A 144,179-nucleotide genomic window follows, 5' to 3' on the forward strand; every position below is an offset into this window, starting at 1 on the left:
GGTTGCAAACTCTTATCTCTTGGCATCACTCACCTGGCCCTCTCCTGGATATCATCATACCTCACAGACCGGTCGTTTAGTGTCTCCCACTCTCGCTCTGTCCTACAGTAGGACCCCTGCTCTTCTCTATCTACACTTTTGGCCTGGGACATCTCATAGAGTCCCATGGCTTTCAGTATCACTCTTATGCTGATGACACACAAATCTACCTCTCTGGTCCAGACATCACCACCTTACTATCCAGAATCCCACAATGTCTATCTTCTATATCATCCTTCTTCTCTTGCTTTCTAAAACTTAAGACGGACAAAACAGAATTCATATTTCCCCCAACCTGCTCAACCCCCCCCTCAACAGACCTATCTATTACGATCAATGGCTGCACACTCTCCACGGTCAACCAAGTCCGCTGCCTTGGAGTGACCTTGGATTCTGCCCTCTCCTTCCGACCACACATCCAAGCCCTTTCTACCACCTGCCGCCTCCAACTCAAAAACACCTCCCGCATCCGCGCTTTCCTTAACTTTGAATCTGCGAAAATGCTTGTACATGCCCTCATCATCTCCTGCCTAGACTACACAACCTGTCCCCTCCCTACATCTCTGAGCTACTTTCCCGATACATCCCCACATGCAATCCCCCCCTTCCTTCTCCTCCTCCACCTCTGAATTATCATCTTGCAGCACAAGTCAGCAATCAGTCAGTAGCTCGAAGCAGTGTAGCACTGCAGTGGGGAAGCGGCAACAGGCTGTGCTTAAACTTATCTGCTTAGGTGACAAACAGCACACTGCCGCAGAGCTGTGGCAGGGGAGAAGGGACTAGACTGAGCTGTGGCTCTCGCCACTTAACCTAGAACCAGGCATGGTTGTGTCTGATAATGGCCGTAACTTGGTGGCGGCTTTGGAGCTCAGCAAGCTCACACACATAACCATGCCTAGCCCATGTGTTCAACCTAGTGGTTCAGTTGTTTCTCAAAACCTACCCCAATTTGCCTGAGCTACTGGTGAAGGTGCGCCACTTGTGTGCCCATTTCCACAAGTCATCACCCCGCCGGTCTGGCAACACTGCAGCAGCGCTTGCAATTGCCAGCTCACCGACTGTTGTGCAACATGAGCACGCGCTGGAACTCCACATTCCACATGTTGGCCAGGCTTTGTGAGTAGCAGATGGAAGTAGTGGAATACCAGCTGCAACATGGTTGTCGCCTTTCCAGTCAGCTTCCGCTCTTCACAAGTGACGAGTGGGCATTGATGTCTGACCTCTGTGAGGTTTTTCCGCAACTCTGAGGAATCAACACAAATTGTGAGCGGCGATAGCGCTATTATCAACGTAACCATCCCACTTCTGTGTCTACTCAAACGATCGCTGCTCACAATTAAGGCAGACGCTTTGCATGTTTAAGAGGTCGAAATGGGGGAAGACAGTACACAGGGTGATAGCTAGACCACCCTCAGTTCGTCTTCTCAGCTCAAATTGGATGATGAGGAGCAGGAGACGGTTGCCTCCGCTACAGAGGGTAGTACCCATGGAAGTTTTATTCCATCTGTTCAGCGTGGATGGGTAGAAGAGGAGATTGAGAGTCATCCTCCTGATGAGGACAGTGAAGTCTTGTCTGTTGGGACTCTGGCACACATGGCTGACTTTATGTTAGGCTGCCTTTCCCGTGACCCTCGCGTTGTATGCATTTTGGCCAACACAAATTACTAATTGTTAACCCTTCTCGACCCCCGCTACAAAGAGAACTTCTCATCTCTCATTCCTGTGATGGAGAGGACAAGCAAAATGGTGCAATACCAGAAGGTCCTTGTGGAAAAATTGCTCCAAAAATTTCCAGCTGACAACTCTGGCTTCAGAGTACGTAGTTCCTTGGCCAACCGAGGAGGGGAGACGAGGGGAACACACAGCAGTTCCAACAGAGGCAGGGCAACACTCTCCAAGGCCTGGGAAAGTTTTACGACACCCCGCCAGCACCCTCAACCTGATGTAAAACTAGGCTGCACAAGGAGGGAGCATTTTTTTTAAGATGGTGGAGTACGTAGCAGACCGTGTCAGCGTCCTCAGTGATCCCTCTGTGCCTTACAACTATTGGGTGTCCAAGCTGGCGCTCTACGCCTTGGAGGTGCTGGCCTGCCCCGCCGCCAGCGTTTTGTCAGAGAGTGTATTTAGTGCTGCTGGGGGCATAATAACTGATAAGCGCATCCGCCTGTCAACTGAAAATGCTGACCGGTTGACTCTTATAAAAATGAACAAGGCCTGGATTGCCCCTGACGTCTCTACTCCACCAGAGGAAAGCGGCTGAACATAAAGGCACTCTAAATGTGGCTTTTATGGTGTATTGAATATACTGTATTCCCATGCACCCCTTCCACCACTAAAAAGGGTATATGGTTCAATCTCCCTTTTCTCGTCCTCCTCTTCCATCATATCAACATGCTTATCAGGTTGCCCTCGCTCCTAATGTTTTAGAGGGTCAGCTCAGCAGCAGTCCCTCACCCATAATGTTTTTGAGAATCACCAGCAGGCCCTCAACCATGTTTTTGAGGGTCACCAGCAGGCCCTCACCCATAATGTTTTTGAGGGTCACCAGCAGGCCCTTGTTCTTAATGTTTTAGAGGGTCACCAGCAGGCCCTTGCTCTTAATGTTTTAGATGGTCAGATCAGCAGCAGGCACTCGCCCCTAATGTTTTAGTGGGTCAGCTCAGCAGCAGGCCCTCGCCCCTAATGTTTTAGATGGTCAGCTCAGCAGCAGGCACTCGCCCCTAATGTTTTAGATGGGCAGATCAGCAGCAGGCCCTCACCCCTAATATTTTAGATGGGCAGATCAGCAGCAGGCCCTCGCCCCTAATGTTTTAGATGGTCGGATCAGCAGCAGGCCCTCGTCCTGAATGTTTTAGATGGTCAGATCAGCAGCAGGCACTCGCCCCTAATGTTTTAGAGGGTCAGATCAGCAGGCCCTTGCTCCAATAGTTTTTGAGGGTCACCAGCAGACCATCAGTCATAATTTTTCAAGGGTGTGTATGATGCCCTCCTTTATGTGTAATAAAGGGTGTATTGGAGTCCCACTACCTGAACAATTGTACCACAATATGAATGAGGCCCTCCTTTATGTGATATACAGGTTGTATCGGAGTGCCTCTTCCTTGTAATTTTTGGCAGCACTTGCACTTTATATACAAGTAAATATACAGGAAAGAATGTTTCCTAACAATTTTTCCTCTAAAATCGATTTTATCTTCGGTTTGGTGTGTATTATTGTCAGTCTGTAAAAGTGGCGTACTACTCGGGACAACATCGTTCCCAGCAGCGACCTGAGAGTCCAAGATGCATCCAGACATCCTCCGCATGCTGTTCCTGAACCATTTCAGTGGTGTTTCCATCAATTTCTGACCTTTTAATGTGAACCAGTCCCCCTTCCCTCTTCAGAGCAGGGGGTGCCTGGTTTAATGCACGGGTTCTCCCATTGACTTCCATTGTGCTCGACCAACACTAATAATGATATAAGATTGCTATCCCACAAGTTACTTCTCAGTATGGTGCACATAGTTGTGGATGCAAGAGGTGGGGGATATATTAGACCCAAGGGGATTACTCAGGTCATGCGTTATATGGAGAGTATAAAGCCCATACAGTATAAACTCTCCTTGTGGCCTGCTGCCAATACAGTAGAATATCTCCTTGTTGGATGGGTATTTATCACAATATATATCGTTATCGTGCGAATATTTTTGATATTATTAAGTGTAGCATTATGTGAGTGGGCGGAAGCTGGTTGGAGTCTGGATTGCTTGTCTGCAATCTGCAGCACAGAGATATTGTATTCTGTGTATCCCCTCATCTAATGAACACAATATTGCTGCATTTTAGGGATTGTATAATACACAAATCAACTGCTCTTCCTACCCTGTTCTATTGAAAGGAAAATTCGAATAACGCAGGGTACCAATCATACTGCACAAGGTCTCTGCCCTTCTCCAGCTCGGTCAATCTGTGGCAGGAGCATAGCTAGGGTCTGAAAAGATCTGGGGCCCAAGCCCCAATGCATATGTGCCAAATTCTCGAAGTAAACACCTCCACACACATCCCCTAGCTCTAAAGACAATTTACTTGGCATGTGGACATTACATTCAGCACTGCCAAATATACAGGACTATACAGCACTACATACCTCTTACATCCAGTCCTTCAAAGATTATGTCTCCTCTGATATACATGTCCTCTTTCCTTATCTTCTCTACTCGCCTGTGACAACTTCTTTCAGCCACCTTTCGTCTCAGAGTCAGGGTTTGCCACACAGACATCTTCGGTTTCTCACTGTTCTTCCCCACCCTGGTGTTGCCCCCAATACAGTGCCTGCCGTGGTCCCCAATGCCCCCAAATACTATACTTCAGAAAGTATAGTGCTATACAGATAGCCTTCTCCCATAGTAATATAAATGTGCCACCAATAAGAATAATTTTCTCCCAGGGTGCCCTCATTAGTAATAATATCCAACATAGTGCCCCTAATAACAAGTGCCTGTTAGTAGTAGTGCCTGCCATATTGTCCCAAATAATATGAGGAACATAGGGCACCTAGTAGTAATAGGGCTCTCTACAGTGCCACTAGTATTAATAAACCCCCCTATAATGCCCCCAGTAGCATTAATGCCCTTTTATATTGCCCCCAGTAGTTAGTGTCCCCTATAGGACCCCCAGTAGTTACTGTATAATGCCTCCTATAGTGCCCCAACTAGTTAAAATGCCCACTATACTGCCCCAGTAACTAGTGGTGTGCCCCCTCATTGTAATGCCCCAAATAGTAATTAATGTTGTGCCCCCTCATTGTAATGCCCCAAATAGTGCCCTCTATAGTGCTCCAAAATTCTATATTAAAATTTCCCTCTATAGTGCTCCAAGAGTTATAATGCCCCCTTGTAGTGACCTAGTAGTTATGTCCTCCTATAGTGCCCCCAGTAGGTATAATGGCCTCCTGTAGTACCCCTAGTAAGTACCGTATATTGCCCTCTGTAGTGTCCAAGTAGTTAAATGCCCTTCTGTAGTGACCCCAAGTAGGTATAATGCACCCTATTGTACCCTAGTAGTTACATTAACCCCTGTAGTTCTCCAGTCCTGTGCCCCAATAAGTATAATGCCCTCTATAGTGCCCCCACTGGGTATAATGCCCCCTGTAATGTTTACTGAATCCGCCCTGCTCACTTAAACAGGGTAGGAGTGCATTACAACAGAACCTGAATGATGATCTTATTGCAATGACTTCAGCAAATATCCAAAGTTCACAAAATCACCCCAGTGAGAACCCGGTTTGCACTAGCCTGTACTGAAAAGTTGTGATTTAATTGCTATGTGCATGAATTTTAGTCTTTTGTGAGTAATAATAGACCTTATTCTTGATATATTATGCCTTTACTCCAGATTTCTGGCTTCGATAAGTCAGAAAATGGGGCATTTGAGTTTCACTATAGATTTATCACTGAGACTTTAAAAAGTCACAAAAAAATGTGGCAATCTCACTCCAGTAGTAGGCTGCCTTTCGGGAGAGCCTGTGAGATCCAGCCCCCTGAATCTCACAAGCAAACAGGCTGTAAGCGTATTACAGTGGTAATACACTTACAGCCAATGTATTACAATACAGAAGTATTGTAAAGGGGATGAGACTGCCAAAAGTTGAAGTTCCAGAGTGAAAAAAAAAGTAAAAAAAAATAACGTTTTCCCCCCTCAAAAATGTAACGTTTCAAGTAAAAAAAAGCGTCCTTTTCCCCCAAAAAGTTAAAAAAAAGTTCTAACAAATGGGGGGAAAAAAAGACATATTAGGTATTGCCGAATCCATATCGACCAGCTCTATAAAAGTATCACATGACCTAACCCCTCAGGTGAACACCGTCAAAAAAATTGAATAAAAACTGCTAAAAAAAAAACATTTTTATGTCACCTTACATCACTAAAAGTGAAACACCAAACAATCAAAAATGTGTATGCACCCCAAAATAGTACCAATCTAACCTTCACCTCATCCCACAAAAAACTAGCCCCTACCTAAGACAATCGCCCAAAAAATAAAAAAGACTATGGAGACAGTAAAACATGATTTTTTTTGTTTCAGAGATATTAGGTATCGCCGCGTCCGTAACAACCTGCTCTATAAAAATATCACATGACCTAACCCCTCAGGTGAACACCGTGAAAAAAAAAAAATAATTGAAAAAAAGTAATTTTTTGTCACCTTACATCACAAAAAGTGCAATAGCAAACGATCAAAAACTCATATGCACCCCAAAATAGGGCCACTCAAACCATTATCTCATCACACAAAAAATATACCCAACCTAAGACAATCGCCCAAAAAATAAAAAAACTTTGGCTCTCAGACTATGGAGACACTAAAACATGGTATAGTATATAAAAAAAAAGTACATACCGTATTTTTCGCCGTATAAGACGCACCGGCGTATAAGACGCACCTAGGTTTTTGGGGAGGAAAATAAGAAAAAAAATATTTTTAACCAAAAGGTGTGCTGTGGGTTTGGAACTAGGTGGTCTGTGGATGGCACTATTACTGGGGATCTGTGGATGACGGACACTGTTATGGGGGGGATCTGTGGATGACGGACACTGTTATGGGGGGGATCTGTGGATGACGGACACTGTTATGGGGGGAACTGTGGATGACGGACACTGTTATGGGGGGAACTGTGGATGACGGACACTGTTATGGGGGGAACTGTGGATGACGGACACTGTTATGGGGGGAACTGTGGATGACAGACACTGTTATGGGGGGATCTGTGGCTTGCACTGTTACAGGGGGATCTGTGGCTGGCACTGTTACAGGGGGGAATCTGTGGATGGCACTGTTATACATGTGTCATCCACAGACCCTCCCAGCCCATAACTGTGCCATCCACAGATCCCCCGCCGCTCCAGTATACTAATATAATATGTCTTATTCAATTAATAGTTATTAAATATGCCTCTTTATTCCTAAAAGTACCTTAAATCCTAAGCGCTTCAGTACAATGCCGGCAGGCCGGGCAGCCGGGGCGCGTCAATCACTGACGTCACTTGCCTGCGCCGCCTGCTTCATTCATAAAGTAGGCGGCGCAGGCACGTGACATCAGGGAGTTACGCTGCCGCCCGCCCGGCCTGCATTGTACAGATGCGCTTAGGATTTAAGGTACCATTAGGCATAAAGGGGCATATTTAATAACCATTAATTGAATATGACATATTTTATTAGTACACCGGAGCGGCGGGGCGGGCCTTTAGTACAGTGACTGCACCGCCCCGCCGCTATTGCCGGCCCCAGCTCCTCCTCCCAGTCCCTCCCCGAGTCCCCGCTCGCTTTACATCGCTGCCAGCGATGTAAAACTGACTGCATTCGCCGTATAAGACGCAGGGGCATTTCTCCCCCATTTTGGGGGAAGAAAAAGTGCGTCTTATACGGCGAAAAATACGGCATATAAGGTATTGCCACGTCCTTAGCAACCTGCTCTATAAAAATATCACATGATTTAACCCCTCAGGTGAACACCGTAAAAAAAAAGTGTAATACCAAGCAATCAGAAAGTCATATGCACCCCAAAATAGTGCAAAACAGTTTTCTTATCCCGCAACAATGATATCCTACCTAAGAAAATCGCACAAAAAATAAAAAAAACATGCCTCTCAGACTATGGAGAGACTAAAACATGATTTTGTTTTTTAGTTTAAAAAATTATCATTGTGTAAAACTTAAATAAAAGAAAGTATACATATTAGGTATTGCCACGTCCGTAACAACCTGCTCTATAAAAATACCACATGACCTAACCCCTCAGGTGAACATTCTAAAAAAATAAAAACAGTGCCAAAAAAGCCATTTTTTGTCATCTTACATCACATAAATTGCAACACCAAGCGATCAAAAAGGCGTATGCCCCCCAAAATAGTACACCTCAAACAGTCACCCTCATCCCGCAAAAAATGAGACCCTACCAAAGTATACATATTAGGTATTGCCACATCTGTAATAACCTGCTCTATAAAAATATCCCATGACCTAACACCTTAAAAAATTAATAAATAAATTGTGTCAAAAAAGCCATTTTTGGTCACCTTACATCACAAAAAGTGTAATACCAAGCAATCAAAATGTCTTATGCACCCTAAAATAGTACCAATCAAACTGTCATCTCATACTGAAAAAATGAGCCCCTATATAAGACAGTCGCCCACAATAAAAAAAAAAAAAACGATGGCTTTCAGAATATGGAGACACAAAAATTATTTTTTTCAAAAATGCTTTATTATGTAAAACTAAAATAAACAACCCAAAAAAGTAGCCATATTTGGTTTTGTTGCATCCGTAACAACCTACTCTATAAAAATAACACATGATCTAATTTTAAAATGGTTCAAAAACTGTTATTTTTGTTACCATGCCTCACAAAAAATATAGAGCAACTAAAAATCATATTTACCCTAAAATATCATCAAAAAATCTGCCACCTTACCCCGTAGTTTTTTTGAAGTTTATACTCTAGGGGTGCATCAGGGGGTCTTCAAATTGTACATGGTGTCAAAAAAACAGTCCAGCAAAATCTGCTTTCCAAAAACTATATGACGTTCCTTTCCCTATGCGCCCTGCCGTGTGCCCATACAGCAGTTTACGACCACATATGGGATGTTTCTGCAAATGACAGAATCAGGGCAAAAAATATTGAGATTTGTTTGGCTGTTAACCCTTGCTTTGTTAATGGAAAAAATTGATTAAAATGGCAAATCTGCCAAAAAAGTGAAATCCTGAAATTTCATCTCCATTTTCCATTAATTCTTGTGGAACACCTAAAGGGTTAACAAAGTTTGTAAAATCAGTTTTGAATACCTTGGGGGGTATATTTTCCAAAATGGGTCACTTTTTTGGAGTTTCTACTCTAGGGGTGCATCAGGGGGTCTTCAAATGGGACATGGTGTCAAAAAACCAGTCCTGGAAAATCTGCCTTCCAAAAACCATATAGTGTTCATTTCCTTATGCGCCCTGCCGTGTGCCCATACAGCAGTTTACAACCACATATGGGGTGTTTCTGCAAACTACAGAATCAGGGCAAAAATATTCAGTTTTGTTTGGCTGTTAACCCTTGCTTTGTTAGCGGGAAAAAATTTATTAAAATGGAAAATCTGCCAAAAAAGTGAAATTCTGAAATTTCCTCTCAAGTTTCCATTAATTCTTGTCCAACACCTAAAGGGTTAAAAAAAAAGTAAAATCAGTTTTGAATACCTTGAGGGGTGTAGTTTCTAAAATGGGGTCATTTTTGGGTGGTTTCTATTGTGTAAGCCTCACAAAGTGACTTCAGACCTGAACTGGTCCTTAAAAAGTGGGTTTTGGAAATTTTATGAAAAATTTCAAGATTTGCTTCTAAACTTCTAAGCCTTCTAACGTATACAAAAAATAAAATGGTATTCACAAAATGATCCAAACATGAAGTAGACATATGGGAAATGTAAGGTAATAACTATTTTTGGAGTTATTGCTATCTATTATAAAAGTAGAGAAATGGAAATTGAAAATTTGGAAATTTTGGGTAAATTTTGTATTTTTTATAAATAAAAATTTAATTTTTGACTCAGTTTTACCACTGTCATGAAGTACAATTTGTGACGAGAAAACAATCTTAGAATGGCCTGGATAAGTAAAAGTATTTTAAAGTTATTACCACATAAAGTGACACGTCATATTTGCAAAAATCGGCCTGGGATTTAAGGTGAAAAGTGACTCGGTAGTGAAGGGGTTAAAGTGTACCTAACCTTTCAACAAACTTTGGATTAAACAATAGTACAGTGTGTACATGATAAATAACACTATTACAGGCCATTTATATCACTTGTATGTGGTATTTTTTTATTAGTTTTTCTCCAAGCATGTACTGTTCTATTGTCTAGTTTGCAGTTCTCTCAGAGATGGTAAAGACTAGCTGTCATTCACTGCACACACACAAAGTAGAGGTGAATTTGCTTCTTAGCCTTCTCTTATGCACTCAATCTGCCCCAGAATCATGGAGGACATTACTAAGAGGTACTGACCTGTATGATTGTGAATAAAGACAATAGGCAGTCAGTTTTTCTCTGTGTGCTCCTGTTTTTACTCCCCCCCTCTCCATAGACTTGCATTCACATGTGTAATATGATCTTCTTGTGGTGCTCCTCCTGTCTTGGATGTGAATAAGGATTTTTTTTAAATTGGAAAGAAATTAGCAAGTGGGAGGGGATGGACAGGTAATCAGCTGATGATATGGGAACCTGACATTTGTCACTGATCAGATATATTACAATGTTTCTTGTGATCATTTGTAATATTGATTTATGCAAAGTTGTGTGAAAAGTTAGTGTCCATTTACAGTAAATAAACCCTTGAGATAATAAAAAGAAAGAGGGGAAACCCATAGGTTGCAGTTTATATATATATATATATACACAGACATACACACACACATACACAGACACACACACACTTATCTAATGTCTATTGCCATATTATGTGCAATTCAAGATGTTTAGGATGTGAACTGCAACCTATGGGGGGTTTCCCTAGCCTTCCTTATCTCAACGGTTAATTTAACTAATAGCTCTCTCATTAATGACGTATCAAGAATGTTTGTTCCTTTTGGCTCATGAGCATTTTAAAATGTATTTTAGCATTGTGTGTGATTATTATGCTATGATTTGACAAAGGGCTAGTTTAACCCCAAACACGTAAGTGATTTACTTGCTTTGTACTATTCATTAAAATAAAATACTGTTTTTCTGAACCGCTGCTGTGCTGGATTTCACAAGGTACCAGTCATGTTCATTCTTACTTTAGGGGATAAATGGATTATAGTCACAGTATGGAGTACTAAAACTGAACTTAAAGCACTAGTGACATGCAGCACTGGGGTCCTAGGCTTGAATCTGACCAAGCACAACATCTGCATGGAGTTTGTATGTTCTCCCCGTGTTTGTATGGGTTTCCTCCAGGTACTCCGGTTTCCTCCCACACTCCAAAGACATACCGATAGGGAACTTAGATTGTGAGCTCCATTGGGGACTGCAAATCAAAACGATTGTAAAGCGCTGTGGAATATGTCAGAGCTATATGAGTAAAATAAATTTAAAAAAGTGAAATCCTTCTAATAACACAACATGCTGCACAAGTGAAAAAAACTGTACAGATCCATTATAATTGGGGGGGAAATCCTCACTTTTTTCAACTCTTGTAGGTAATAAGTTGAGTGCAATTTCATGATATATAGTATTTATTATATATGGTCATATAGACATCAATTTACATTAAGACGACACAGATTTACAATGTCGAATTGTGCAACATGTATTAAAATATTCACAGTTAAGAACTGGTGTTTTCTAATTTTCATAAGTGAAATAACATGTTTAAAATACTTTAAAAGGATTTAAGGGGGGAAAAAATGAAAAAGTAGTCAACATACATGCAACAGATATCACATATGAAACATAATGATACACTCTCCATACAATGACAAAATAGAATCTTTTTTGCACATCCTTGTAACAGTGTCAATGTTTTCAGAAAAATAAAAATCGATACAAAATAAATACATATAAAAGAGATGACAATTAAATTTAAGTCACTCAAGTAGCAAGGCGTTCACAGAATGCCACATCCAAAAGGCTTCGAGAGTCTCTTTGTCAATTATATATGGTCTCAGAAGTGTTAGCGTGATGTTCACTGTGGAAGGGGAACCACAACTTCAACATAATTAATTGGAAAAAACCCTGATTCCCCATTAACCATGCCTTCATACCAGTTCTCGTCAATTTGGTTGGTCAATGTGATGATGTCTCTTTCTTTGAAGGCAAGTTCCCCTTCATTCTCTGCGTCAAAGTCATACAGAGCTCTGCAACAAGGCTGATCCAACTGCAAGGTAGAGCCTGGGGAATACAAACAGACAATTTCCTGGCTGTAATAAGGTTGTTTTCAATTGCAACTTTCAAAACTGTAATATCCATTTTCAAGTGGAAACTATCAGCACAAACTCTGTGCACCAGTGTTTGGCTCAGTTTCAGTTCGATACATTACAGGGGTTGTCTCACTTCAGCAAATGGCATGTATTAAGTAGAGAAAGTTAATAACAGGCAGTTACTAATGTATTGTGATTGTATATATTACCTCCTTTGCTAGCTGGATTCATTTTTGCATTATATACTTCATGTTTCCATGGTTACAACAACCCTGCAATCCAGCAGTGGTGGCCGTACTTGTACACTGGGAAAAAGCACCAGCCTATGCGCACCCCGGCGGTCCCGTCCACCAGAGAGGCCGGCACTTTTTCCTATAGTGTGCAAGCACGACCACCGCTGCTGCATTGCAGGATGGTCGTAACCATGAAAACGAGAAGTGTATAATGTGATGGAAAAATGAATCAAGCCAGCAAAGGAGGTAATATGGACATTCACAATACATTAGTAAATGGCTTTTATTACATTATAAAAGCCACTTGCTTAAGTGAGAAAATCCCTTTAAAGAGTACCTTTTACTGGTCCTGACATTACAATATAAGTACCTGGCACGGTAGGGCATTATTAGTAGATATCATGGCTGAATTTTTTTTTAAGTTCGGCTGCTCTGTTTCTCCGTAGTGCCCCCCATTTTGGTTTTGCGCCCTGTATGCTAATAGACCGCATCGGTACAGGGAGGAGGAGATGCCAGCTTGTCTCAGGAGGCATTTCCCTCTTCCTGGCTGTGGCACGGAGAGCGTCACAGCCAGGAAGAAGGAGAGAAAAGCTGGCGTCTCCTCCTCCCTGTACCGATGCTGTCTATTAGCATACAGGGCGCAAAACCAGAATTGGGGCCACAGCTGAGCAACAGAGCAGCCAAGCTGAAAAAAAAATTACAGCCATTACATCTACTAATAATGCCCTACAGTGCCAGTTACTTATATTGTAATGCCAGGACGGGTGAAAGGTCCTCTAAGTAATTCCAGCACCACTTTGTGAATTATATTAGTAAATTGGTTGAGGGAGGAGTTATGTCGGTCATATTGCTAGGACATCTGTCAGCAGATTTCTACCTATGAACCTGGCTGACCTGTTATATGTGCACTTGGCAGATAAGGCATCTGTCAGCAGATTTGTACCCATGATACTGTCTGACCTGTTACATGTGCACTTGGCAGATAAGGCATCTGTGTTGGTCCCATATTCATATGTGCCCGCATTACTGAGAAAAATGAAGTTTTAATATATGCAAATGAGCCTCTAGGAGCAACAGGGGCGTTGCCGTTACACCTAGAGGCTCAGCTCTCTCTGCAACTGCTGCGCCCTCTACTCTTTCATTGACAGGACCAGGCAGAGAAAACATCATAATGACTATCCCTGTCAAAGTGCAGAGGGCAGCCAGTTTCATGGTTACAAATCTGCTGACAGATGCCCTTTGAAAGGGTTTTCCGGTTTCCTATCCTTCGGATCGCCACGTTCTTCTCACTGTTTACCTGGTCGCTGTCGACATTGCAGCAGTGAGCAGTGTAATTACAGCTCCTCATCCCATTCACTTCAATGGGACCAGAGCAATTGTAGTTACGTTCTGTCCGATTCAAGTGACTGGGACGGAGGAGCTGTAATTACACTGCTCACCGCTGCGATATCGATGGCGAGCAGGTAAACAGTGAAGAAAACTTCTTCAAATAGTTGATCGGTGGATCTGACAGGAGTCAGACCCCCACCAATCTGATATTGATGACCCATCCTGTGGACGGATAAGATAGGAAACCAGACAACTCTTTAAAGGCCAGGACACAGAGATATTACAAGTTGCAGTGCTGCTACTTATATCAGACCATGTGGGTGTATGTGCCCAGTACACAGGTAATGTGACCACACAGGATAAGGGTCCATTCACACGTCCGTAGTGCATTGCGGATCCGCAATACACCCGGCCAACACCCCCATAGAACTGCCTATTCTTGTCCGCACTTGCGGACAAGAATAGGACATGTTCTATTTTTTTTCAGAGCCGCGGACCGGAAGATCTGGGCGCGCTCCGGAAATGCGGACAGCACAGTGTGCTGCAACCAGAACTGGACCATGGAACAAGAGAAGAAGGTGGTCTGGTCTGATGAATGCTGTCTTCTTTTACATCAGGTGGACAACCAAGTGCATGTGCATCACTTACCTGTGGAAGAGATGGCATCAGGATGCACTATGGGAAGAAGACAAGCTGACGGGGATAGTGTGATGCCCTGAGCAATGTTGTGTGGGAATCCTTGGGTCCTGGCATTCATGTGGATGCTGCTGACATATATTACCTACCTAAACATTGCTGCAAACCTAGTGCACCCGCCATAGCAATAGCATTTCTTACAGGCAGTGGCCTCTTTCTACAAGATAATGCGCATTGCCAAACTGCACAAACTGTACAGGAATGGTTTGAGGAACATGAGCAAGAATTCAAGGTGTTGACTTGACCTCCAAATTCTCAAGGTCTCAATTCGATCTATAGGTCAAAGTAGGAGGGAGACCTATGCAATTAATGTTATGGTTGATTAGTGTAGGTGCAATACTATTGATGGTCCTCATAGTGTCAATGAATTATTCTTTCCTGTCAAAATAAGATTTACCTTTATAAGGGCTCATTCTCACACTTAGTTCTGTATCCAGTAAGGGGAGACAGTTTTTTTTTCTAATATAGGATCTACAACCATTTTGGTAGAAATATATATGGATACTTGGGCAGTGTAAATGTGCCCTTCAATAATATATTTGTGGCAAGAGGGTACAGCTAGGAAAGATTTAGACAACATGAGTCGTGAGCCATTTCATGTAATGACTGTCAATGGTATCGTAATGAGACATGCTACAAATGCGACACAACAGTCGCAAAAACTCCAGACATGCTGGATATTGTGTTGTAGGTCACATGTCGCGCGCAGCTTCTCATCCACCGACTTTAATGGAAGCGACTCGCCTGCAACTTGGCTGTTTTTTCACAGCCTAAACAAAGTTCTAAAATAGTTGAGCAGACAAGTCGCACATATTTTTCTGTCGCGCGACATGTCACCGTGTATCCGTACCCTTTGGGTGCCTTCACATGATTTTGTTGCAGAAATTTCTACGACTGAAAGTCGGTTCCATTAATGTGCATGGGGCTTGCAGAAATCCATGTCCTTACAGCCAAAACAACCCCATTTAGATGAATGGAACGGATTTTCAGTCGCAAAAATATTCTGCAGCAAACTCGGCAGCATGTGAAAACACCATTAAAAGGAAAGAACAAAGAAGGTCACCTGTACCTGATAACTTGATGGAGGAACTTCTGGAGATGCCATTATGTCGGAGCCTTTCATCTGCGTCTAGTACAGACATTATTGATCTTGAGTGGTGTTCCCTTTTAGGGCGACTGGATGCAGAATTCATTCTGAAAGCAAAAAGGTATACGTTTTCCAGATAACATTGTTAAGACACAACTCCCACAGAGAGGCATGGACTTGACGGCTAACCTATATAAACTTCTCACCTCCTCCCAAAGAGGAGTTGGGGTCTCAGGACCCCATACCAGTGAACGTGGCTCTGGAAATGTAACCGTTCCGGAGACTGATACAGGAGTACACGTGCAAATTAAGGGGGTTTTCAGGCACTATAATATTGATGTCCTAAGGAGAGGTCATTGATATCTGATCAGTGGGAGTCCAACTTCCAGCACCACTGCTGATCAGCTGTTTGGACAGGTCACATTGCCTAGCCGCAGCTCAGTCTTATTTAAGTGAATGAGCCTGGGCTGTAATATCACATTCACTTGGTATGATGTGAGCACTGTGGTCAAACAGCTGTTTGGTGTCAGAACCCCACTGATCTGATATTCATGACCTATCCGGAGGTCAGGCCATCAATACTTTACTCCTGGAAAACCCCTTTAACAAGTACATTCACAACTTACACTCTGGTTTGTGAAGCGTTATTTATATCAAACCAGTATATGAAGCATTGGGTCAGCTTACCTGTTGTGTAACCTGCTGTGGAGGTCTTCCATGATCTGTGTACATTGCCTATGGTAGTCTAGTGCAGCCTCTATGAATACTGCCAGCTGGCTCACCTGTTCTACCTGTAGAAAGAGTGAGGATAGTCATTAGTCACAAGAACACTGGATTTCCATCAACGGCCTTTATACAGCGTACAATGAACAGACAACGCTCATCAGCAGCCTTCGGTGCTCCAGCTGCTGTGAAACTACAACTCCAAGCATGCAAACATGCTCGGCTGTTCTTATAACTCCTATAAAAGTGAATGGAGCATTCTGGAAGTTGTTGTTCCAGAACACCTGCAGTGCTGCAGGTTGCTGATCCCTGGTGTAGACCATATAAAAGGAGACTGAAGCATTGGGCTCATCTGGATGATCTCTAGCTCAACTGTGAATTCAAACCTTTGTATGCTTATAGTAAAATGATCCAAAGTATTCAGCTGAATGCAGAAGATGCTAATACCCACAAATGGTCTTCAGATATATCACAGATCATATGTGTGGGGTCTGTAAACCTGAACATCCATCAATTTCCTAAAGGTTTTTTTATCATCTTGGACATTGGGGGTATATCCTAGCGATATGTCACCCATGTCAGATTAGTGTGTGTTCCACCTCTGGGACTCGCACGTATCTCCAGAACGGGCCTCCAAAAGAGAGTGCAGCGCTCAAGTTCAGCATGCTCTCCATTCACTGCTTATTCCTACTAGAAGTTATAAATTAATTGCTAGCAATAAAAATCCACATGGGTGTTACCAGTTGGGGTGTGTCCCTCCACAGTGTAATACTGGCAGTACTTACTGGAAAGTGTCAGACTGTGCAGGGAGACCCCCCAAATGGTAACATCCATCTGGACCTTCATGTCAAACTGCTAGTAATCCATTCATAACTTCTGGAGTAAATAAACAAATGGCACGTGGCAGAGTCGTAAGAATGGATGCTCCAGAATTTTTATTACATGGGGAATGTAAGGACAGGTCCTATTTCAGTAGCAGGACTGAGCTACTAATGCAGACTGCAGCCTGTGATCCAACCAGGGCACCATTACAGCAGGTGTCTTTATGTGAGAAAAGAAACTTAGGGCTCATACACACGACTGTATATATTTTGCGGTCCGCAAAAAATGGATCTGCAGAAAATACGGATAACGTCCGTGTGCATTCCGTATTTTGCAGAACAGAACAGCTGGTCCCTAATAGAACAGTACTATCCTTGTCCGTAATGCGGACAATAATAGGACGTGTACTATTTTTTTTAAAAACAGACACGGGAAAAAAAAAGACGTTAGTGTGCATGAGCCCTAAATCTGGAACTGACAACTGCTGCACTTTTTTTGCCTTACTTTGTGATTGGTTTTAAAATCCAATTCACACCAGTATGACATCTGGCGCCTTAGAAAATTACTAAAGAGGCCAAAAGGTAGATGAATATACATCCCAAACTGTGGCAATGACAAACCCCTCCGTGTACAGTGTTCCAGAATACCTTGACACTATAATTTACAAGTAAAAGAGGCAGCAGATCAGTTCTGCAAATTACCATTAGAGGGCAGCACCTCCATAGGAAATAGGCCCTTCCACTAGGAGTGGTCCATTCTTAATTGTGTTACCTTTCAATGTGATATATCCATAGATGTCTGCCTTCCCCAAAAGCACACAGACGTGGCCATATCACTTAGAGAAAAGTATGTGGGAAAGTCTTCCCTGATCTCACTGGGCAAGACCCGACCCCAGCTCTAAATACATGTCTCCCGCACATTGTCACCATGGCCATGTCCAAGATTTTAAACATGTTCCTGTTTTTTAAGACTGACCAGGGAGATGAGGATATAGGACATACAGTATACATCCAGGCTTCTATTTACAGCCCATGGACGTTTTTTTAATTAATATTAAAAAGTGTCTTCTGTTTCTGGGGGAAGCTTTTAATATTAATTGTAGAAAAGCCCTGAAATTACTGAATTATCCACATCGATGAAATGGATTAGACTGGACATAATGTCATTCAAGACAGACTGAATCAATCATATCGGCCTCACATGATCTCATTCACACACACAGGAGAGATTTATCAACTTGGTGTAAAGTAGAACTGGCTTAGTTGCCCAGAGCAACCAATCAGATTCCACCTTTCATTTTCCAAACAAGCTCTGAAAAATGAAAGGAGGAATCTAAATGGTTGCTTTGGGCAACTTAGCCAGTTGTACTTCACACCAGTTTGATAAATCTACCCCACAACGTTTTCCTAGTGTTTCTGAACCTATGTAAAAGATGGCAGAATTTTTTTATTTTATTTTTTACAAGCAATTTTGGTAGAATTTTTGATCTTTTAATATTTTGCATGTAAACTCCACTGACCTCCCCAAAAATACATGGAAAGTGCTAAAAACCACAACACTGGGCCAAAATTACTAATCCTATACATGGCGGACTGGCCACAGACCCTACGGGGAAATTTCCCGGTGGGTTGATGCACATGGAAGCCCTCCGGTAATTAAAGGGGTTGTGCAGTGCAAAGATATGACTTATCCTCAGGATAGGTCATCAATATCAGATCGATGGGGGGTCTGACTGCTGTTACCCCCGCCAATCGGCTGTTTGAAGGGTTAGTGGTTCTCATGTGAGCTCTGCTTCAAAATTACCTTTGTGCTGTCTCGCTTGTAGAGGCGATACAGTGTAATTACATCTGCTCTGTCCCAGTTAAAAGTATTACACTGCACGGCCAGTACAAGTGACACGGCACACAGGTAATTGTGAAGCGGAAGCAGAGCATGAGCGCCACTACCCCTTCAAACAGCTGACCTGACAGGTCATCAATATCTTTCCAATGCACAACCTCTTTAAGGCTGGGAGCACCAGGTACTTATATACCAGGCCAGTGGCTCTAGATGCCCTCAGGACAGTGATGCAGTTGAATAGTGAGGTGGGGCACAGGAATCCATGGTTGCCCGCCCTGCTGGTCACCCTCCTAGGCCACAGGAGTGTAACAAATGGTGCAGAGACAGAAGCATCTTAGGCTGCAGGGTGGAAAGGCCTAGCACTTGCACAAGAGACGGCAACTTGCAACGGCACAAGTATTTTTTCTTCTTCTTTCCTTGGCCACTTGGGAAGCATACAACTGGGGCACTCTAGGGGTCATTACTAGGGGAAGTCCAGGCAGCATGCCGAAGGTAGGGCTAGCTCAGAGCTGTGGCCCACATCTCCTCTCATAAGCCCCTGCTCCATATCTTCAAGACAAATGGAGGAGAACAGAACATGGCAGTCACTGATGGCCACCACAGATGGACAGCATTTTGTGCAGCACTATGGCCCGTGCCCACTTGCCTACAACATGGGACCACTTTTAGGCTTTTTCCAAAGCAAGTTTAAGTTCCTAGTCTGTCCCCGAGTGTAAACGTAGACGGTCTACTAGACCCGCAGGACATGTGGTGCAAGGAAAGAGATGCTTTGGTCTAACTCTATACCAGCTATTGTTTGGTTTACTTTGAGACTGAATTTTATGAAAGAATTGTGGCACGTATTTGGAGCAAAACCACCCCCTTTTAGAACAAGAAAAAAAAAAAAGGTAAAAATCGCCACTTGAGCCACTTTATAGACAGATTCTAGATACATTAGTAAATGTGTGTCCTTGGGTAGGCAGACTTAATAGTACACTACGTGCAGAATTATTAGGCAAATGAGTATTTTGACCACATCATCCTCTTTATGCATGTTGTCTTACTCCAAGCTGTATAGGCTCGAAAGCCTACTACCAATTAAGCATATTAGGTGATGTGCATCTCTGTAATGAGAAGTGGTGTGGTCTAATGACATCAACACCCTATATCAGGTGTGCATAATTATTAGGCAACTTCCTTTCCTTTGGCAAAATGGGTCAAAAGAAGGACTTGACAGGCTCAAAAAAGTCAAAAATAGTGAGATATCTTGCAGAGGGATGCAGCACTCTTAAAATTGCAAAGCTTCTGAAGCGTGATCATCGAACAATCAAGCGTTTCATTCAAAATAGTCAACAGGGTCGCAAGAAGCGTGTGGAAAAACCAAGGCGCAAAATAACTGCCCATGAACTGAGAAAAGTCAAGCGTGCAGCTGCCAAGATGCCACTTGCCACCAGTTTGGCCATATTTCAGAGCTGCAACATCACTGGAGTGCCCAAAAGCACAAGGTGTGCAACACTCAGAGACATGGCCAAGGTAAGAAAGGCTGAAAGACGACCACCACTGAACAAGAAATATCTCAAGACTGATTTTTCTAAGGTTTTATGGACTGATGAAATGAGAGTGAGTCTTGATGGGCCAGATGGCTGGATTGGTAAAGGGCAGAGAGCTCCAGTCCGACTCAGACGCCAGCAAGGTGGAGGTGGAGTACTGGTTTGGCCTGGTATCATCAAAGATGAGCTTGTGGGGCCTTTTTGGGTTGAGGATGGAGTCAAGCTCAACTCCCAGTCCTACTGCCAGTTTCTGGATGACACCTTCTTCAAGCAGTGGTACAGGAAGAAGTCTGCAAGGTAAGAAAAACATGAGTTTCATGCAGGACAATGCTCCATCACACGCGTCCAAGTACTCCACAACGTGGCTGGCAAGAAAGGGTATAAAAGAAGCAAATCTAATGACATGGCCTCCTTGTTCACCTGATCTGAACCCCATTGAGAACCTGTGGTCCATCATCAAATGTGAGATTTACAAGGAGGGAAAACAGTACACCTCTCTGAACAGTGTCTGGGAGGCTGTGGTTGCTGCTGCACGCGATATTGATGGTGAACAGATCAAAACACTGACAGAATCCATGGATGGCAGGCTTTTGAGTGTCCTTGCAAAGAAAGGTGGCTATATTGGTCACTGATTTGTTTTTGTTTTGTTTTTGAATGTCAGAAATGTATATTTGTGAATGTTGAGATGTTATATTGGTTTCACTGGTAAAAATAAATAATTGAAATGGGTATATATTTGTTTTTTGTTAAGTTACCTAATAATTATGTACAGTAATAGTCACCTGCACACACAGATATCCCCCTAAAATAGCTAAAACTAAAAACAAACTAAAAGCTACTTCCAAAAATATTCAGCTTTGATATTAATGAGTTTTTTGGGTTCATTGAGAACATGGTTGTTGTTCAATAATAAAATTAATCCTCAAAAATACAACTTGCCTAATAATTCTGCACTCCCTGTATAGTCACTTCTCTTGGGCAAAAAGAAAAAACCCAAGATGGTGCAAAATTGCCACAAAAAAAATCTCATTAAACCACTGTGTGTTAATCCTTTTTCATACAGGGTGCGGCCAGAACCAATATCATTTAGATATTACTGCTGAATAACAATGAAGGCATGAGATTCATTTTACATTTCTATGACAAAAGTAACTAAGCACGCCCTATTAATCTGCTATTTCTGGATGCAGGTCACTAATATTGATGCATGTGTAATCTAATTCGCTCATTATCAGGCATGCAGACAAGCAGGCAGGCAGCATTCTTAATATAGCCTCTATGTAAAGACCCTCTTACTAAACCAGGTCACTTCTACGGCCGTCTTCATTTTACAGAACCTGTGTTTATGCATCAGCTCAAATTTACCAGTCGTCAGGTTACAGGTGCCCTTTATACGAATCTGTGACTAGTGACATTACAGGCTGGAGCTTAATGGTGACATGTGACGTGGGACAAGAAAACTGCACAACAGTCACTAAAAATCCAGACCTGATGGGCTTCGTGTTGCAGGTTGCATGCGACTTTTACTGCATTAGGCCTCATGCAGACGGCCGTGTTCCGCGGCCGAGAGTGGACCGTGGAAACCCGGACGGGATTCCTCCTGACAGCATGAGCGCACGGCGCATGTCAGGAGGAATCCCGGCCGGGTTTCCACTGTCCGTTCTCGGACGCGGAACACGGCCGTGTGCATGAGGCCTTAAAGTGACATATGACTTGTCTCCGACTTGCCTGCGAAGTCGCATCATTAAGCCTCAGCCTTGAACTCACCGTTTTCAGGCTAAACTGAGCACGTCCTTAGGATGCTAAAATATAAAATGACATTTTTCTCAAAAGCAACATTAATCCATCTACAGAAAAAGTCTTTTCCTCTAGAAAGTCCATGCTAGGTGAAACAGGTGGTGGTTAGGGACCAATGCCTATTTTGAGGCTAAGCCGTCAGTATTAACATCCTTGATAACCCCTTTAAGTATCTACAGTCAGGTCTATAAATATTGGGACAGCGACACAATTCTAACATTGTTGGCTCTATACACCACCACAATGGATTTGAAATGAAACAAACAAGATGTGCTTTAACTGCAGACTGCCAGCTTTAATTTGAGGGTATTTACATCCAAATCAGGTGAATGGTGTAGGAATTACAACATTTTGCATATGTGCCTCCCACTTGTTAAGGGACCAAAAGTAATGGGACAGAATAATAATCATAAATCAAACTATCACTTTTTAATACTTGGTTGCAAATCCTTTGCAGTCAATTACAGCCTGAAGTCTGGAAGGCATAGACATCACCAGATGCTGGGTTTCATCCCTGGTGATGCTCTGCCAGGCCTCTACTGCAACTGTCTTCAGTTCCTGCTTATTCTTGGGGCATTTTCCCTTCAGTTTTGTCTTCAGTAAGTGAAATGCATGCTCAATCGGATTAAGGTCAGGTGATTGACTTGGCCATTGCATAACATTCCACTTCTTTCCCTTAAAAAACTCTTTGGTTGCTTTTGCAGTATGCTTTGGGTCATTGTCCATCTGCACTGTGAAGCACCGTCTAATGAGTTCTGAAGCATTTGGCTGAATATGAGCAGATAATATTGCCGAAACACTTCAGAATTCATCCTGCTGCTTTTGTCAGCAGTCACATCATCAATAAATACAAGAGAACCAGTTCCATTTGCAGCCATACATGCCCACGCCATGACACTACCACCACCATGCTTCACTGATGAGGTGGTAAGCTTAGGATCATGAGCAGTTCCTTTCCTTCTCCATACTCATCTCTTCCCATCACTCTTCTACAAGTTGATCTTTGTCTCATCTGTCCATAGAATGTTGTTCCAGAACTGTGAAGGCTTTTTTAGATGTTGTTTGGCAAACTCTAATCTGGCCTTCCTGTTTTTGAGGCTCACCAATGGTTTACATCTTGTGGTGAACCCTCTGTATTCACTCTGGTGAAGTCTTCTCTTGATTGTTGACTTTGACACACATACACCTACCTCCTGGAGAGTGTTTTTGATCTGGCCAACTATTGTGAAGGGCGTTTTCTTCACCAGGGAAATAATTCTTCGGTCATCCACCACAGTTGTTTTCCGTGGTCTTCCGGGTCTTTTGGTGTTACTGAGCTCACCAGTGCGTTCCTTCTTTTTAAGAATGTTCCAAACAGTTGTTTTGGCCGCGCCTAAAGTTTTTGCTATCTCTCTGATGGGTTTGTTTTGTTTTTCAGCCTAATGATGGCTTGCTTCACTGATAGTGACCGCTCTTTGGATCTTATCTTGAGAGTTGACAGCAACAGATTCCAAATGCAAATAGCACACTAGAAATGAACTCTGGACCTTTTATCTGCTCATTGTAATTGGGACAATGAGGAATAACACACACCTGGCCATGGAACAGCTGAGAAGCCAATTGTCCCATTACTTTTGGTTTCTTAACAAGTAGGAGGCACATATGCAAACTGTTGTAATTCCTACACTGTTCCCCTGATTTGGATGTAAAGCTGACAGTCTGCAGTTAAAGCACATCTTGTTCGTTTCATTTCAAATCCATTGTGGTGGTGTATAGAGGCAAAAATGTTAAAATTGTGTCGGTGTCCCAATATTTATGGACCTGACTGTATGTAATAATGTATGAGAAGGCAAAGTGACACAGAGTAAAAATGACTAATACATAACGTAGGGGTGAGGTAGGAATTTACAGCATGTAACACGTGCCCGAATGGAAGTAAATCCAATAAGACGAGTAGTACTCTGCAGTATGGCTATGACTGCAGTCACATAATGACGTGTTACAAATGATGATGAATTAGGCATTGTCCTCTGCTCACCAGTACGTAATTGTTAACCCGTCTATTAAAAGGCAATAATTTCCTCAGCACCCACAATAACTGTCACGTCATTCCTCTTTTCCTGCCTAACAGGATGTCACTGGGTGACTGTACCAAAAATGGTGGCAAGTGATCTATTCAGTTATACACTGCACTGTACCTAGTCCGTTGTCAATATAGATCTCATTAATATGACCCAGGGTGACCACTGTAACCTGAAAATATGGTAACCTGAGTGATCAGCGTACACAATGCAAAAAATAGCTATCAGAAGCAAAGGCTTGTACAACTTCATATAGTTTATACCCGTTTCCCACTATTCGGTTCCGGATCCTTGGGTACACTGCTGTCTTGACTGCGCTTCGGTCCCCGCATGTAAACCTCTGACACGGAAGGGATCACGTGTGTCACTGCAGTCAATGAATGTCCCCAAGTAGCACATCACTGCTGGGTCACATCAACAATGGGGCCAGTGATTGGCTGCAGAGTTGCATGTGACTTTGTCTGAGCCGGAAGTGGGAGCTGAAGTGCAGTGAAGACAGCCCGGGACCCACAGAGCCAGAACGGAGAGTTGTGGAGCAGGTAAAAGTATGCTTCCCTTGATAGGTCTTGGTAGGGAGAGTATTTACTTACAAAGTTGGACAACCCCTTTAAGAAGACATAACTGTGCATTTCGCACAGCACATTCTATACTTACATCATTCTCTAGGAAATTAAACATGCTTCGTTCCGCCACTTCTTTTGACTCTTCAAATTTTTCCACCGCTTGTCGGATTTCTTCATCTGGAACTTTTCCCTGTCGTTTCTTCTTATAATCATAATCTAAGCGTCGACCTTCCAGCTTTTTCAAATGATACTGAAGACCAGAAACAAGATAAAAAATCCAAATAAGTGCCGATCAATGAGGGTCTGACTGCCAGAACCCCCACCAATCCAAAAAAATGAAGGTGGAAAGTCCTCTATAAGAATGGAGCGATGGTGTGCATGCGTGACCACCATTCCATAACTACCGGAGATAACTGAAAGCACTGCCCCCACTTTCATGATCACTGGGGATCAGATATGCTGAGGACAGAGGATAAATGCTGTTGGGGAGAATACCCCTTTAGGGTACATTCACACGTGAAAGATATATTTTGGATTTATCATCGTGGATTTTTGTGCAGCAAATTCTCACTATTGTACCATGCCAGCAAAGTAAAGGAAACTTTAGGAACGCTCATCCACACTCTGGGTAAAAAGGTGCAGTGTAAATTGACTTGCGGTGCGGATTTGACATCTACACCATGTCCATTTCTGCTGCGGATCTCCACCGTGGATTTCACGCTTTGCAGCGGAGAGGGTCAAATTCACAGCCATTTCTGCTTCAAAAATATTTTCCATCCCTTGTGGGCATACCCTGAAGGTGACCATGCACTTTAGGCAAATCCAAACCCGTTTTAAACACATCAGCCAAAGTCTTATGTGTATGCTCAACAGCAGACGTCAAAGGATAAAAGGATCGGGGTGTTACTGCAAAAGAGACAAGTACTCTCTCTATACTTTTCATCTGATCCACTTGTGGTTTTAGTTAAAAAAAAAAAATATATTAAAAATCATAAAAAACTGGTGTGTGTGATTCCAGTCTAACATTTATTACCATCCAAATGTTTCTAGCTGTATTGGCCATTCAGCTATTCTGGTGGAGTTCCCCTTTAATATATATACATGATTTCAGATGCCGCTCTCTCTAGGATACATAACAGCATCTGGTAAATGATGAACACTTACCACAATTTCTTTCAAGTCTTTGTCTTGTAAGGACTGCAGAGGATCAATGAAGTTCTGCTTGACATTAATATCCAGAGAGTCCTTCACTTCTGCCATTTGTTTCATGCTTTCCCCGACATCCAGCAAAGCGCTGCCTGATATAAATGGAACGTTTATTGACCGAGTGCGGCCCGCCGACAAGCTTCGTAAAATCAAGAGTAATGGTCTCAGCAAGTGCTGCAGGTATATGCCTTAGATGGGGAAGAATTAAACTCCGAGCCCCAGTGGTAACAGAGACTAATGTGACGGAATATATTCTCTGCACAACACTGCAATATATGTTGGTGCTATATAAATGATAGATAATAAGGATATAGAGAACCGCTATCAGCTTTTGGTCTCTTGCACGTGCAATGCATCAGCATTTTTTGGGGATAGCACACTGACCCATTCATCCTATGGAGCCATGCATACATCAGTATTTTTGGCGTATCCATGTAGCCGTTCTGAAGATTATAGAACATGTCCCATTCTAATCCAGATTGTAGAGAATAACACAGAATGTACACAGTATGTACAGGTCCTTCTAAAAAAAATAGCATATTGGGATAAAGTTCATTATTTTCTGTAATGTACTGATAAACATTAGACTTTCATATATTTTAGATTCATTACACACAACTGAAGTATTTCAAGCCTTTTATTGTTTTAATATTGATGATTTTGGCATACAGCTCATGAAAACCCCAAATTCCTATCTAAAAAAATTAGCATATCATGAAAAGGTTCTCTAAACGAGCTATTAACCTAATCATCTGAATCAACTAATTAACTCTAAACACCTGTAAAAGATTCCTGAGGCTTTTAAAAACTCCCAGCCTGGTTCATTACTCAAAACCGCAATCATGGGTAAGACTGCCGACCTGACTGCTGTCCAGAAGGCCATCATTGACACCCTCAAGCAAGAGGGTAAGACACAGAAAGAAATTTCTGAACGAATAGGCTGTTCCCAGAGTGCTGTATCAAGGCACCTCAGTGGGAAGTCTGTGGGAAGGAAAAAGTGTGGCAGAAAACGCTGCACAACGAGAAGAGGTGACCGGACCCTGAGGAAGATTGTGGAGAAGGACCGATTCCAGAACTTGGGGTACCTGCGGAAGCAGTGGACTGAGTCTGGAGTAGAAACATCCAGAGCCACCGTGTACAGGCGTGTGCAGGAAATGGGCTACAGGTGCCGCATTCCCCAGGTCAAGCCACTTTTGAACCAGAAACAGCGGCAGAAGCGCCTGACCTGGGCTACAGAGAAGCAGCACTGGACTGTTGCTCAGTGGTCCAAAGTACTTTTTTCGGATGAAAGCAAATTTTGCGTGTCATTCGGAAATCCAAGGTGCCAGAGTCTGGAGGAAGACTGGGGAGAGGGAAATGCCAAAATGCCTGAAGTCCAGTGTCAAGTACCCACAGTCAGTGATGGTCTGGGGTGCCATGTCAGCTGCTGGTGTTGGTCCACTGTGTTTTATCAAGGGCAGGGTCAATGCAGCTAGCTATCAGGAGATTTTGGAGCACTTCATGCTTCCATCTGCTGAAAAGCTTTATGGAGATGAAGATTTCATTTTTCAGCACGACCTGGCACCTGCTCACAGTGCCAAAACCACTGGTAAATGGTTTACTGACCATGGTATTACTGTGCTCAATTGGCCTGCCAACTCTTCTGACCTGAACCCCATAGAGAATCTGTGGGATATTGGGAAGAGAAAGTTGAGAGACGCAAGACCCAACACTCTGGATGAGCTTAAGGCCGCTATCGAAGCATCCTGGGCCTCCATAACACCTCAGCAGTGCCACAGGCTGATTGCCTCCATGCCACGCCGCATTGAAGCAGTCATTTCTGCAAAAGGATTCCCGACCAAGTATTGAGTGCATAACTGAACATCATTATTTGAAGGTTGACTTTTTTTGTATTAAAAAAACTTTTCTTTTATTGGTCGGATGAAATATGCTAATTTTTTTAGATAGGAATTTGGGTTTTCATGAGCTGTATGCCAAAATCATCAATATTAAAACAATAAAAGGCTTGAACTACTTCAGTTGTGTGTAATGAATCTAAAATATATGAAAGTCTAATGTTTATCAGTACATTACAGAAAATAATGAACTTTATTACAATATGCAATTTTTTTTAGAAGGACCTGTATATGTATTTTGCAGATCCGCTGCTTTTGTATTACAATTTAGGAATGCCAGCAACATGTCTGCTGTTAAAATGAAATGCAAGTCCTCTATAAATAATAAACCACATACATAAAAGTCACAGATAAGTGTGTGCAGGGATGTCCGAGCTATGTGTCTTCACCTTGGACAATCCCTACTTACTAGTACTTTGCCTGTCCTACTGTTCAGATCCATTGCAGACCACCATGATCTCTATGGAAACCTAGCAGTAGATGTTCAGTTTTCCTGCAACGCCACCACAAGGGAAATTAAGTATTATTCAAATCAAATAGGTTGTCTGTGTAATGCAGGACAGGACAGGTCCTCCAGAGAGAGAGACACTCTTTGTAATCGCTCTCCACTCTGAAATAAGGATCCTGAACAGGGGACCCCCACACACCTTCCCTAATAGGATATAGGAAAATATTTCTAAACTGCACAACCCCTTTAAGAAAGTCACATATTCTGTCCACGAAGCGCCACAATTTTCCCACTCACCAAATTCTGAATCCTCTCCCAGTTCTCTCCCATACCGGAGCATGGAATCTCCCAGTAATCCTTCTGTCTGAGGGTAACCTGTAGTTTTCACTTGTCCTCTGATTTTTGACATGGTGTTTAGCATTCCTAGTCTGGCTCGATAAGCTGAAAGAAGAAGAAATTCAATTATTAATATAATAATTATAATGTATAAACTCAACACATCGGGTCACTATAAGGGTGGGTTTCATGCCACAATCCCCTCTCCCTAAATATATTAATAACAAATTAAGACAGTGAAAGGGCTTTGTCCCTTTAATATGGTCGCAACCAACTTAGAAATAGTAACCGCTTGGTTTTTGCTACTTTTAAAAAGATTTAATGAATAAGGATGACTATAATAGGGTCTGTCAGTTTCCGTTAGAGAGCCTGGCATTTTACCAAACAATGGAATCTGCTAAAAGAGCCTCCAGTAAAGGAAAATGAAATGACTCTAATGAATATAACAGGCACTGAACGAGCATAAATAATAAAAAAAATAACGCTAAAAGCCCTAAACTAGCATAAATAATGGAAAAAAAAAAAGCTAAAAGGCCCTGAACTAGCATAAATAATAACAAAAAAAGCTAAAGACCCTGAACTAGCATAAATAATAATAAAAAAAAATCTAAAGGCACTGAACTAGCATAAATAATACAAAAATAATAATGCTAAAGGCCCTGAACTAGCATGAATAATAACAAAAAAAGCTAAAGGCCCTGAACTAGCATAAATAATAAAAAAATAACTAAAGGCCCTGATCTAGCATAAATAATAACAAATAAAAAGCTAAAAGGCCCTGAACTAGCATAAATAATAAAAAAATGATAATGCTAAAGGCCCTGAACTAGCATAAATAATACCAAAAAATAATAATACTTAGCTGAGATGTAATTCAATGAAGTGCAATTTTCCTTGGGTTTGAATAAAGACCAATGTATGAGAAAACACAGTGGGCAGGTGATTAAATATTACCTGGATTTGGCTGTAAATATTCCGTGGTCTTGGAGAGCAGTTCAGCAACCACCTTATTGGTGACGTCAATTTTCTAAAAGAAAAATGCAACAGTGAAATATATTTGTTCTATTTGCAAAAATATAAATCCCTCTAAACACATCATTAGGCTAGATTCGCACATGAGGTTTTTGATATAGTTTGAGCCAAAGCCAGTAGTCCAAAGAAAAAGAAGGAAAATAATTCCTCTCTAGGATCCTGAATAATTACAAAACGACATCTCCTAGCAACCATCAGTGAAAAACGCATTGCATCAGGACTGCATCCAGGTTACATCCGGATACAATGCGTTTTTCACTGAAGCCCCATTCACTTCTATGGAACCAGAGCTTTGTGAAAAACACAGAAAATGGCTACATGCACACGACCGTATGTGTTTTGCGGTCCGATCCTCCCAAAAAAAAAAAAAAGGATAATATCCGTATGCCATCCGTTTTTTTGTTTTTTTTTGCGGATCCATTGTAACAATGCCTAAAACGGACAAGAATAGGACATGTTGTATTTTTTTGCAGGGCTACGGAACGGACATACTGATGCGGACATAACACGGTGTGCTGTCCGCATTTCTTCCGGGCCCATTGAAATGAATGGGTCCGCATTCTATCTGCAAAAAAAACTGAACGGACACGGAAACAACAACATTCGTGTGCATGTAGCCTATAGAACACGCAGCGATTTGCACTTAACGCAGAGATGATGTGTGAAAAACAGCACTCATCTACACAGACCCATTGAAATGAATGGGTCAGGATTCAGTGCGGGAAACTTGCTCATGTGAAAGGGGCCTAAGCACTAGTGTAACTATAGGGATTGCAGTGTCGCAGTTGCAACAGGGCCCCTAAGCTCGCTCTTCTCAGGGCCCGCGCTGCTGTGTCCTGGCTGCCTGCAGCGTCAGAACGTACAAAGCGCAATCTGACCTGATGCTGCAGGAGGTCAGGTGACTGCAGTACGGTAAGTTACTTTATTATTTTACAATAATAAATTAGGCTGGCTCACAGTATATTTGCATACACAAAATTCATTACCCCAATAAATGTATTACTAAAAATATTAAAACATGACCTTATTCCATATTAGCATATACATATATAGATAAATAGAATGCGGAGCTCACGCATGTATCTATAAACCTGGAGTACTCCAATAAATGTGACCTCTTTGCTTTCAGATATTATCGATTTTCTCCCATATGCAGAGTAATTCAACAAATTGATACTGTAACAATCGTATAACTAATGTGCGATTTTACCGGTAGTTGGAACCTTTATGGTTCGAAGGATAATGTCCTTGTTACAATTTTCGAATGGTGGATAATTCGGGCTCAAACAGCGCTTGCAGATAGTGAATACCTCGCTTTCAGCCAGCGCTTCTCCGCTGCCGCCTCGTTCCCAATGATCACTCGTGTCGGTCTACATGGCGTCCCACGTGACTGACCAGGGAAAGGATTCGCTGACCCAGATAGGTGCAATAGAATACGCGACTCACTGATGTCTGACGTAGCCGATATAGCGGAATCAGATTGGCGTGACCGATATAGCAGAGGCCGATGTAGTGGAGTTCGATTTGGTGTACAATCTCGTCTGAGATGGTATTTTAGCCTGGTATCACTTGGTGACGGTATTGGACTCGTCACACTCGATGTATGTGAATTTGCTAGAATAAAAATACTCGCAAAGTCCTTTAACGATAATTGGGAGAAACGCACAGAAAGCTGGGTCAAATTCACACTACTGTGATTGCACAGGGAGTCGATGCCAGGCTGTGTATCAGCACATTGACTCCCTCTGCATCTTTTCCCCCTCCCTTAGACATCTGGAGTTTCTGAGTTTCCGAATTTTTGTACTTTTGCATTTTAATGTTTTACAATATGCATTATTATTTTTTTATATACTTAAAAGTATTGACTGTGTGTTTGCAATTTGCAATTAGTTTGTCATTGTGCGATCCAGAACCCAGTCCATGTATTGCAATATGCCCAAATAGGGTATTTATAGGCATGACCAGTAGGTTCCCATTTTAGCATTTTATATCTCACTACTGAGGAAGGAACTTGTGTTTCGAAACGAGTCTAGTGTGAATTTGACCCAGCTTTCTGTGCATTTCTCCCAATTATCGTTAAAGGACTTTGCGAGTATTTTTATTCTATCAAATTCTATCAAATTCACATACATCGAGAGTCACCAAGTGATACCAGGCTAAAATACCATCTCAGCCGATCCACCTGTGCCAGTATCTCCTATGTATCGATTTGACTCTGCTACATCGAATCAAATTTTACACCAAATCAAACTCTGCTACATCGGCCATACCGGCTACGTCAGACATCATTTTGTGGCGTATTCTATTGCACCTATCTGGGTCAGCGAATCCTTTCCCTGGTCCGTCACGTGGGATGCCATGTAGACCGACACGAGTGATCATTGGGAACGAGGCGGCAGCAGAGGAGGGCTGGCTGAAAGCGAGGTATTCACTATCTGAAAGCGATTTGAGCGCGAATTATCCACCATTCGAAAATTGTAACAAGGACATTATCCTTTGAACCATAAAGGTTCCAACTACCGGTAAAATCGCACATTAGTTATACGATTGTTACAGTATCAATTTGTTGAATTACTCTGCATACTCAGCAGTGAACTAGCAAAACCATTAATAGATTTATTTAACTAATCACTGGTAACAGGAGTCGTCCCAGAAGATTGGAAATTAGCAAATGTTGTGCCCATTCACAAGAAAGGTAGTAGGGAGGAATTGGGCAACTATAGGCCAGTAAGCCTGACATCAATAGTGGGGAAATTAATGGAAACCATACTTAAGGAGAGGATTGTGGAACATCTAAAATCCCATGGATTGAAAGATTAAAAAAAACAGCATGGGTTTACTTCAGGGAGATCATGTCAAACTAATTATAGATTTTTTTGATTGGGTGACTAAAATAACAGGGTGCAGTAGACATCACTTATCTAGACTTTAGTAAGGCTTCTGATACTGTCCCACATAGAAGGCTTATCAATAAAGTGCAGTCTTTGGGCTTGGACTCCCATATTGTTGAATGGATTAGGCAGTGGCTGAGGGACAGACAACAGAGGGTTGTAGTCAATGGAGTATATTCAGACCATGCTCTTGTTACCAGTGGGGTACCTCAGGGATCTGATATTGTTTAATATCTTTATCAGTGAAATTGCAGAAGGCCTCGATGGTAAGGTGTGTCTTTTTGCTGATGACACAAAGATTTGTAACAGGGTTGATGTTCCTGGAGGGATACACTAAATGGAAAAGGATTTAGGAAAACTAGAGGAATGGTCAAAAATCTGGCAACTAAAATTTAATGTTGATAAGTGCAAGATAATGCACCTGGGGTGTAAAAACCCAAGAGCAGAATATAAAATCAGTGATACAGTCCTAACCTCAGTATCTGAGGAAAGGGATTTAGGGGTCATTATTTTAGAAGACTTAAAGGTAGGCAGACAATGTCATAGAGCAGCAGGAAATGCTAGCAGAATGCTTGGGTGTATAGGGAGAGGAACTACCAGTAGAAAGAGGGAGGTGCTCATGCCGCGCTACAGAGCACTAGTGAGACCTCATTTGGAGTATTGTGCGCAGTACTGGAGACCATATCTCCAGAAGGATATTGATACTTTGGAGAGAGTTCAGAGAAGAGCTACTAAACTAGTACATGGATTGCAGGATAAAACTTACCAGGAAAGATTAAAGGACCTTAACATGTATAGCTTGGAAGAAAGACGAGACAGAGGGGATATGATAGAAACTTTTAAATACATAAAGGGAATCAACAAGGTAAAGGAGGAGAGAATATTTAAAAGAAGAAAAACTGCTACAGGAGGACATAGTTTTAAATTAGAGGGGCAAAGGTTTAAAAGTAATATCAGGAAGTATTACTTTACTGAGAGAGTAGTGGATGCATGGAATAGCCTTCCTGCAGAAGTGGTAGCTGCAAATACAGTGAAGGAGTTTAAGCATGCATGGGATAGGCATAAGGCCATCCTTCATATCAGATAGGGCCAGGGGCTATCCATAGTATTCAGCATATTGGGCAGACTAGATGGGCCAAATGGTTCCTATCTACCGACACATTCTATGTTTCTATATGGGAGAAAATCGATAATATCTGAAAGCAAAGAGGTCACATATATTGGAGTACTCCAGTTTTATAGAAACATGTATGAGCTCCGCATTCTATTTATCTATATATGTATATGCTAATATGGACTAAGGTCATGTTTTAATATTTTTATTAATACATTTATTGGGGTAATAAATGTTGTGTATGCAAATTATTACTGATTTATTTTCCATTTTGGTCAGCTGGTAACTGATAGGCTGGGCTCCAGTAGCCTGCTGGTGGAGCTTCTCTAGAATTGTATTAATTTTACAGTCTGACGGGGTGTCTGGAGAGGTCTCACGGGGGGGGGGGGAGTGTCTGGAGAGGTCTCACTGGGGGGGGGGGGTGTCTGGAGGTCTCACTGGGCGGGGGTTTCAGGAGAGGCCTCACTGGGGGGGGGGGGGTCTGGATCGGTCCATCTGGGGGTCTGGAGAGGTCCGACTTGGGGTCTGGAGAGGTCCGACTGGCTGCCTCCTCAATGCCATCAGCTGCCCCCCAGTGCCATCAGCTTCCCCCCCAGTGCCACCAGCTACTCCCCCAGTGCCATCAACGTTCCCCCTAGTGCCATCAGCTTCCCCCTCAGTGCCATCAGGTGCTCCCCAGTGCCACCAGCTTGCAACCCAGTGCCACCAGCTTGCCACCCAGTGCCACCAGCTTGTCAGTACTTACCTTTCCTGTAGGGTCGCCACTCCACAGCTCCTCCGTCTTCTTTTCCTGTCCTGACGTCACCAAGCATCGGGTCATGGTGCGCTTACGTGCACTATGTTCTGACGATGTGTCAGGGCTGAAAAGTGCCGCGCAGTGCGGGCCGGCGGGTGACCACGGAGCGGTAAGTAATAGCAAACGCTTCATTACTGCTCCGTGATCACATGACACAAACGAATTCTCGATGCAAAAATTTAGTTTCAGCCCTAGTCTGGAGGTCTTAATGGGGAAGGGGGGTATGGAGGTCTGACTCGGGGGTATGGAGGTCTGACTTGGGGGGGGGGGGTATGGAGGTCTGACTGGGGGGGGTATGGAGGTCTGACTGGGGGGGGTATTGAGGTCTGACTGGGGGGGTATTGAGGTCTACCTGGGGGGGGTTGGAGGTCTGACGGGGGGGGGGCTTTGGAGGTCTGACTGAGGGGGTATAGAGGTCTGACTGAGGGGGTATAGAGGTCTGTACTGAGGGGGTATAGAGGTCTGACTGGCGGGGTATGGAGGTCTGAACGGCGGGGTATGGAGGTCTGACTGAGGGGGGTATGGGGGCCTGGAGATGTAATGGGGGTCTTATATGAGGTCTGATATTGGGTCGGAGTCTTACATGGAGGTCTAATGTGGGTCTGATCTAAGGTCTAAAACTGGGGTCTTAGATGGGTTCTGACAGAGGTCTAAAGGGGGTTTGGTCTTAGATGAGGGGATCTCATTTAGGATTTTATATGGGGGTCTGATCTGAAAGGAAGGGGGGATTTTTTTGTACTGCGCACAATATAAAGGGGTATCTGTGTGCTACCGGTATTTTCAGGGGGACTGTTTCTGCAGGATAGTATTGGGGAGCACAGTGGACATAGTATTGGGGGGGACGGGCGGATGTGGTGTTAAGAAGGTGGGAGAAGGATGGAAAAGTAGGAAAGCAAGATGTCTGTTTGTTAAACTCTGCAGAGACGAGGTGCGGCTGAAAGAAGTCATCATGGTGGTCTGGTCTGACAGGAGAAGAAGAGAAAAGAGAATGTCTACATCAGAGAAGAGAAGTCAATGAATGTAAGAGGTACATATGTGGCGCTGTATGATCCTGTATGTTCTGTAGCGCTGTATGTCATGTTTTCCAAGTATGTCTTTAAAGGGGTTGTCAGTTTGATTGTTTTTTCATACGAGCGCTGCCTTCTCTGCTCTGTTTACCTGCTCATCACTGCAAATGCTACGGTGAGCAGGTGAACAGAGCAGAGAAAGCAGCTCTCATATGAGCGCTGCCCTCTCTTCAAACAGCTGATCGTCGGGGGTGCCCCACCGATCTGAGGATAGGTCATCAGTAGTAAAAAGAGGACAACCCTTTAACAGTAGGACTGGAGGGAAAAGGTTAGGTTGAGAATTTGGCATGGGGGGGGGCATTTAAATTTTTTTCTCGGGCGGCAGAAAAGCTAGGTGCATCAGCTCTGAGTGAAGGGGGAGAGGGCCCAAGAACCTTTATCTAAGCCTCTGGGCCTAAGGGTTAAATTCCCTGACTTGGTGTGGTAGTTAACAAAAGTAAATGATAAGGAGACATCTGACCAGTCAGGTGAGGAGAAAGGGGAAACCTCTATGTGACACATATATACATTGCCAAATAGTAGAGAGGATTTCTCTGTCACATGGCAGACCAATCATAATCCACACATTGACAGGGAAGTAGTAAAGCTATTCTGTCTAAAAATAATAATAATCCGCCTAGCAAGAGTTAGGGCTTGTTCAGATAATTGATATTAAACTAGTTTGTGTTTCAACCTATGACCAGGGATGCATTTTTATATGGACTGAGCACAGATAAGGTCCAAGTCCTGTCTTTTTTTTATTTATTTTTTTTGGGGGGGGGTTCCCGCATCCACTCACTTGAGTGAATAAATCTTGAGGGGAAATCAGAGCTAGATGGCGCATACTATTAATTTTTTAATCACAGCCTTCTCCATTAATTGGTAGAGATGCCTTCGGACTTGTGCATTAGCTTTATATTTTACTGGCACTGTGTAAGGGTACATTTAGATGAGAGGTTTTTATTCAATCAAAACTACATTTAAGGCTATATGCACACGAATGTGCCTTTTTTGTGGATCCGCAAAAAAACTGAAGCCGCCCGTGTGCCTTCTGCAATTTGCGGAATGGAATGGGTGACCCATTGTAGAAATGCCTATTGTCCGCAAAACGGGCAAGAATAGGACAGTTTATATTTTTTTTGCGCGGCCACGGAACAGAGCAACAGATGCGGACATCACATGGAGTGCTGTCCGCATCTTTTGCAGCCCCGTTGAAGTGAATGGGTCCGCACCCGACCCGCAAAAACTGAGGCTCGGATGCGTACCAGAACTAATGTTGTGTGCATGAGGCCTAAAAAGGCGTTTAAAACCTCACTCAGTTTTACCAGGTTTGCTGCGGTTTTGTGATGCGATTATTTGTCACGCATTTTTCCGGGTTAAAAACGTATTTCACTTGTATAAACTGCATGGCAAACAATCACATCATAAAACCATAGCAATTACGGTAAAGCCAAGTGAATTTTCAACAGCTTTTTTGCCAAAATCATTTCATGAAGCTACTGTTTAGCCGTACTAGTAGGGAGCGTGACACTAAACATGCCCAGGGCAGCACAAACTCTAAATACAGCCCTGCCGGTTCCACCGGCTGAGGTCAGCTTACCTGGCATCAGAGGTGATGTCAAATCAACAACATGTGACTGCTGCAGTGAATCAATGGCCTCTTTGGTGCACAGCTGAGGCCAGTGACTAGCTGCAGCAATAACGTGTTGTTTATGAGATGTCACTGCTGCAGCCGGGGGAAACGGAATGGTGGGGTGGTATCTGACAGGTTCATCCCCAGGGTTGTTTAGTTTCCTCCTGAAACCAGGCAACCCCATTACCTGGTGACCTCCTTTTTATCTTTTCAGTTGCAGATCTGCCAATGATCAGGCTCCTCACACTTCCTGCAACACGTAGACAGGCTAGCACTGCTCACATGATCAGCGCTGGACAATAGTGGGCTACCAAGTGTCTTTGGCTACCAAATACACAGTGTGCATAAGACAGTCTGAGAAGCGGTGCAGAGATCTAGGATGAAAAGGAGCCTGGGAGTCAGCAGATCCAAAGGGTGCAGAAAACTCTGAAATGCGTTGCAGCACCTTACAAGCTTTCAGTAAGGGTCCATTCACACGTCCTGTTTTTTTTCATCCTGAAAAACGGTCCGTTTTTTGCGGATCCGTTGTTCCTGAAAATGTTTCCGTATGTCATCCGTTTTTTGCGGATCCGCAAAAAACGGGAGCATGTATACATTTCAATAATCAAATAAAGTTGTTTGGATTTCTTTGAAAAAAAATTGAAAAAAAAAAAAAAAAAAAAAAAATTTGTTATGTGTTTCCAGGAACGGAATCCGCAAAAAACGGATGACATACGGAATGACATCCGAATGTCATCCGTTTTTTGCGGATCCATTGACTTTGTATTGTACCAGGATCCGATTTTTCAGGACAAGAATAGGACATGTTTTATATTTAAACGGACATGCGGAACGGAACAACGGAAACGGACAGCACACATTGTGCTGTCCGATTTTTTCCAGGACCCATTGAAAATGAATGGGTCCAGATCTGGTCCTGATCTGTTCCTGAAAAAACGGAACAGATCAGGAAAGAAAAAACGGACGTGTGAATGGACCCTAAAGGTTTAGGTTCCCTTGGAGGAAATCTCCCCATTAGTAGTACTATTTCTAGGGGAGAGTACAATCCTCCAGCATACAGCGGCACATGGAATGCCTTCAGTGTGTAATATGTAACCATAGGGTTACAAGACCCCAATATGAATGCATTTCTGTATGTCCAATATGTGCTTCCCTTATATAATAATAAAGAAAAGATAGGCAATTATTAGGGACATATGTAACTAGTTCATTTTATTTTTCACCAAAGAAAACAAAAATGTGAATCTTACTTTTTCCATTTCTTGAAAGTCATGATCAAGTTTTGTTCCTTCTGCTCCACTAATTTTCTCACTAAAAAGCTAAAAGTAGAAATAAAAATCACATAATGCTGCTTGTATGGTTATTGCAGTATTGCATAGGTATAGAGCGGGGAAACTGATTCTAAACAAATCGAGTATAACTTGAATTTTGTAAAAATTTGTTGTGTTAGAATCCAAATTTTGGGTTATTCGATTAGGCCAAATTTTGTAGAGAGAGAGGGAAAGAGATGGAAGAACAGGGAAAGGGGAAGAAATTAGAAAAAATATATTAAAAAAATGTGAGAGACTAGAGAGAAAAAATTAGAGGGTCCTAGAACACAATTTTTTAGGCCAATTCAAGTACTTTCGATTTGGGTAGAGAACATTCAGACTCCAACTTAATCGGTTGACCAAACCGACCGTGAATCACATTTTGTTCCATTGGCTCATCTCTAGATGTGTACATTGCTTCGGTGCATCTAAAACCATCCTCACTGACGAGCAGCCCCCCCGGTTGTTGGTGAGGCAGTCCGGACAGAAGTGACCACACGAGGATCACACGACACTGCATCGGCCTTTATCTGTCTGCAATATGTGGTTTAGCCATACAATTGACTTCTTGTGCTAATGGCAAAATTATAATGGGCTAAGGAGACCAATAATAAATGGGCCAAACTTTTTGTCCAGCTGAAAGCCTGCATTTTTGCTGGAGAGCATCGGGATCCCAGTTCGATTTCATTGGGATTCTGCTGGTTCCCGGCATTACCCAACTATGCCATATATCGTAAAATCCGGCATGCTGTTCTGTCAGAACAACCTCCAGGATTTCTAATCTCAAATGTGAACCTAGGTTAACATGCTTTAGGCTGCCCAAAGATTGAACTACATTTTTAACATGATGGGTTCAGGCTTGGACTGGCCTACAGGGGAATAGGTGAATCCCCGGAGAGCTCATGAGCAAAGTAGGCCCCTAGTCCCCCACCCTCTGCTCAAGTGGCACATGGCACAGTAGACTGAAATATATCTAGGTAGGCTGCGATGCTATACAGTACATTGCCTATGTTCATACACAATACTGGGCAGATTATTTACCTAAGTACCTAATTTATCATCAGGCGACTGAGAGGACCTCTAGGTAGAGTCTAGTCCAGGAGTCAGAAACCTTCGGCACTCCAGCTGTTGTGAAACTACAATTCCCAGCATGCTCCATTCATTTCTATGAAAGTTCTGAGAAGAGTAGAAGAGGTATGCATGCTGGGAGTTGTAGTTTCACAACAGCTGGAATGCCGGAGGTTGCCTACCCCTGGTCTAGTCTGTATCCTCTTTCCCCAGGGACCTTCCCTCTCGAGATCACTACACCTGCCCCTATAATTAATCATCTTGTAGCATCTTGCTGCTGCCGTCATTGTGTGGGCAGGTAGTATATGCATGTAGCTTTACAGTGGACCCCCTACATGAATTTTACTGGGGGCCCAAGTCCCCCCTTCCCGTCACTGGATAAGCATCCATTTTTCCTAATCAGATACAATCCATTCAATTTTTGCATATTGTGCAACCCCAAATCTGAATTCTGACAATGCAGCAAGAGTGTTCCAGCCCTATCTTCTATGCTATATTATTCCTTTTATCCATTTTCACCATAATTAGGATAGCAATTCATCCAAGGGCAAAAGGGTGGAAACTGGCATGTTGGATTTCTTATACTTGTCCACCCCTTTTCCCATTGCTATAAGAAAGGGATCAGCAATCTTTGGTACTCCCGCTGTTGTGAAACTACATTTCCCAGCATTTCTGTGAGATCTCTCAGAGGAGCAGAGCAAGTATGCATGCTGGGAGTTGTAGTTTCACAACAGCCAGAGTGCTGGAGGTTGCCTACCCCTGCTATAAGAGAAGCAGCGGTCAAGATGTCCTGCAGCTGGGTTCCACCTCCCTCCACAGACATTAGCAAGCGTGTAGAGTTTGGTAAATTGTGGTTAGGTCAAGAACTGTCACCTTAGTGGTGGTCGTGCTTGCACACAATAGGAAAAAGCATCAGCCTCCCTGGTGGCTGGGACCATGGAAGTGTGTATAGGCCGGTGCTTTTTCCTATATTGTGCAAGCACGGCCACTGCTGCTGGATTGCATGGTGGTCTGTAACCATCGAAACAAGCAGTGTATAATGTGATGGAAAAATGAATCCAGCCAACAAAAGAAGCAATATGGACAATCATAATACATTAGTAAGAGCCTTGTATTAACTTCCTCTACATGATAAATGCCATTTGCTGAAGTGAGACAAGCCCTTTAAGACACTATGCACTTAGAAGATCAGTGTATAGAGAAAGGTGTTACTAAGCAATTCCCACTGTGTACACAAGAGATGACGCCCTGCAGCCATGGTATAATGAGAGTCAGGTTAGTTCACTTCTTAAGAAGTGATCAATCATGTAGGATAAGGAAACCCAAGAAAAGCCATGGTGAGAAGCGATGACCCATGTAAATACTAATACTAGTGAACAAGGATCCTTTACAACATTTTTACCCTTTACAGTAACTTTTTTTTATTTGTGCCAAAAAACAGGTTGAAATCCATGGTGGAAATATGCAGCATAAATCAGTGTGGATTACAGGGTCAAACTGGCCCCAGCAGAGTACCAGAAGATCCTCCGGGGGGCCCAGTCTCTGATCCCATAGTGTTCCCCAAAGGTCAGGAAGCTATTACTTTTATTGAAAACCTATAAGACTTTATTGATGATAGGGGGGTTGGGCCCTGAGAATAATTTCCTCTGGTGGGCCCAAGGAACCCCAGTCCGAGATCGGTCGATTACCATTCAGATTTTTTAAGGTACGGGCAAATGAGGTTTGTTTAACTCTCATCCATTTTGCTGCTATTGTAAAACCCGGTAGATTTTCCGCTGGCAATTGTAGGACAGAAAATCTGCAGTGTAGCCGTCCCACATGGCCAGACCCTCAGGGGCATTCCTTGGTCAGAACTGGATTGAAACCCTTGACATACTATTGATATGGTCCGATGATGTGGTTGACCAGACGTGGCCAAGCCCAGCAGCCAATGGCCGCACCATTCTACCGCAAACTGCGGTACACAACAGCCAGTGGCTGTCACAGGTGGGTGTGGCTTGTCCACGGGCTGCACTTTAGGGTCGTACACTAACATCATCTTCTGACCAATCTGTACCAATAAGGCACATATAACATAAAGACATTGAACACATAATATGAATATTCCTCAGCTAACGAAGAGACCGCTCCGCCATCATCTACACACCCCAATGTCAAATTCTGGGACCTGAAGAAGAGGCACATGGCGGTGTAACATGGATGAGAAGTGAACGGGAAGCAAACAAGCAGCACATTATGTTGTCATTCTTGTGATGTAACAATCTAGCGTTCTTTCGCACTTGTGTGTAATTTCCTTATGTTCTCCGATGGCCTTGGCACACCAGCTTCTTGTTGACAACAGATTACAACTCTGTTATATTTACTCAGTGCCCGCATATGGCTCTTTCCATGGAAATATGTTTCTGGTATTAATTATCATTAAATATTTTAGACTGAATCTTCAACAGGCCGTGCTGGACTAGAAAAAACATGGCTGCCTTCTTCCAAAAATACCATGCCACATCAGTCCACAGGTTGTGTGTGGTATTGCAGCTTTGTCCCATTCACATCTCAGCATTTATGGCATACTGTATCACTAGGCTATAGCACAAATGTCAGATAGGGGCAGGTCCTACTATAGGTCTGGGACCTGCTCCTATCTTCAGGATGGGGTCTCTGAAATGAAAGCATCCTCTCCATTCACTGCTATAGGACTTCCTAAAACAGCTGAGCGAGCTTGGCTATTTTCGGAAGTCTCACAGCAGTGATTTCACCATCGATTCTCTGTAAGCTGTGCAAGCAGGGTCACCTCTCCATTCACTGCTATGGAAGTGCCGGAAATAGCCGAGCTGGCGTTGGGTATTTTCGGAACGCACATAGTGGCGAATGCGATATCAGACCCAGTCCATGGGTAAATTGAACTAGGCTGCGGAAACAAACAGCCATAGTTTTAATGGATTTTATTTTAATACAGGTGATGTACTGTATGTCCCAATCCTACAATGCACTTACCGTTTGGGTACTGTATTTTGGTTACTCCCTACGATCGCTGCTTGCGCTGGAATTAGTGAAGAGCAAATTGATTTACACGACTCAAATTCATAAAAAAAAAAAAAAAAAAAAAAAAAAAAAAAAATCGGACTCCTTGAGCAGAGAGGGGTTGCTCTGCTGCTCAAGAGACTCCCCCCCCCCCTTAATTGAATCTTCAATCTGAAGGTGCATTTACGCATGCCAAGGAGAAGCCGATTGCCAGGAAGGAAGTGTTCCTTCCTGACAGTCAGCTGCTTGTTCAGTGGAGGTGAAGCGCTGCACTTACATGCAGCAATCACCTCCACAGTATGAAGTCGAGCGGTCGCTATTCAATCGCTGGTCCTCAGCCAATGAGGCGAGGTGAGGCGACTGCCTCAGGCGGCACCGGGTAGGGATAAGTAGGGGGCAGCGGAAAGGCCTCGGGCAATGAGTGCTTTCAATGTGGAAGAGTTCATCCCTGCGCATTCAACTGTATCGCTCTATTAACCAGTATGTTTTGCAATGTTTTCCAAGTATGTCTTTAACAGTAAGGCGGGAGGGAAGGGGTTAGGTTGAGAATTTGGCATGAAGAGGGGGGCGTCATTTCAGTTTTTGCTTCAGTCAGCAGCGGAAAGGCCACATGCAACCCCTGCTGCCTAGGAATAATAATTTAGGAGCCTGCATGACCGACAGGATCACCCGATGAATGAGCGTTTGTTCATCGGGTGATCTGCTGCACCTTCAGACGGGTTCGCAGGAGAGTTCCTTCCCGATAATCTGCACGTGTTAATCCACCTTTACTCCAAGTAGCAGCACAAGCGCAAGCACCGCATGCACAGGTAGCAGCAGCAGATCCTCAGCGATTTCACCACTACTCGGAGAAACGGTGCAGGCGCGTGACAGGACCAGCGAGATGTGTAGCCCTGTCAATCATAGGGGGAGGGGGAGTCTCTTGAGCAGCAGATCCTTTCCCTCGCTGCTCAAGGAGGCTCATTTTTCAACAAATTAGATTTTTCAATGAACTTGATTTGTGCACATCAGTTCGCTCATCACTGCCTGATTCACTCTAAATTATGGCCATGCATTGTGGCCTCCCCTACCTTGTACCTTATCGGAGATATCAAGCAGATTTGCTGACTGCTTTTGTTTGCTGGTGAACAAGCCCAGACAGCAACGCGTCCTATCTGCTGCTGTGTGAGTCAGCGCGCCAGGCACAGCCACGTCACATAGATGTCTTGCCTCTATTATAAATGTTACTGCTGGCACCAGTCTGAAGAACAAAAGATCCCAGCCTCTCCAGCTCATGTACTACAATGTGCCTCTTCATACTGCTGCCTTCTGAAGAACGGCCATATTAAGAGGATCCTGCTGCTCACTGGACATGAATACTTTCCCCATGAAAATGGATAATGAAATCATTCTGGAACGCCTTTGCTTACAGTTCTGCACTGTGTCATTCCTCTGCTATTCGTCCTAGAAATTTATAAGTAAACTGACAACTGGGTGTTAGGCTACTTTCACACTTGCGTTTGGTGCGGATCCGTCATGGATCTTCACCGATAATACAACCGCATGCATCCGTTCAGAACGGATCCGTTTGTATTATCTTTACCATTGCCAAAATGGATCAGTCTTGAACACTATTTAAAGTCAATGGGGGGCAGATCCGTTTTCTATTGCACCATATTGTGTCAGTGAAAACGGATCCGTACCCATTGACTTGCATTGTGTGCCAGGACGGATCCGTTTGCCTCCGCATCGTCAGGCGGACACCAAAACGCTGCAAGCAGCGTTTTGGTGTCCGCCTCCAGAGCGGAATGGAGGCGGAACGGAGGCAAACTGATGCATTCTGAGCGGATCCTTCTCCATTCAGAATGCATTAGGGCAAAACTGATCCGTTTTGGACCGCTTGTGAGAGCCCTGAACGGATCGTAGCGTTTTTCTGTCCGTCCTGGGATGCGGAAGCTTTCACCACAGCTGGAGTGCCAGAGGTTAGCCATCACTGCAGCATGAAAAGCCCTTCTACACCAGCCACTGTAAATGTGCTGCGAATAAATCACCTATTGGTTGATCGCATCTCAAAAGGGATGTGCAGCCAACAATATTCAGGCTGAATGGGGGATGAATGATCCTAATAACGATCGTATGCCTCCCATTGACTTTGCCTCAGGCCGTGTGAGAGGCCTTTAAAACAAGAACAAATTGACTTGCATACAGTTGACTGGCACACGTTATTAGTCCGGCATTGAGCCATATAACAGTACCCTAAAAAAAATGGTTCCTGGAGGGCAAAAATATGTAAAATTATTCAAGAACACGGTACAAACACAGACACATTGAAATTAATATTTTCCAAATCACTCACAGCAGACGTGGGAAGTTGGGAGATCACAGTAATTACGCCATTAACTGTGATCTCTCAACTGATTAGACTAAAGCCTCTTGCACATGACCGTATGCCCTCCGAGACATACAGTCCATGAGCAGGCCATATGTCCCAGGGTGGCATTGATTGTGCGCACGGGAGTACACAGCATCATAGATTACAATGATGCTGTGGACATTGGGCCACCCGCGGGGCTATTGTCCCATACTTACAAGAACTTATGAGTGCGGGACAAAAGCCCCGCGGGCGGCCCAATGTCCACAGAATCATTGTAATCTATGATGCTGTGTACTCCTGTGCACACGATCAATGTCGCTCCGGGAAATATGGCCCGCTCACGGACCGTATGTCTCGGAGGGCATACGGTCATGTGCAAGAGGCCCAAGCCAGACAGTGCTGGCACACACCCTGAACTGGTAACTGGTAGCTGTAACCCTGTTCATAAACTTCTAGCAGGAATGATAGAGGAATGGCACAATATAAAGCCATAAAAAGAAAAATCGCCAGAATTGTCATTTCTAGTGGAATACAATTGCGATTTACTGAAACAGACCTGTCAGGAGAGATGACTGGTCCTCTTTAAAGGAGGTGTCTGGACGTTTACTATTGATGACCTGCTGTATCCTCAGGATAGGTCATCAATATCAGATTGTGGGGTTCCAACACGCGGCACCCCCACCGATCTGCTGTATGAGGGGACGGTACACACAGTGCACCCGTGCAGTCTCGAGTCTCTCTTCCTGTCCACTGCTGCTGTCTATGGCAAAGACCATAGACCGCAGCAGGAAGAGAGACGGGAGACAGCAGGTGCACACTGCACGCGGCGTCTCCCCATACAGCTGATCGATGGGGGTGCCGGGTGTTGGAACCCCACCGATCTGATATTGATGACCTATCCTGAGGATAGGTCATCAATAGTAAACCCCGGACAACCCCTTTAAATTCCAGTTAAGGGCCTAAGCTGATGATCAGCACAAACAAGGTCGTCTGTCAGCTGATGGGATCCTTTACGCCATCATAAAAATATCTATTGTTGGAAGCACATCGCCCAAAAAGAGATGTGCTGCCCACAATATGCCATCGGTAGGCAGGAAGAATGATCGTTGTAATTGTTTGTCCCCCATTTAGTTTGCATCGGGCCATGGAAAAAACAGCGCTGATAGTTTGTCGGGGCTGAAGTTGCCCAGTGTAAAAGGACCCTGCACAAACAAGATGCCACCACCTACCACAAGCCGTATTCTGCTCCACAGCATACATGCCACCCAGCACTACTGCCAGCTTACCAACTTATGAATAGCTTCACTTTGTTTCAGGAGACAATAGTGTGCACAAGCCTTAACCTGCCGTACTGCTGGCCGTGTATTCTCCGTATTCACTCACCGCAGTACAAACATTAGGTTCAATGGCCGGGGCACAGCTCTCAGGGGCAGTAGGACAGCACAGCTAGCCTCACAAAGTTTGAATGTTGAAATCACTAGCTCTGTGCTTGTCCTGCGGAGGTGTCCCTGCTGTCAGCCAGACAATTCAAAGGAAACCGTGTTAGCAAAATGTCCATTTCCTGTTCTTTTATAAAGAAATACCGTATTTAGTGCCAGATAAGGATTCATACCTACATAGTAACATAGTACATAAGGCCGAAAAAAGACACCTGTCCATCCAGTTCGGCCTGTCATCCTGCAAGTTGATCCAGAGGAAGGCAAAAAACACCCCTGTTTTAGGGGAAAAAAATCCGTCTCGACTCCAATCAGACTAAGGCTACTTTCACACTTGCGTTCAGAGCGGATCCGTCTGAGAAGGATCCGCTCATATAATGCAGACGGTGGCTCCGTTCAGAACGGATCCGTCTGCATTATATTGTAAAAAAAATTCTAAGTGTCAAAGTAGAATTGCGCCAGAGTTGCAAGGAAAATGAGTCAGATGAGACTGGTGGCCCGCCACCTGACCACGACTGGCAGATTTCTTTCCTATGTGTAACAGAAAATAAACCTGGTTAGGCTACTTTCACACTGGCGTTTTGGTTTCGGTTTGTAAGATCCGTTCAGGTCCAAAACGGATCAGTTTTGCCCTAATGCATTCTGAATGGAAAAGGATCCGCTCAGACTGCATCAGTTTGCCTCCGATCCATCTCTGTTCCGTCTCCATTCCGCTTTGGAGGCGGTTTGGTGTCCGTCTGACGAAACTAAGCCAAACGGATCAGTTCTGACACACAATGTAAGTCAATGGGGACGGATCCATTTTCTATGACACAATCTGGCACAATAGAAAACGGAACAGTCATCCATTGACTTTCAATCGAGTTCATGACAGATCAGTCTTGGCTATGTTAGGCTACTTTCATGCTGGCGTTTTGGCTTTCCGTTTGTGTGATCCGTTCAGGGCTCTCACAAGTGGTCCAAAACGGATCAGTTTTGCCCTAATACATTCTGAATGGAAAAGGATCCGCTCAGAATGCATCAGTTTGCCTCCAATCATTCTCCATACTGCTCTGGAGGTGGACACCAAAACACTGCCTGCAGCGTTATGCTGTCCGCTTGACGAAACTGAGCCAAACAGATCCGTTCTGACACACAATGTAAGTTAATGGGGACGGATCCATTTTCTATGACACAATCTGGCATCGAGCAAATCGATGCAATGCGGATGTCACACAGACGCCACCTGTATTTCCTGCGGATCCGTGTTTTGCAGACCACATAATACATTTGCACCGTTACAGACTGTGCAATCATACAGCTCTTCTGACAGATTTCACTGTGAGTAGAGCAGGCAGCGTTATACAGTATGTGACAAGATACAGCAGGCTGCAGAAGACAATCCGTTTGTCAAAACTAATTGGAATTATGATACAGTAATAAAAATGTATTCAGGGGTGTCCATCGCCCGTAAAATCACCTACACAACTGCATTAGTAAATTGCATAATTATACATATGTTACAGAACGACATCTTATATCCATATAGTATATGAGTGATGTGATAACGAGACATAGAATTTTCCTCCATCACCTTGCAATTCCGATAAAATACGGGCCTCATTATTGGCGTCTAGCATCTGTATAAATCAGTGCGATCGCTTTATTAAAAAGTGTTAAAGAAGTATTCCCATCTTAAGGATATCTATAGGATGTGCCCCACCTCTAAAACCCAGATTTAACTCCAGAACTAGTGTCCCCCCCCCCCAAGCCTGGTCCCACCTTGATGAGGCAGCTGCTGGCCAGAGAATGGAGAGGAGGCCATGCTTGTGCGCATCTCTCCCCATTCATTTCCATGGGAGTAGGCCAAGCAGGGATGATTGGAAATTTTCATGACTTTTCAAGCCCATAGAAATGAATGGAGATATGGATATGCCATAAATGTATTTATTATACTCACTTGCTGTCCCAAATGGTGCTCACAATCACTATCAGTATGTCTTTGCGAACACGGGGAGAACATACAAACTCAATGTAGATGTTGTCCTTGGCCAGATTCTAACCCAGGACCCCAGCGCTGCAAGGCACCAGTGCTGACCACGGAGCCACCGTGCTGCCCATTCTCTAAGATGGGAGCATCATTCCAGGAAACGTACATATGTTAAATATCCCTTTGCAATACCATGTTTGTCTCACTGTAGAATGTATGGGTGCCCTGTACATTGAACAGACTGCGGGAAGGGCCATAAAGGGATTTTAGCGCTGTTGCTTCATTCATTGGATGCAGGAGGGAGTTTTTATTTATTATTTATTTTATAAATCCTTCTTAGTTTTCAAGAATAGGAGGAATAATATATACAGTACATACAGTATAGATAACCTCCGGCACTCCAGCTGTTCTGAAAGTACAACTCCCAGAATCCTTCTTTCACGTTATGTCACATAACCATCTATTTCCTAATCAGGGGTGCACCTAGGCTTTCTGCTGCCGGAGGCAAAAACTGAAACAGAGCCCCAACCCCCCAATGCCAATTTCGTAACCTAACCCCTTCCCTCCAGCCCTACTGTTAAAGACATACTTGCAAAACATTACATACAGAGCTACAAAACATACAGGGTAATACAGCGCCATATACTGTGCCCACTGTGCTTCCCAATACTATACTGCAGAAACAGATAATCCCCCTTCAGTTGTCCCATACTTGCCCCTATCTGGTGCTGCCTCAGGCAATCGCCTCACCTCGCCTCAAAGGTGGTGCACCCCTGGTCCTAAATCCTTCAAACTCATGTGTTTTTTACTTCATATTTAATTTGAAATATAGTTTGTGAGGTTCCAGAAGATAAAATAACACGCACACGTATACCTTCTGGTATAAGAACACAGTGCGGTGGATGCGTCCAGATACTAAATAGGAAAAGGGGTGAAGGCATGGACATGCAGATGGAAAGCATGGGCAGAATGAAAGGAAATAAAGCACCTGACCAGAGAGGAAGAGATGACGTGGGATAAAAGACAACGTTAACATCCAGGAAGGGCAGAAGGTTGAATGATTGAAACAAACAGGAATGAGATGACCATCCGCAGTGAACACGCTACGCAACGCAAGCAATTTTCCAGAGCTGAATACTGTCTAATCAGCATGAAATAATAAGTCAAGTGTAATAAAATCGCTAAATACAATTTCCGTTACTCTCTATCACTAACTAGACAACCCATACACGTATTGGGGGAATAAAGAAGGACCCCCTCTGTCAGCCAGGGTGATGAAACCACTGCAAAGAATGGGGGTCATTTAGAAAGTGAGCTATGCCTGTTTTAGGCATAAATAAAAGTGGAGCCACAATTGACATTTGGGAGTGGCGGGGGCCTGGCCAGGGAAGGGTCGGGACATGGATCCCGACAAATTTACTAACATGTTGGCAAAGGGAGTGGAGTAGTTTTTCTCTCCCGACACATGGCTGGCACACTGCTCGTCAAATATTAGCCAACTCTTATGTCAGTGCAGGGAGGAATACAAGACCGGACTAAAAAAACATTCTTAGTAAATGACCCCCAGTGTCTCTCTTTTTAGAGGGTCCAGTGTGTTAGTACATAACAGAGATGAAACATTGATGGCCGGAATATGGAACATGGCCACTGAGGCTCCTAAATGGTTGCAGCAGTCATGTGTACCCACAGCACGCCATTTTTGGCATCTTGTCAAAATAACTTTTTTTTTTTTTTTTTTACCACTCCCTTTTATTTTTCCTAAAGTGGAATATGGGGACTGGCAATAACAGGTAACCGCAGTGGGGGACACGTTTTGATGACATACCTAGAGAATTTCATATTTTGAAATTCGATCAAACTTTGTTTACTGGTAAAAGCAGAATTGCGTTATGGATTCCATTAGCACGGACGCAATTCTATGACTGAATGCATAAGGGAATGCCTTTAGAGGAGTCCTCTCTTCGCTCATCTCTAATTATAACTGAAGACATCACCAGCAACATAAAGAACTAACAGAAGGACCCGGCTTTGCATGGGTATTGTCACACCGGTGACAGGTTTGAGAAGGTCTGAAAGATTATCTGCTCATTAGTGATCTGACAGCATCTTTTGGTTTCACTTTGTCTGTGTGTTGCTTGTATGTCCACACCTCCTGTTGAGGTGTGGATCATGTGACCTTTACTTCCCCATATTTAGTTTGACTTCACCCATCACTCCTTGCTCTGGATAGCTTCATTTGGTGTTGGAAGAGCTGGAGTGTGGTTCTAGTTGAAGTCCTGATCATCCAACCAGCCCTGTTCCGCTTGTTGTGTTTTGTATCCCCCCCCCTGTTGTTTACTTGGCCTCAGTGAGACGTTGGTTCCTTCACCAGGGAAGGAGCGGGTTGTCTCTGCCCTGTCATTAAGTCTAGGGCATCTGAGGGCCACCAGGGTTTTCTAGGTTCCTGTGTATGGGCATCTCTACCATCGAGAGGTGCCCATACGGATAGGAGTTAGGGCCAGGAGCAGGGTTTCATAGGTGGTAACCCTTTTCCTTCCCTAGCGGTGAGGCCTAGTGTCTTTTCCATTCTGTCTTGTTGTCTTTTGGTGTTCTCCCCTACTATATCTGTGACAAGTATATTTCATTTAATGTTTGTGTGTGTCGTTAAAAAATATTGACAGTATCCCCCCATAACGTGACCTCCACAGCCCCCCAAACCTTAATACTGACCCCCCACAGTGCCCCGCCTCCTTTAACTTTGACCTTCACAGCAGCCTGCCCCTTTAACAGTAAGTTCCACAGCACCCCACCCCTTTGACACAGAGGCCCGCCCCCTTAACACTGACCATAGGTTACAGTCCCCTTAACTGTGACCTCTACCATTCCCGGCCCTCTTAACAGTGACCTCCACAGTACCCCGCTGCCTTAACAGTGACTGTGAGCTCCCTTAATAGTGGCCTCCACAGTCCCCTCCTCCCTTAACAGTGACCTCCACAGTGGCGTGCCCCTTTAACAGTAACCTCCACAGTGCCCTCCCCTTTAACAGTGACCTCCACAGCTCCTGTACCCAGTCTCCTCAACAGTGATTTCCACAATAACCCTCTGCCTTAACAGTGACCTCCACAGAGCTCCGTTCCCTTAAAATGTGACCTCCACAACACCCCGCATCTTAATACTGACCTCGATAGCGGACTGTCCCTTTAACTGCAACTTACACCATTCGGTGCCCCCTTAACAGAGACCTCCACAGCAGCCCGCCCCTTTAACAGTGACCTCCACAGTACCCCATCTCCTTGATTTCCACAACACTGCACCCTCTTAACAGTGACCTCTATAGCAATTTTTCCCTTAACACTGACTTCCAGAGCGGACCGTCCCCTTAACTGTGACCTCCACAGCACTCCGCTCCCTTAACAGTGTCATCCACAGCGCCCGGTCCCTTTAAAGCTGACCTACAGCAGTGAAGAAAAATGGCTGGGTTGTTATGGAAACCTCATGTAACGGTAACAGGAACGGTACGTGCTAGAGAGCTGAGATCCGGTCTAAAACCTTTCCTGACACCTGATGTACATGTGTGCCAAATTCCGCGATTGTAAATGCGACGGTGCGGATTTCTTTCGTGAACATACATACATACATACATACATACATGTAGGGCATGTCCTATATATTAGGGCATGTCCTATATATTAGATATGAAGCTTTTGGCAGCCTGGTTTTTGCCCTTGGACAGTCCACACAGTCCCTGCATGATTGACGTGTTATCCTTAGGGCTCATGCACACTAACACAAGGGCTCTGTGCCCGCAAACGACGGGTCTGCAATACACTGGCCCTGGCTATGTGCACTTCATTGTGCGGATGCGGACCCACTGACTTGAATGGGTCCGCGATCCGCAATATACAGCCAAAGATAGGGCATGTCCTATCTTTTATGGAGCGGAGGCACAGATGGAAGCCGACGGAAACACCACAAAGCTCTTCTGTGGGCATTCGGGTCAGTGCCTCCGCATCGCAAAAGATAAGACATGTCCTATCTTTTGCCTGATCTTGCAGACCGTGGACCCATTTAAGTCAATGAGTCCGCACCACAACACGGAGTGCATGCAGCTGGTGCCCATGCATTGCGGACCGCTATGTGCACGGGCATGGAGCCCTTATGTTTGTGAGCCCTTATATACAGTACTATTTGAGTAATGCAGCTGTATATAAAGTACCTCCTGCGAGTCATGATACACGAGCAAGTAATGTACTACAGAACAGAAAAATTCCTGAGACCACAGCATAGCAGACGTTCAGCGAGCGGCAGTCACAGGACATCTTTCCCCATTCCTTCCTGAAGCGTATTAACATTACTCATCCTCATTACTACATTTTCAGAATTGCACAAGCGCTTATTTTTTGCTTTAGTTATTACCACCTTTGCATGAATCAGCATTAGGCACAGTATATCATTTACAGCAAGACAATGGGGCACAATTACATCCAGTGCTGTTTCGGTTCAAATGAGCCACATTTTATTGGACAGGTGCTGAAGTCTTCATAATTGTGCACTGCTGTATTCAGTGCATGTCCTGAAAGCTGGCAGTCATTTGCTTAGAATTGGGTATTGCAGCACAATACAAAAGCTCCTCCATGGCCTGCAAATGGTTAAAAAAAAATATTCTTATCTTATGCTCACCTGCTGGGGTGGCAAGAAATGGCTGGGGGGGGTGGGCACTCAGCCAATCACAGGCTGCAGTGATGACTCGCCTCGGCCAATGATTGGCTGGGCAGCATTGCTATCCATACCCTGGCACTGGAAGTGGAGTGAAGCGGGGACCCGGGCACCGTTGTAATAGCAGAGGTAGAGGATCAGCTTTAGCATTGTGCTGGACTACCTCTTTAAAGAGGACCACTTACCTCTGCTGACATGTCAGTTTTAGTAGCTACATGCATTCCCATGTAATAAGAATTCTGGAGCATCTATTCTTATGACTGTGTTGTGCCGTTCCTGTATTATTCCTGCTCAAAGTTTACTAAGGCTACTTTCCCACTAGTGTTTTGCTGGATCCGGCAGGGTTCAGCAAAAACGCTTCCGTTACTGATAATACAACCGTCTGCATCCGTTATGAACGGATCCAGTTATATTATGTTTAACATAGCCATGACGGATCCGTCTTGAACACCACTAAAAGTAAATGGGGGGCGGATCCATTTTCTATCGTCAGAGAAAATGGTCATGACGGATCCGTCTTGCTCCGCATCCCAGGACGGAGAGCAAAATACAACATGTTGCGGTTTGCTCTCCGATATGGGAACAGAACGGAATGCATTTTGGGGCATTCCGTTCTGTTCAGTTACGTTTTGTCCTCATTGACAATGAATGGTGACAAAATGGAAACTTTTTTTCCGGTATTGAGACCCTATGACGGATCTTAATACCGGAAAATAGAAACGCTAGTGTGAAAGTAGCCTAATAAATTGCCAGCAGTCTGCAGTAAGGGTACAGATGGGTGTTACCAGTAGTGTGTGTTTAATCAGCGCTGCAGGGGTCAGATTGTGCAGGGACACACACCCAACTGGTAACACCCAGCTGTACCTTTACTGCAAGCTGCTGGCAAATCATTCATAAACTTCTAGTAGAAATAACAAAAGACTGGCAACAGAGTCATAAGAATAGATACCCCAGAATTGTTATTACATGGGGGATGCAAGTAGTTACTAAAACAGACATGTCAGGAGAGGGGACAGGTCCTCTTTAAAGTCAGTGTCAGACACCTGTGTGCAGTCCGGAAAAACTGGTCAGTGTGTTGGCTACATCTCCCAGACAGGCCGAGGCCCATCTGACCCGAACTCACAGCATCAGTTCCTGCCTGACTGCGGGTCTCCTGTGTTCTACATGAAATGGGTACAGGGCAGCACACCAGCAGTCAGACAGGAGCTGACAGAATCCTAAATCACTGTTATGTTGTGAGTTCGGGTCTGATGAGGCACGGCTGGTCCGGAAGACGTGGCCGACACATGGACCATACACGGTCACATGACACTACTCTAAGGGCTGTTTCACACGAGCGGATGCAGTGTGTGACATCCGCTCCGTGAATGACAGCCAAGACCTGATGCGGACTGCAGAGGCACGGAGCAGTAACATGATTGATAATGCTCCGTGCCTCTCTGTGATCTCTTTACTACAAAATCACAGTGAGGTAAAGTTGTCACCGTGATTTCGTAGTAAAGAGATCACAGAGAGGCACGGAGCATTATCAGTCATGTTACTGCTCCGTGCTTCTGCTGTCCGCATCGGGTCTTGGCTGTCATTCACACAGCGGATGTCACGCACGGCATCCGCTCGTGTGAAACAGCCCTAAGCCCTGTTTCACATTTGCATTTTGCAGATCTGGCAGGCTGTTCCAATACACAGCGGTTTTGGTCCAGCCAATTATCAGCATGTTTGCCGGGTTGCGGACAGATCTCCGCCGGTCCCCATAAGGCCTCATACACACCACTGTAGCAGGTCCCTGCCCGTATTGTAGCCCGTAAACAGCGAATGGGTCCGCTATTGGGAAAATACAGTGCGGTGTGGAACAGAGGCATGGATCAGAAGCCCACGGAAGCACTACTTTTTTGAGTTGCAGACCGCCAGATGCGGATCGCGGACCGCAATCAAGTGATTGGGTCTGCGTCCGCGGGCACATGGTGGGTGCCTGTGCATTGCGGTCCACAACACGGGCACAGCCGGCACACGGTCATGTGATTATATAATTATAGTGAATGGGAGATTCAGACATCTCTGAAAGGCTTCTCTCTGCTGGATCAGAATGCCAGAGATGTCTAACGCTAGTGTGAAACTAGCCTAAGCCATAGCGCATTAAAGGGATTCTGTCACCAGTTTTTGACCCCCACATTCAAAAATATGGTTATGTGCATGGAGCCCTTGTGATTCCTAATGTGGTCTTATAAGCTAAATCTGTAGGCTCATTTAGTGTAAAAAACGTTTTATCTAACCTGTCATTCATCTCGGTAAGGTGCCCAGGGGGTTGCTCATGTCTTCAAGATGCCGCCCGCTGCCGCCGCCGTTCGTGCCCAGCTCCTCCTTTGCTGTCATCAGCGATGTGCCCAGCTCCTCCTTTGCTGTCATCAGCGATGTGCCCAGCTCCACCTTTGCTTTCATCAGCGATGTGCCCAGCTCCTCCTTTGCTTTCATCAGCGATGTGCCCAGCTCCTCCTTTGCTGTCATCAGCGATGTGCCCAGCTCCTCCTTTGCTTTCATCAGCGATGTGCCCAGCTCCTCCTTTGCTTTTATCAGCGATGTGCCCAGCTCCTCCTTTGCTGTCATCAGCGATGTGCCCAGCTCCTCCTTTGCTGTCATCAGCGCCGCCTGAGAATCCTTTGCAACGCCTCCGGCTCTCCCTCACTCCCCCCTCCTTCTCCTCTAAGATCCCGCGCGTGCGCACAGGCCTGTGCCTGATGCGCCCGTGCGGACTTCTCAGTTCAGCTTCATTGAGCGAAGTGCGCATGCGCCAGCACTTCGCTCAACCTCCCGATGACCTGAAGGCTGACGCCAGTGTTCAGGTCATCGGAGGTTGAGCGAAGTGCCGGCTGATGACAGCAAAGGAGGAGCTGGGCACATCGCTGATGACAGCAAAGGAGGAGCTGGGCACATCGCTGATGACAGCAAAGGAGGAGCTGGGCACATCGCTGATGACAGCAAAGGAGGAGCTGGGCACATCGCTGATGACAGCAAAGGAGGAGCTGGGCACATCGCTGATGACAGCAAAGGAGGAGCTGGGCACATCGCTGATGACAGCAAAGGAGGAGCTGGGCACATCGCTGATGACAGCAAAGGAGGAGCTGGGCACATCGCTGATGACAGCAAAGGAGGAGCTGGGCACGAACGGTGGCGGCAGCGGGCGGCATCTTGAAGACATGAGCAACCCCCTGGGCACCTTACCGAGATGAATGACTGGTTAGATAAAACGTTTTTTACACTAAATGAGCCTACAGATTTAGCTTATAAGACCACATTAGGAATCACAAGGGCTCCATGCACATAACCATATTTTTGAATGTGGGGGTCAAAAACTGGTGACAGAATCCCTTTAAAGTAACAGGCAGCACTGAAAATACAAAGCTGGCACATAAATGTTGGAAAATAAACCAAACGTAACAAATAATGAAAGGTTACATTGTACAATGCCACTGAATGACCGATCACTGTTCAGCAAAACCCTTCAATAACCTATATCATTTGACCTGTCATTATTGCTGCAGTATTTGTCCGGCCGCCTCTCGACATGTTTGCCGTACTGCGGCTGCATCTCCCGCCCGTCTCCATTATAGTGAATAGGACCGGACCTGTGCAAGCGCTAGTGCGGATCCGGCAGGCTGTTTCCCTGCCGGACGAGCCTAACGCTAGTGTGAAAGAAGCGTTATGCATGCTGCATAAAATTAATGAATGACCGGATCCGCACTTTGCAGACTGCAAAACACCCAACGGTCGTGTGCATGAGCTCTTACAGGGAGGCCACGTTTCTTTCAGCACATAAAACATATGCATAAAATGAACTTCTAGCGCTTCTGAAAACAGCTTACCATTGTTTTTAATGAGAAACATGTGCCATTGTTCACACGGCGTCTCTTTTTACGCTGCTGTTTATAAAAATGCTTCAAGCGGCTTGTCACGTGTTTGAAGCGTTTTAGAAGCTGATTATTCTAAGTACGCTCCAAACACACTTGATTGCTCTTTGGTGTGTCATAGGGCATTTACACGGCTGAAAATGCTGCTGAAAAAGGGAATATACCTGTTTTAGTCTAAAAAAAATGCTGTTCTAGACAACCTTGTTTTTTTTTTGTGGCATTTACTATTGAAATTGCACCCGTTTTGGAGACTTTTGCACCTCGTTCGCCTAGTTTAACTTTTTAGACTAATTAAGATTTATTTCTAACTTTTGTGCCTTTTTTTCTACTTTTTTTTTTTTCACTTGACTTTGCTGTAAACACCTGTCTCATTTATACTCCACTCCAGGACTGGCATACTTTTCTTCATCTGTTCTGAGTAGTAAAGTGTAACTTTTTATTTTATTTTTAAAAGTCGCACTTTCCAGGAGACATGCGACTTTTCTCCACAAAAAATGTGACTTTTTTATGCGCAAATAAATGAGACCAGTCTAAGTGAATTTGAACCTTTCGTACTTAAAAACAACCACCAGAGGTCAGACTAATAACAATACGCCTCCTGTAATTCATCAACTGCTGTGCGATTGTTATTAAATACTCGGCAAAAGAAAGACGAATGAAATACGCCAGTCTAATTTTATGCCTAAATACAGACGAGCTTGATAAATGTGCCCCAATGTATACAAGCCACCAACAGGAATATTAAGATAACAAAGATCTGCAGAAGAAACTAACGTTGAAAATATTAAATGTAATCATCGAATACTCAGAATGGCCGCACATACTGAATACACTATCCTGATGCACACATGATACTCATACAGTAATACAGAGCCGGCTGTGCATGCTCTGCAGAATGAAGGATACTACAGCCAGGGGTGCACCACCAGCACCTGGTAGGGGCTAGAGAGGGGCAGCAGAAGGGCTAGGTGCTCCCCTTACTACAGCGACTCCATATGCCAGGCTCACATGCTCAGAAGTTGTGTGTATATGCCTACACAATGCATGTGGGCACATACATGATGGATGTACATCATTTTACCGTGTCTGTATGAGGAGCCAGCACATCTGCTTACGGCCTCTTGCACACAAACATTTTTTTTCCGTTTACATTATGTTTTTTGCATTCCGTATACGGAACCATTCATTTTAATGGATCCGCAAAAAGAAAAACAGAAGGCACTCCATATGCCTTTAGTTTCCGTATTTCCATTCAAAGAAAGAACATGTCCTATCATTGTCTGCATAACGGGCAAGGATAGTACTATTCTATCAAGGGCCAGCTGTTCCGTTCCGCAAAAAACTGAATGCACACGGACGTCATCCGTATTTTTTGCGGATCTGTTTTTTGTGGACCGCAAAATACTGAAAAAGCCATACGGTCGTGTGCAAGAGGCCTAAGTATACCCTATGGCTACCTGAGTCAGCAAGAAGAACGGCAGCCGCCTGTGTCGCTGATCAATAAGAATAAAAGATGTCACTTGTCTTCATTATACAAGGCTAGGAAATGAGGTCTATCAGATGCTGATTAAACGTTTAGTTTCATTAGCCGAAAGACACAGATTTATAAAAGCTGATGAAAGCCAAGCAGTCAAGTTAACCCTTTCAGGACTTTGCAATTTTCCATTTTTTTATTTTTTTTTAACTCCCTGCCTTCCCTGAGCCAAAACTTTTTTAATTTTTCTGTTCACATAGCAGTTTGTGCGCTTGTTTTTGTGGGACAAGTTGGGCTTTCTATAATGGCATCACTTAATATTACATACAATAAAAAAAATATAAAAAAATGCAACAGTTTTATGGGTTTTAGTTTTAAAGGGAGTCAGTCACCTACTTTGAGCGTCTTACACCGCTCATATCACGATTTAGCATAGTTGCCTAACATAAAAATAGTTCCTGTATTGTGTCCTTCACGTGTCCACAAACTGAAAAAAAAAAAAAAAAAAAAAAAACTTTATAACCTTATGCAAATTAGGGACTGCATGTGTCCAGAGGCGGTAGGTGCCCAGAGGTGGTAGGTGCCCAGAGGTGGCAGGTGCCCAGGCACCTCTCTGATGTGCCCAGATAACCGCTCCCCTTGGATTCCTTTTGCTCGCCCTTCTCTACTTATTCATCCTCCTCTTCTGGCTTAGATCTTATGCTAGTCACCGACAGTGACAGACTCCCTTTAAGGCGTTGTCTATACAGTAAAACTGACCTGTTATCTTCGTTCTCTGGGTCAGTACAATTACAGTAATGCCATATTTATATACATTTTTCTTGTGGAAAAAAAAAAACTTTGGAAAAAAGATATTTTTTATCACCATATTTGGACCCCCATAACTTTTTTTTATAGTTATGTCTATGAAGCTGTGTGAGGGCTCCTTTTTTGCAGGACAATCTGTACTTTTTATTGATACTATTTTGGAGTGTGTATGACTTTTGATCACTTTTTATGACATTTTTGGGCGAGTTGAAGTGACAAAAAAAAAATTGCTAATCGGCCATTTCAATTTTTTTCTTTTCCCATTATGCCGTTCAACATATTGCCGTTCAACAATTTTAATAGTTTGGCATTTTTGAACTCAGCGATACCTATGTTTTTTTAATTATTTATTTTTAGTCTGGGGAAAAGGGGCGAGTTTTTTTGGGCAAGTCCAACAATATGAGATTGGTGGGGGTGTCAAAAGTTGGATCAGCTGTGAGGAAGCCAGTGATCGTCATGGCCTCCTCACAGCTTAACAGGCACAAGGTCGTCCATTTGACATGAATGAGACTGAGCTGTGCCTAGGACATGTGACCGATGAACATGAGGTCATCAGGCCTAGGAAGAGGCCTAAGTGATTGGTGGCGGTGCCAGAAGTCAGACCCTCATCCATCCATCCATCTGATATAGATGACCTATCCTGATTTTGACTCAGAGAGCCACTTCCAAGAGGAGGCTCTGGCGAGATGATTCTCTTTCTTGGGCGATACCTCTTTGCATACCCTAAGACCCTGATAGACAAGAGAAATCAGACCCAAAGTGAGGATGGTGCTCACATAACCTTAGATAGGGGACAATGTGTTGGTTACATGAACAGAACTCAAAGCAAAGAGACCCATAGTCAGAAGAGCTAATAAAATGATTATGTCATAAAGAAGTATTGAAAGCATTCCCCCGATCATAGTCTTACTCGTGCCCCTGTGACATGCAACACTTGGTGAGGTTCTTCTGGCATTCTTTGTCAGGATTGTGACAGCTAGAAACATGCACCAGGGTGTCATACTTCATCTGGGCATATACTGCAACTTAAACCTCCATGGATCTGATGCGTGTCAGCGAGCCACAACCCAGTGGCCACTTCACTAATTGTCATTTCTTGGACAACTTCTGGTAGATACTAACACTGCATAACAAGAATACCCCCCACAAGACCTATCATTTTGGAGATGCTCTAACCCAGTCTTCTAGCCATTACAATTTGGCCTGTGCTAAAGTTGCTTCCCCATTTTTCCTGCTTCCAACACATCAACTTTAAAAACAGACTTTTCACTTGCTGCCTAATACATCTGACCTAGGTCACACTCGTAACAAGATATTCAATGCCATTCACTTTCCCTATCAAGGATGTTAGTCTGGGTTTCCATGTTGAACTTTTAGATGCAGTTTTTGAAGCCAAAACCAGGAGTGGATTGGAAAAAGCGGAGACCTAAGATCTCTCCTTTACATGTTCTCTCCCTTTATGATCCACACCAGGTTTTGGCTTCTGTGACATAGCAAGGGGTTTTGTTTGGGAAGGCAGGTATTTTCCTCCCAGCATGTGCGGCTGGGCTGATTTCCAGCCAGTGCCGGTTAGGGTTTTGGCAGCACCTGGCTGTCCTTAAATAGGCAGCTGGGCTCTGAATCTGAGTCTTTGTATTGGGACCTGAAGCATTGTGCTGTGCTGGAAGGTTCAGAGCCGCATGAGGGCTGCAAGCTGGGAAACAGGCCCCCTAAAGCCTGCTGTGAACTACCGGGGATAAAACGGCTAGAAAGGTGACGTGCCTGTTCTATGGACTTTTCATTGTGGAAATTTAACACCAAGACTGTATTAAGTCGTTTTTATTTTGCCTTTTGTGTGAAATAAACACTGACATTTTGATTTACGAACTTGTTTTGCCTCTGTACTGCTTACCCTGCCTACCAGAGCAAATCCTCACACTTCACAAACTGGTTCTACAAACGTGTAGACCTCAATGTTATGGCTGATTGCTTCCTGAATTGGATAGTATGCACCAAAGCTATAACATTATACAAGTCAAGGAGCAGACCGATCCAACTCCATGGCATACAGCTGCCGACATATTTCTTGATACACTTGATAATATGTCTGGCAGGAAACATTAGATGCAAAGAAAAACATGGCGTGTACAGGGAATAAGAATCTGTTCTTCTACAAGATTCTTCAGACAGGTTCTGGTTTGTTTCTTGCAATGACTTCTTCATGTATCTGCGGAGTAACCTATCCCTGCAAGCTGTTTTCTCCATCCACCCAGCAAGTGTACTACAGCATACCTAACATTTTTCAGAGTTCACCCAGCGTTTCCAGTTCACCACAGTTTGCTTCAGTCCATTAGCCGATGTCAAGTGTTTTGTAACAAGATGTATGCCATTTATATTATATTCTCTGTAAGCTGTCTATTATGAGGATGGAACCATACTTGACAGATGCTGGAATTCATATGGTTTCAATGATTATGATTTAGGCTACATGCACACGACCGTGCTGTTTTTTGCGGTCCGCAAACCGCTGATCCGCAAAAACCGGAAGCCGCCCGTGTGCCTTCCGCAATTTGCGGAACGGGCGGCCATTGATATAACTGCCTCGGTTTTGCGGACAAGAATAGGACATGTTATATATTTTTTTGGAACAGAGCAACTGATGCGGACAGCACACGGAGTGCTGTCCGCATCTTTTGCGGCCCCATTGAAGTGAATGGGCCTGCATCTGAGCCGCCAAAATGGCGGCTAGGATGCGGACCCAGACAACGGCCGTGTGCATGAGGCCTTAGCCTGTAAGCTTTCAATGTTTCTTTAGTAGACATTAGGAGTGGGCGATATGGCCTAAAATCTATATTGCGATATAATTTTAAGCATGTGTGAAATGCAATTATATATATATATATATAACTATTAGCCTCCTAGAACCCTTGTCATATTCACCCTAATAGAGATCAGGGTGAATAGGACTTTACACTCTCCCTGCTGCCCTGTGCTTTGTGCACACAACAGCAGGGAGCTGAGTCCCCTCCTCTAAACAGAGCCATCCACAGATCCCCCTCCCCTAAACAGTGCCATCCACAGATCCCCCCCCTCCCCTAAACAGTGCCATCCACAGATCCCCCCCCCTCCCCTAAACAGTGCCATCCACAGATCCCCCCTCCCCTAAACAGTGCCATCCACAGATCCCCCCTCCCCTAAACAGTGCCATCCACAGATCCCCCCCTCCCCTAAACAGAGCCATCCACAGATCCCCCTCCCCTAAACAGTGCCATCCACAGATCCCCCCTCCCCTAAACAGTGCCATCCACAGATCCCCCCTCCCCTAAACAGTGCCATCCACAGACCCCCCCCTCCCCTAAACAGTGCCATCCACAGATCCCCCCTCCCCTAAACAGTGCCATCCACAGATCCCCCCTCCCCTAAACAGTGCCATCCACAGATCCCCCCTCCCCTAAACAGTGCCATCCACAGATCCCCCCTCTCCCCTAAACAGTGCCATCCACAGATCCCCCCTCCCCTAAACAGTGCCATCCACAGATCCCCCCTCCCCTAAACAGTGCCATCAACAGATCCCCCCCCTCCTTTAAACAGTGCCATCAACAGATCCCCCCTCCCTTAAACAGTGCCATCCACAGATCCCCCCTCCCCTAAACAGTGCCATCCACAGATCCCCCCTCCCCTAAACAGTGCCATCCACAGATCCCCCCTCCCCTAAACAGTGCCATCCACAGATCCCCCCTCCCCTAAACAGTGCCATCCACAGATACCTTACTATGTCTTAGCTCAGGTAACAGCAGGCAGTGCGGGTGGGCACTGCCTGCTGTTACCTGAGCTAAGAGAGTAAGGTATCCAGTAAAGAGATCAGCAATGATTAAAGTTAAAGTTACTGATTAGTTTATAAATGTGCTCCTGTGAGCGGCGTGGCCCTGTATATTCTAACCCCCAGGCAAGCGTCCCTGTCACCATGGGAACGTCTGGGGGTTAGAATATACCATCGGATTAGAGTTTTCACGATTTCACTGAGATCGTGAAAACTCAATGATTTTATAACAAGACACGGAGGCTCCTATTGCTTAACCTTTCTTTACTTCTACCATAGCAGCAAAGAGAAAAAAAGGGTATACAAAATGGAAACCATAGTAACAGACTCCTCCCCCTTATCCCAGTATATCCTTCCTTGTCTGCCTGGGCTCTTCCTCTTTCTTTGCTGCTACCAGGCAGATAAGTACTCTCCAGCTCTGTGGCGTTGCTCAGGGTCTGGTATATGTATATTTACTTTGGTTCATGGGTTTTATCCCCTTTTTTCAATTTGTTAGGTAGATTCTTAACAGATGTTCATCTTTCTGTCATATATATGTTTTTTGTCTAGTGTATATGTATTTTTTCCCTTCAGGTATATTGGTGGCTGTGCTCCGTTCTAATTAGTGGATATCGCCCTCTAGAACGGTTCTTGCGGCTCCGCCGCCCCCCCGGCGTGTTCCGCTCTCTGTCCAGTTATCCTTTGTCCCCTGTTTACCTCAGTCTGCGTCGCCATTGCGCGCGCTTTTCCCTTCTTCTTCCTCTCCTCCCCGCCCGAAGTCTCGTGAGACCGGGATTTCGGGCGCTCTTTGACTTGTTCGGCTGTTGCTGACGGCGAGATCTCGCGAGATTTCGCCGTCTCTGTGAGTTCGCCGCTCTGCACACGCCGGACACTACCGCTCTGCACAGATCGTCTTCCTTGTGGTTTTTCTACTACCCCTCTGGCCCTTGTAAGTTCGATTTTATATATTCCCCCTTTCCACAAATCCTTGCTATGATTTATTCTACATGATCCCTTTCTCTTTTCTCTTCTAGTGCTATTCCTGCTACTTCCGGCTGGGGTGACTAACTCCTGCCGTTTTTTCTCCTGTACCATGTCTCTCAGAAAAAATTCCATTGCCTCTGTGGCCCCTAGTGAAGCCCCCCATGTAGATCAGGGTTCCCCTGCGCAGGATAGGAGGTCTGAGGTGAAGATCTATCTCAAATGCCATCATAACCGCCATGGGTTCAATGTCATCTGCATTGACCCAGTCTATATCTCAGGCCCTTATGGCGCGTCCTAGTACTGCGGCCCAGGGTTTGGTCCCGCCTCCAGGGCCATCACCTATTGCCTCCAGAACACTTCAGATTGATGGGCCATCCCCATCCCAAGATAACGCGCATTGTTCGCGTAAACGAGCTTGTACCCGCCAGGCAGAAAAAACGCGGGCATGGAAGACTGCCAGGTCTCTACCTGAGCCAAGGTCAGACTCTGATAGGGAGTCGGAGGAGGAGACTCATGAGAATGTCTATGAATTGACGGATGAGGTGGAGGACGATTTGGCGGATATTGCTGTGGATCCGGCACTTAATGTAGGCCCGGAAACCCCGTTATTACACCAGGGGTCAGCAGAGGATCTCTTATTGGATCCGTCTGGGGAACCATTGTTTAACCCCGAGGAGCTCCACCATCCCCGCTCGGCGGAATGGATGCCCGCCACACATGTGGCACAATATATGGAGGCTCGCATACGCAATCCGCTTAGTAAGGAATCGCGTAATAAGTTGCGAGCGGAGTGCCCTCGTCCTTTGATTCCACACAAAGTGTGTGAGACGCCATCAGTGGATCCGAAAATGGTCCAATTTTTGACGAAGACGGGTTTTAACCCCCGTAAAGGGCTGGACGCGGCCTTGAAGGCGGTCCAAGACAAACTACTGGACATTACAGGTCCGTTAGCAAAAATTTTCGATTTAGCTGAGTCCGCTATAGCGGCAGGTGGCCAGGTAGACCCTAGGGAATTGAGAGGTTGGGCCCAGAGGGCCATATGCGTGGCTGGTAATGTCAATACCTCGCTCGCTATTGAAAGGCGGAAAGCGATACTGATTAAGATCGAGCCAAAGCTCTCTAACCTGGCCTTGACGGAAGCGGGCAAAGATGCCCAGGGGTTGCTCTTTGGCGACTCTTTTATTAAAGAATTAGGGTAATATGTAGGAGCCTTTACGGCTCTAGATAAAGCCCAGACATCGATGCGTCGAGTCTTTCAAGGGCGTTTTTCTAACAGGGCCGGCAGTTCAAGGGGCCGACTGTCCGGCCGTTCCAATTTTCATGCCAGGGGTTCCGGCAGAGGCTCCTTTAATTATAGAGCAGTCCCTCCAGGATCAGAGACACCAGCCGTCCTTTTTTCCATCACGAGGCGCTCCCTTCAGGTCACGAGGTTTCAGAGGGAATCCAGGCTCCCGCCGACCATTTGGTAAGTTATATTCTTCATCCTCCTCCTTTTTTAGACCATTTAGTCGGAGGCAGACTCCGATTCTTTTCTCATGTGTGGTCAGGCATAACCTCAGACCAATGGGTCCTTTCTACTGTGCAGGGGTTCACGATAGATCTGATTGCCGATCCAAGTTCCATCCCAGCCCCCCCTGCGATACCACTGTCCAATTCAGCACGTTCCCTATTTCAGAGAGAACTGTCGGACCTTCTACAAAAAGGCGCGATCGAACGCGCACCGGAGACTCAAAGGGGTGTAATCAGCAGTATTTTCCTGGTGCAAAAGAAAGGGGGCCAGATGCGCCCAGTGATCAATCTGAAAGCCCTGAACGCTTTTGTACAATACCGACATTTCAAGATGGAGGGCATCCATCTTTTGAGGGATCTGCTCCTTCCAGGCGATTGGTTGGCCAAGATAGATCTCAAAGACGCCTATCTCACGGTCCCAGTGTCTCCCTCATCAAGAGACCTGCTGCGGTTCCTGTGGAACGGTCAGACCTGGCGCTTCGCCTGCCTTCCGTTTGGCCTGTCCTCCGCCCCCTGGTGCTTTACCAAGATCATGCGCCCAGTGGTGGCTTGGCTTCGCAGCAGAGGTGTTCGTCTAATAGTCTACCTGGACGATATCTTGATCATGGCCCAATCACAGACTCTCCTACTGAGGCACCTCCACTTGACGGTGTCGCTCGTTTCCAACCTGAGATTCATCATCAACCAGGAGAAATCCTGTTTGACCCCTTCCAGGTCAATAGAGTTCCTGGGGTTCCAGGTGAACTCAGAAGAGTTATCCCTCAGTCTTCCCCTCTCAAAAATCAAGACCATCCGCAAGGAACTGAAGCATGTCCTACGTCTACCTCAGATGTCGTTGCGACACTTGGCAAGGATAATCGGACTTCTGGCCTCCTCGATCCAGGCCATCTTTCCAGCCCCCCTCCATTATCGGGCGTTGCAGCGCCTCAAAATTGCTCACCTTCGGGCGGGGGCCTCTTACGCAGATATGGTCACATTAGATGCAGAGACGAGGGACGAAATGAGATGGTGGATCCACAACCTGTCGGTGTGGAATGGCAGAGCAATCGTGGGTCCCCAATCGGATCTGGTCATAGAATCCGATGCGAGCCTGCACGGATGGGGAGCACATTGCAGTGGTGTGTCCACAGGCGGTCCATGGTCTCAAGAAGAATCCCGTCTTCACATCAATGCCCTGGAACTTCTAGCAGGGTCGTTTGCCATTCGCAGTTTTGCCAATGGTGTGGTCAGCTCGGCAATCAGACTCTGCATGGACAACATATCAGCGGTCAGGTATGTCAATTGTATGGGTGGCACACGGTCGGTGGTGCTGACCCATTTAGCGAAGGATTTTTGGGAATTTTGTCTCGACAGGAACATTTCTGTGGTGGCCGAATACCTTCCCGGCCTTCACAATATTTAGCGGACTGGAGTTCGCGCTACATATCGGACTCCAGCGAATGGAAGTTAGACGAGGTGGTTTTTTCTGCTATTTCTTCTCTATGGGGTCCCTTTGCAGTCGACCTATTCGCTTCCCGTTTGAATACCCAACTGCCCAGGTTTTTCAGCTGGAGGCCGGATCCCTTGGCGGAGGCAGTAGACGCTCTACTTCAGCATTGGGGAGGTGCGTTGATGTATGCATTCCCTCCATTCGCGCTTATCCCACGGGTACTCCTTCAGGTTCGTCAGCAGTTGGCGAACCTGGTTCTGATTGTTCCATTTTGGAGAACCCAGTCCTGGTTCCCTCAAATCCTGGAACTTCTGGTGGATTTTCCGCTTCTCCTTCCCGCTCAGTCGTCACTGCTCCTAGGGCCTGCAGGAGAAGTTCACCCTCTCCTGCAGAACGGATCGCTACGCCTCCTAGCTTGCAAAATCTCGGGAGTCCAGAAGGAGGCGCTGGACTTTCAGGAACAACTAGGTTCTTATTGGACTGCGCTTGGGCGCCCGGGACGAGACGGGCTTATCGAGCCGCCTGGGGTTCTTGGTCTCGCTGGTGCGTCGACCGGTCTTTGGATCCCGTTGAGGCTCCTGTAAATTCCATCTTAGCCTTTTTATCCTCACTTTTTGAGGCAGGGAAGGCTTACCGCACCATCAATGTCTTTAGGTCAGCGATTTCCTCCAGGCATAACGGTTTTGAGGGACGCCCAGCGGGCCAACACCCCCTGGTCTGTCGTTTACTCAAAGGTTCACGTTTGGCCCGACCACCTCGGCCACGGTTTTCGTCAACCTGGGATGTGTCTGATGTTTTAACATTTTTAGTCGGTTGGCCCTCGAATGATCTTTTGTCATTACGTCAGTTATCGGCCAAATTAGTCACTTTATTCTGTTTAATCTCCTGTAAGAGAGTTTCGGATGTGCGTGCTTTGGATTGGGACGCTAGATCCTTTACCCCGGAGGGGGTCCATTTTAACATTTCCCGTCGCACGAAAACCAGTATCCGGTCAGTCTCTTACCCCCGTTTTCCGGCTTCACCACAGCTATGTCCTGTGGCGTGCTTACGCGAATATGAAGACAGAACTCGTCCATTGCGGTCTCGTTCTCTTCCCCACTTATTCATTTCGTTTCGCAGCCCATTTGCTCCGGTTACCAGTGTTACTTTATCTCGCTGGGTTAAGTGGATTCTCTCCCTTTCCGGGATTGATACGTCTATCTTCACGGCACATTCAGTTCGCAGTGCGGCAGCTACTTCCATGACAATATCTGGGGCTCGCTTGGAAGATGTTATGAGATTGGCGGATTGGTCCAGGTCTTCCACTTTCCGCGAGTTTTATTTTAGGCCGGCTTCACATGCTTTTGATTCTTTAGTGGCTCAGCTTTAAACAAGCAATAGGAGCCTCCGTGTCTTGTTATAAAATTACAGGATTTTACTAAAGTATGACGTAAAGTCATGATTTTATTAAAGACACGGAGGCGAGTATTGCCCTCCCTGGACCCACCCTTTGGGCTTGAAGTAAGTATGTAATGTTGATTTACCCTATGGTCAAATTTTTAAAGTTGTTAGTATTTTTCCTACAAGTGGATCCTATGTTTTCTAATGCACTGGATTATGCTCTTAGAAGGTTTTTTCTCTCTTTATATCTTTTCCTAGGTTGAGAGACTAACGGCTTCATGCTTTGGAGTTACACGGTTCCGGTCCGGTCAGATGTCCGGTGGTTGCGGTCCAAGCCGACAAGTTCGAGAAGTTTTTTCGTTCTCTGGTTGTTTCGGTGTCTGTTGTTCCGGTTGAACAGCGCTGGTTGAGACACAAAGAAAGAGGAAGAGCCCAGGCAGACAAGGAAGGATATACTGGGATAAGGGGGAGGAGTCTGTTACTATGGTTTCCATTTTGTATACCCTTTTTTTCTCTTTGCTGCTATGGTAGAAGTAAAGAAAGGTTAAGCAATACTCGCCTCCGTGTCTTTAATAAAATCATGACTTTACGTCATACTTTAGTAAAATCCTGTAATTTACTGTCAGTCCCTCCTCCTCCTCCTCCTCTGTTCTCATTGGTGGTCAGCGGCAGCCGCGCACAGTGGGGAGGGAGGGACTCGCTCCTTCTCCACTGTGCCGGCTCAGGGGAACATGGTGCCCGCAGAGAGCGCGATCATATCGCGGTCCGGCGATATAAGCGATATACACAAAATCCATATCGTGGCACAAATTTATATCGCATAGCGCCTATATCGCCCACCCCTAGTAGACATCACTCATATTCCAATTTCTCACAATACAGACTGAATTCATTATTGTGACATGCAAGCAAAACTCTCGTTAGGCTGCAATTTACATCACAACTACTAGGCTACCACACATATATACAGACAATAACATGCACGTTATCCAACAGAGTATCTAAATCAGTTTTTTCTTCAAAGCTGGTCTTCTTGCAGCCCACATTTTGCTAAAATGTCAAACCAAGAGGAAAGTTAAAGGGGAAATAGGGTGATGGCTGCAGGAACGGCACAATACTGAGTGTCGGCAGTCACGTAACGTTCCTTCACGCGTCACCGCTAAGGCCACTAGTTGGCCCTCAGGACAGCAGTACATTACTAGAATTCATGAAGCACCTATAAGCAAGTTCTTCACCAAAATATGACCAACCAGCTCTGTCTCCAGTCATTTTCCTGAGCTCCACCTTAGGCTGGGTTCACACCTGAGCGTTTTACAGCGCGTTCCTACGCGCTGTAAAACGCTCAACAAGGAGAAACCAATGATTCCCTATGGGAATGGTTCGCACTTGGGCGTTTTACAGCGCGTACGATCGCGCTGTAAAACGCCCGACGCTCCAAAAAGTACATGAGCGACTTTTGGGGCGTTTGTGGCCATAGGACACTGTAGTGAATCACACAAACGCGCGTCAAACGCGCGTTTACTATTACAAAAACGCGCATAAAAATGCGCGTTTGCGCAACGCTCAAGTGTGAACCCAGCCTTACACCAAACACTCTGCCGATCACTTTTGTTGTGCAGCTAAGACTTCATTGGCATCTTACAAATTCCACCAATAGGTTCTCCCTCACAAAGGTAAGCAAAACACACAAAATTAACAGCATGTATAAGAAGAAACTTAGGGGGTCCCTTCAGCTTGTTGCGTAAATCTGCCACAGATTCTGTTGCACGCCATGGTGCTGCAAAATCTGTGACTCCCCGCTCACGCCAGGTCTAAAAAAGTGGTCGTGGCATGGGCGGGAAGCTGTCTTACATTTATAACTAGTAGTGGATACTCCGAAGTTATGGAGAGGCCTACGCATCAGGGTTGATGCTGGGTTGAACATGGAACCAACACAGATGCCATCAGCTGGCAAGCGTACATGTAACAGGTCACCCAGTTTCATAGGTACAAATCTGCATAGATTCCCTTTAAGTGTCCCAAATTATGTTGGCAACTTTGGTACGGATCTATCATTTGCTGCCCTTAGATAAGACTCAGAGCAGAGCAATTTGTCACGGCCTTTGGTGTGTGCCGTGACAGTTTTGCCACACTTTCTGTTGCCGTTGGCAACGTGTTGCTGTTATGGCATGTCATGGCAGTGTCTTGGCTTTTTCTGTGTGCGTCGTGACATGGTTGCCACGCATACTGTTGCCCTTGGTAACATGTTACTTGCTGGCTGGTGTGTGCACTTCTCCTTTAAGTTGTAGCCTCCCTCTGTCTGGTGCTGTAAGGGTTAACTCCATGACTGGGTGTGGTCACTTGGCTTTTATCTCCTGTGGCTTCCTGGCTGGAGTCAGTTGTACTTCAGCTGTGGTTGGTGCTGGAGCTATGCTCCAGTCCAGGGTGTTCTATCTGCCCAGCTATTAAGGGCTACCTTGGACATCGATGTCATCCCTCTGTCTTTTCCTTGTCCTTTCCCTACCTTATCTGTTATCTGTTTGGTGAAGGTTTTTATTTGGGGATTTGTTATGTCTAGTTTGTTGATGTCTGGTGTATTTTTTGTGTTGTCCAGCATGTATGCTAGACATTCCCTTCTCTACCTCCGGAAGAGGGCTGGTTTCCAGAGGGGTGACCCATAAGCCTGTATGCAGCGCTGCCTAGGGCTGCAGTGCACCTTGTGGCATGGGGTCCAGGCAGTATCTGGTGTGCTGGATACCTGTGTGTTTTTGTACGGTATCCTATTTGCTGTGTGGGCTCCTGTACCTATGCACGGGTTCCAGTCGTGGTGGCTGCGGCAGGTAAGTGAGTTTCTGGTGTTCTTACCTGCCGACTCTGTTGCTGCATATGGTATTTTCCTTTCCCTGCTGCTAGGTCATTTTGAGACTCCTGTTCATCTGTGTCTGGGAAGAAAAGGTCGTCTCTCCCCTGCTCATATGTGATGGATTATCAGGGCGACTCAGGTCCAAAGGTATCCTGGTATGAGCCGTCCTACCATCCAGGTCCGCTCATATATTTGAGTTAGGCCCCATGCACACGGCCGTTGTTCACGGCCGTGTGCGGGCCGTGGAACCGCGGCCTGGATCCCTCCTGAGAGCAGGAGCGCACGGCGTCACTGGTTGCTATGACGCCGTGCGCTCCCTGCTGCTGCCGCAATACAGTAATACACTGGCATGATCTATACCAGTGTATTACTGTACTGTGCCGGCAGCAGGGAGCGCACGGCATCATAGCAACCAGTGACGCCGTGCGCTCCTGCTCTCAGGAGGGATCCAGGCCGCGGTTCCACGGCCCGCACACGGCCGTGAACAACGGCCGTGTGCATGGGGCCTTAGGCTACCTGCACACGACCCTGCTGTATTTTGCGGTCCGCAAACTGCAAAAAAAATAGAAGCCGCCCATGTGCCTTCAGCAATTTGCGGTCGGTTGTAGACATGCCTATTCTTGTCTGCAAAACTGACAAGAATAGGACATGCTATAATTTTTTTGCGGGGCCACAGAACTGTGCAACGGATGCGGACAGCACACTGAGTGCTGTCCGCATCTTTTGCGGCCCCATTGAAGTGAATAGGTCCGCAGCCGAGCCGCAAAAACGGTTGTGCATGCGGCCTTAGGCTGAATTCACACATGCAAATTAACCTGAGATGAGTCCTGTCCCTGACTCATCTCACGTACAGGACTCATCTCAGGTTAATTTGCATATGTATCAAATCGTTTTTTTTACACAATAAAAGCACACAGAGCTATGGGGACTGGGTATTGCAGATGTGGTAGCGGCCATCTAGCAACCAGTGTCCTCAGCTCTATACACAAAATCCCGGTGACAGCTTCCCTTTAAAAAAAGCCTGTGCTGTATCATATTGGGAAAAAAAACATTAGAGTGCTTCTTCAAGGTGCCAGTGTTGTGAGTGCTGCCTGGCACCTACATTGTTTGTTTGTTGCATAACTTTCTGTGACTGAAAATCAGTTCCATGCATGTGTTGTGGTGGTTGTTTCTGCACGTCCCAATCGGATTAATGGGATAGTCGCATACACTTCTGCACAAAAGCTTCCATGAATATAGCCTTTTCTAACTTAAAATCTTTTACTATTTAGTTAAAGTAGATATAGAATTCATATGTATAACTGGAGCATGTGCCCAATAGCCATCTCTCCAGACATTCACTCTTAGATCAGATAAGTATACATATATTATAAGAAGAAGCTTCCAGGAACCTCCACCATGCTTGATCCTTTGTTCCCTGATGGCAGAAGGCCGGGGGCTATGAATGGGGCCAAGATTTGTCTAGCGTGATTGCTGGGCAGTCTTCTACTCTACTTTAATACACAATAAGGTTTCCTTCACATATTTTTTGGTATTAAAAACACAATCATTTTTATTTTATTTTTTTACAATTTTTATTGTTTTTGTCTTAGCATTTCTGTTGGGTTTCTAATGGCAGCTTTTATTGGAAAAGTTAAACATGAGGTTTTTCAGAAATTTTTCTACTGCTATAGAGAAAACTATGGAAAAAGTACTAAATATGGCAGAAAAAAAATAGCATATGCCATTTAGAAAAAAAACATCAAACACGTATAAAAAAATCCCCACCATTGCTCTTCTTGCACCCCAATCTCCACTCATTTTTGTGGCCAGCCCCTCCTCGATGCTTTGATTGATAGGTCCAGGCAGTAGCAACTCAGCGAGGGGCTAGTCACATAAAGGAGTGGAGCAATGGTTGCACCAAAGGCCTAATTTGCATATTAAGAAAAAGTATCAGAACTTGGGCACGGAGCCTCTGATCAACAAAATAAGCAGTGATTTAATGAGGTGAACCACAGCTGTGTGTCTATGCAAAACAGGGTCATACGGAGGTCGCTGGTGACAAATTCCTTTTAAGCCAGTTCTCCGATGTAGGGCCTACACTGTTTGTAGGGAGTTTTATTTTATTTTTTTACTATTGTTCAACATGTAATATCTGGATGCAGCATTTTTCACTGCAAAAAAAGACAATAAAAACGGCCCAAAAACACCGGCCCAAATTTTCTAAGGCGAGTTTCACAATAGCGTTTGTGAGCAGCCTGCCAGATTTCTCTGGATCCAGCATTGGCGAAAACTACATGAATGCCGTTCGACCCCATTAACTAAAATGGGGACCAACGGAGATCCGGCGACAATCCCGCAAATATCCTGAGAATCGGTCGGACTAAAACCGCTGAGTGCATTTATATACTTTCCAATCTCATGAACGTTAGTTTGACACTAGACCAAGGTATCTGTGCCAATGTAAAAAAAAGTGCCGCACTTTGGCGCATTTGGGTTTAATACACTTTTTTTTTTTTTTTTTTTTTTTACGTGCACAACAGGAACGATGGGGCTTAGCAGAAAGTGGTTGGGACTTCGTGGGAAAGGGAAGGCTATGATATATGGTACAATTCTGGCGTAAAAATCTGTCTCAAAGTAAGCTAACCAGTAGTTGGTACTGAGCCACAGAAAAGGGTCTCTCCCTGCACCACATTTATCATTCAGCCTGTCTAAAACTACGCCACCTATAGGATTAGTAAGGCTCCATTCACACGTCCGCAAGTGTTGTCCGCACCCGTTACGCAATTGTGCGGACCCATTCATTCTCTATGGGGACTGAATAGATACGGAGAGCACACTATGTGCTCTCTGCATCCGCATTTCCAGAGCGCGGACCCGATCTTCTGGTCCGCATCTCCGGAAAAAAATAGAGCATGTCCTATTCTTGTCTGCACTTGCGGACAAGAATAGGCATTTCTATGGGGGTGCCGGCCGGGTGTATTGCGGATTCCGCAATGCACTACGGACGTCTGAATGGACCCTAAATCAGTATTTTTGCAAAAAAAAAAAGTTGTGACACCTAACATAACCTAGCAATGAAAACAGAGCTCCTCGACTAGAGTGACATAAAGTTTGAAGGACACTGAAAACAGCTTGTAATATAAAACAAATGCTCTGTACTGATGAGGTGCAAGAACCCCGAAACAGCTGTCTACAGATGGTTCTCTTCCTTTTGGACCAAACGCTGGTCAAAAACTGCTGCATGTGGCGGTATTTGTCTAGTCGAAACCCGGCATTTATGCCATAAAAGCGCCTGGATCACCGAAGGATCCAATTATAGTTAATTGAGATCCGGCGCAAAAAGTGGTTATATCCGGCAGTGCTGGGTACGGTGAGCTCTAGTAGCCTGCTCCGCAGACGGATCAGGCCACCGGAATTCATGCGTAATGTGAATGGGGCCTTAGTCTCCATACACCTGCTGAGTCTCTTCAGAACAGTTAAAGAAGTGGCGTTTCAAGAACTACGGGGTCATGAAGACTGTGAGCTGTTTATATTACAGCTATCTGAAGAGATTTGCGTGTAAATCACAGCTCTTAGTAACAGGACAACTTCCGTGCAGCGATCTTCTCTTCTGACGCACGCGCCGAGTACACAAATACTTTCTGTATAATACTTCTCTGTAATGTCCTCACTGTAATGCAAACCATTTACATCTAATCCTACAGGACTACGCTATTCTTACTAGAAGCCCAGCACTAATGTGAACAGAGTCTCATTGCACTGGAATTCAATCAGTGACTGCTTCCTCTTCAAAAGAGGTTCTGCAGCAGCAGATGGATCTTATAAGCAATACCTGGATTTCAATGAGCTACATAAAACGGCTATGTTCTTGGTAGCTTCTGATATTCCTTCTTACAAGATACATGATGCCATATAGTAATATATAATATAATAGTGCATATAAGATATAATTAGTGTCATTTATCAAACTGGTGGAAAGTAGAACTGGCTTAGTTGCCCATAGCAACCAATCAGATTTCACCTTTCAATTTTCACAGCTCCTTTGGAAAATAAAAGAAGGAATCTCAAACCGAAAGTAATAACCCTGGCGCTGGCTCTCCCCTCTATATCGATGGCTGCAGTGCCACAGCAGATTATTGAAAAGGTGGTGAAATCTGATTGGTTGCTATGGGCAACTAAGCCATTTCTACTTTACACCAGTTTGATAAATCTCTCCCATAATTTCTATGATACAATAACATTATATAATCCTTCAGCTGTCTATCAAAAGCAAATGATAGTGCCCAGGATTGTGGATAGCGACCCTGAGCATTTGTGTGTATGGGGCCCAGATACTTCTCCTAGCAGCCCCACTGACACTATCTGGCAAAAAAAAGTTTATATGGATATATAATATGGCATTGATATTGATTTCCTCATGGCCGCTATTCCTCACAACCAGAAATCAGACCAAGACTGGTCAACCCTAACTTCCTTGCTCTTCACTCCCATTAAGACATCTGTCATGAGCCTCCATGGAACGTGCACATCCTGAGGTAATGTAGGCCGAGCCTGTATTACACCAACAGATTATATGACAGATTTTCTGACCAATCATTGGTCAGGTGGCCATTTACACACAGATCTTTTGTTACACACACCAACTATTGGTCTGATTGGACAGATATTGGTCAGATAATCTGCTGTGTAATACAGGCCTAACTGCAGTAAATCTTAATTGCTATTCACTTAGCATTCCTCATGTTTACCATGTCCAGTAAACGAAGATATGGGGAGCTGTTTGGTGAGCTCCTGGACTTGCCTGGGCTATGGAGGGAAGGGGTGATGGTGACCTATAAATAATAAATCGCGCAGGGCAAAGGCATTTTTAGGAGTTCCGGTGATGAACCGGGCTCTCCATGAGGCTGCCAGGAAGCCCGGTAATGTCACCGACACTGATGGGCGGGCTTTAGCGCTGCCCTAGCCAGAAAAACTGCTACGGCAGCGCTAAAGCCCGCCCACCCGAGCTGGTGACGTCACCGAATACACTGCCGGGCAGAAGCTTCCGCCCGGCAGTGTGTTATGATAAACAAAAGAGCCCTTGCCCTGTGCGATCTAGATGAGATGCTCCGATGCTAGCCTCAGGGGTGCTGCCTGGGTGAAAATAAGGGTATGTCCGGGTTCAGCTCTGAACCCGGACAACCCCTTTAAGGCTGTATTACATCTGAAGATTTTTCAGCAGATGAACGCTAATTTAAGGTCGCTTAAATATTATTGTATGCCTGCGGTAGATCTCGCTGTCTAATTACGATCTGCCGCTGGCAAACCACTAGACAGTATGGGGAGAAATGATGGCATAACATGCTGCAGGGGAGATTGCTGCATGTAATAGCAGCAGTCTCCTCCGCTAACTAGCAAGGGGCTGCTGGGAGGAAACACTTCCCTCCCAACAATCACTTGCTTAATATCTTCACCCATCTCCGAGGCTGCCGCGTGTACAGATAAAGTAGCTTCCCAGTGACAAAATAATGGGAAACAGATCCTCATCTCCATATCTCAGCTTCCTGGACCTCTGTGACCATAAGTGGAGTTTTCTGCAAAGTTGGCATTTTCAGGTCTTGAGTCTTGATGTGCTCTGGGACCAGATAACCCTGAAGTAACATATTTTCTGACATCTACATAATTCTTTACACTCGTGCTGTTCCAAAGTGAACTTTCGGTTCACATATGACTGAAAACTCCCACATGCACGTTCCTCAAATGCTTTGGGTGGATAAAAGTATATTTGTCTTAGGCCGTAGATCTGGCGTTGTTTGCTATATCTCTCCCTGTGCACATAAGCCTGCCCTGTTTCCTATTATGTCTGCTCTCCACAATGGCATTTACCAGAAGCAATGTGAAAGTGGTTCTCCAGACCTTGTCCTGATACCGCACGTGGACAGTAACACACTGAGCTTCACTAGGGATTCTTCTACATATTTACTCCCAAGTGACCTTACTTCAAGGCTCATCTCTGAACGGAGTTCTGTAAAAAAAAAAAAAAAAAAACACGGAGAAGCCAGAGGGAGGAGAACAAGTAGGAACTATGTACTTCTACTACGTCTGGGTGATTGTGATTTAATGACTTGCTCATTACATTGGCCCACGTTTACTAATGTGTCTGCCCCAATTTTTTTTCTAAAAAGTGGTGCAAATTGTCACATCTAGGGTTTCCACGCTTTTCTTCCAACATGCTAGACTAAGAGATGGGGCCTAGTAGAAAGGAGTGGAGCTTTGTGAGAAAAGAGAGATGTAAGATGCACCATTTTGCACCAAAATGGCACCGCAATTCTATCAAAAATCAGTCTCAAATTAAAGACAACCAATAGTTGGTGTAGAGTTGCAGAAAAGTGTCTCTCCCTGCACCACATTTATCATCCAGCCTGAGCCCCTGTGATAAATCTGGTGCAGGTCTACCCCACCGGTCTATGGTTACAGCCTCTACAGCAGTGCTCCTCAGCTTCAGTCCTTGGGGCCCACCTGCCAGTCATGTTTTCAGAATTCCTATTCCACACTCCCGATCCTTCTCTACACCAACATCAACTGTCAGGGAAGTGTCAAGAGGTCCTCATACAGCTACCCTGCCTCAGTATGAAGGCAAACATCACATGCAGAAAGAATCAACTCCACACAAGCTCCCCTGCTAATTGAGTAGGTGATAAAATTAGGCTGTATTGCACTAATTTTCAGATCACCTGACAGATTTTCTGACCAATTGTTGGTCAGATGGCTGTTTACACACAGATCTTTTGTTATGCGCACCAATTATTGGTCTGATTGGACAAAAATTGGTCAGATAATCTGCTGGTGTTCTACAGGCCTTATCACAGGTATTCATTTTGTGGGATCTTCTCAAATCATGACCTGAAAGTGGGCCCTGAGGACTGAGGAACATTGATTAGTAAATCAGAGCCATTGTTCAAAGTTTTTCCCAAATATCAAAACTGTGAAAAAGGGTTGTCCTTGGGTTAATACAGTTTATATTACCCTATTCATCTACATTACAGTGGATGATGTTAAAAAACTAAAACTTACTTGACTAATAAGTTGGGGAGGGGCAGAATATCATCATGTTTGACCCATATTAGTACACCTGCACACACCTTAAGGAATTCTGCCACCAGGAAATTCTCTCTTACACCATATACAATGCCTTGTAGGGCTAGCTCAGCAGAATACAATGCTATCTTTTATGTAGCGATCTGTTTCTTCATTCTGGAGAAAATGTATTTGAATTAATATGCAAATGGAAAGTTAAGAGTACAGCGGTCAGGCCCAATCCATTCTGCTCCCTTCAGGGGCGGACAGGCCATAAACCCTAAAGGGAAACTTTCCAGTGAGTGGATGCCTATGGGGCTACCCGAGCCCTCCTCATGACCACTAGCCATGGTAAGTAATGATCTGATGCTCCCCTCCTGACTTCTGAATCCAACTGTATTGGCATCCTGAGGCAACTTGAGTAGGAGGGCAGAATGTGGCAGCTAGCACTGCCCACCACAGAGTAGCAGTTTTTCGGAAGGTATTTTGTGCTGCTAGGGCAGCATTTATGATGCACTATGAAATTTGGCTCTGTGGGGGTAGTATAATGTGCTGCAATATGGTATAGTCTTCTGTCAATTTGGACCTGACTACAAAATGGGGCCACCTTTAGGTTTTTCCAGGGCCACTTTAAGTTCTCACAGCCTGGGAGAGAAAGGCAGAGGCGTAAGACTGCACAGAATAGCTTGGGCCCCCTTGGTGCACTTAGCTGCTCATCTGCATATGGATTAAAAACTTTTCCTCCAGAATGAAGCAACAGATCACTAAGTGAAATATACCATTACATTCAGTGGAGCTAGTCTTACGAGGCAGTGTGCCTGATTTTCTGGTGACAGGCTCCCTTTAAATTCTGTAAAATATGTATACTATACCATAAATATGAGTAGATGTATTTGTGGTCAAGCTGTGTTGGGTGAAAAAACAAAATTGTACATTCACCAATTCTAAAAGCCACCAGAAGAAGCTCTTTTCTCATTAAGATTCCTTCTCCTTAGCTCCAATCCTGTTTTATATTAGTGAGAATAGTAAGTAGGCCATATTTCCCCTGACAGCCAGCACTGCCAAGCTTGTATTCATGTTTCAGAATCCCAGCTGTTATATGACATGCTGCAAGAACAAGAGTCCAATACAACACACAAACAGAGACGCCTAGATGCTGATGACTTCCAACAATCATTGCGTTTATCTTAAGAGGGGTTAAGGTGGACTTTTATCTGCCCCATAAAAATACAAATAAACTGACTCCTCCAGATCCTGTACTGATCCCTCACTGGTCTTTGTTTACACGACTGTAGGGATGGCCTCACCAATGTGGCCGGTGACCAGCGCCTGAGGTCACGGTAAGGCAGCAGCACACCATAATGCAGTGGACTAAACAAAGACTGGCAGCAGACCAGGGAACGGTCAGCAGAGTCATGAAGGTCATCATTTTATTCATCTAGTTTTTTTATCATTTTCATGGGGCTGGACTGCCCATTCAGTCATATGTTTGGACAAATCTGACATTAAGGCTTGTTTCACACTTGCATTGGGGCTTTCTGGTTTTGAGATCCGGCAGAGGAACCAAACAAACTGGATCCGGCATGAAAACCAAATGTAAGTCAAGGGTGACAGATCAATTTTTTTTGTTAGCGAAAAAAAACTGATAAGGCACCCATTGACTTACAATCACCCATTTTCATACCGATCCAAGTTGTTTAGTTTTGATTTAATACAAACAGATCCGACCAATACGGATGTATCTGAATATGTTAAATGGCACCGATCCATTTAATACTGGATTTGAGATCCTTTGCCGGATCACAAAACCGAAACGGCAGTGTGAAACAGGCCTAGCAGTTTTTCAACTAAAAAACAATCATGTCCTTTGTTGGGATCTATCTGCTAGGTATCCTAGCGATCATGAGATGGGAGGGTGTCTCAGTCCATGAAACTTTTTACTTTGGTACTTTTTTTTCTACAATCAAGACTAATTAATAAAAGTTAATCTAGTTAATTTATTGTTAAAGGTTAGAGAGAAGGTTGGCAAGAAAAGGGGACAGATGGGCTGCAGTAGCACATGACTATATGAGACTACACACGGGGTATGTTTGTAGTCTGTTACCATGAAGATACAGAACACAAACCAACAGATTTGTAGCTAAAACTTAGCAATACAAAATTGTCAAATGTAAAGTGGGTGTTACAACATGTCATCCATTCACAGGATAGGTGATAAGTGTCTGATCACCAAAGGTTCCACCAATCATTATAATGGGGGTTCCACTTGAATGGTGTTATTGTGGGAATGCTGTAGATAGCCGAGTGCAATACTAGTGCAGTGGCCAGGTTTGGGGTGGCCCCAACGCTATGCTGGATCCCCAGGACGCCGTTGAGGTGTTACCACATGTTGCTCCACTCCAGAAGGAATGGTAAGGAGTAGTGCACCCCAATAGAAAATAAGTCCAGAGAGTCAGGGTCTGCACTAAACCAGTGTGATTCTTTACTGGAGAAACTCATGTGCAAAACAATACAGGTAAAGCACTGGGATAGCTTCTCCAGTCTCCTCCCTGGCAGAAGAAGGACTTGAATGATGAGAAGAGGCTGTCCTTTTCTCTCAGAAGGCTGGTACCCCAGCCAGAGGCTGGTGATCCAGGGTCTGTGGCAGAGTATCCAGTATCAGCGTCTTTGCCTGGTCACTAAAGTAGTCTGGCAGAGTCTCTTCTCCTATGCACTGATGCCCTAACTGCAAAACACTAGAGGCTCTGACTGCTCTCCTTATATACAGTTGCTGACTGAACTAGAATCTTCTAATGGGAGGGAAGGAGTGGAGAAACTCAGGCCAAACAGATACAATGTTACAATTCTGGTCTCTCATAGACTTGCATTAGAACTTCAAAAATAGTCGATGGCAATAACACAGTAGTTTTTCCAGACAAAAACAAGACTTCAGACATAATAACATAGCTAAACCAGACATCCAAAATGTCAGCCTGTCTAGTTTTGGTGGTAAACAAGTCTGGCCTTTTTCCTCCATGCTCTTCTTTAAACCTTATGGTAACTGTAGAGAAATACCAACTTCTCATTATTAGCTAGAAAGTCCCCCAAGTCTCTCAGTATTCATTAACCCCGTACCACAGTGCTGTGCTAATGAACAGGATATACGTCACAACAAACATATAAAATGCAGTTACACAGTATCAATTAAAGTTAACCCTATAAAGTGAAATAACATAAGGGGTTGATGACATAGGGGAAATAGGGGCAAATGTCCACAAACGTCCACACTTCAAAGTAGCCCTACTTCCAGGGCACTACACTTAGCTATGTCAAGCAGTCCCACAGAGAGTGAATGGAGCAGCAGCTCTCCATGAGCTAATAGCCTTGCTATGTAATATTACATTTCCCCTGTAGCAGTCACTGGTAGTGAAATGCTTGGCTGGCCGTGTCTTTCCCAGCAAAATCAGCTATTTGTCAAGGGTGCCGTGAGTGGGACCAGGGCAATCAGCTAATCATCCAAGAGTGTGCACTTCATTACAGAAAGGGTATTCTTGGTCACTGAATACCTTAGCTTTTATTACTGCACACACGTTCACTATGGTTGTTGTGAAATCACTACAGTTATATAACGAGAGTAATGTCCATTTACCTTTAATCTGCACTTTTAGAGATAAAATATGTCATGTGGTGAGGAGTTGACACAAGGGGACTGACTGCTTATGATTAAGTACAATCTTTTATTTATGAGAACCTTTAATTTCAAGAAACTTTACGGGGTCAATAACATAAAGTCCATGAGGAGCCAATGATTTACCCAGGTCACACCCAGTACAGATATTCCAGCCACAAAACCTGACATCATCGTGCTTTGTACTGATTGGAATGTTCTACTCTTGATCCAAGCCTGGAGATGTACATTGGACCTTATCCAGACAAGTTATTTAAGGCTACTTTCACACCAGGGTTTTTGCTGGATCCGGCAGGGCTCAGCAAAAACGCTTCTGTTATTGATAATACAACCTTCTGCATCTGTTATGAACGGATCCAGTTGTATTATCTTTAACACAGACGGATCCGTCATGAACTCCATTGAAGGTCAATGGGGGACGGATCAGTTTTCTATTGTGTCAGAGAAAACGGATCCGTCCCCATTGACTTGCATTGTGGGTCACCCATCTTGCTCCGCATCCCATGACGGAAAGAAAACTGCTGCGGTTTGCTCTCCCGTATGAAAACGGAACGGAATGCATTTTGGAGCATCTGCTCAGTTAAGCTTTGTCCCCCATTGACAATGAATGGGGACAAAAACGGAAGCGTTTTTTTTCCAGTATTGAGACCCTATGACGGATCTCAATACCGGAAAATATTAGCGCTAGTGGGAAAGTAGCCTTACCTGCAATAATTAGGACAGTTAACATACAGACACTAATACGTCAATGGATCCCATCGATCTGAATGAGAATTTTTTTTTAAATCTATTTCATAGAAAAATGAAGCTTATCATTATACAGTTTGTGTTTCATTTTCTCACCGTGTTCAGGATCTCTGCTTGTTGCCAGTGAATAAAAACAATTAATAGTTTAAAGGCCTCTTTACACCGTCTGTCACAGAAGGCAATTATCAGGAAAGACCTGTTTGTTCCTGATAGCTGTCTGCTTGCATTTACATGTATCGGGACGAGTGATGGCTACTGTGATCGCTCATCCAAACACTGAATCATTGTTTCTGGGCAGCAGATCATTTAGACAGGACGATCTGCTGCCCAGAAGCGATATTGTTCATGGAGTGATCAGCACCACCTTTACTCAGGGTAATTATCGGGAATGAGCGTTTCTAGGAAAACGGAAGTGTTTACCCCACATGTAGCCATACCTAACCATACATGTTTTCCCAGATTGAACAGCATATCCACATATGGTACTGCTGCTCTGCGCCTAAGGATAGAAAATCTATGTATAACCCAGAAAACGAAAATATTCTCATCCAAATTGAACAACATTAATTAAAAAGGCTTTCCCATCCCATGAAGTGATGGTGCCATGTACTTAGCCAGCCGTGCTTACGCGACAAGTCCGGCCATGCTATTACTGCGCCACCAATATTGCTGTGTCTCTGTGGCATCCAGCCCTGCTGACAGTGGGGTTGGTCAGCCTATCAGGGAGTGGGGACGCCAGGCCAATTAGTGTTGGCACCGACGTCATGTGTTTCCTGAAGATGGGGTATTTCAACAGGCAACTGCTGCCCGCTTTGCCTCTGATTTGGTTTTCATGCCTCACACATGTAGTTTGTGTTTCATGTGGATTCCAGGACTTCTGACTTTCTCCCCGTTAGTGATTTAGTTTCTGACTGATGATTCTGGTTCTGATGCTACGTCTTACTTTTGACCTTTTTTGGTATATAACTATGCATGTTTCTTCCTTGGTTCTGATGGGTTCTCTGGTTTTGACTTGGAATGTCTGACTTCCCCTTTTATCTCCCCTAAATAGGTCCTGTGCACTTAGCTAGGTAAGGGACTCTTGCCCAGTTGGAGGCCGTCATTTAGGGTGTATCGTCCAAGTAGGTAGGGACAGTGGTGTGGGTTGAGGTCAGGTCTACACTGTTCACTACCTGATGAGACAGATGGTATATAGTTAGGATATTCCTTCAATTCCTGATCAGCGGTGCCAATTGGGTAAAACCCTTTAATATCCTATTTAACAAGAAAACATTCTAAAGATAATATTGGAATGAAAACGTAGACCCTCCGATTCTACCACCCAAGAAGCTGACTACACAATACACTTATTATGAAAGGATCTCTCCGAAGGGCTTGTATGTAACTATGATGCAGGAAATAAACAGTTTCCTGTACTTGGGAGGCAAAAATTGCTAAACAGGCAATAATAAAAATCCATTGTGTTCCCATAACTCTTCACCTAAATGGATTTCACCAAAATAACATACAAAAGTATGACTGATGGCTTCCGCACAGCATCACATCTCCTGCATTTATGTGCTTCCACTATGATGGAATCCACAAATTATCCTTAGGGATTTTTAATACAGCGCATCAAATATACAAATTGCTAAATAGTATTAAACTAAAATATGCATTGATTTAAAAAAGCGAATGTACTGTAGTGTTCTCTTCTAATTAAAGGGGTTGTTCAGTCACAGTGCAAAGATATTGATAACCTATCCACTGGATACTCATCAATTACAGATCAGCAGGGGTCTGACTCCCAGCACCCCCGTCAATCAAATGTTTGAAGGGGCAGCGGCTCTTATGGGAATGCTGCTTCCACTTCAAAATTAGCTCTGTGCCAGCTGCACAGTGTAAATACAGCTGCATATCTATTCAAGTAAAAGCGTTGAGCAGTTGTAATAACACTGTGTGTTATTAAGGCTACTTTCACACTAGCGCTTGATCGGATCCGTTCTGAACGGATCCGATCATATTAATGCAGACGGAGGCTCCGTTCAGTACGGATCCATCTGCATTAATAACTTAGAAAAATTTCTAAGTGCGCAAGATGCCTGAGCGGATCCGTTCAGACTTTCAATGTAAAGTCAATGGGGGACGGATCCGCTTGAAGATTGAGCCATATGGTGACCTCTTCAAGCGGATCCGTTCCCATTGACTTACATTGTAAGTCTGAACGGATCCGCTCGGCTCCGCACGGCCAGGCGGACAGCTGAACGCTGCAAGCAGCGTTCAGCTGTCCGCCTGGCCGTGCGGAGGCGAGCGGAGCGGAGGCTGAACTCCGCCAGACTGATGCAGTCTGAGCGGATCCGCATCCATTCAGACTGCATCAGGGCTGGACGGAGGCGTTCGGGTCCGCTCGTGAGCTCCTTCAAATGGAGCTCACGAGCGGACCGACGAACGCTAGTGTGAAAGTAGCCTATACGAGCTGGGCGTTCGGGGCAGTGATAGGGGAGTGTCTATGTAACTAGCTGGTGGGAGGAGCTATAAACTAACTGGATGTTAGAGGCAGTGATAGGGGAGTGTCTATGTAACTAGTGGGGTGGGAGGAGCTATAAACTAGCTGGGCGTTAGGGGCAGTAATAGGGCAGTGTCTATGTAACTAGCTGGTGGGAGGAGCTATAAACTAACTGGGTGTTAGGGGCAGTGATAGGGGAGTGTCTATGTAACTAGCGGGGTGGGAGAAGCTATAAACTAGCTGGGTGTTAGGGGTGGTGCTGTAGCAGATAATGGAGAAGTGCATCATGGGTTTGGTTGGATACATGAACAGGAAGCGCTACATACAAGATGTAACAAATTAGTGATTAGTTTACATGGTGAAAATGGGTCAGGAGTAGAGTTGAGCGAACACCTGGATGTTCGGGTTCGAGAAGTTCGGCCGAACATCCCGGAAATGTTCGGGTTCGGGATCCGAACCCGATCCGAACTTCGTCCCGAACCCGAACCCCATTGAAGTCAATGGGGACCCGAACTTTTCGGCACTAAAAAGGCTGTAAAACAGCCCAGGAAAGAGCTAGAGGGCTGCAAAAGGCAGCAACATGTAGGTAAATCCCCTGCAAACAAATGTGGATAGGGAAATGAATTAAATTAAAAATTAAATAAATAAAAATTAACCAAAATCAATTGGAGAGAGGTTCCATAGCAGAGAATCTGGCTTCCCGTCACCCACCACTGGAACAGTCCATTCTCAGATATTTAGGCCCCGGCACCCAGGCAGAGGAGAGAGGTCCCGTAACAGAGAATCTGTCTTCATGTCAGCAGAGAATTAGTCTGCATGTCATAGCAGAGAATGAGGCTTCACGTCAGCCACCACTGCAACAGTCCATTGGCATATATTTAGGCCCAGCACCCAGGCAGAGGAGGGAGGTCCCGTAACAGAGAATCTGTCTTCATGTCAGCAGAGAATTAGTCTGCATGTCATAGCAGAGAATGAGGCTTCACGTCAGCCACCACTGCAACAGTCCATTGGCATATATTTAGGCCCAGCACACACACAGGCAGAGGAGAGAGGTCCCGTAACAGAGAATCTGGCTTCATGTCAGCAGAGAATCAGTCTGCATGTCATAGCAGAGAATGAGGCTTCACGTCAGCCACCACTGCAACAGTCCATTGGCATATATTTAGGCCCAGCACACACACAGGCAGAGGAGAGAGGTCCCGTAACAGAGGATCTGGCTTCATGTCAGCAGAGAATCAGTCTGCATGTCATAGCAGAGAATCAGGCTTCACGTCAGCCACCACTGCAACAGTCCATTGTCATAAATTTAGGCCCAGCACCCAGGCAGAGGAGAGAGGTCCCGTAACAGACAATCTGGCTTCATGTCAGCAGAGAATCAGTCTGCATGTCATAGCAGAGAATGAGGCTTCACGTCACCCACCACTGCAACAGTCCATTGGCATATATTTAGGCCTAGCACACAGGCAGAGCAGAGAGGTCCCGTAACAGACAATCTGGCTTCATGACAGCAGAGAATCAGTCTGCATGTCATAGCAGAGAATGAGGCTTCACGTCACCCACCACTGCAACAGTCCATTGGCATATATTTAGGCCTAGCACACAGGCAGAGCAGAGAGGTCCCGTAACAGACAATCTGGCTTCATGACAGCAGAGAATCAGTCTGCATGTCATAGCAGAGAATGAGGCTTCACGTCACCCACCACTGCAACAGTCCATTGGCATATATTTAGGCCTAGCACACAGGCAGAGCAGAGAGGTCCCGTAACAGACGATCTGGCTTCATGTCAGCAGAGAATCAGTCTGCATGTCATAGCAGAGAATCAGGCTTCACGTCAGCCACCACTGCAACAGTCCATTGGCATATATTTAGGCCTAGCACACAGGCAGAGGAGAGAGGTCCCGTAACAGACAATCTGGCTTCATGTCAGCAGAGAATCAGTCTGCATGTCATAGCAGAGAATGAGGCTTCACGTCACCCACCACTGCAACAGTCCATTGGCATATATTTAGGCCTAGCACACAGGCAGAGCAGAGAGGTCCCGTAACAGAGGATCTGGCTTCATGTCAGCAGAGAATCAGTCTGCATGTCATAGCAGAGAATCAGGCTTCACGTCAGCCACCACTGCAACAGTCCATTGGCATATATTTAGGCCTAGCACACAGGCAGAGGAGAGAGGTCCCGTAACAGACAATCTGGCTTCATGTCAGCAGAGAATCAGTCTGCATGTCATAGCAGAGAATGAGGCTTCACGTCAGCCACCACTGCAACAGTCCATTGTCATAAATTTAGGCCCAGCACCCAGGCAGAGGAGAGGTTCATTCAACTTTGGGTAGCATCGCAATATAATGGTAAAATGAAAATAAAAATAGGATTGAATGAGGAAGTGCCCTGGAGTCCAATAATATATGGTTATGGGGAGGTAGTTAATGTCTAATCTGGACAAGGGACGGACAGGTCCTGTGGGATCCATGCCTGGTTCATTTTTATGAACGTCAGCTTGTCCACATTGGCTGTAGACAGGCGGCTGCGTTTGTCTGTAATGACGCCCCCTGCCGTGCTGAATACACGTTCAGACAAAACGCTGGCTGCCGGGCAGGCCAGCACCTCCAAGGCATAAAAGGCTAGCTCTGGCCACGTGGACAATTTAGAGACCCAGAAGTTGAATGGGGCCGAACCATCAGTCAGTACGTGGAGGGGTGTGCACACGTACTGTTCCACCATGTTAGTGAAATGTTGCCTCCTGCTAACACGTTGCGTATCAGGTGGTGGTGCAGTTAGCTGTGGCGTGTTGACAAAAGTTTTCCACATCTCTGCCATGCTAACCCTGCCCTCAGAGGAGCTGGCCGTGACACAGCTGCCTTGGCGACCTCTTGCTCCTCCTCTGCCTTGGCCTTGGGCTTCCACTTGTTCCCCTGTGACATTTGGGAATGCTCTCAGTAGCGCGTCTACCAACGTGCGCTTGTACTCGCGCATCTTCCTATCACGCTCCAGTGCAGGAAGTAAGGTGGGCACATTGTCTTTGTAGCGTGGATCCAGCAGGGTGGCAACCCAGTAGTCCGCACAGGTTAAAATGTGGGCAACTCTGCTGTCGTTGCGCAGGCACTGCAGCATGTAGTCGCTCATGTGTGCCAGGCTGCCCAGGGATAAGGACAAGCTGTCCTCTGTGGGAGGCGTATCGTCATCGTCCTGCCTTTCCCCCCAGCCACGCACCAGTGATGGACCCGAGCTGCGTTGGGTGCCACCCCGCTGTGACCATGCTTCATCCTCATCCTCCTCCACCTCCTCCTCATCCTCGTCCTCCTCGTCCTCCAGTAGTGGGCCCTGGCTGGCCACATTTGTACCTGGCCTCTGCTGTTGCCAAAAACCTCCCTCTGAGTCACTTCGAAGAGACTGGCCTGAAAGTGCTAAAAATGACCCCTCTTCCTCCTCCTCCTCCTGGGCCACCTCCTCTTCCATCATCGCCCTAAGTGTTTTCTCAAGGAGACATAGAAGTGGTATTGTAACGCTGATAACGGTGTCATCGCCACTGGCCATGTTGGTGGAGTACTCGAAACAGCGCAACAGGGCACACAGGTCTCGCATGGAGGCCCAGTCATTGGTGGTGAAGTGGTGCTGTTCTGTAGTGCGACTGACCCGTGCGTGCTGCAGCTGAAACTCCACTATGGCCTGCTGCTGCTCGCACAGTCTGTCCAGCATGTGCAAGGTGGAGTTCCACCTGGTGGGCACGTCGCATATGAGGCGGTGAGCGGGAAGGCCGAAGTTACGCTGTAGCGCAGACAGGCGAGCAGCAGCAGGATGTGAACGCCGGAAGCGCGAACAGACGGCCCGCACTTTATGCAGCAGCTCTGACATGTCGGGGTAGTTGTGAATGAACTTCTGCACCACCAAATTCAGCACATGCGCCAAGCAAGGGATGTGCGTCAAATTGGCTAGTCCCAGAGCTGCAACGAGATTTCGCCCATTATCACACACCACCAGGCCGGGCTTGAGGCTCACCGGCAGCAACCACTCGTCGGTCTGTTGTTCTATACCCCGCCACAACTCCTGTGCGGTGTGGGGCCTGTCCCCCAAACATATGAGTTTCAGAATGGCCTGCTGACGTTTACCCCGGGCTGTGCTGAAGTTGGTGGTGAAGGTGTGTGGCTGACTGGATGAGCAGGTGGAAGAAGAGGAGGAGGAAGCCGAGAAGGAGGAGGTGGCAACAGGAGGCAAAGAATGTTGCCCTGCGATCCTTGGCGGCGGAAGGACGTGCGCCAAACAGCTCTCTGCCTGGGGCCCAGCTGCCACTACATTTACCCAGTGTGCAGTTAGGGAGATATAGCGTCCCTGGCCGTGCTTACTGGTCCACGTATCTGTGGTTAGGTGGACCTTGCCACAGATGGCGTTGCGCAGTGCACACTTGATTTTATCGGATACTTGGTTGTGCAGGGAAGGCACGGCTCTCTTGGAGAAGTAGTGCCGGCTGGGAACAACATACTGTGGGACAGCAAGCGACATGAGCTGTTTGAAGCTGTCTGTGTCCACCAGCCTAAATGACAGCATTTCATAGGCCAGTAGTTTAGAAATGCTGGCATTCAGGGCCAGGGATCGAGGGTGGCTAGGTGGGAATTTACGCTTTCTATCAAATGTTTGTGAGATGGAGAGCTGAACGCTGGCGTGTGACATGGTTGAGACGCTTGGTGACGGAGGTGGTGGTGGTGGTGGTGTTGGTGGTACATCCCCTGTTTGCTGGGCGGCAGGTGCCAACGTTCCTCCAGAGGCGGAGGAAGAGGCCGAGGCGGCAGCAGCAGAATAGGCCGAGGCGGCAGCAGCAGAAGAGGTAGCAGGGGGAGCCTGAGTGACTTCCTTGGTTTTAAGGTGTTTACTCCACTGCAGTTCATGCTTTGCATGCAGGTGCCTGGTCATGCAGGTTGTGCTCAGGTTCAGGCTCTGATGGCACAGCGTGCAAACCACTCGGGTCTTGTCGTCAGCACATTGTTTGAAGAAGTGCCATGCCAGGGAACTCCTTGAAGCTGCCTTTGGGGTGCTCGGTCCCAGATGGCGGCGGTCAGTAGCAGGCGGAGTCTCTTGGCGGCGGGTGTTCTGCTTTTGCCCACTGCTCCCTCTTTTGCTACGCTGTTGGCTCGGTCTCACCACTGCCTCTTCCTCCGAACTGTGAAAGTCAGTGGCACGACCTTCATTCCATGTGGGGTCTAGGACCTCATCGTCCCCTGCATCGTCTTCCACCCAGTCTTGATCCCTGACCTCCTGTTCAGTCTGCACACTGCAGAAAGACGCAGCAGTTGGCACCTGTGTTTCGTCATCATCAGAGACATGCTGAGGTGGTATTCCCATGTCCTCATCATCAGGAAACATAAGTGGTTGTGCGTCAGTGCATTCTATGTCTTTCACCGCTGGGGAAGGGCTAGGTGGATGCCCTTGGGAAACCCTGCCAGCGGAGTCTTCAAACAGCATAAGAGACTGCTGCATAACTTGAGGCTGAGACAGTTTCCCTGGTATGCATGGGGGTGATGTGACAGACTGATGGGGTTGGTTTTCAGGCGCCATCTGTGCGCTTTCTGCAGAAGACTGGGTGGGAGATAATGTGAACGTGCTGGATCCACTGTCGGCCACCCAATTGACTAATGCCTGTACCTGCTCAGGCCTTACCATCCTTAGAACGGCATTGGGCCCCACCATATATCGCTGTAAATTCTGGCGGCTACTGGGACCTGAGGTAGTTGGTACACTAGGACGTGTGGATGTGGCAGAACGGCCACGTCCTCTCCCAGCACCAGAGGGTCCACTAACACCACCACGACCATGTCCACGTCCGCGTCCCTTACTAGATGTTTTTCTCATTGTTATGGTTCACCACAACAACAAATATATTATTTGGCCCAATGTATTGTATTCAAATTCAGCGGGATATAAATTTGAGGCCTAGTATTTAGGCGCTGGGTGACCGGTATGGATTTAGTGACAGAATTAGACTTGGAAATGCACAGAAGCGTGTGTGTGAAGTTATTCTGAATGACCCTATGTGCACCTTCAATATGATCTACCCTTTTAGGGATAGATTTCAAATAGCTCTGATATAGCAGAAACGACTAAATTATGAAATTGCTAAATTGGGAATTGTATTTCAACCCAGAACAAAAAATGTGCTTTGACGGACACTAAATAACTTTCCCAGCCACAACAGGACAGCGGTAACGAGAGATTTAGCGGGATATAAATTTGAGGCCTAGTATTTAGGCGCTGGGTGACAGGTATGGGTTTAGTGACAGAATTAGATTTGGAAATGCACAGTAGCGGGTGTGTGAAGTTATTCTGAATGACCCTATGTGCACCTTGAATATTATATACCCTTTTAGGGATAGATTTCAAATAGCTCTGATATAGCAGAAACCACTAAATTATGAAATTGCTAAATTGGGAATTGTATTTCAACCCAGAACAAGAAATGTGCTTGAACGGACACTAAATAACTCGCCCAGCTACAGCACTAGGGACAGATTTAGCTGGATATAAATTTGAGGCCTAGTATTTAGGCGCTGGGTGACCGGTATGGATTTAGTGACAGAATTAGACTTGGAAATGCACAGAAGCGTGTGTGTGAAGTTATTCTGAATGACCCTATGTGCACCTTGAATATTATATACCCTTTTAGGGATAGATTTCAAATAGCTCTGATATAGCAGAAACCACTAAATTATGAAATTGCTAAATTGGGAATTGTATTTCAACCCAGAACAAAAAATGTGCTTTGACGGACACTAAATAACTTTCCCAGCCACAACAGGACAGCGTTAACGAGAGATTTAGCAGGATATAAATTTGAGGCCTAGTATTTAGGCGCTGGGTGACAGGTATGGGTTTAGTGACAGAATTAGACTTGGAAATACACAGTAGCGGGTGTGTGTGAAGTTATTCTGAATGACCCAATGTGCACCTTGAATATTATATACCCTTTTAGGGATAGATTTCAAATAGCTCTGATATAGCAGAAACCACTAAATTATGAAATTGTTAAATTGGGAATTGTATTTAAACCCAGAACAAAAAATGTGCTTTGACGGACACTAAATAACTTTCCCAGCCACAACAGGACAGCGTTAACGAGAGATTTAGCAGGATATAATTTGAGGCCTAGTATTTAGGCGCTGGGTGACAGGTATGGGTTTAGTGACAGAATTAGACTTAGAAATACACAGTAGCGGGTGTGTGTGAAGTTATTCTGAATGACCCAATGTGCACCTTGAATATTATATACCCTTTTAGGGATAGATTTCAAATAGCTCTGATATAGCAGAAACCACTAAATTATGAAATTGCTAAATTGGGAATTGTATTTCAACCCAGAACAAGAAATGTGCTTGAACGGACACTAAATAACTCGCCCAGCTACAGCACTAAGGACAGATTTAGCGGGATATAAATTTGAGGCCTAGTATTTAGGCGCTGGGTGACAGGTATGGGTTTAGTGCCAGAATTAGACTTGGAAATACACAGTAGCGGGTGTGTGTGAAGTTATTCTGAATGACCCAATGTGCACCTTGAATATTATATACCCTTTTAGGGATAGATTTCAAATAGCTCTGATATAGCAGAAACCACTAAATTATGAAATTGCTAAATTGGGAATTGTATTTCAACCCAGAACAAGAAATGTGCTTGAACGGACACTAAATAACTCGCCCAGCTACAGCACTAAGGACAGATTTAGCGGGATATAAATTTGAGGCCTAGTATTTAGGCGCTGGGTGACAGGTATGGGTTTAGTGCCAGAATTAGACTTGGAAATACACAGTAGCGGGTGTGTGTGAAGTTATTCTGAATGACCCAATGTGCACCTTGAATATTATATACCCTTTTAGGGATAGATTTCAAATAGCTCTGATATAGCAGAAACCACTAAATTATGAAATTGCTAAATTGGGAATTGTATTTCAACCCAGAACAAGAAATGTGCTTGAACGGACACTAAATAACTCGCCCAGCTACAGCACTAAGGACAGATTTAGCGGGATATAAATTTGAGGCCTAGTATTTAGGCGCTGGGTGACAGGTATGGGTTTAGTGCCAGAATTAGACTTGGAAATACACAGTAGCGGGTGTGTGTGAAGTTATTCTGAATGACCCAATGTGCACCTTGAATATTATATACCCTTTTAGGGATAGATTTCAAATAGCTCTGATATAGCAGAAACCACTAAATTATGAAATTGCTAAATTGGGAATTGTATTTCAACCCAGAACAAGAAATGTGCTTGAACGGACACTAAATAACTCGCCCAGCTACAGCACTAAGGACAGATTTAGCGGGATATAAATTTGAGGCCTAGTATTTAGGCGCTGGGTGACAGGTATGGGTTTAGTGCCAGAATTAGACTTGGAAATACACAGTAGCGGGTGTGTGTGAAGTTATTCTGAATGACCCAATGTGCACCTTGAATATTATATACCCTTTTAGGGATAGATTTCAAATAGCTCTGATATAGCAGAAACCACTAAATTATGAAATTGCTAAATTGGGAATTGTATTTCAACCCAGAACAAGAAATGTGCTTGAACGGACACTAAATAACTCGCCCAGCTACAGCACTAGGGACAGATTTAGCTGGATATAAATTTGAGGCCTAGTATTTAGGCGCTGCGTGACAGGTATGGGTTTAGTGACAGAATTAGACTTGGAAATACACAGTAGCGGGTGTGTGTGAAGTTATTCTGAATGACCCAATGTGCACCTTGAATATTATATACCCTTTTAGGGATAGATTTCAAATAGCTCTGATATAGCAGAAACCACTAAATTATGAAATTGCTAAATTGGGAATTGTATTTCAACCCAGAACAAGAAATGTGCTTGAACGGACACTAAATAACTCGCCCAGCTACAGCACTAGGGACAGATTTAGCTGGATATAAATTTGAGGCCTAGTATTTAGGCGCTGGGTGACCGGTATGGATTTAGTGACAGAATTAGACTGGGATATGGCCAAAAAATGAACAGACTATTGCTGGTTAAATGCACTTGGTGTGACAGCTTCACCCTGATGTAGGCTTTAGCCAAAAAACAACCACACCATTGAGGGTTAAATGCACTTGGTCGCAGCTTGTGCTGGCGCACCACAAGACACAAAATGGCCGCCGATCACCCCAGAAAAATGTGACTGACAAACGGTCTGTGCAGCCTAAAAACAGTGAGCAATTGAGGATCAGCAGCTCAATGATCCACAGCTGCAGATCGATCAGTTAATCAAGTCCTTTGGAGGAGTTAATCTGCCTAATCTCGCCCTACTGTCGCAGCCGCAACCTCTCCCTACGCTAATCAGAGCAGAGTGACGGGTGGCGCTATGTGACTCCAGCTTAAATAGAGGCTGGGTCACATGGTGCTCTGGCCAATCACAGCCATGCCAATAGTAGGCATGGCTGTGATGGCCTCTTGGGGCAAGTAGTATGACGCTTGTTGATTGGCTGCTTTGCAGCCTTTCAAAAAGCGCCAAGAAAGCGTCACAAAAGCGCGAAGAAAGCGACGAACACCGAACCCGAACCCGGACTTTTACGAAAATGTCCGGGTTCGGGTCCGTGTCACGGACACCCCAAAATTCGGTACGAACCCGAACTATACAGTTCGAGTTCGCTCATCCCTAGTCAGGAGTAGAGTTGAGCGAACACCTGGATGTTCGGGTTCGAGAAGTTCGGCCGAACATCCCGGAAATGTTCGGGTTCGGGATCCGAACCCGATCCGAACTTCGTCCCGAACCCCATTGAAGTCAATGGGGACCCGAACTTTTCGGCACTAAAAAGGCTGTAAAACAGCCCAGGAAAGAGCTAGAGGGCTGCAAAAGGCAGCAACATGTAGGTAAATCCCCTGCAAACAAATGTGGATAGGGAAATGAATTAAATTAAAAATTAAATAAATAAAAATTAACCAAAATCAATTGGAGAGAGGTTCCATAGCAGAGAATCTGGCTTCCCGTCACCCACCACTGGAACAGTCCATTCTCAGATATTTAGGCCCCGGCACCCAGGCAGAGGAGAGAGGTCCCGTAACAGAGAATCTGTCTTCATGTCAGCAGAGAATTAGTCTGCATGTCATAGCAGAGAATGAGGCTTCACGTCAGCCACCACTGCAACAGTCCATTGGCATATATTTAGGCCCAGCACCCAGGCAGAGGAGGGAGGTCCCGTAACAGAGAATCTGTCTTCATGTCAGCAGAGAATTAGTCTGCATGTCATAGCAGAGAATGAGGCTTCACGTCAGCCACCACTGCAACAGTCCATTGGCATATATTTAGGCCCAGCACACACACAGGCAGAGGAGAGAGGTCCCGTAACAGAGAATCTGGCTTCATGTCAGCAGAGAATCAGTCTGCATGTCATAGCAGAGAATGAGGCTTCACGTCAGCCACCACTGCAACAGTCCATTGGCATATATTTAGGCCCAGCACACACACAGGCAGAGGAGAGAGGTCCCGTAACAGAGGATCTGGCTTCATGTCAGCAGAGAATCAGTCTGCATGTCATAGCAGAGAATCAGGCTTCACGTCAGCCACCACTGCAACAGTCCATTGTCATAAATTTAGGCCCAGCACCCAGGCAGAGGAGAGAGGTCCCGTAACAGACAATCTGGCTTCATGTCAGCAGAGAATTAGTCTGCATGTCATAGCAGAGAATGAGGCTTCACGTCAGCCACCACTGCAACAGTCCATTGGCATATATTTAGGCCTAGCACACAGGCAGAGGAGAGAGGTCCCGTAACAGACAATCTGGCTTCATGTCAGCAGAGAATCAGTCTGCATGTCATAGCAGAGAATGAGGCTTCACGTCACCCACCACTGCAACAGTCCATTGGCATATATTTAGGCCTAGCACACAGGCAGAGCAGAGAGGTCCCGTAACAGACAATCTGGCTTCATGACAGCAGAGAATCAGTCTGCATGTCATAGCAGAGAATGAGGCTTCACGTCACCCACCACTGCAACAGTCCATTGGCATATATTTAGGCCTAGCACACAGGCAGAGCAGAGAGGTCCCGTAACAGACAATCTGGCTTCATGACAGCAGAGAATCAGTCTGCATGTCATAGCAGAGAATGAGGCTTCACGTCACCCACCACTGCAACAGTCCATTGGCATATATTTAGGCCTAGCACACAGGCAGAGCAGAGAGGTCCCGTAACAGACGATCTGGCTTCATGTCAGCAGAGAATCAGTCTGCATGTCATAGCAGAGAATCAGGCTTCACGTCAGCCACCACTGCAACAGTCCATTGGCATATATTTAGGCCTAGCACACAGGCAGAGGAGAGAGGTCCCGTAACAGACAATCTGGCTTCATGTCAGCAGAGAATCAGTCTGCATGTCATAGCAGAGAATGAGGCTTCACGTCACCCACCACTGCAACAGTCCATTGGCATATATTTAGGCCTAGCACACACACAGGCAGAGCAGAGAGGTCCCGTAACAGAGGATCTGGCTTCATGTCAGCAGAGAATCAGTCTGCATGTCATAGCAGAGAATCAGGCTTCACGTCAGCCACCACTGCAACAGTCCATTGGCATATATTTAGGCCTAGCACACAGGCAGAGGAGAGAGGTCCCGTAACAGACAATCTGGCTTCATGTCAGCAGAGAATTAGTCTGCATGTCATAGCAGAGAATCAGGCTTCATGTCAGCCACCACTGCAACAGTCCATTGGCATATATTTAGGCCTAGCACACAGGCAGAGGAGAGGTTCATTCAACTTTGGGTAGCATCGCAATATAATGGTAAAATGAAAATAAAAATAGGATTGAATGAGGAAGTGCCCTGGAGTCCAATAATATATGGTTATGGGGAGGTAGTTAATGTCTAATCTGGACAAGGGACGGACAGGTCCTGTGGGATCCATGCCTGGTTCATTTTTATGAACGTCAGCTTGTCCACATTGGCTGTAGACAGGCGGCTGCGTTTGTCTGTAATGACGCCCCCTGCCGTGCTGAATACACGTTCAGACAAAACGCTGGCTGCCGGGCAGGCCAGCACCTCCAAGGCATAAAAGGCTAGCTCTGGCCACGTGGACAATTTAGAGACCCAGAAGTTGAATGGGGCCGAACCATCAGTCAGTACGTGGAGGGGTGTGCACACGTACTGTTCCACCATGTTAGTGAAATGTTGCCTCCTGCTAACACGTTGCGTATCAGGTGGTGGTGCAGTTAGCTGTGGCGTGTTGACAAAAGTTTTCCACATCTCTGCCATGCTAACCCTGCCCTCAGAGGAGCTGGCCGTGACACAGCTGCCTTGGCGACCTCTTGCTCCTCCTCTGCCTTGGCCTTGGGCTTCCACTTGTTCCCCTGTGACATTTGGGAATGCTCTCAGTAGCGCGTCTACCAACGTGCGCTTGTACTCGCGCATCTTCCTATCACGCTCCAGTGCAGGAAGTAAGGTGGGCACATTGTCTTTGTAGCGTGGATCCAGCAGGGTGGCAACCCAGTAGTCCGCACAGGTTAAAATGTGGGCAACTCTGCTGTCGTTGCGCAGGCACTGCAGCATGTAGTCGCTCATGTGTGCCAGGCTGCCCAGGGATAAGGACAAGCTGTCCTCTGTGGGAGGCGTATCGTCATCGTCCTGCCTTTCCCCCCAGCCACGCACCAGTGATGGACCCGAGCTGCGTTGGGTGCCACCCCGCTGTGACCATGCTTCATCCTCATCCTCCTCCACCTCCTCCTCATCCTCGTCCTCCTCGTCCTCCAGTAGTGGGCCCTGGCTGGCCACATTTGTACCTGGCCTCTGCTGTTGCCAAAAACCTCCCTCTGAGTCACTTCGAAGAGACTGGCCTGAAAGTGCTAAAAATGACCCCTCTTCCTCCTCCTCCTCCTCCTCCTCCTGGGCCACCTCCTCTTCCATCATCGCCCTAAGTGTTTTCTCAAGGAGACATAGAAGTGGTATTGTAACGCTGATAACGGTGTCATCGCCACTGGCCATGTTGGTGGAGTACTCGAAACAGCGCAACAGGGCACACAGGTCTCGCATGGAGGCCCAGTCATTGGTGGTGAAGTGGTGCTGTTCTGTAGTGCGACTGACCCGTGCGTGCTGCAGCTGAAACTCCACTATGGCCTGCTGCTGCTCGCACAGTCTGTCCAGCATGTGCAAGGTGGAGTTCCACCTGGTGGGCACGTCGCATATGAGGCGGTGAGCGGGAAGGCCGAAGTTACGCTGTAGCGCAGACAGGCGAGCAGCAGCAGGATGTGAACGCCGGAAGCGCGAACAGACGGCCCGCACTTTATGCAGCAGCTCTGACATGTCGGGGTAGTTGTGAATGAACTTCTGCACCACCAAATTCAGCACATGCGCCAAGCAAGGGATGTGCGTCAAATTGGCTAGTCCCAGAGCTGCAACGAGATTTCGCCCATTATCACACACCACCAGGCCGGGCTTGAGGCTCACCGGCAGCAACCACTCGTCGGTCTGTTGTTCTATACCCCGCCACAACTCCTGTGCGGTGTGGGGCCTGTCCCCCAAACATATGAGTTTCAGAATGGCCTGCTGACGTTTACCCCGGGCTGTGCTGAAGTTGGTGGTGAAGGTGTGTGGCTGACTGGATGAGCAGGTGGAAGAAGAGGAGGAGGAAGCCGAGAAGGAGGAGGTGGCAACAGGAGGCAAAGAATGTTGCCCTGCGATCCTTGGCGGCGGAAGGACGTGCGCCAAACAGCTCTCCGCCTGGGGCCCAGCTGCCACTACATTTACCCAGTGTGCAGTTAGGGAGATATAGCGTCCCTGGCCGTGCTTACTGGTCCACGTATCTGTGGTTAGGTGGACCTTGCCACAGATGGCGTTGCGCAGTGCACACTTGATTTTATCGGATACTTGGTTGTGCAGGGAAGGCACGGCTCTCTTGGAGAAGTAGTGCCGGCTGGGAACAACATACTGTGGGACAGCAAGCGACATGAGCTGTTTGAAGCTGTCTGTGTCCACCAGCCTAAATGACAGCATTTCATAGGCCAGTAGTTTAGAAATGCTGGCATTCAGGGCCAGGGATCGAGGGTGGCTAGGTGGGAATTTACGCTTTCTATCAAATGTTTGTGAGATGGAGAGCTGAACGCTGGCGTGTGACATGGTTGAGACGCTTGGTGACGGAGGTGGTGGTGGTGGTGTTGGTGGTACATCCCCTGTTTGCTGGGCGGCAGGTGCCAACGTTCCTCCAGAGGCGGAGGAAGAGGCCGAGGCGGCAGCAGCAGAATAGGCCGAGGCGGCAGCAGCAGAAGAGGTAGCAGGGGGAGCCTGAGTGACTTCCTTGGTTTTAAGGTGTTTACTCCACTGCAGTTCATGCTTTGCATGCAGGTGCCTGGTCATGCAGGTTGTGCTCAGGTTCAGAACGTTAATGCCTCGCTTCAGGCTCTGATGGCACAGCGTGCAAACCACTCGGGTCTTGTCGTCAGCACATTGTTTGAAGAAGTGCCATGCCAGGGAACTCCTTGAAGCTGCCTTTGGGGTGCTCGGTCCCAGATGGCGGCGGTCAGTAGCAGGCGGAGTCTCTTGGCGGCGGGTGTTCTGCTTTTGCCCACTGCTCCCTCTTTTGCTACGCTGTTGGCTCGGTCTCACCACTGCCTCTTCCTCCGAACTGTGAAAGTCAGTGGCACGACCTTCATTCCATGTGGGGTCTAGGACCTCATCGTCCCCTGCATCGTCTTCCACCCAGTCTTGATCCCTGACCTCCTGTTCAGTCTGCACACTGCAGAAAGACGCAGCAGTTGGCACCTGTGTTTCGTCATCATCAGAGACATGCTGAGGTGGTATTCCCATGTCCTCATCATCAGGAAACATAAGTGGTTGTGCGTCAGTGCATTCTATGTCTTTCACCGCTGGGGAAGGGCTAGGTGGATGCCCTTGGGAAACCCTGCCAGCGGAGTCTTCAAACAGCATAAGAGACTGCTGCATAACTTGAGGCTGAGACAGTTTCCCTGGTATGCATGGGGGTGATGTGACAGACTGATGGGGTTGGTTTTCAGGCGCCATCTGTGCGCTTTCTGCAGAAGACTGGGTGGGAGATAATGTGAACGTGCTGGATCCACTGTCGGCCACCCAATTGACTAATGCCTGTACCTGCTCAGGCCTTACCATCCTTAGAACGGCATTGGGCCCCACCATATATCGCTGTAAATTCTGGCGGCTACTGGGACCTGAGGTAGTTGGTACACTAGGACGTGTGGATGTGGCAGAACGGCCACGTCCTCTCCCAGCACCAGAGGGTCCACTAACACCACCACGACCATGTCCACGTCCGCGTCCCTTACTAGATGTTTTTCTCATTGTTATGGTTCACCACAACAACAAATATATTATTTGGCCCAATGTATTGTATTCAAATTCAGCGGGATATAAATTTGAGGCCTAGTATTTAGGCGCTGGGTGACCGGTATGGATTTAGTGACAGAATTAGACTTGGAAATGCACAGAAGCGTGTGTGTGAAGTTATTCTGAATGACCCTATGTGCACCTTCAATATGATCTACCCTTTTAGGGATAGATTTCAAATAGCTCTGATATAGCAGAAACGACTAAATTATGAAATTGCTAAATTGGGAATTGTATTTCAACCCAGAACAAAAAATGTGCTTTGACGGACACTAAATAACTTTCCCAGCCACAACAGGACAGCGGTAACGAGAGATTTAGCGGGATATAAATTTGAGGCCTAGTATTTAGGCGCTGGGTGACAGGTATGGGTTTAGTGACAGAATTAGATTTGGAAATGCACAGTAGCGGGTGTGTGAAGTTATTCTGAATGACCCTATGTGCACCTTGAATATTATATACCCTTTTAGGGATAGATTTCAAATAGCTCTGATATAGCAGAAACCACTAAATTATGAAATTGCTAAATTGGGAATTGTATTTCAACCCAGAACAAGAAATGTGCTTGAACGGACACTAAATAACTCGCCCAGCTACAGCACTAAGGACAGATTTAGCGGGATATAAATTTGAGGCCTAGTATTTAGGCGCTGGGTGACAGGTATGGGTTTAGTGCCAGAATTAGACTTGGAAATACACAGTAGCGGGTGTGTGTGAAGTTATTCTGAATGACCCAATGTGCACCTTGAATATTATATACCCTTTTAGGGATAGATTTCAAATAGCTCTGATATAGCAGAAACCACTAAATTATGAAATTGCTAAATTGGGAATTGTATTTCAACCCAGAACAAGAAATGTGCTTGAACGGACACTAAATAACTCGCCCAGCTACAGCACTAAGGACAGATTTAGCGGGATATAAATTTGAGGCCTAGTATTTAGGCGCTGGGTGACAGGTACGGGTTTAGTGCCAGAATTAGACTTGGAAATACACAGTAGCGGGTGTGTGTGAAGTTATTCTGAATGACCCAATGTGCACCTTGAATATTATATACCCTTTTAGGGATAGATTTCAAATAGCTCTGATATAGCAGAAACCACTAAATTATGAAATTGCTAAATTGGGAATTGTATTTCAACCCAGAACAAGAAATGTGCTTGAACGGACACTAAATAACTCGCCCAGCTACAGCACTAAGGACAGATTTAGCGGGATATAAATTTGAGGCCTAGTATTTAGGCGCTGGGTGACAGGTATGGGTTTAGTGCCAGAATTAGACTTGGAAATACACAGTAGCGGGTGTGTGTGAAGTTATTCTGAATGACCCAATGTGCACCTTGAATATTATATACCCTTTTAGGGATAGATTTCAAATAGCTCTGATATAGCAGAAACCACTAAATTATGAAATTGCTAAATTGGGAATTGTATTTCAACCCAGAACAAGAAATGTGCTTGAACGGACACTAAATAACTCGCCCAGCTACAGCACTAAGGACAGATTTAGCGGGATATAAATTTGAGGCCTAGTATTTAGGCGCTGGGTGACAGGTATGGGTTTAGTGCCAGAATTAGACTTGGAAATACACAGTAGCGGGTGTGTGTGAAGTTATTCTGAATGACCCAATGTGCACCTTGAATATTATATACCCTTTTAGGGATAGATTTCAAATAGCTCTGATATAGCAGAAACCACTAAATTATGAAATTGCTAAATTGGGAATTGTATTTCAACCCAGAACAAGAAATGTGCTTGAACGGACACTAAATAACTCGCCCAGCTACAGCACTAGGGACAGATTTAGCTGGATATAAATTTGAGGCCTAGTATTTAGGCGCTGCGTGACAGGTATGGGTTTAGTGACAGAATTAGACTTGGAAATACACAGTAGCGGGTGTGTGTGAAGTTATTCTGAATGACCCAATGTGCACCTTGAATATTATATACCCTTTTAGGGATAGATTTCAAATAGCTCTGATATAGCAGAAACCACTAAATTATGAAATTGCTAAATTGGGAATTGTATTTCAACCCAGAACAAGAAATGTGCTTGAACGGACACTAAATAACTCGCCCAGCTACAGCACTAGGGACAGATTTAGCTGGATATAAATTTGAGGCCTAGTATTTAGGCGCTGGGTGACCGGTATGGATTTAGTGACAGAATTAGACTGGGATATGGCCAAAAAATAAACAGACTATTGCTGGTTAAATGCACTTGGTGTGACAGCTTCACCCTGATGTAGGCTTTAGCCAAAAAACAACCACACCATTGAGGGTTAAATGCACTTGGTGACAGGCGCAGCTTGCCCCTGATTTAGTATATGGCCAAAAAATGAACAGACTATTGCTGGTTAAATGCACTTGGTGTGACAGCTTCACCCTGATGTAGGCTTTAGCCAAAAAACAACCACACCATTGAGGGTTAAATGCACTTGGTCGCAGCTTGTGCTGGCGCACCACAAGACACAAAATGGCCGCCGATCACCCCAGAAAAATGTGACTGACAAACGGTCTGTGCAGCCTAAAAACAGTGAGCAATTGAGGATCAGCAGCTCAATGATCCACAGCTGCAGATCGATCAGTTAATCAAGTCCTTTGGAGGAGTTAATCTGCCTAATCTCGCCCTACTGTCGCAGCCGCAACCTCTCCCTACGCTAATCAGAGCAGAGTGACGGGCGGCGCTATGTGACTCCAGCTTAAATAGAGGCTGGGTCACATGGTGCTCTGGCCAATCACAGCCATGCCAATAGTAGGCATGGCTGTGATGGCCTCTTGGGGCAAGTAGTATGACGCTTGTTGATTGGCTGCTTTGCAGCCTTTCAAAAAGCGCCAAGAAAGCGTCACAAAAGCGCGAAGAAAGCGACGAACACCGAACCCGAACCCGGACTTTTACGAAAATGTCCGGGTTCGGGTCCGTGTCACGGACACCCCAAAATTCGGTACGAACCCGAACTATACAGTTCGAGTTCGCTCATCCCTAGTCAGGAGTCCATATTGAAAAAAAAAAAAAAAAAAAAGCATGGGGAAGATGTACATGACAATAATAACCCCAGAAAACCACTTTAAAGTGGTTGTCCGATTTAAGAATTTCGCCGAAGTTACCATATGTAATAAAATAAGAAAAGATCCCATATTCAGCGGTTAATCCCCAGGATGGGATATCCCTAGAAACTGCAGGAGATAACCTATCAAGTATATGCTCTTTTTGTATTTTATCACATTTATTGGTTTTGTCGTTTTTTTTTTTAGGTCAGACAATGCCTTTAAAGAGGTTGTCAATGTTGAACCCGGAAATAACCCCATCTTCATCCCTCCGGCCCCCCTGATATGAGCATTGGAGTATTTTATGCTCCAATATGCTCTCCCATGCCCTGTGCTGTATCACACAGAGCAAAGTTTCTTTTTCTTTACAATAGCACACTGCTAGGCAGAGGCTTCCACCTAACAGTGTTCCCGGTGACAACAACTCTGATGGGCGCACTTTAGCGCTGCCCTAACCATTTTACAGGCATGGGCAGCGTTAAAGCCGCCCATTAGTGCCAGTGACATCACTGAGTTCACTGCTAGGTGGAAGCCTCTAGCTTTCCCCAAGGATCTCCTAAAAAAAAAAAGGCTTTGCCCTGCACAATTCAGCACAGGGCAAAGGAGAGGATTGGCATGAAATGCTCCGATGCTCATATCAGGGGGGCCAGAGGGGTGAAAATGTGGGTATGTCCAGGTTCAGCTCTGAACCTGGACAACCCCTTTAAGGAATCAGTGAGCTGAGGAGGTCCACCGCTGCTACTATCTTCGGACATGCTTCTGTGAATACATATCTAAATATACAGCAGGTTGCTCTGTCAGGAAGGTGATAAACACATCCTCTATTATTAGAAGACACACATTCCTCCTGTGTGTACTTGTTCCCAATTATCTCCACCATCATCCAGCAATTATGACCAGTGATCAGGATGCAGGTTGTGGCAGAGAAGAAATTGTCATTCATCTCTTACAGGCTTTGTTATTTGCACCTCATTAGAACATTTTTATGTTGTGAGCTGTGCCAAATGACAAACTCATTCTGCTGCATCTAGCAAACACCCTACTACACCTGTAGCTGCTTCTACACAGCATCACCACATCCCTGATGAAATCCAACAGCCTTTAGGCTGGGGCTACACGGCCACGTGTTGTGTGACATAAAGGGTACAACCACATGGCGCGTCATTCAAATGACACAACAGAAGCTCTGCTCCTCACTAACTCTAAGGGCATTTTCACACAGCAGTACAAAAAATGGACGTTAAAAACTGAATTTTGTAGGCATTTTTAACCCCAACCACTGCAGTGCCATCAGTCTATATTATCCCCCCACAGTGCCTTCAGTATATATATATTGCCCCCATAGTGGCCCCAGTATATATATAATGGCCCCCATAGTGCCGCCAGTATAAATACTTCCTCCTACAGTGCCCTCAGTATATATTGTCCCTCAATAGTACCCCCAGTATAAATATTGCCTTCTACAGTGCCCTCAGTATATATTGTCCCTCAATAGTACCCCCAGTATAAATATTGCCTTCTACAGTGCCCTCAGTATATATTGTCCCTCAATAGTACCCCCAGTATAAATATTGTCTCCTCTAGTGCCTTCAGTATACATAATGGCCCCCGTAGTGCTTCCAATATATATATTGGCCCTCTGTAGTACCCCTGTATAAATAATGACCCCCCCCCCCATGCCCCTTGTATGCAAAATGCACCCCTGTTGTGTTCTCAGTCTACATAATGCCCCCCTTTTCCCCCACCCCCAGTAGTGCCAGCAAATAAACACCTCACCACAAGCACACTGGGAACACCTGCGCCACGTTGAAGGCAGCAGGACCTGACGTTCCCAGTGTGATCAGGTGATATAACGACGCAGAGTGGCAGGTCCTGCTGCCTCAAGTGCGGAGCAAGTGTTCCTGCGCATGCCTGGGGAGAGTATTATATAATTTTTTATTTTTTTTAAAAGTGTACCAACATTTTTTTAAATAGTATACCCATTTTAACGCATGTTAGACAGGTGCATTTCTGTCTAAAATGCAGTTAAAAATCAGGTCCATTTATGTAAATGGATGTGTCTGGCTGTCACCTATTCACTGGCCGTTAAAAAAAGGCCATGTGAATATTACTATAGACTGCAACGGCTGTGTGATGGCCATTAAAAAACTGCCATTACAAAGCCGTTTTTCATTGTTGCGTGATTATACACAAAAAATGTACCTTGCAGGATAAAGAAAAAAGTAGAGCCCGCTCCATCCGTGAAGAGTCATGCAGTCCCACACACCTCCCGGTTTGATTGACCTCCCCAGGCTGGGATAAGCCATGACATGACAGCGCCAGAGGCATCCAGCGCATGCACAGATGACACTGAGGCCAGTACACTCTGCTTTAATGCGCATGTGCTGGATGCTGCTAGGGCTGGCTTGTAATGCTGTATCCCAGCCCGTGAGATGTCAAGACACAAGACTCAAGAGTCTGGGACCGCCTACATGACTCTTCACAGGTAGCATGGGTACTCATTCCTGGACCCTGAGAGCGTAAGATCTTTACGTAAACCTATCACCGTCACCGCCTAAACCACCGTCATAGTGTTATGTACCGTATGTGATGAAAGGTTCCCTTTAATCTATACGTAGCTATGGCGGTAAAGAACCATCACCCTGCATTCTCTTCTTCACAAGGGGTTTTCCGGGATTTTAATACTGTTGGCTTATTCTTAGGATAGGTCATCAATATCTTATCAGGTCTGACACCCCGCCAATCAGCTAACTGCAACTACACAGCTCTACCCATTGTATAATGGAGCCGCTAACTGCCGCACAGTGGACACAGCTATGCAGTTCTGGAGCTGACCACCAGTGCCTCAGCTACTGCTGATCCTCAGGGTATCAGGTGTCGGACCCCCGCCGATCAGATATTTATGGCCCATCCTGATTATAGGCCATCAACATTAAAATGCAGGAAAACCCCTTTAAGCAGGCCATGAACGTAAGGCTACATGCATACGACCGTATGTGTTTTGAGGTCCTCAAATTGCGGATCCGCAAAAAAAGGATGATCTCCATATGGCATCCGTTTTTTTTGCGGATCTATTGTAACAATGCCTATCCTTGTCCACAAAATGGACAAGAATAGGACAGGTTATATTTTTTTGCGAACCACGGAACGGAGCAACGAATGCGGACAGCACACAGAGTGCTGTCCGCATCTTTTGAAGCCCCATTGAAGTGAATGGGTCCGCACCTGAGCCGCAAAAAAATGCGGCACATATGCAGAACCAAACCACGTTTGTGTACATGTAGGCCAAGACAAAGGTCATCTGAACCCACTGATTTTGCCACTAGCCTAATGCCGTATGTATAGAGGCCCTCCGGACTATTCCTTGAAGGGTGATGGCAGCGGGACAAGGGGTATCAGACATACTGGACATGCCCAGTCCTTTGGAGGGGTCTGGCAGTGGCTTATACTGTCTCCTATGCTGGAACGGACTTGGAACTGAAAGTGGCCCTGGAAAAGTAAAATAAAAGTGGCCCTATGTTGTAGGCGGGTCCAAGTTTACAGAAGGTGGGGCAACAGTACGACAAGATATCGCCACAGCAGAACCAAATACCACGGAGCAGTACAAAATACTGCCACAGATCTTTATGTACCTGGCTGGTGGGCAAGAGGGGGACATGGGCAGCACCTTGGGCATTTCCCTGTAGGATCTATAGCCAGCCTGTCCATGCCCCTATCAGATAAACAGGCACTCTGCCCGGTGATGTCAGGTGATACAGCGGCCATCTAGTTGTAAGGTCCATGCTGGTGGCATATTAGGGTGCTCTAAGCACTCTATGAGGCACCATATATAATATGGCACATGCCAGGTGTCTGTGTCCCATGGGCACCAGATGTGTACACCGTTCTCTTGTTGATCGGAGTCATCGGATATTTTTCCTATACGGATGCCAGCACAGCTATCCATCCCTGCCACCTGCTGACCATGGGCACACATGTGCCAGCTGAGAAAACTAGAAAGTAAGTTGAGGCGGGTCCAGGGAGGGTATCCGTCCACCATCCTTCATGTACTATGTACATGGCCACACCGATCCCCCTGTCACCTAGTACAACGCAGCATCCTCCACTAGACCTGTGCACAGCGCCGTGTATCCAGACAATCCCTTCTCCTGCCATCTTACCTGACTGGCTTTATGGAACTGCTTCTTCAGTCCTGCCACTGACATCCTGCCACCTGCCTGCCGGACACACAATGGACGCGGCGCTCAGCCCGAGCACATCAGATCCCGGCAGCGGCAGACACCCAGGACAAGAAGGACGAGCAGCGGCAGACGCCTTGTCCGCGGAGGAGACGCCCCTCTGCTGTCATTGGACGATACTGGGGATGCAAATGAGGCGGGCGTGGCCTAGACGGGACGGAGCCGTGTAGCCATGGTGGTCGCTGGCACGTAATGCTTGGGGGGCTGCAGTTACTGTGCAGGCAGGGGGGTATGTGTATATAAAGTACAGTATGTGTATGGAGCTGGTATGGAGCCCAGGAGTGTATACACATCTGCTGGCCATGTAGGCAATACATTTATGTACGAAGGAGAATTCCTTTCAGCTAGCATACAGTGACCATTGTATAGCAGAAAAGTATAGGACTCTCACAGGAAATAAAATGTGCATTTTTGTTTTGCGCTCCCTGCTTTCCCAGAGCCATCACTTTTTTTTATTTTTCCACTCACACAGCTGTATGAGGGCTTGGTTTTTGTGTGGGACAAGTTGTACTTTCCAATGCCACCATTTAATATTGTATATCAGGTAGTAGGAAGCAGGAAAAAAATCCAACTGGGGTGGAATTGGAAACAAAAAAGCAATTCTGCCACAGTTTAACTTTTTTTTATTTACGACGTTCGATTACTTTCATTCTCCAGGTCAGTACAAATCCGGCGATACCTTAGAGAGGACCTGTCACTAGAGTTGAGCGGACACCTGGATGTTCGGGTTCGACGGGTTTGGCCGAACTTCACAAAAAAGTTCGAGTTCGGGACCCGAACTTGACCCCGAACCCCATTGAAGTCAATTGGGACCCGAACCTTTTGAGCACTAAAATGGCTCTAAAAATGTCATGGAAAGGGCTAGAGGGCTGCAAATGGCAGCAAAATGTGGGTAAGAGCATGGCAAGTGCTCGGCAAACAAACGTGGATAGGGAAATGACTTTAAATAACATAAAATAAGTTTAAAAAAATATAATAATCTTGATCTAGGAGGACGAGGTCCATATGGAGTAGGAGTTTGACTAGGTGGTGGACGTAGCGGTGTAGATGGAAGCGGCGGTGGAGGAGGACGAGGTAGACAACACAGTTTTTGGGTTTTAATTTTAATTGAAATTTTTTTTTTAATTAGGGTACGCCCCAAAAGAGTGTGAAATATCCAAAATACAAACATGAGCAATTGCGCTGCAGTATAACAATAGCTGGTTAGCAGTGGCGGATTACAATAGGGACGTTTGGGTCCGCAGCCCCAGGCCCAGCACCGACCCGAACGCCCACATACTGAGGCGGGGCACGGGAGCGCATAGCTCCCTGTCCCGTCGCCGATCACCGCCATAGGCTTCAGGCCTAGTAGGCCTGAGGCCTATGCGGTGGGGTAATTTCTATGTGGGGTAATTTCTATGTAGGGACAGTGTGGGGTAATTGCTATGTGGGGGCAGTGTGGGGGCAAATTACGATGTGGGGGAAACTATTGTGTGGGGGCAGTGTGGTGAAATTACTATGTGGGGACAGTGTGGGGAAGACTATTATGTGGGGAAATTGCTATGTGGGGGCAAATTACTATGTGGGGGCAGTGTGGGGGAAATTACTATGTGGGGGCAGTGTGGGGGAAATTACTATGTGGGGAAGACTATTGTGTGGGGAAATTGCTATGTGGGGGCAAATTACTATGTGGGGCAGTGTGGGGCAAATTACTATGTGGGGGCAGTGTGGGGGAAATTACTATGTGGGGGCAGTGTGGTGAAATTGCTATGTGGGGGGAAATTACTATGTGGGGGCAGTGTGGGGGAAATTACTATGTGGGGGCAGTGTGGTGAAATTGCTATGTGGGGACAGTGTGGGGAAGACTATTGTGTGGGGAAATTGCTATGTGGGGGCAAATTACTATGTGGGGGCAGTGTGGGGCAAATTACTATGTGGGGGCAATGTGGTGGAAATTACTATGTGGGGGCAGTGTGGGGCAAGTTACTATGTGGGGGCAGTGTGGTGGAAATTACTATGTGGGGGCAGTGTGGGGCAAATTACTATGTAGGGGAAATGACTGTGTGGGGGCAAACTACTATATGGGGGCAGTTTGGGGCAAATTACTGTGTGGGGGGATTACTATATGGGGCAGTGTGGTGGAAATTACTATATGGGGGTGTTGCTATTGGGGAGGCACTGTAGGGGCAGTTCTATTATTTCTGGGGACACTATACAGGGAGTATTACCTGGAGCACAATAGAGGGTGGTATTATTACTCGGGGAACTCTAGGGGACATTATAGCTGCTGTGGACACTATAGGAATATTTGGGGTAATTTATCAAACTGGTGTAAAGTAGAACTGGCTTAGTTGCCCATAGCAGCCAATCTGATTCCACCTTTCATATTTGACAGCTCTTTTGGAAATCTAGTTCTACTTTACACCAGTTTGATAAATGACTCCAATTATGTCTACTGGGGGTCACTATTTTTTCAGCAGTATAGTACCTGGGGCATTGGGGAGCACAACGGGCACAGTATTGGGGGTGGCAGCAGAATGACACTGTGGGGACACAGAATATGTAGAACAAATTTGTTCACACCGGGTTATCTCAGCTGTGCATAGGGTTCCCACCCCAGAATATAGTATAATAAAAATCACAGCAGTGAGAGGTATTCTTTGATTGCAATTTATTTTTGCAGGTAATGTGCGACATTCATGTGAACGCGTTTTCGGCTATATATTAGCCTTCATCAGACACTATGGAATACAGAATAGAAGTGTCATATATATATATACAGGGTCATATTCATAAACTCATGTAATACACCATTGGTGACAATAAATCAAGGAACATAAAAGGTGAAGCAAATAAAAGGAAAAATGGACAAACAAGTAAAATAAAGAGAAATTAAAAAAAAAAGAAAAAAATGGCCAGCAGATAATTAATGAGAAATCAGCCTGATATAGAATTACAATTCAGTAGCTACATAATATTGTGCTGGAATACAACATACGATATGCATGGCGATACGATGGTTCCTGAAGGATCAATTTAAGGAAAAATCAAATCTAAGCAGAGTTCTCAAAATGAAGTATGATGTCCATTCTAATAGGTTATCGACTGAAAGTCACCAGTATGGTAATAAGGACAACATATCAGACAGTTGAATCACCCCAAGTAAAAAATACCATATGAATCAGATAAATAGATAGCCTAATCCCCACTCAGGAGGACCTACCATTGCCGCTGGAGATGGAAGGAGAATGTGGAGGTCACACAGTTGTAGATCAGGTGCTGTCAGCACCAGTGGTTTTAAGGTGTGTGTCCATAGCAGTGTGATCCACTGCTTTAAATGAGTGCCAGGGAGCGCGCCAAGCGAGGGGGGCGGACCTGGACGATGGAGCACGTGTGACGCCGTGCGTTCCATTGGCCGGAAGTAGATCGGCAAATGGAACGCATCGGGTCACGTGACTGCGTTCCAACGACCGGAAGTGAGTCGGTCTGTTGGATGCAGTCGTCTGAAACAACACTGGGGACATGAGAAAGAAACCAAAGGATGAGGGATTGTATGGAATAATATTATAGAAGGGAAAAGAAGATATGATTATGACTATATGTAGTTGTATGTGAAGGAATGCTATTAATGGATGAGTGTACATAGCCAAATGTGTTGGTATATACTGGTAATGTGGTACAGTGTGTATTATAGTATGCTGTGCAATCGGATGGTATAGATGGTATAAGTGAACGGCATGGTATAAATGAACGACATTAATGTGTGATATGTATCTATGTGATATATTTTTACTGGAAAATAAAAGAAAATACAGATAAAGGATACAGTAGACGGCACGTGGTCCAAGAGGTGGGGATCAGGAGGCCTGTCAGAAAAAAAGAGAAATAAGAGTTAATATGATAATTGGACATTCATGCATAACTACATTATAATAGACATTGGATTTCATATTTTTTGTTCATTCCTTTTGGATGGAGCGTCTGCAGTGTATGAATCCAATAAGCCTCTCTGAATTTGAGATTTTTGATCCTATTACCCCCTCTGCGGGGTGGAGGTACCTGTTCTATTATTTGGTATTTTAATTGGGATATGGAGTGTTTATGTTTATCGAAATGCGCCGGGACTGGTAGCAGTAGATTTTTCCTCCGGATTGTTGATTTGTGTTGACAAATCCTGTCACGTGCTTTTTGAGTAGTTTCTCCTACATAAGTGTCATGGTCTTACCTTCTCACTGTTCTCCTTCGTTTGACATGTGCTGGCGGCCATCTTGGTTTCTGGGTTTCTTGTAGCCTCCCACCCTGCGGCTCCTCCTTCCCACTGGGAGGAGCTGGATGCCTAGCTCATATATATATAGAAGGTCTGTGGCTTCAGTTCCTTGCTTGGTCCTCCTGTGTTCACATGCTTCTAAGACTGCTGCTGCTTCTGGTTCCTGATCCTGGCCTCGTCTGACTACCCCGTTGGTTCCTGATCCTGGCTTCGTCTGACTACCCCGTTGGTTCCTGATCCTCGCTTCGTCTGACTACCCCGTTGGTTCCTGATCCTGGCTTCGTCTGACCACCCTCCTGGTTCCTGACCTCTGTCTACGCAAGACCCTGCTTCGGTTTAGCCATCCGTTTGGACTTTTTGCTTACAGCTTGATTTTCAATAAAGCCTTCTTATTTCCACTTATCTCTTGTTGTACGTCTGGTTCATGGTTCCATGACATTAGGACCAAGCCATGAATTCTGACGGTACAGGGCCATCCTCGCTACCTACGCTGGTTGCCAGACTTGATCAGCAGGATCACCTGTTGGGTCGGTTCGCTGTGGCGTTGCAAACCCTGCTTGAACGCACGGCTCATTTCGCTTCCGTTGCCGATGGGTCGGTTGTCGCTCCTGGGCCCGCTCCTACTGCCGCTCCGGTTGTTGCGCCAGAGTCTACCCCGACACCTGTTGCTGCGCCTGCTGTGTCTCGGGGTATGACCGGTTCTGCCCCCCTTCCACAGCGCTTTGGGGGAGAGCCAACTCAGTGCCGAGGTTTCCTTAACCAGGTGGGCATTTATTTCGAGTTGCTGCCACATGCCTTTCCTACTGAGAGATCAAAGGTGGGCTTCTTGATCTCGCTGCTCTCGGACAAAGCCTTGGCCTGGGCCAGCCCTTTATGGGAGAACAACAATCCGGTGGTTGCCGAGTTTTCCGGTTTTGTTGCTTCTCTTCGGAAGGTATTCGATGTGCCGGCTCGTGCTGCCTCTGCTGCGAAGCTCCTTATGTCCATCAGACAGGGTTCACGATCCGTAGCTGAATACGCCATTGAGTTTCGTACCCTGGCAGCAGAGGTGGGCTGGAATAATGAGGCTCTGGTCGCTGCTTTCTCTCATGGTCTCTCGGATGCCTTGAAGGATGAGGTTGCAGCTAAGGACCTACCAGTGGAGCTCGAGTCTCTTATTTCTTTCCTGATTTTGATTGACACCAGACTCAGGGAGAGACCTTCCTTTAAGGAGAGCCTGCGGAGGTCTCCCAACAGATTGGCGCCTACGTTTGCTGTCCCACCCGTGCCTCCCTCTCCTCCCACGCCTCCTGGGGATGACTTGTCTGGGGGTGAACCCATGCAGCGGGGGTTTGCTCGCCTGTCTGAGGGGGAGAGGGTACTCCGGAGACGCGAGGGCCGATGCATGTACTGTGGTCTCGGTGGGCATTTTCGGTTGGCATGTCCGAACCGTCCGGGAGAACGCTCGCACCTGAGGTCCTGTCGGGGGCAGATCTTGGGTGGAGTCTCCTCGTCCCCGGTTTCCCGTGTTGACAAACCACTGATCACGGTTGTCCTCTCCTGGGTCGGGGGCTCGGTGACGACCCAGGCGTTGGTGGACTCTGGTGCTGGTGGTTTGTTCATTGATAGAGTGTTCGTTGCCGCCAATTCCATTCCTCTGCAGCCTCGAGGTTCCCCACTGGCTCTTGAGGCGATAGACGGCAGACCCCTTCTGCCGCCACACGTGACTCATGAGACCCTTCCAGTGGGGATAGCCATTGGTGCCGTTCACAGAGAGTCGGTCTGTCTCCAGGTTATTTCGTCTCCACACTACTCGGTGGTCTTGGGGTACCCCTGGCTCCAGAAGCATAATCCGACTTTCGATTGGAGATCGGTCAAGATCCTCTCGTGGTCACCGCAGTGTGGGGCTAGTTGCATCCATGGGCCTGTCAAGTTGCTGTGTACTTCCTCGGACTCTCTGTTGCCTCCTGAATACGAAGAGTACCGGGATGTATTCGATAAGGTGCGCGCGGTTGCCCTACCTCCGCACCGCCCATACGATTGTGCCATAGAGTTACAATCCGGCGCCGTTCCTCCTCGTGGCAAAGTCTATCCACTGTCGGTAGCTGAGAATGAGGCCATGGAGGAGTACGTGAGGGAGGCGCTTTCACGCGGACACATTCGCAAATCCTCGTCCCCGGTAGGGGCTGGATTTTTCTTTGTGAAAAAGAAGGGCGGCGAGTTGAGGCCTTGCATCGATTACAGGGGTCTCAATCGCATCACGATCAAGAACGCTTACCCGATACCCTTGATTTCCGAGCTGTTCGATCGCCTCAAAGGGGCCACGGTCTTTACCAAACTCGACCTGAGGGCGGCATATAACCTGGTAAGGATCAAGGCGGGCGATGAGTGGAAGACCGCGTTTAACACCAGGACCGGTCATTATGAATCCTTGGTTATGCCCTTTGGGTTGTGCAATGCGCCCGCAGTCTTCCAGGAATTCATCAACGATGTTTTCCGTGACCTGTTGCAGCAGTGTGTGGTGGTCTATTTGGATGACATCTTGGTATATTCTGCATCCATGGAGGCCCACATTCTGGATGTCAGACGAGTGTTGCAACGCTTACGAGAGAACAAGCTGTTCGGTAAGCTTGAGAAATGCGAATTTCACCGATCCCAGGTAACCTTCTTAGGTTACATCATTTCCGCTGAGGGGTTCTCCATGGATCCTGAGAAGGTTTCGGCTGTCTTACAGTGGCCCCAGCCCAGTGGGCTTCGTGCCCTGCAGCGCTTTTTGGGCTTCGCCAATTATTATCAGAAGTTCATCAGGGACTTTTCCATGCTAGCCAAGCCTCTCACGGATCTGACCAGGAAGGGCAGTAATCCTCAGGTCTGGCCGCTCGAGGCCATCCGAGCTTTTGAGGCTCTAAAGTCTGCCTTTGTGTCGGCTCCGATTCTGTCGCATCCCAACCCTGGGTTGCCTTTTGTCCTCGAGGTGGACGCGTCTGAGACGGGAGTAGGCGCCCTCCTGTCTCAGCGTAGAACACCAGAGGGTCCTCTGCTTCCTTGTGGGTTTTACTCCCGGAAACTGTCTTCCGCGGAGTGCAACTATAAGATTGGTGACAGGGAGTTATTGGCCATCGTGCAGGCCCTTAAAGAATGGAGGCACTTGCTCGAGGGCTCGGTGGTTCCGGTTCTCATCCTGACGGACCACAAGAATCTGACCTACCTCTCTGAGGCCAAGAGATTGACACCACGTCAGGCCAGATGGGCTCTGTTCTTGTCACGTTTTAATTACGTGGTCTCCTACCTACCCGGCTCCAAGAACATCAGAGCGGATGCCTTATCACGGCAGTACTCCGAGCTGTCCGGGGAGGAGTCGATTCCGACTACGGTCATACCCCCGAATCAGATCCTGGCCGCTATTCGCACCAGCCTGACTTCTCCTCTGGGTGAGCAGATTTTGGCGGCTCAATCTGGTGCTCCCTCTGGGAGACCCAACGGCAGATGTTTTGTGCCTGAGGAGTTGCGCACTCGGTTGTTGCGAACCTACCATAACTCCAAGGCCGCGGGGCACCCTGGAAAGAATCAGCTGTCCTGGGCGGTTTCACGTCTGTTCTGGTGGCCTTCTCTACGTTCCGACATCGCCGCATATGTAGCGGCATGCTCCGTTTGTGCCCAGAGTAAGTCCCCTCGGCACCTTCCGTTGGGCCTTTTGCAACCCATAGCCACCGGGGAGCGTCCATGGTCACACCTGGGGATGGATTTCATTGTGGACCTCCCTGCATCCCGAGGCCATACGGTCATTCTCATGATTGTGGATCGGTTTTCCAAAATGTGCCACTGTGTTCCTCTCAAGAAGTTACCCTCTGCACAAGAGTTGGCCTCGATTTTTGCCAGGGAGGTCTTCCGGTTGCACGGTTTGCCCAAGGAGATTGTGTCGGATCGGGGGAGTCAGTTTGTGTCCAGGTTCTGGCGCGCCTTTTGCTCCCAGTTGGGGATTCATCTCTCTTTCTCCTCGGCCTACCACCCTCAGTCCAATGGGGCTGCAGAATGATCCAATCAGGCCTTGGAGCAATTCCTTCGTTGCTATGTCTCCGATCACCAAGACAATTGGGTTGACCTCCTGCCTTGGGCTGAGTTTGCCAGGAACACGGCGGTGAACTCTTCCTCTGGGACGTCTCCCTTCATGGCCAATTATGGGTTCCAACCTGCCGTGTTACCGGAGGTATTCTCTCCCCAGGATACTCCGGCTGTGGAGGATCACCTTTCCGTCCTACGTACTTCTTGGGTACAGATCCAGAGGTCCCTTGAGGTCTCTGCGCAACGCCAGAGACTCCAGGCTAATCGCAGACGAGCGCCCGCTCCTTCCTACCAGGTCGGAGACCGTGTATGGTTGTCCACCCGCAACCTCAACCTTCGAGTGCCCACTCCCAAGCTGGCGCCTCGCTTTGTTGGTCCCTTCCGAGTGCTTCACAGGGTAAACCCGGTAGCCTATGCCCTTGCGCTTCCTCCTGGCATGCGGATCTCCAACGTGTTTCATGTCTCCCTGTTGAAGCCATTGGTGTGTAATCGTTTCACTTCCTCGGTTCCTCGGCCCCGTCCGGTCCAAGTGGGCAATCGTGAGGAATATGAGGTGAGCAATATCCTGGACTCACGCCTGGTCCGCGGTCGGTTGCAGTTTTTGGTCCATTGGCGTGGTTATGGTCCAGAGGAGCGTTCCTGGGTTCCCTCCGCAGATGTCCATGCTCCTGCGTTGCTCCGAGCCTTCCACGCACGCTTCCCTCTGAAACCGTTCCTTACTCCGCGGAGGAGGGGCCCTTGAGGGGGAGGTACTATCATGGTCTTACCTTCTCACTGTTCTCCTTCGTTTGACATGTGCTGGCGGCCATCTTGGTTTCTGGGTTTCTTGTAGCCTCCCACCCTGCGGCTCCTCCTTCCCACTGGGAGGAGCTGGATGCCTAGCTCATATATATAGAAGGTCTGTGGCTTCAGTTCCTTGCTTGGTCCTCCTGTGTTCACATGCTTCTAAGACTGCTGCTGCTTCTGGTTCCTGATCCTGGCCTCGTCTGACTACCCCGTTGGTTCCTGATCCTGGCTTCGTCTGACTACCCCGTTGGTTCCTGATCCTCGCTTCGTCTGACTACCCCGTTGGTTCCTGATCCTGGCTTCGTCTGACCACCCTCCTGGTTCCTGACCTCTGTCTACGCAAGACCCTGCTTCGGTTTAGCCATCCGTTTGGACTTTTTGCTTACAGCTTGATTTTCAATAAAGCCTTCTTATTTCCACTTATCTCTTGTTGTACGTCTGGTTCATGGTTCCATGACAATAAGCCATTCCGCAAGGGCACTTTATAAGGTAGATGACAAAGTCTGTGTCACAAGTGAAAAAGCCATTTATATTAAACGTTTTGCCCGTTTGGGGGTGTGTAAATTGGGAGCCTTTCTGTATGTTAGAACACTGGGAACATGTGAGGCATGGGAATGTACCTTTCTTTTGGGTCTGTAAGAAGATCTGTCTAGGTAAACGTGTCTCGGAACCCAGATCCGCCCTTACCAAGTTGTCTCGTAGATTGCGGGGACGACGATTACATGAAAGAACTGGGTTGTGAAATTCCTCTATTTTAGGATATGCCTTCTTGAGAATTGGCCAGTGGTTGCGGATGATATGCAAAACTTTGTTGGTGCTAGGATGAAAGGTGTGGACAAATGGGATTCTTTTCTTATTTCTTGAACTCCTATTCCTGATATTAGTCTTGAGGGTATGTTCTGGGTAACCCCTGGTCCTGAACCTCTGTTTCATTTCATCCTCCCTTTTTGTTAGTATGATGGGATCATCTACTATGGTTTGGATTCTTTTTAATTGTGAACCTGGTAAAGATTTTTTTTGTCATAGGTGGATGGAAACTGGAGAAATGAAGTAAGCTGTTACGGTCAGTCTCTTTGCGATATAGGTCAGTTTTGAGTTTGCCCTGGGAATTAATGGTAACAACTGTGTCTAGATAGGCTATTGATGAGTTGCTATAATGGATGGTGAACTGGAGCTCTGGCCATATGGAATTTAGGAGACTATGAAATGTGAGGAGAGATTCTTCTGTTCCAGTCCAGATACAGAAGATGTCGTCTATGTACCTTTTCCATAGCTTACAGTGTGTTGTGAAGAGGTCTGATGGGTATATATAAGTGGTCTCGAAATGTGCCATAAAGCAATTTGCATAAGGAGGGGCCACGTTCGACCCCATAGCGGTACCCTGTACCTGTAAGTAAAATGTGTCCTGGAACATAAAGAAGTTATGGTGAAGCACTAGTTTGAGAAGATCAAGGCATAGTGAAATGATGTCTTTATGTAAATCGGTGTTGGTCAACATAGTCTTAACTGCATCAATGCCCTTTTCGTGTTTGATAGAGGTATACAAACTAGTGACATCCCAGGTAACTAGAAACGTGTTAGATGGTAATGGATCCAATTGTCTGATTAATCTGAGGAATGAGGTAGTATCCAGAAGGAAAGATGTGGTATGTTTAACATGAGGGGTAAGGATCTTTTCAAGAAAGATAGATAGAGGAGATAGTATGGATTCAGTGGATGCCACTATTGGTCGGCCAGGGGGATGATGGAGATCTTTGTGGATTTTAGGTAGTACATAGAAGACCGGTATGGGGACACCAGGATGAGGAGTTTGATGGAAAAATTGATAAATCTAACGTGTCTGTGTTACAAACTGTAGAGACGAGATGTGGCTGAAAGAATTTGCCATGATGGTCTGGGTCAAATGGAGGAGAAGAGGAAAGAGAATGTCTACATGACAGGAGATGTCACTGGATGTAAGAGGTATGTGGTGCTGTATTCCCCTCCATGTCTTTTTTATTATAATTATATGTATTTTAAATTTGGCGACCAAATTTTTCAGTTTAGGACCCAATTTGGGGTATTTTTTTGAGTCTGAAGATGTCATATAGCCTAGGAAGAAACTGTGGCGCTTATGAAGCACCGCAGCCTCTTCATACAAAACAAAACTAAACTAAAATAGAGGGAGGGGCCCAAGTTGGGTAGACAGCCCCGGGCCTATCATGCACTTAATCTGCCCCTGCTGGTTAGTGCCGGTATACATGTCTATTCTGGACAAGGTACGGATAAATCCTGAGGGATCCATGCCTGGTTCATTTTAATGAATGTGAGCTTGTCCACATTGGCTGTGGACAGGCGGCTGCGCTTGTCTGTGATGACGCCCCCTGCCGTGCTAAACACACGTTCAGATAATACACTGGCTGCAGGGCAAGCCAGCACCTCCAAGGCGTAAAGGGCAAGCTCAGACCATGTGCCCAGTTTGGAGACCCAGAAGTTGAATGGGGCAGACCCGTCATTCAGTACGTGTAGCGTGTGCACACTTACTGCTCCACCATGTTGGTGAAATGCTGCCTCCTACTGACACGTTCCATATCAGCTTGTGGTGCTGGTTGTTGTGGCATGCTGACAAAGCTTTTCCACATTTCGGCCATGCTAACCCTGCCTTCTGAGGTGCTGGTGGTGCCCCAGCTGCGTTGGCGACCTCTTCCTCGTCCTCTGCCTTCACCTTGTGCTTCCACTGTGCCCCCGCTGTCAGGTGGGAATGCCACCAGCAGCGCGTCTACCAGCGTGCGCTTGTACTCGTGCATATTACGATCACGCTCCAGTGACGGAATTAGGGACGGTACGTTGTCCTTGTAACGGGGATCCAGCAGTGTGGCCACCCAGTAATCAGCACAAGTTAGAATGTGGTTAACTCGTTGTGGAGACACTGCAGCATGTAATCACTCATGTGTGCCAGGCTGCCCAGAGGCAACGAAAAGCTGTCCTCTGTGAGAGGTGTATCAGCTGTGTCCTCTGTATCCCCCCAGCCACGCACCAGTGATGGCCATGAGCTGGTTTGGGTGCCACCCTGCTGTGAACACGGTTGAGGATAAGGAAGTGGAGTAGGAGGAGGAAGCAACAGGAGGCAAACTGAAGCGCCCTGCAATCCTCGGTGGTGGAAGGACATGCGCCAAATTGCTATCTGCCTCGGGCCCAGCCGCCACTGCATTTACCCAGTGTGCTGTTATGGAGATATAACGGCCCTGACCGTGCTTACTGGTCCACGTATCCGTAGTCAGGTACACCTTGCGACAGATGGCGTTGCACAGTGCACACCTGATTTTGTCCCCCACTTGGTTGTGCAGGAAAGGGATGGCACGCCTGGAAAAGTAGTGGCGGCTGGGCACGACGTACTGTGGGACAGCCACCGCCATAAGGCTTTTAAAACTCTCTCTACCAGACGGAATGACAGCATTTCAAAGGACAGTAATTTTGAAATGCTGGCATTCAGGGCTAGGGATCGCGGGTGGGTAGGGGGGTACTTCCTCCTCCACTCCAGTGTTTGGGAGATGGAGAGCTGAAAGCTTCCGTGGGACATTGGGGAGATGCTTGGTGACCCAGGTGTTGGTGTTGCTGGCAGATCCTCTGTTTGCGGGGTGCCAGGTGGCACTGTCACTCCAGAGGTAAATGAAGAGGCCACGACTGCAGCAGAAGAGGAAGCAGGAGGAGCGAGAGGTGTCTACTCCTCTGCAGCTCGTGCTTTGCACTTAAATGCCTGGTCATGCAGGTTGTGCTCAGGTTGAGAACGTTTATGCCTCGCTTCAGGCTCTGATTGCACAGCGTGCAAACCACTCGTGTCTTGTCGTCAGCACATTGTCTGAAGAACTGCAACGCCAGGGAACTCCTTGGAGCTGGCTTTGGTGTGCTCGGTCCCTTGCTGCAGTGGGCAGTAGGAGGCGTAATGTCTAGAGGACGGCCGCTCCACTTTTGCACCCTGCTCCCTCTTCTGCTGTGCTGGTGCCACCGCCTCTTCCTGTGAACTACAAAGGTCACTCGCATGACCTTGATTCCATGTGGCCGTCGGGGACCACTATGTAGATCGCTGAGTTAACAAGCACTTCAGATTAAAGATTCTGTCCTATTCTCTCCCTCACAGCAGCAGCATCCTATCCCTACACCAAGCACAGCAGAGTGACGCGCAGCGCTACGTGACTCAAGCTTATATAGAGGCTGGGTCACATGCTGCACCCTCCAATCACAGCCATGCCACTAGTAGGCATGGCTGTGATGGCTTCTAAGGGCACACAAGTTAAACGCTTGTTGATTGGCTGCTCTGCAGCCTTTAAAAAAGCGCCATTAACTCGCCGAACACAGAACTCGAACTTTTACTGAAATGTTCGGGTCCGGGGTCCAAAAACCCTAACGTTCGGTACGAACCCGAACTTTACAGTTCGGGTTTGCTCAACTCTACCTGTCACCTCTCATGACATGTCTGTTTTAGTAGCTTCATGCATTCCCCATGTAATAACAATTCTGGAGCCTTTATTCTTATGGCTCTATGTTGTGCCGTTCCATTATTATTCTTACTAGAAGTTATAAATGAATTGCTAGCAGTCTGCAGTAAGGGTACAGAGGGGAGGTAACCAATTGGTGTACCTGCACAGTCTGACTCTAATCAATCAGTGCTGCCATTTTCAGACTGTGCAGGTATACCCCCCCCCCCCAACTTGTTACCTCCCCTCTGTACCCTTACTGAAGGCTAATAGCAATTCATTCATAACTTCTAGTAGAAATAATAAAGGAATGACACAACATAGAGCCATAAGAATAGAGGCTCCAGAATTGTTAGTACATAGGGAATGCATGAAGCTACTTAAACAGGAATGTCAGGAGTGGTGACAGGTTCTCTTTAAATGTATAGTTTTTCTTGCCTTCTTGATACTGATAAAACAATAAAAACCTTTAAAAAAATCTGTTTTATTTTTTTGTTGCCATATTCTGACCCCTATTACTTTTTTGTACTTAGGTGTTTGGAGCTGTGTGAGGGCTAATTTTTTGCGGGGCGGTCTATACTTTTCATGTATACCATTCTGGGGTGAGTACGACTGTTTGATCACTTTTTATTACATTTTTTGTGGGAAATGAAATGAGCAAAAATGGCAAATTGGCCATTTTGTCTTTTTTTTTTTTTTTTCATTTCGCCGTTTACCTTATGGGGTAAATAGTTTTATAGTATTAGCGTTTTTGCATGTGACAATACGATGTGTATTTTTTTTTATTTTGGAAAAAGGAGGCAATTAGAATTTTTATATTTTTTTTTAATTTTAAAAAACTTTTTTTTTTTACACTTTTTTATGGTTCCCATGGGGAACTATAATAAGCAATCATTAGATTGCTGTTCTAATAGACTCCGATGCATTGGAGTCTAGGAGAAATGTAGTAGTTTCCAATGATAAGATAAGGATAAGATGTCTTTATTGTCACTGTACAATACAATGCACACTACAATGGAATGTTGTTTGGAGCAATCCTAGATGCCATAGACAGAGGAACAAACAACTGACATTTAAATTCAAGTATTATAATAGAAAAAAGAAACACATTGCACTAGAAGGCATTACTATTCACAGTTCACAGCATATATACAGTCATGTGAAAAAATTAGGACACCCTTTGAAAGCATGTGGTTTTTTGTAACATTTTTAATAAAAGGTTATTTCATCTCCGTTTCAACAATACAGAGAGATTAAAGTAATCCAACTAAACAAAGAAAACTGAAGAAAAGTCTTTTCAAGATCTTCTGTAAATGTCATTCTACAAAAATGCCTATTCTAACTGAGGAAAAAGATAGGACACCCTCACATGTATTCCCTCTTAAATTGGCTCAGATCTCACACAGGTATATCACACCAGGTGCACATAATTAGTAGATCGTTACTCTGCATGTTGAATGAGGCTTGCCCTATTTAAACCTCAGACATTTAGTTTGGTGTGCTCCTGACTGTTGAAGTGAGAGTGAGCACCATGGTGAGAGCAAAAGAGCTGTCAGAGGACTTCAGAAAAAAGATTGTAGCAGCCTATGAGTCTGGGAAGGGATTTAAAAAGATCTCAAAAGATTTTGAAATCAGCCATTCCACTGTCCGGAAGATAGTCTACAAGTGGAGGGCTTTCAAAACAACTGCCAACATGCCCAGGACTGGTCGCCCCAGCAAGTTCACCCCAAGAGCAGACCGCAAGATGCTAAAAGAGGTCTCCAAAAACCCTAAAGTGTCATCTCGAGAACTACAGCAGGCTCTGGCTACTGTTGATGTAGAAGTACATGCCTCTACAATCAGAAAGAGACTGTACAAGTTTAACTTGCATGGGAGGTGTGCAAGGAGGAAACCTTTGCTTTCCAAGAGAAACATCGAGGCCAGACTGACATTTGCCAGAGATAAAGTTGACAAAGACCAGGACTTCTGGAATAATGTTCTTTGGACAGATGAGTCCAAAATTGAATTATTTGGACACAACAGCAGAGGACATGTTTGGCGTAAACCAAACACAGCATTCCAAGAAAAGAACCTCATACCAACTGTGAAGCATGGAGGTGGAAGTGTCATGGTTTGGGGCTGCTTTGCTGCAGCAGGACCTGGTCAGCTCACCATCATAGAATCCACAATGAATTCTACTGTGTATCAGAAGGTGCTTGAAGAACATGTGAGACCATCAGTTAGAAAATTAAAGCTGAAGCGGAACTGGACCATGCAACATGGCAATGACCCAAAACATACTAGTAAATCAACCAAAGATTGGCTGAAAAAGAAGAAATGGAGAGTCCTGGAATGGCCAAGTCAAAGTCCAGATTTGAATCCCATTGAGATGCTGTGGGGTGACTTGAAAAGGGCTGTACGTGCAAGAAACCCCTCAAACATCTCACAGCTGAAAAAGTTCTGCATTGAGGAGTGGGGTAAAATTTCCTCAGACCGATGTCGAAGACTGGTAGATGGCTACAAGAACCGTCTCACTGCAGTTATTTCAGCCAAAGGAGGTAACACTCGCTATTAGGGGCAAGGGTGTCCTATCTTTTTCCTCAGTTAGAATAGGCATTTTTGTAGAATGACATTTACAGAAGATCTTGAAAAGACTTTTCTTCAGTTTTCTTTGTTTAGTCGGATTACTTTAATCTCTCTGTATTGTTGAAACGGAGATGAAATAACCTTTTATTAAAAATGTTACAAAAAACCACATGCTTTCAAAGGGTGTCCTAATTTTTTCACATGACTGTATAGCAAGAGCAAAGTAGGAAGTGCTTATGAGTATATATACACACTGATTCAGACACCACTGCAGATACGAGATCATCATGGGGTCACGAATGCAGCAGTCACTTTCAGTCTGTGGTAGTTTCTACCTTAGGAAGGGGCAATAATCTCCGAGTATTTAGGAGACTGATTGCTTTGGGGTAAAAGCTGTTCTTCAGCCTAGTGATGCGGGCATGTAGGGCTCTAAGATGCCTACCAGAGGGTAGGGGAGTGAAAAGGCTGTGGCCGGGGTGAGTTGGATCCCCGCAGATAATTTTTGCCCTGTTGCTGCAGCGAGCAGTGAAGATGTCATCCAGTGATGGTAACTGAGTACCAGTGATTCTGCCAGCCATTCTGATGATGCGCTTGAGGGTCTTCTTGTCCTCAGAATAGCCGCCAGAGTACCACACTGTAATGCAGTATGTGATAACAGATTTTATGGTGCACCTGTAAAAATAGCAGCTAGTAGCAGCGACTAGCAGCTGTTTTGGGAGTTGTGCTTTCTTCAGACTCCTCAGAAAATGAATCCTCTGAAGGCCTTTTTTGGTAATTTCTGTTGTGTTTTTTTATCTATGGCAGGAGTTCCATAGGAAACACTATGCAGCAGCCTCCTGTCATTCTTAATGACAGGGGCTGCTGCATACAAGCTCTGGCTCCTCCAAACGCTGGAGGGAGCCGAAGCAAATCCTCAAGCGTGCGTTTACTGGTTTTTGTATGATAAGTGTCCACAACTGGCATTATTTCCGGTCGCGGACATGAGCTGCAGGTGTCTGTTGTATGAAGTAGCAGGCATCCCTGCTGCCAGGGGCTTTGCTAGGTTAAAACATTTGGGGCCTGGGCCCCTGATGTTTTGTCCCAGGCCTCGAATGTACAGCCTGCCAGATAAATCCAACTGTATTGCCATCCTCAGGACTGCAATACAATCAGGGCCGTCTTTACCAAGGCGCAAAAGGGGCAGCTGCCCCGGGCCCAGTTGCTCCTGGGGGGCCCAAGGCAGCTGCCTCTTGAGCCCTGCTAGCTACTGCCCCGGGTGTCAAGCTGTCAGCTACACAGGCATCGTACTGTGTTAAAGTTGTGATCTAGGACCTTAATGACATCATCACCATGTGACCAGTAACCTAGCAATTACTGGTCACATGGCTATGAGGTCATCACAGGTCCTAGCAGGAGTGTTGCAGAAGTTAACTGTGGAGCTTTTTTGTGTGAAGATTACATCAGAAAAAGGTGACAGGGGCTGTTATGTTAATATACTGTAAACAACTGTATAGTGGGGTGCTGTATACTGCGTGGGAGCCTGTATACTGTGGGGGGCTGTATACTGTGGTGGGGGGCTGTATACTGTGGTGGGGGGCTGTATACTGTGGGGGGGGGCTGTATACTGTGGGGGGGGGCTGTATACTGTGGGGGGGCTGTATACTGTGGGGGGGCTGTATACTGTGGGGGGGGGCTGTATACTGTGGGGGGGGGGCTGTATACTGTGGGGGGGGGGGCTGTATACTGTGGGGGGGGGCTGTATACTGTGGGGGGGGGCTGTATACTGTGGGGGGGGCTGTATACTGTGGGGGGGGCTGTATACTGTGGGGGGGGGGCTGTATACTGTGTGGGGGGCTGTATACTGTGTGGGGGGCTGTATACTGTGTGGGGGGCTGTATACTGTGTGGGGGGCTGTATACTGTGTGGGGGCCTGTATAGTGTGTGGGACTGTATACTGTGTGGTGGGCTGTATACTGTGTGGTGGGCTGTATACTGTGTGGGGGCCTGTATACTGTGTGGGGGCCAGTATACTGTGAGGGGGCTGTATACTGTGTGGGGGGGGGCTGTATACTGTGTGGGGGTCTGTATAGTGTGGGGGCCTGTATATTGTGGAGTGCTATACTGCTGTACTGTATACTGTGGGGGGCTGTATCGTGTATAGTTTGGGGTGCTGTATACAGTGAGGTGTTGTATACTGTGGGGTGCTGTATACTGTGGGCTGCTATACTGCTCTACTATATACTGTGGGGTACTGTATAGTGTGGGGTTCTATACTGCATACTGTGTGGTGCTGTATACTATAGGGTAATATACTGCATACTGTGGGGTGCTGGGGTGCACTGTAACACTAGGGTGACCCGAGCCCTGGTCTCCTTCTTGCAGAGCGGTGCCCACTTCCAGCCTGAGCCCAGCTGCCCAGAGCACTGATCCTGAGCCACTGGAGTCTTCAGAACTGGAAGTATTTACAGTCATTCACTGGACTCTACCAGATGTGTGGATTTTGTGTGTGTGTGTGTTGTGGTGGAGGGCGTGTTTGCCTGCTAAGGTGTGGGAAGGCGGGATCCAGGGGGCCCAAGTAAATTTTTGCCCAGGGTCCAATCAATATTAAAGACGGCCCTGAATACAATTGAATCAAATGCCTTGCAAGAGCTGAAAGACCTGTGATGACATCACAGTCCATGTGATCAGTTCTAAATGCAGTAGCTGTAAAGGACCTGCGATGATGTCTCCATCATGTGACCAGTGAAGGAGAGGACGGCTCAGCAATGAAGAGAAGTCCTGGGAAGAAGCTGTGGTGAGGTCCGTACATGAGGAGAGGTAAGTGAAGCAGTAGATTACTCAGTGTGAGAGGCAGAGCAATGTTGGGAGTTTTAGTTATTTAACTGGGACTGTATGTTGGGGCTGATGTTATTTACGTGGGACAGTGGGGTGGAGTGATGTTATTTACATGGGACTGAATATTGAGGGTTGATGTCATTTACATGGGACTGTATGTTGAAGGTGGCTGAGGAGGGGATGATGTTATTTATGTGGGACTGTATTTTGGAGGGGGCTGTAGAGATGGTGTGATGGTATTTACATGCAACTCTATGACGGAGAAGGGAAATAATATTATTTACATGGGACTGTATGGTGGAGGGGCTTAGGAATTATAATTTCTGAGGACAGTAAACAGAGAAATAGAACTACAGGGGGCACTACAGGGGACATTATAAATACTGGGGGTGCTTCAAGGCGAGAATTATAACAGTAGGGGGCAATACAAATACTGGGGGCACTGTGTGGGCATTATAACAGTAGGGGGCAATATAAATACTAGGGCACTTCAGGGTGAGCATTATAACAGTAGGGGCTATTATAAATACTGGGGGCACTGTGGGGACATTTTAAATCCAGGGGACATTAAGCATTCTTATTACAACTGGGGGCTCTATTTGAGGGACTTATAGATCCACATTATTTCTACTAAGAGCACTGTGGAGGGGCTTATTACTACTGAGGGGTCTGTAGAGAGCATTAATAATACCGGAGGGCTCTTCTACTAATGGAGGCACTGTTGGGGAGCACTATCACTGTAGGGGGCAGTATGAGGGCATTCTAGAAGGGAATTACTATTGGTGGGACTATGGGGAGTACTATTTCTATGGGGGACACTCATGTTTCTTCAGGATAGTATTTGGGGGTAGAGAAAAGTGAGGAAGCTAAGATGTCTGTGTGTCACACTCTGCAGAGACGAGGTGAGGCTGAGAGAAGTTGTCCGGACCGACTAAAGAAGATGATGACAGAGAAGATCTACATCTGAGGAGACGTCACCTGTGAGGGACTGGATGTGAGAGGTACATGCTGCTGTATAGCTGTATAGCAAGTACAGTAAAATGTCTTCAGTGCTAGTGTTTCCAGGGTGAGGGGTTGGGGGGGCAATTGGTTGACTTCGAGAATTGGGCAATATTCATTGGGGCTTGGGCCCCAAATCTTTTGAGACCCTAGCAACGCCCCTGCCTGCTGCTATGGCGCCTGCTCCAATCCAGAGCGAGCACCATCTTTAAAGACCTGGCCAGTGGAATACTAGGACTTTTTGTCCCTCTATTAAATATATTGGGTAGCCCCTTTTCGAAAATGTGGTACCCATCAAATCCAGTCTCTGTTCACATTGACAATCTGTTTTACCCACAACATCTGTGACTTCAGTAGAGAAGCCACCATATTTCTGGGGTGAAAACCGTCAAATTACAATAAATTATTCCGGCCTGTCGATTTAACATGCAAATCAGTAGAGCTACGGGCGCCTTCTTCATTAACCACCTCCGGACCGCCTAACGCAGATGTGCGGTCCGGAGGTGGCAGCGCTGCGCAGAGTCACGCATATACGCGTCATCTCGCGAGACGCGAGATGACGCGAATATGCGCCCGCGCATGCGCAGTTCGCGCCGGCATTTCGTTCAGGACTATTTCGTCAGCAACCTGCCAGCCGTGATCATTGGCTGGCAGGTTGCTGATTTTTAAAAAATCCAATCAGAGAGCCGAATAACAGATCATATTTGTAAATATGATCTGTTATATGGCTGCCTGCTCCTCTGCTGGTTCTTTTCGTCGGTTGGATCCAGCAGAGGAGCAGGCTTCACAGTGAGTACACCAAACACTACACTTTAGCCCCAGATCACCCCCTGCACCCCAATTAACCCTTTGATCACCCCTTTGATCGCCCCTGTCAATCACAAGTGAAAAGAAAAAAGTGATCAGTGCAAACTGTCACTTTTTTTTTTCACTGGTATTGACCGTTAGGTTTCAGTATAGTTTAGGCCCCTTGGTTAGGTAGTTTAGGGATCGGTTAGCGCCCAGCCCACCGCACCGCAGTCCGTTATTCGCTGATTAGCGTATCGCTAATCAGCATTTGTACTTTTATAGTATCTGGAAGTGATCAAAACTGATCACGGTCAGATCTATAATAGTACTAGTGTCACTTTAGTTCTCCCTCCACCCAAAACGCAGTGTTTGCCCGATCAGGCCTGATCGCTCGCCCACACGTGCGTTCGCCCACACCCGCCCCACCGCAGTGATCGCTGCACATTCAATTTACACGCACTGCGGCGATAAAAAAATCAGTTTTGATATTTTTTATCAACCGCAGCGGCCTCCGGTACTTCGCTAGCCTCCCCTTTGTAAGACAGGCTTGCTTTTTTTTCTTGGGTAGTCTCAGGGAATACCCCTAAATTTAGTTGCCCACATGTCTAACAGGGGGTATTCCTCTGAAGAGGCCTACAGGCTTCTGACCCAGTCGGGTGAGGAGTGGGAACCCTCATCTGATGAATCCAGCGGGTCAGAATACGAACCTGTAGAAAGCAGTGGCTCTCTGACCCAAAGTTCGGACGAGGAGGCTGAGGTCCCTGATACCACCAGGCGTACCCGGCCCCGTGTCGCTAGACCGCAGGTTGCGCAGGATCCGCTTCAAGAGCAGCAGAGTGGGGCTGGTGCTGTCGGATTACGTGGTGAGGCATACACCAGCAGCCCAGCCCTTCCTGGACCTAGTACCAGCACTGCCGTACAACCTGGTGACGTAGCGAGCACCAGAAGGGCAGTTGAAGCTGGTACGGTGGCACGTGCAGTAGTGACCCCGTCGCAGCCACCGCAAAGACGTGCCCGTAGAGCCCCTAAAATCCCAGAGGTGCTGACAAACCCTGATTGGCAGTCCCCAACTTCAGCCGCACCTGTAGTTTTCCCTTTCACCGCCCAGTCTGGAGTTCGGGTTGAGACAGCTCAGATCGGTTCGGCCCTGGGATTTTTTGAGCTGTTCTTGACTGCGGAGCTTTTAGACTTAGTTGTGGCAGAAACAAATCGGTATGCCACACAATTTATAACCGCTAACCCGGGAAGCTATTATGCCCAGCCTTTCCGGTGGAAACCAGTCCAAGTTTCCGAAATTAAAACTTTTCTGGGCCTCCTCCTCAACATGGGCCTGACAAAAAAGCATGAATTGCGGTCATATTGGTCCACGAACCCAATTCATTACATGCCCATGTTCTCTGCTGCTATGTCCAGGACACGATTTGAGGTCATCCTGCGTTTCCTGCACTTTAGTGACAACACCGCCTCCCGTCCCAGGGGCAACCCTGCTTTTGACCGGCTCCACAAAATTCGGCCCCTCATAGACCATTTCAACCTGAAATTTGCAGATATTTATACCCCAGAGCAAAACATCTGCATAGACGAGTCCCTAATACATTTTACCGGGCGCCTTGGCTTCAAACAATACATCCCAAGCAAGCGCGCCCGGTATGGGGTCAAATTGTATAAGCTCTGTGAAAGGGCCACAGGCTATACCCACAAATTTCGTGTCTATGAGGGAAAAGATCAGACCCTGGAGCCGGTCGGTTGCCCTGACTACCTGGGGAGCAGTGGGAAGACAGTTTGGGACTTGGTGTCACCCTTATTCGGCAAGGGGTACCATCTTTATGTGGACAATTTTTACACAAGTGTGGCCCTCTTTAGGCATTTGTTTCTAGAACGGATTGGCGCCTGTGGTACCGCGCGAACTAGTCGCGCGAGCTTCCCCCAACGGCTCGTTACCACCCGTCTTGCAAGGGGGCAGAGGGCCGCACTGTGTAACGAAGAACTGCTCGCGGTGAAATGGAGAGACAAGCGTGACGTTTGCATGCTCTCCTCCATTCACGCAGACACGACAATACAAATTGAGCGAGCAACCCGTGTCATTGAAAAGCCCCTCTCAGTCCACGACTATAACCTCCACATGGGAGGGGTGGACTTCAATGACCAGATGTTGTCTCCGTATTTAGTTTCCCGCAGAACCAGACGCTGGTATAAGAAGGTGTCTGTATATTTAATTCAATTGGCTCTGTACAATAGTTTTGTTCTCTACAGTAAGGTTGGGAGAACTGGATCCTTCCTCAAATTTCAGGAAGAGATCATCGAGAACCTGCTGTACCCAGGAGGTTCCGTGGCCACATCCACCAGTGTAGTTAGCCGTCTACACGAGCGACATTTCCCCAATGTCGTTCCTGGTACCTCAACCCAACCGTCACCCCGAAAAAGATGTCGTGTCTGTAGCAGGAGTGGAATAAGGCGTGACACCCGCTATTTCTGTCCTGACTGTCCTGACCACCCTGCCCTATGCTTTGGAGAGTGTTTCCGGAAGTACCACTCACAGGTACACTATTAGCATAGGGATCATCTCACCAGGATAGGCACACAGGGCTATTAGGGCCCATTCACTCACTGCTGCTGCAAACGTCTCCTTTCACATGGGACAAAGTGCATAACGCACTTCGCCACATCTTTGGGCGATTTGCGCTTTGCACATTGACCCATGGGGAAGGAGAGGTTTGTTCTATAAAGGTAAAAAAAAAAAAAAAACACACCAGTAAGCAAACACGTTAATGTTCAGTTCAAAAAGTTAAAGTTACATGTTCTGTTGCAAAGTTAATAAAATTATTGCGTTGCGGCCTGGTTTTTTCTTTTTTTGTCTTTTTACCTTCCAGGTGGACCAACCGATCGACCAGCTGCAGCACCGATGTGCATTCTGACAGAAGCATTGCGCTGCTGTCAGATTACACGCAAGTCGGTGTATGCGGCGCTGCAAGACGGGATTTTCTCCTCTGCAGTAACAGATATGTTTGCCGAGGCATACGAGCTGAGGAGGAGGCGGCGTTCCTATGCTTTGGCAAACACTTTGTATATATATATATATATAAAAAAAAAAAAAAAAAAAAAAAAAAAATCCCGGCAATGATTTATTCATCCACATCGATTGATGCGAATGGAGAAATCTGGTTTGCCAGGGCATACGAGCTAAGTGGGTATGGATGTAGGGCGGAGCTCCTATGTCCTGGCAGACGCCTTTCCCCTCCATTTTTTTTTTTTGGCAGAGATTTTTTCATCCACATTGATCAATGCGAATGAAGAAATCTGTGCCTTTCATTTTTTTCTTTCAGCCCAGAGGCTGAACGGAAAAAAAAATCTCATTACCTGTATGCTCAATATAAGGAGAATAGCAGAAACTCCTAATGCTGGCCATACATGTAATGATTGCGGAGACCCTCAAATGCCAGGGCAGTACAAACACCCCACAACTGACCCCATTTTGGAAAGAAGACACCCCAAGGTATTTGCTGAGGGGCATATTGAGTCCATGAAAGATTGAAATTTTTGTCCTAAGTTAGCGGAAAGTGATACTTTGTGAGAAAAAGCAAAAAAAAATCAATTTCCGCTAACTTTTGCGAAAAAAATAAAAATTCTATGAACTTGCCAGGCCCCTCATTGGATACCTTGGGGTGTCTTCTTTCCAAAGTGGGGTCACATGTGGGGTATTTATACTGCCCTGGCTTTTTAGGGGCCCTAAAGCGTGAGAAGAAGTCTGGGATCCAAATGTCTAAAAATGCCCTCCTAAAAGGAATTTGGGCACCTTTGCGCATCTAGGCTGCAAAAAAGTGTCACACATCTGGTATCGCCGTACTCAGGAGAAGTTGGGGAATGTGTTTTGGGGTGTCATTTTACATATACCCATGCTGGGTGAGATAAATATCTTGGTCAAATGCCAACTTTGTATAAAAAAATTGGAAAAGTTGTCTTTTGCCAAGATATTTCTCTCACCCAGCATGGGTATATGTAAAATGGCACCCCAAAACACATTCCCCAACTTCTCCTGAGTACGGCGATACCAGATGTGTGACACTTTTTTGCTGCCAAGGTGGGCAAAGGGCACATATTCCAAAGTGCACCTTTCGTATTTTGCAGGCCATTTTTTTACACATTTTGATTGCAAAGTACTTCTCACACATATGGGCCCCTAAATTGCCAGGGCAGTATAACTACCCCACAAATGACCCCATTTTGGAAAGAAGACACCCCAAGGTATTCCGTGAGGGGCATGGCGAGTTCCTAGAATTTTTTATTTTTTGTCGCAAGTTAGTGGAATATGAGACTTTGTAAGGAAAAAAGAGAAAAAAAAGAAAATCATCATTTTCCGCTAACTTGTGACAAAAAAAATAAAATTCTAGGAACTCGCCGTGCCCCTCACGGAATACCTTGGGGTGTCTTCTTTCCAAAATGGGGTCACTTGTGGCGTAGTTATACTGCCCTGGCAATTTAGGGGCCCATATGTGTGAGAAGTACCTTGCAATCAAAATGTGTAAAAAATGGCCTGCGAAACCCGAAAGGTGCACTTTGGAATATGTGCCCCTTTGCCCACCTTGGCAGCAAAAAAGTGTGACACATCTGGTATCGCCGTACTCAGGAGAAGTTGGGGAATGTGTTTTGGGGTGTCATTTTACATATACCTATGCTGGGTGAGAAAAATATCTTGGTCAAATGCCAACTTTGTATAAAAAAATAGGAAAAGTTGTCTTTTGCCAAGATATTTCTCTCACCCAGCATAGGTATATGTAAAATGACACCCCAAAACACATTCCCCAACTTCTCCTGAGTACGGCGATACCAGATGTGTGACACTTTTTTGCTGCCAAGGTGGGCAAAGGGGCACATATTCCAAAGTGCACCTTTCGGATTTCACCGGTCATTTTTTACACATTTTGATTGCAAAGTTCTTCTCACACATTTGGACCCCTAAATTGCCAGGGCAGTATAACTACGCCACAAGTGACCCCATTTTGGAAAGAAGACACCCCAAGGTATTCTTTGAGGGGCATGGCGAGTTCCTAGAATTTTTTATTTTTTGTCGCAAGTTAGTGGAATATGAGACTTTGTAAGAAAAAATAAAAAAATAAAAAATCATCATCATTTTCCGCTAACTTGTGACAAAAAATAAAAAGTTCTATGAACTCACTATGCCCATCAGCGAATACCTTAGGGTGTCTACTTTCCGAAATGGGGTCATTTGTGGGGGTTTTCTACTGTTTGGGCATTGTAGAACCTCAGGAAACATGACAGGTGCTCAGAAAATCAGAGCTGTTTCAAAAAGCGGAAATTCACATTTTTGTACCATAGTTTGTAAACGCTATAACTTTTACCCAAACCATTTTTTTTTGCCCAAACATTTTTTTTTATCAAAGACATGTAGAACAATAAATTTGGCAAAAAATTTATATATGGATGTCGTTTTTTTTGCAAAATTTTACAGCTGAAAGTGAAAAATGTCATTTTTTTGCAAAAAAATTGTTACATTTTGATTAATAACAAAAAAAGTAAAAATGTCAGCAGCAATAAAATACCACCAAATGATAGCTCCATTAGTGAGAAGAAAAGGAGGTAAAATTCATTTGGGTGGTAAGTTGCATGACCGAGCGATAAACGATGAAAGTAGTGTAGTGCCGAAGTGTAAAAAGTGGCCTGGTCATGAAGGGGGTTTCAGCTAGCGGGGCTGAAGTGGTTAATCAGAACATCCAGGAACTGTAGATCACCTCCCGATGTCACCAGGGAGAACTGCAGATCCGGATGATGAGCTCCTGCAAAAAAACTAACTGTAAACACGTCATCAATATATCTCCACCAACATTGTAGCAGGTTTAATGACATTACAAAAATTGGGTGCATTTTGAGGGACAACTGGGTCTCTGGGACATTATACAAAGGGGCCATTCAGGAGTTCAGGCATTTCAGGCCCCATAATGGCCTATAAATGCCCTCCGAATTTAAGAGATATGATTACTAGATCTGATGCTGGCCAGGTCCCACTCTGTAACAGTCATTCTTTTCTAAACCCAACAAGGGTAATTTTCCTTATTTAAATTGCAGTAATGCTGAGATGTATTATATCAAGGATTATTATACTTGCCATTCCAGCTTTGGTATTTATGTGCTGCAATGCTCCTGCGGACTCCTGTACGTAGGGGAACAGGCAAACAAGGCTATGATCAAAATGAAGGGAAGCCACTTACCAGTCTCAAAAAAATACACAAATTGGATAGTTTAGTCCCTGGAGGCCAGAATATTGATTTCTCCTTGACACCCTTTTATTGATGTATGCACATTTTTCATTTGTTTTTTGTCCTGTTATTTAGCTTTGCTAATGTTCTTGTTTTAGTTTTGCTCATATAGGCTATAAAGGTTTACATAGTTTTGCCTAAATGTTACCCTTTCTCCCTTTTTCCCCATAGGCTCTTTATAATTGGACTTTTCGGGGTAATCTGAATCACGAGTGGGAGAAAGGTATCACATATATAATTCCCTCCTCCACACTGTCTATTACTGAATATACTGGTTACAAATTTACATGTTAGTCCTTTAATTGTGAGCCCTTATATATATTGTTTCTAGGCTTTACTTTAGTGGCATGTAATAGTGATAGTAATCTTTATGTATATAGTTTTATTGTGTATCTTTTACGCTCCCTAATATTATTACAATATGTTAGACATACTCTCCAGACACATATATAGGGGGTTATTATTTTGTCAACCCTCAATTTGGTTTTTATTATGATTGGCCGTTATTAAAATGTGCCGTCTAATCTAAATTACATTAATAACCTATGATTTCCTGGCTTACCTATGTCTTATGAATACATGTGCCTCCCTACTTGATTTTGGGAGTGTTGGATGCTCCCTTTTATTGGCCACATATTTTTGCATGATCGCAGTATACATGGGAGTGAGCTCCCAGCCCTGTTTGCTGTGCGCATGCGCCACCTCCCTGCGTTCAATCTGTTGCAGTGGTGATGAGTGTGCATGTGCTGATGCAGGGCTGCGCAATCTCAGTTAACATTTCCCAGCGCAACAGTTTTTGTTCGGCCAAATCCTGAAATACTTCCCAGGTAGCAGCTGGATCTAATCGGATCCCATTATAGTCAATGGGGCCAGCAGGAATGCAGTAACATCTGGCTATCCCAGACTATGGCTCCGGCAGGCTGCAGAAGCCTAATGCCAATCTTTTGACCTTGTATTATGTTTAATAACGTTTGTATATACGGTTCACTATATGACTATTAGGCAAGTTTTTTATTTGCTACTGTTTGACCTTTGTGATGTCATTGAGGGCAATTTGGTGTCACACCTTGATGATGTCATCACTTCCTAAATATATATATACACACATGAAAAGGCTGCATTAAGCCGAAATGTTGCATCTAGAATAAAAGGATCACAAAATCTATATTTAGGAGTACTATCTCCATTTTTGACTGTTTTAGATTGTCCGTATTGGGGGGGGGGGGGGGGGGGGTTCTGTTTAAACCATACTCCTGATGGCGTGCACGCACTTCTCCTCATCTCTTAGAGCTGCTGTCTATATTGAAGCTTTGTCTAAACTTGTCATTAGACTGTTGCAACCACCAAGCTCATAAACCCACATGAGATTAGTAAACCAACTTGTTTAACCCCTTCAACCCCAGGCCTGTTTTCACCTTCCTGCACAGGCCATTTTTTTTAAATCTGACATGTGTGACTTTATGTGGTAATAACTTTAACCACTTCAGCCCCGCTAGGTGAAACCCCCTTCATGACCAGAGCACTTTTTACACTTCGGCACTACACTCCTTTCACCGTTTATCGCTCGGTCATGCAACTTACCACCCAAATGAATTTTACCTCCTTTTCTTCTCACTAATGGAGCTTTCATTTGGTGGTATTTTATTGCTGCTGACATTTTTACTTTTTTTGTTATTAATCAAAATGTAACGATTTTTTTGCAAAAAAATGAAATTTTTCACTTTCAGCTGTAAAATTTAGCAAAAAAAACGACATCCATATATAAATTTTTCGCCAAATTTATTGTTCTACATGTCTTTGATAAAAAAAAAATGTTTGGGCAAAAAAAAAAAATGGTTTGGGTAAAAGTTATAGTGTTTACAAACTATGGTACAAAAATGTGAATTTCTGATTTTCTGAGCACCTGTCATGATTCCTGAGGTTCTACAATGCCCAAACAGTAGAAAACCCCCACAAATGACCCCATTTCGGAAAGTAGACACCCTAAGGTATTCGCTGATGGGCATAGGGAGTTCATAGAACTTTTTATTTTTTGTCACAAGTTAGCGGAAAATGATGATGATTTATTTTTTTATTTTTTTTCTTACAAAGTCTCATATTCCACTAACTTGCGACAAAAAATAAAAAATTCTAGGAACTCACCATGCCCCTCACAGAATACCTTGGGGTGTCTTCTTTCCAAAATGGGGTCACTTGTGGCGTAGTTATACTGCCCTGGCAATTTAGGGGCCCTAATGTGTGAGAAGAACTTTGCAATCAAAATGTGTAAAAAATGACCGGTGAAATCCGAAAGGTGCACTTTGGAATATGTGCCCCTTTGCCCACCTTGGCATCAAAAAAGTGTCACACATCTGGTATCGCCGTACTCAGGAGAAGTTGGGGAATGTGTTTTGGGGTGTCATTTTACATATACCTATGCTGGGTGAGAGAAATATCTTAGCAAAAGACAACTTTTCCCATTTTTTTATACAAAGTTGGCATTTGACCAAGATATTTATCTCACCCAGCATGGGTATATGTAAAATGACACCCCAAAACACATTCCCCAACTTCTCCTGAGTACGGCGATACCAGATGTGTCACACTTTTTTGCTGCCAAGGTGGTCAAAGGGGCACATATTCCAAAGTGCACCTTTCGGGTTTCGCAGGCCATTTTTTTACACATTTTGATTGCAAGGTACTTCTCACACATTTGGGCCCCTAAATTGCCAGGGCAGTATAACTACGCCACAAGTGACCCCATTTTGGAAAGAAGACACCCCAAGGTATTCCGTGAGGGGCATGGCGAGTTCCTAGAATTTTTTTTTTTTTTGTCACAAGTTAGCGGAAAATTATGATTTTTTTTTTCTTCTCTTTTTTCCTTACAAAGTCTCATATTCCACTAACTTGCGACAAAAAATAAAAAATTCTAGGAACTCGCCATGCCCCTCACGGAATACCTTGGGGTGTCTTCTTTCCAAAATGGGGTCACTTGTGGCGTAGTTATACTGCCCTGGCAATTTAGGGGCCCATATGTGTGAGAAGTACTTTGCGATCAAAATCTGGAAAAAATAACCGGTGAAATCCGAAAGGTGCACTTTGGAATATGCGCCCCTTTGCCCACCTTGACATCAAAAAAGTGTCACACATCTGGTATCGCCGTACTCAGGAGAAGTTGGGGAATGTGTTTTGGGGTGTCATTTTACATATACCCATGCTGGGTGAGAGAAATATCTTGGCAAAAGACAACTTTTCCCATTTTTTTATACAAAGTTGGCATTTGACCAAGATATTTATCTCACCCAGCATGGGTATATGTAAAATGACATCCCAAAACACATTCCCCAACTTCTCCTGAGTACGGCGATACCAGATGTGTCACACTTTTTTGCAGCCTAGATGCGCAAAGGTGCCCACATTCCTTTTAGGAGGGCATTTTTAGACATTTGGATCCCAGACTTCTTCTCACGCTTTAGGGCCCCTAAAAAGCCAGAGCAGTATAAATACCCCACATGTGACCCCACTTTGGAAAGAAGACACCCCAAGGTATCCAATGAGGGGCCTGGCAAGTTCATAGAAATTTTTTTTTTTTCGCATAAGTTAGCGGAAATTGATTTTTTTTTTGTTTTTTCTCACAAAGTCTCACTTTCCGCTAACTTAGGACAAAAATTTCAATCTTTCATGGACTCAATATGCCCCTCAGCAAATACCTTGGGGTGTCTTCTTTCCAAAATGGGGTCAGTTGTGGGGTGTTTGTACTGCCCTGGCATTTGAGGGTCTCTGCAATCATTACATGTATGGCCAGCATTAGGAGTTTCTGCTATTCTCCTTATATTGAGCATACAGGTAATGAGATTTTTTTTTCCGTTCAGCCTCTGGGCTGAAAGAAAAAAATGAAAGGCACAGATTTCTTCATTCGCATCGATCAATGTGGATGAAAAAATCTCTGCCCAAAAAAAAAAAATGGAGGGGAAAGGCGTCTGCCAGGACATAGGAGCTCCGCCCTACATCCATACCCACTTAGCTCGTATGCCCTGGCAAACCAGATTTCTCCATTCGCATCAATCGATGTGGATGAATAAATCATTGCCGGGATTTTTTTTTATTTTTTTTTATATATATACAAAGTGTTTGCCAAAGCATAGGAACGCCGCCTCCTCCTCAGCTCGTATGCCTCGGCAAACGTATCTGTCACTGCAGAGGAGAAAATCCCGTCTTGCAGCGCCGCATACACCGACTTGCGTGTAATCTGACAGCAGTGCAATGCTTCTGTCAGAATGCACATCGGTGCTGCAGCTAGTAGATCGGTTGGTCCACCTGGAAGGTAAAAAGACAAAAAAAAAAAAAAAAAAGAAAAAACCAGGCCACAACGCAATAATTTTATTAACTTTGGAACAGAACATGTAACTTTAACTTTTTGAACTAAACATTAACGTGTTTGCTTACTGGTGTTTTTTTTTTTTTTTTTTTTTTACCTTTATAGAACAAACCTCTCCTTCCCCATGGGTCAATGTGCAAAGCGCAAATCGCCCAAAGATGTGGCGAAGTGCGTTATGCACTCTTTGTCCCATGTGAAAGGAGACGTTTGCAGCAGCTGTGAGTGAATGGGCCCTAATAGCCCTGTGTGCCTATCCTGGTGAGATGATCCCTATGCTAATAGTGTACCTGTGAGTGGTACTTCCGGAAACACTCTCCAAAGCATAGGGCAGGGTAGTCAGGACAGAAATAGCGGGTGTCACGCCTTATTCCACTCCTGCTACAGACACGACATTTTTTTCGGGGTGGCGGTCGGTTTGAGGTACCAGGAACGACACTGGGGAAATGTCGCTCGTGTAGACGGCTAACTACACTGGTGGATGGGGCCACGGAACCTCCTGGGTACAGGAGGTTCGCGATGATCTCTTCCTGAAATTTGAGGAAGGATCCAGTTCTCCTAGCCTTATTGTAGAGAACAAAACTATTGTACAGAGCCAATTGAATTAAATATACAGACACCTTCTTATACCAGCGTCTGGTGCGTCGGGAAACTAAATACGGAGCCAACATCTGGTCATTGAAGTCCACCCCTCCCATGTGGAGGTTATAGTCGTGGACTGAGAGGGGCTTTTCAATGACACGGGTTGCTCGCTCAATTTGGATTGTCGTGTCTGCGTGAATGGAGGAGAGCATGTAAACGTCACGCTTGTCTCTCCATTTCACCGCGAGCAGTTCTTCGTTACACAGTGCGGCCCTCTGCCCCCTTGCAAGACGGGTGGTAACGAGCCGTTGGGGGAAGCCCGCGCGACTAGTTCGCGCGGTACCACAGGCGCCAATCCGTTCTAGAAACAAATGCCTAAAGAGGGCCACACTTGTGTAAAAATTGTCCACATAAAGATGGTACCCCTTGCCGAATAAGGGTGACACCAAGTCCCAAACTGTCTTCCCACTGCTCCCCAGGTAGTCAGGGCAACCGACCGGCTCCAGGGTCTGATCTTTTCCCTCATAGATCCGAAATTTGTGGGTATAGCCTGTGGCCCTTTCACAGAGCTTATACAATTTGACCCCATACCGGGCGCGCTTGCTTGGGATGTATTGTTTGAAGCCAAGGCGCCCGGTAAAATGTATTAGGGACTCGTCTATGCAGATGTTTTGCTCTGGGGTATAAATATCTGCAAATTTCAGGTTGAAATGGTCTATGAGGGGCCGAATTTTGTGGAGCCGGTCAAAAGCAGGGTGGCCTCTGGGACGGGAGGTGCTGTTATCACTAAAGTGCAGGAAACGCAGGATGGTCTCAAATCGTGTCCTGGACATAGCAGCAGAGAACATGGGCATGTGATGAATTGGGTTCGTGGACCAATATGACCGCAATTCATGCTTTTTTGTCAGGCCCATGTTGAGGAGGAGGCCCAGAAAAGTTTTAATTTCGGAAACTTGGACTGGTTTCCACCGGAAAGACTGGGCATAAGAGCTTCCCGGGTTAGCGGTTATAAATTGTGTGGCATATCTGTTTGTTTCGGCCACAACTAAGTCTAAAAGCTCCGCAGTCAAGAACAGCTCAAAAAATCCCAGGGCCGAGCCGATCTGAGCTGTCTCAACCCGAACTCCAGACTGGGCAGTGAAAGGGAAAACTACGGGTGCGGCTGAAGTTGGGGACTGCCAATCAGGGTTTGCCAGCACCTCTGGGATTCTAGGGGCTCTACGGGCACGTCTTTGCGGTGGCTGCGACGGGGTCACTACTGCACGTGCCACCGTACCAGCTTCAACTGCCCTTCTGGTGCTCGCTACTTCACCAGGTTGTACGGCAGTGCTGGTACTAGGTCCAGGAAGGGCTGGGCTGCTGGTGTATGCCTCACCACGTAATCCGACAGCACCAGCCCCACTCTGCTGCTCTTGAAGCGGATCCTGCGCAACCTGCGGTCTAGCGACACGGGGCCGGGTACGCCTGCTGCTATCAGGGACCTCAACCTCCTCGTCCGAACTTTGGGTCAGAGAGCCACTGCTTTCTACAGGTTCGTATTCTGACCCGCTGGATTCATCAGATGAGGGTTCCCACTCCTCATCCGACTGGGTCAGAAGCCTGTAGGCCTCTTCAGAAGAATACCCCCTGTTAGACATGTGGGCAACTAAATTTAGGGGTATTCCCTGAGACTACCCAAGAAAAAAAAAGCAAGCCTGTCTTACAAAGGGGAGGCTAGCGAAGTACCGGAGGCCGCTGCGGTTGATAAAAAATATCAAAACTGATTTTTTTATCGCCGCAGTGCGTGTAAAGTGAATGTGCAGTGATCAAAAAAAATAATTTTTTTTGTCACTGCGGTGGGGCGGGCGTGGGCGAACGCACGTGTGGGCGACCGATCAGGCCTGATCGGGCAAACACTGCGTTTTGGGTGGAGGGCGAACTAAAGTGACACTAGTACTATTATAGATCTGACCGTGATCAGTTTTGATCACTTTCAGATACTATAAAAGTACAAATGCTGATTAGCGATACGCTAATCAGCGAATAACGGACTGCGGTGCGGTGGGCTGGGCGCTAACTGATCGCTAACTACCTAACCAAGGGACCTAAACTATACCTAAAACCTAACGGTCAATACCAGTGAAAAAAAAAAAGTGACAGTTTGCACTGATCACTTTTTTCCTTTTCACTAGTGATTGACAGGGGCAAGAAGGGGTGATCAAAGGGTTAATTGGGTGCTGGGAGGTGATCTGGGGGCTAAGTGTACTGTAGTGGGTACTCACAGTGATGATGTGCTCCTCTGCTCCTCTCCTGGAACCAACCGACCAAAAGAAGGAGCAGAGGAGCACAGCAGCCATATAACCCCATCATATTTACTAATATGTGGGGTTAAATGGCTGCTGATTGGATTTTTTGAAAATCATTAACCTGCCAGCCAATGATCGTGGCCGGCAGGTTGATGACGAACTTCTTCTTTGAATTTTGCCAGCCCGCGATGCGCATGCGCGGGCCGGCATACCCGGAAATCTCGCGTCTCGCGAGAGGACGCACCGGCGCGTCCACCCAGAGCAGCACGACCGCCGCGAAGACGCAATCCTGCGTACGGCGGTCGTGAGGAGGTTAAAACGCTTTTACTTATACAGGCCATTCTGAGATTGTTTTCTCGTCACATATCGTACTTCATGACACTGGTGAAATGGAGTAAAAAACAAAAAAAAATTATTTATAAAAAAAATACCAAATTTACCAAAAATCTGGAAAAATTTGCAAATTTGCAAATTTCTCTACTTTTATAATAGATAGTAATACCTCCAAAAATAGTAATTACTTTACATTCCCCATATGTCTACTTCATGTTTGGATAATTTTTAAAATTACATTTTATATTTTTTGGGATGTTAGAAGGCTTAGAAGTTTAGAAGCAAATCTTAACATGTTTAACAATATTTCCAAAACCCAAATTTTTCAGGTTCAGTTATGAAGTCACTTTCTGGGGCTTACATATTAGAAACCACCCATAAATCACCCCATTTTAGAAACTACACCCCTCAAGGTATTCAAAACTCATTTTACAAACTTTGTTAACCCTTTAGGTGTTCCACAAGAATTAATGGAAAATGGAGATGAAATTTCAGAATTTCACTTTTTTGGCAGATTTTTTATTTTAATCCATTTGTTCCAGTGGCAAAGCAAGGGTTAACAGCCAAACAAAACTCAAAATCTATTACCCTGAATCTGGGGTTTACAGAAACGCCCCATGTGTGCTCAAAAACTGATGTATGGGCGCACAGCAGGCTTCATAGTGGAAGGAGCACCATATGGCTTTTGGAGAGCGGATTTAGCTGGAATGGTAATTGGGAGCTATGTCGCATGTGAAGACACTCTGAGGTGGCCCTACAGTGGAAACCCCCAAAAAGTCACCCCATTCTGGAAATTACACCCCTCAAGGAATATTTCAAGGTGTGTAGTGAGCACTTTGACCCATTGGGCGTTTCATAGACTTAGGATACGTGTGGCTGTAAAAAAGGAAAAATTACAATTTTTTCCCCAAAAAGTTGCTTTCCACCCACATTTTTCACTTTCACAAGGGGTAACAAGACAAAATGCACCCCATTTTGTTCCCCATTTCCCCCGAATACGCCAACATGTGCTCATAAAATGATGTATGGGTGCATGGCAGGGTCCAAAAGGGAAGTAGCGCCATAGGGCTTTTGGAGGACAGATTTTGAAGGATTGACTTTTGGGAGCTATGTCGCATATAAAGACACCCTGAGGTACCCCTAGAGTGGAAATCGCCAAAAAGTTACCCCATTCTGGAAACTACACACTTCAAGGAATATTTCAAGGTGTGTAGTGAGCACTTAGACCCATCAGGCGTTTTACAGAATTAGGAAACGCTTGGGTGTGAAAATAAAAAATGAAAGGCACTAAACCTGAGCAGACTCAGTCAGTAATTGACAGTACTGACCGGCGCTCAGCAGGTGCAGGACCCACGCACGCAGACGTGTGATGGCTTAAAAATCAAAAATACTACTAGCTAAAATTGACATATATATATATATATATATATATATATATATATATATATATATATATATATATATATATATATATATAGCTAGCTAGCACCAAAAAAACACAAGTGCTGATCAGCAGTTGCCAGTCACAGCTCGCACACAGAAAAAGTGGTGCAGAGCCAAAAAAAAGCCAACAAAAAGCCTAAAAAAAACCCAAAAAGGACGGAGAGGGGAGTGAAAGGGGGGGGGGGGACAGGGGTGGACAGGGAATGGGGATCTGAAACAGCTGCAGATGAGCCAAAGATCACTACAGCTGTTCCAGATGTTGTTCTTTTTCTTCTTTTTCTTCTTCTTCTGAAAAGCTCTGAGTGAAAAGCAGTGATTTATGTGGTAGTACCACAAGTCCCAGCCGACAACGAGCAGCACAGAAGGGCACAGGTCCTCTCTGCAAGCAGTCACCAAGCTAGAATGGCTGCCTGCAGAGAGGCACCAACGGTTCTTTCTGCTGCATAGCGCTGCCATTGGATGGAGCGTTGTTCCAGCCAATTGCATCGCTGGGAGGGGACATCAGTGTCTTATGTCCCCTCCCTGACCTCGGAGGTGACATGGGCTGATGTAATCAGCCCCAATCACCTCCGTCCCAGCCACCAGCAGCACTACAGATTGGCTGATACTTGTATTGCGCTGCCTCAGGCTGGAGCGTTGTTCCAGCCAATCGCAGCGCTGAGAAGGGACACCTGTGTCTGGTGTCCCCTCC

The 144,179-nt window shown here is 45.7% G+C and overlaps 1 protein-coding gene across 2 annotated transcripts; it reads right to left on the minus strand.

Moving 5' to 3' along the window:
- Positions 1–11,255: 11,255 nt before the first annotated feature.
- Positions 11,256–107,605, minus strand: SH3GL3 (SH3 domain containing GRB2 like 3, endophilin A3). 2 transcript variants are annotated; one of them, XM_044279577.1, is made up of 9 exons: positions 107,448–107,605; positions 38,277–38,345; positions 29,469–29,541; positions 28,476–28,619; positions 25,794–25,927; positions 24,721–24,879; positions 15,984–16,087; positions 15,279–15,403; positions 11,256–11,922 (listed from the first exon to the last, which is right to left on the minus strand). In XM_044279577.1, exons 1-9 carry the CDS (start codon positions 107,490–107,492, stop codon positions 11,717–11,719), a joined length of 1,059 nt encoding a protein of 352 aa, XP_044135512.1. In that variant the 5' UTR covers positions 107,493–107,605; the 3' UTR covers positions 11,256–11,716. The 2 variants fall into 2 exon arrangements, with proteins under 2 accessions (XP_044135512.1, XP_044135513.1); XM_044279578.1 differs by lacking the exon at positions 107,448–107,605 and adding an exon at positions 29,821–29,822.
- Between the last annotated feature and the right edge of the window lie 36,574 nt (positions 107,606–144,179).

This window comes from Bufo gargarizans, chromosome 2 (genome assembly GCF_014858855.1).
Source record: "Bufo gargarizans isolate SCDJY-AF-19 chromosome 2, ASM1485885v1, whole genome shotgun sequence".
Lineage (NCBI taxonomy): Eukaryota > Metazoa > Chordata > Amphibia > Anura > Bufonidae > Bufo > Bufo gargarizans.

Bases quoted from the DNA above. Each gene is read 5' to 3' on its own strand.
- SH3GL3 (XM_044279577.1), bottom strand. From the start codon at position 107,492: ATGTCAGTGGCAGGACTGAAGAAGCAGTTCCATAAAGCCAGTCAG. The intron at 28,620-29,468 runs GTAATATTTAAT...TTCTTCTTTCAG, and splicing joins ATATTTACAGCCAAATCCAG to CTTATCGAGCCAGACTAGGA. The intron at 24,880-25,793 runs GTAAGTGTTCAT...TCTGGTCTTCAG, and splicing joins AAGACTTGAAAGAAATTGTG to TATCATTTGAAAAAGCTGGA.